This window comes from Ranitomeya imitator, chromosome 2 (genome assembly GCF_032444005.1).
Source record: "Ranitomeya imitator isolate aRanImi1 chromosome 2, aRanImi1.pri, whole genome shotgun sequence".
NCBI classification, from domain to species: Eukaryota; Metazoa; Chordata; class Amphibia; order Anura; family Dendrobatidae; genus Ranitomeya; species Ranitomeya imitator.
The window spans coordinates 538,518,621-538,640,516 of record NC_091283.1 but is presented as its reverse complement, the minus strand read 5'-3'; the positions used below and the strand labels follow the sequence as shown (position 1 = coordinate 538,640,516).

The 121,896-nt window shown below is 45.4% G+C and overlaps 1 protein-coding gene across 12 annotated transcripts; it reads right to left on the bottom strand.

The window, feature by feature from the left end:
• Positions 1–5,108: 5,108 nt before the first annotated feature.
• On the bottom strand, positions 5,109–110,483 carry NBR1 (NBR1 autophagy cargo receptor). Of its 12 annotated transcripts, none has more exons than XM_069751888.1 (23): positions 110,323–110,483; positions 94,948–95,059; positions 82,320–82,382; positions 74,766–74,784; positions 61,864–61,886; positions 57,585–57,785; positions 53,625–53,693; positions 51,147–51,278; positions 50,748–50,962; positions 47,222–47,371; positions 46,957–47,145; positions 45,871–46,030; positions 32,972–33,260; positions 32,720–32,847; positions 32,442–32,517; positions 21,426–21,536; positions 21,061–21,219; positions 19,225–19,377; positions 18,682–19,027; positions 18,214–18,305; positions 17,629–17,704; positions 17,089–17,194; positions 5,109–7,715 (listed from the first exon to the last, which is right to left on the bottom strand). In XM_069751888.1, the coding sequence occupies exons 2-23, from the start codon at positions 95,047–95,049 to the stop codon at positions 7,542–7,544; spliced, it is 3,033 nt and encodes a 1,010-aa protein (XP_069607989.1). In that variant the 5' UTR covers positions 95,050–95,059; positions 110,323–110,483; the 3' UTR covers positions 5,109–7,541. The 12 variants fall into 12 exon arrangements, with proteins under 12 accessions (XP_069607989.1, XP_069607990.1, XP_069607991.1 ...); XM_069751889.1 differs by having other exon boundaries at positions 32,720–32,851; positions 32,976–33,260; XM_069751890.1 differs by having other exon boundaries at positions 51,147–51,221.
• Positions 110,484–121,896: the final 11,413 nt, after the last annotated feature.

Genomic DNA, 121,896 nt, shown 5'->3' with positions numbered 1-121,896 from the left:
TACAAAAACTTCCTACATCTAATTAAAGATGTAGGAGCATATATCTGCAACTCCAGTGAATCCTACAAACAGAGCAGGAATAAACTGAAACAAGCACACAACAGTGTGCCACAGATACAAAAACAAAACACTTATCTTTGCTGAAATTGGCAGCTAAGCAGGTGAGGCCAGGCAGAGAACCAATACTTCCAAAGAAACATTGACAACTGGCCAGGGCTAAAGGATCTAGCACACCTAAATATCCCAGTCAGAATTGTAATTATCCGATACACCTGGCCAGGACTGCGAGTCAGAGACAACTGCATTCCCACCAACAACCACTGGAGGGAACCCAAGAGCAGAATTCACAACAGGAGGCCACATTTTTTTCAGAAAAATAATCATTTAATAATTAAATGTACAGTAAACTGCACACACACTATACTAATTGTATTTCTCACCGACATCTATATATCTATTCTATGTGTAAATACTGTATGTAACCTATCTATTCTATCCTGTCAGCTCCTGCTGCAATTTTACTGTACGCGGTTGCTGAATCGCCGGCTTTTCATCTCTATATATCTATTTTAACCTGTCATACTGATTTTACTGTACACAGCTGCTAAATTGATGGCTTTTCTGAGGACATCTGTGGGGAAAAAAAAAAAATCGGACAGCACTTGCATGGTTCGAGTGCTGAGATTTTTTTCTCGCACCCATAGGCTTGCATCGTTGAGTCTCATCCGAAGTAAAAGGACAATTGCAGCATCCCACCATATTTTTCTCAGTCCGATTTCAGCTGATAAAAAAAATTGCATATGTGATGTAACCCATCGAATAACATTGGTCAGAGTGTAATCTGGCATCACCCCTTCCAACTCATGAACAAATGCCCTGTTTAGAGTTGAGCAAATTTTTCTAAATTCTGTTCCAATTATGATCGGTGGCGAATATTGTCATTGCAGTCAATGGGAGTAGAAATGACCGAATATGTTCGGAACTGATCATCAAACATAAATTTGGCACGAATAAGGCAAATTCAGATTCGGCGACAGATTCCTGTTGAAATATCTCTTAAATGTTGTGCTCTTGTCTTATTAATTCATTTGAAAACCAGGCTAAAGAAGGAGCCTCTGTGCTCTAAAAGCTTGTGAATATTATTTTTTTTCTGGTTAGCCAATAAAAGGGATCACTCCTAGAATACTTCTGTGATTTTTGGGCATAAAATTATTTATATCGATTTTTCTGGCTAATACTATACCAAAATATTATTAATTTATATAGCAACATTAATTCCATGGTGATGCACATGAGAAAAGGGGTTACGTACAGGGTTATAGATGACGTTTACAGTGAACAAATTTACAATTACAGACTGGTGCAGAGGGGAGAGGACCTTGTCCTTGCGGACTTACATTCTACGGGATAAAGGGGAGGAGACAGACGGTCGGGGGAGCGGCAGCTCTGGCAGTGGTGAGGCGGCAGCTCTGGCGGTTGGTGACGCAGCAGCTCTGGCGGTTGGTGACGCGGCAGAATGGTTATTGCAGGCTGTAGGCTTTCCTGAAGAGATGGGTTTTCAGGTTCGGTCTGAAGGAGCCGAGGGTGGTGGATAATCGGACGTGTTGAGGCGTGGAGTTCCAGAGGATGGGGGATATTCGGGAGAAATCTTGGAGGCGGTTGTGTGAGAAACTAATAAGTGTGGAGGAGAGTAGGAGGTCTTTGGAGGATCGAAGATTATGTTAGGGAAGATATTGGGAGATTAGTTCTGAGATATAGGGAGGGGACAGGTTGTGGATGGCTTTGTAGATCAGTGTTAGTAGTTTGAACTGGATTTGTTGGGGAATTGGGAGCCAGTCGAGAGATTTGCAGAGGAGAGAAGCAGGGTAGTGAGAAGGTGGATTAGCCAGGCAGCAGAGTTGAGGACAGACGGGAGCGGTGTAAGAGAGTTAGCGGGGAGGCCACATAGGAAGGTGTTGAAGTAATCGAGGCGAGAGATAATGAGGGCATGACACAAGAATTTTAGTAGTTTGTGGGCTGAGGAAGGGACGGATTCTGGCTATATTTTTGAGTTGGAGGCGACAGGAGGTGGAAGGAGTTTGGACGTGCGGCTTGAAGAACAGGGCAAAAATATAATTTTTTATTGTACATCATTGCAGTATAAATTGAAATTTCTCTACACACTTAGCTTTTCTATTAATGACAACTAATTTTTAATTGTATAATCTTTATTTCTGAAAACTGCTTTACATCTGTGTGGCATGGAGTCAACTAACATCTAACACCTACGATATACTGATATATGCTGATATACTCCATATGATGTGGACGTGTCCGAGACTGGCTGCTTTTTGGGTGGTAGTTTTGAGTCGTATGGAAGGTGCGTATGGATGTAAGGTGCCAAGGGTTCCTATAGTGTGCTTGTTGGGATGTGTGGATGAGATTGGAGTGGATAACAACCTAAAGATAGCTATTGCCAGATTGTTATACATGGCTAGGAAGGTAATAGCTCGAAATTGGATTAGGGAAGAACCGCCGTCAAGAGGAGAGTTCCTCCAGTATGTGAAGCAGGGCCTGACACTGGAAAAGGGGTTTTATAAAAAAAGAGGGAAAATCGAAATGTTCAATAAAATGTGGTCTCCGTGGATTGCTATGGGATAGGGGTATTATAAAGGGAGAGTTAATTAAGGTTCCTAATTAATGGTAATGTTAAATGTGGCTTATATTATTGGCCGAGGGATTAGATAGTATATTGGTCTAATGATGGTAGTGCTAACCAAGGTGAGCTGCTTTGTTGGGTGGGGTTGGGGGGTGGTGGGATTGAAGGGGAATGTTTGAAGGGGGGAAAAAAAGCTTTGTATTGAAAATAAGAATGTAACATGTCATTTATCTTGTTATTCTTAATAAAAATTTATTTGAATAAAAAAAAAAAAATGTGGAGCGTCTTTTAGTGTGTGACGGCTGCCAATCATAAAAATCCGCTAAAAAACCCGCTATAAAAGTAAATCAAACCCCCAATCATCACCCCCTTAGGGAAAAATAATAAAATTTAAAAAAAATTATTTATTTACATTTTTCCATTAGGGTTAGGGTTGGGGCTAAAGTTAGGGTTAGAGTTGGGGCTAGGATTACATTTACGGTTGGGATTAAGGGTGTGTTTGGGTTAGGGTTTCAGTTAGAATTGGGGGGTTTCTACTGTTTAGACACATCAGGGGGCTCTCCAAACGCGTCATGGCATCCGATCTCAATTCCAGCCAACTCTGCGTTGAAAAAGTAAAACAGTGCTCCTTCCCTTCCGAGCTCTCCCATGCGCCCAAACGGTGGTTTCCCCCCCACATATGGGGTATCAGCGTACTCGGGACAAATTGGACAACACCTTTTGGGGTCCAATTTCTCCTTTTACCCTTGTGAAAATACAAAACTGCGGGCTTAAATATAATTTGTGTGGGAAAAAAAATGATTTTTTATTTTCCCGCCTCTGCGTTATATACTGTAGTGAAACACTTGGGGGTTCAAAGTTCTCACAACACATCTAGATAAGTTCCTTGGGGGTCTAGTTTCCAATATGGGGTCATTTGTAGGGGGTCAACTTTCTAAAATGGTGTCACTTGTGGGGGGTTTCAATGTTTAGGCACATCAGGGGTTCTCCAAACGTGACATGGCGTCCCATCTCAATTCCATAGAGAGAAATTTTAGCGTGCACTCAGTCTGCTGGAGGCGAGGTGCTGGTGTAATGGACCAATAGGTCCTAAATGGTAAATATTCGTAATTCACCGCACACTCTGATTAAATGCTGTATAATTAATTCATGCAAAATAAAAGTGTGGATTTATTTATACAATTGGGAGCATAACAGAATAAAGCAGCTCATGCGATCTGAGCGGTCATCAACGTGCAAACCACCCCTGGGGGTAAAGGGGTTAAGCAATCTAAGGTTAGGTGCACTACGTGTCTGTGGAGATAGTCTGGGAGTTTTTCCCGATGTATATTGTAATGTTTCCATAAACTACCATTCACTGGCCGAAGGCATTCTGGGCTATATACCGATTGTATAGGAAAGGCCAGTCTGCACAAAAGCATTCAACCAAGCAAAGAAACAGATACCATGTGGTATATATCTCTTTTTTATGGGTCCCAATGGCGAATGGATAACCCAGCACTCATACTGACAGTGACCACTGTCAGGCACATATCTCTTATTCACAGTGTTTCCCCAAAAATAACACCTACTTCGAAAATAAACCCTTGAATGATTTTACGTGATTTTTTTTGAATATGCTTGAAATATAAGCCTTATACACAATCAAGCCCAGTGTTTGGGGAGGGGGAAGCAAACTGCTCAATTGTCTTGGGCTCTCACTCTCTTAGGGGCCCACAGCATTTCTAATCCAAGGTTAAAACTGCTTAAAGGCATTTGGTGACATCACGGTGATGTGACCATGATTTAACCAAATCTTTTAACATGTCTCTGAATTTCGAAGCAATACATTTTGTATGTTTTTTCTGACAAAGAAATGGTCAAAATAAAAAAAAAACAACAGTGCTTTCAGACCTCAAATAATGGAAATAACACAAGTTCAGAATAATTTAGAAACAACAATAATGTTTTAACTCAAGAAGAGTTCAGAATCAATATTTTGTGGAATAACCATGATTTTTAATCACAGCTTTCATGCGTCTTGGCATGCTTTCTATCAGTTTTTCACACTGCTTCTGGCACAAAAATGTAAGCAGTTCTTCTTTGTTTGATGGCTTGTGACTATCCATCATCCTCTTGATTACATTCCAGAGGTTTTCAATGGGGTTCAGGTCTGGAGATTGGGCCGCCCATGACAGGGTTTTGATGTGGTGGTTCTCTTAATTTTTGCCAGAGCTGTATATACCCAAGTAATTTGTTTTACAGGTTTAACAGCATACGTCCACTAGTATTTATTTATACACTAAAAAGATATTTGATCTCTATAAATACTCACTTTTAACTATTTTTCTTTAACATATATTGTTTTAAAATGTAATTTAGACCATATAGGTTTTGCAACCCACAAATGGACCAGAGTGAGCATGTTACGACTGTGTATCATTCATACATTGGACAAATATAAATCTTTATTATAAAGGAGCCAAACAGATTAAGGTCTTAATTTTAATAAATCATTGAGCATAACAAGATTCGTAGTTACATCACATTGTAAAGAGTTTTTAAAGTGCTTCTTCTAAATAAACTTACATCTAGTCTATACTCAGATCTTGGATTTCTTCATGCAAATCTTTAGAAAGTCAACATAAAAACAAAGAATTCTGGTCTTTACAATAAAGCAATATCAGATAACCCATCTATCTACTGCTAAAAAGAAGAGCAGTATAGTGCTGAGCAAAGATCCGTGTATGCAATGGGGTGGAAAGAATGGGTGAAATGTCCCCTTCTACAGAATATTGGCTTGCTATGAATCTGTGGTCAGCTCTCCAGCGGAAGTCCATGTCTTGACGCTCAGTGGTATCACTACTAATCCCTAGTGAGCTACATGCTATTGGTCCATTTGATTCCTGGTCAATTTTTCTTTGTTCAAACTAATCTACAAACCAGTCAAGGCAACAATACTGTAAAGCGTTTTGTACACGGCGTATCCTCAAAAGGAAATACAACGGAGGTTCACATTTAATGCCTGCATTGGTGCCTGTGACACCAGCTAATACCGCGGTACCATCCATATGGCGTTAGGCATTAGGTCAGGAGAGCAGATTTGGAGAGGGCTTATGTGATCTCACTGGACAGGTGCAATCCCATTTTGTGGTGTTGGTAACAGACCAAAATATTCCCAGGACCTTTGGGTCTTGGTCTAATGGTACCCTGTGGCACCTCTTCTTAAATTAGTAGGCACCTACAAAATATATAACAATTCCCTCATCTATACCGGCACAGACAGCTTGCTATATTCCGTTATGATAGTGCCCGGGGCACATCTGCCATTTTACTGAAACGTTCATAAGTGTTAGACTCACGTTCAATCTACATTTAGAAAGGGGATTACAGTACAAGATTAGGGAAACACCTGCTCTCTTTCAAACACAGCGCCACATCTGTCCCCAGGTTACGAGTGGTAGTGCAGCTCTACTCCAGTCACTTTAGTTATTAGAGATTCCATAAAAAAATGGAAAGGTATTATGTGGCATACTGTCTTTTAGATAACAATCATTGGTTTTAGGGAAGTGGCTATAGTGACAAGGGGCGAGGTTCACTGTTGCAATGACAAGTTTATACCTCTTTTTTTTTTTAACCATGACTCCTCAGAAGCAATGAGCCCTGGCATAGAACATGGAGCCTGTTGAGAACAATATGTCTGACGACCTGAGAAGTCCCCTTCATGCGTGTAATATAATTATAGAATTTGTAAACTCAGCAATTAAGATACGACAAAGTAAAGTAGCCAGAGCTAATTAGTAATTAAGTGAGCAAGTCTTTATACTGGAGAATAGAAAATGAATTAAGTGTTACGTGCTAATGGAAAAATTATCTGTGATTTTCTTCTAACCACCGGTCTGCATCAAGTACATGTAGATAGAAGGCTTGTTCACAGCAGTATAGATGATTCATGGGGTGTAGAAATGTAATTATTTAAAAAAGGGTTATCCAGGGGCATTAAAAAAAAATCCCCAAAATCACAGTCAGACACGATTTATCATTATGGTAAAAAGTTGTACATGGCAGTTTACTACGAAGATTCCCAATTATATGGCTGTGCTTGTAATTTACACCAGCTAAAATGTCTACTCCGAGCATGCCCCACTTCCCCTGCACCTCTTACTTCTCCCCATCCAGTCCATTGATTCCCACTGGTGGAATCCTCAGTCATGTGGAGCAGTGTCACAACGCAGCAAGGACCTGCAAAGCTTCCTGTGTCATGTGACGGAGGACCAGAACAGGGGATCGGACCATTTTTGGAAGCAGATATAAATAAGTATCTAAATTATCTGTAATAAAATCAATGATTAATATTTTTTTCACTCCAGATAAACTCTTTAAATGCCTTAAGGAAGAGCACACATTTGTGGTCTGTAGCTTTTTTTTTTGTTTACCAAAAACACTGTCAAGGCAGGCTTAAAAGGGCTATCCACTTTCAGGAAATACATTCAGCATGTACTCACCCTCGAGTACTGAACTCCGCAATCAACTAGATTGTTTACGTGAAATCAAAAGCCACCAAATCCTACTTATCATATCTCTTAATGTATTTATTATTAAAGTGTTGTAATCTTCATCAGTAAAGGATTGTGTTAATATAGATGGGGGTTATGTTTCTATGAAATGGTTCCTATGCCAGTACTGGCCTGAGTCTGTAGACAATCCATAGTCTGTAGGATCCAGACTATAGCAATCTATTTTTTTGTCTTGCACCACCCAGTAATAATAATGTAAAGAAATGAATACGATGTAGGAACAAAATAAAGCAGGGCAACATTGACACACACAAAAAGACTACAAACCAGACGTGAAGCTACGTGGCCATCAGGCTGTGCCGTGCAAATGCTCTGACAATTTAATATGAAACTGCTGTTCCTCCACCTCAGTACCGGGCAGAATACCAGTCATTGTCATTGATCTGTATCAGTTCTGTTACTACATCCATGAGGTTGTAGTTGTGTTTGCGCAGGAGTCGCTGGTTGAGCTGACGGTCACAGAATCCCATCTCTAGGAGAACAGCCATCATGGCTCCAGCTTGTTCTTCAGAGCACTGGGGCTGTGGGTAAGAGATTGTTTACTGCATGATCAGATGAACCATCCTTTTCTTACAGATCTACACATTTAAATAACTATTCAACTGCCATTAAAAACCGAATGATCATTTGCCTCTTAAGCCTTTTACAGTTTAACCACTTGCTTAATATTGTGTAGGTCCTAATGTAAAAAAGATCGGTCAAATTTTCATCTTGAATTCTCTCATGACCCCCATACTATTTCTGAACAAGGTGTGTAGTGTAGCAGGGGCATTATTCTGCAGAAAGAGGGCACTGCTATTAGGCAAACAAGGGTGCCCTCATGGTCTGTATCAATGTTCAAGTTGGTGGTATATGATATCTCAATGTAACATCTACCCCAATATCAGGACCCAAGACTTCGTACAGTAGTAGAACATCGCCTGGAGCCTCACGGTGTCTCAGTGGTCTAGAGGATGTTTGTGCCATCTCTTCCCCAAGTAAGCGATGTAGAATGAATGTGATTAATCACACCAGACTACCTTCTGTGCATTCTAACATCTTTCTATCACACCGAGCATTAACTGATCAGCAATATGTGCTCCAGCAGCTCTACTTTGGGATGGACCAGGACTAGCTACCCACATCCATCATTGAGCCTTGGACACCTATTACTGTCTTGTTGCTAAACCAACTGTCCTTCCTTAAGCCACGTTTGGAAGGTACTAAGCGCTTTTACTGGGAACCAGCTGGAAAACCAACCAGCTTGAACATACACCATGTTCCAAATTCTTATGCAAATTGGATTTAAGTGTCAAAGATTTAATGGTTTTGTTTTTCAAATAAACTCGTGGATAGTGTTGTGTCTCAGGGCTCAATGGATCACTGAAATCAATCTTAAACACGTGTGATAATTAGTTTTCCAGGTGATTCTAATTAAAGGAAAACTACTTAAAAATGATGTTCCATATTATTAAGCAGGCCACAGGTTTCAAGCAATATGGGAAATAAAAAGTATCTCACTGCTGCTGAAAAGCGTTAAATAGTGCAATGACTTGGACAAGGTATGAAAACATTAGATATTTCATGAAAACATAAGAGTAATCATCATACTGTGAATAGATTTGTGACTGAAACAGAGGACAGCCAGAGTTCATGCACATAAAGGCATAATGATGAAGGTTTCTGCCAGACAAATTCACTGGAATAAGAGAGCAGCTGCCAAAATACCATTACAAAGCAGCAAACAGTTATTTGAAGCTGCTGGTGCCTCTGGAGTCCCTCGAACCTCAAGGTGTAGGATCCTTCAAAGGCTTGCTGTGGTGAATAAACCTACTATTCGGCCACCCCTAAACAGTGTTCACAAGCAGAAACGGTTGCAGTGGGCCAAGACATACATGATGACTAATTTCCAAACAGTTGTTTACTGATGAGTGTCGAGCAACCCTGGATGATCCAGATGGATGGAGTAGTGGATGGCTACCATGTGCCAACAAGGCTGCAACGTCAGCAAGGAGGTGGAGGAGTCATGTTTTGGGCCGGAATTATAGGGAAACAGCTGGTAGATCCCTTTAAGATTCCTGAAGGTGTGAAAATGACCTCTGCAAAGCATAAGGAGATTTTTGTGTACTCACCGTAAAATCTTTTTCTCCGAGCCAATCATTGGGGGACATAGGACCATGGGTGTTATGCTGCTGCCACTAGGAGGACACTAAGTTAACACATAAAGAATAACTCCTCCCCTGCAGTATACACCCTCCTGCTGGCTCTCAGTGAACCAGTTCGGTAACAAAGCAGTAGGAGCTTAACATTTAACAAGAATGAACTATGTCAAAACCAAGACAACACAGAAAAAAAACAAAAAAAAAAACAAAGCCCAGAGGCTAACAGGGTGGGTGCTGTGTCCCCCAATGATTGGCTCGGAGAAAAAAATCTCCTTTTCTCCTACGCCTCATTGGGGGACAAAGAACCATGGGACGTCCTAAAGCAGTCCCTGAGTGGGTAACGATCCACTGCAAATGCTACTTGTACCCACAAGTTACAGATGCGGCACTGCCGCCTGCAAAATTTGCCTGCCGACGGTCGCATCTGCCGAGGCCTGAGAATGAATATGGTAATGTTTTGTAAAGGTACGCAGGCTGGACCAAGTCGCAGCTCTGCAGACTTGTGCTGCCGATGCCAGGTGCCGAAAGGCCCAAGACGCACCTACCAACTGAGTGGAGTGAGCCTTAAAGGGAACCTGTCACCCCCCCCCAAACTAAAAGAGCCACCTTGTGCAGCAGTAATGCTGCATTCTGACAAGGTGGCTCTTTTAGTTATTGGTGCTGTAACTGCAGAAATAATCCGTTTTGTAATTTGTCCTAAACACCTTTCTTCAGTCCTGGAGGCAGGCCTTTCCCCCCCTGCTGCAGACGCCACACAGCCGTCACTCAAGTCTTCTTGGCGCCGGCTCCTCAGCGCTGTTTTGAAATCAGCCGGCACCTGCGCTCTTTTGTCATGACTTGGGCAGGCGCAGTGAGCGCTGTCCGTCCTCTGTCCTCATATGCAGTCTAGCTGACTGCGCCTGTGCGGCCGCCCTGCCTGTGAATCCCAGCCCCGCAGTGTCTTCTGATTTATTCACACTGCGGGGCTGGGATAGGACAGAGCCGCTAGTTCTGAAACTTGTTGGATGGACGTCACCGCAACCAGGAAGGCAACCTTCCAGGACAGAAAAGACAGGGGAACGTCCTGCAGGGGTTCAAAAGGAGCCTCCTGCAAGACACCGAGGACCAGATTAAGGTACCATGGTTCCAACGGCATCTTATAAGGCGGGACCACATGGGAAACCCCCTGAATGAACGTCTTCACCTGTAATGTGTTGGCAATTTTCCATTGGAACAGGACTGACAGGGCCGAAATCTGCCCTTTGAGGGAACTAAGGGCGAGCCCTAAACCCAAACCTGACTGAAGGAATTCGAGGACGGATTGGATGGAAAAATCGAGAGGAGAGCGTCCTCAGTCTTTGCACCATGAGAAAAAAGTCTTCCAAGTGCGATGGTAAATACGCATAGATGTAGGCTTCCTAGAGCTGATCATGGTAGAAATGATCCTTTTAGAGAAACCTGCCTGAGTTAGCACCCAGGCCTCAACGGCCATGCCGTCACACACAGGGCCTCGGAGTTCTGGTGGTAGATGAGGCCCTGGGACAACAGATCCATGTGATTCGGTAGACGCCAGGGGACATCGGCGACTAGTTGAACTAGTTCGGCGTACCAGGCCCTGCGCGGCCAATTTGGCGCAATCAAGATTACTGGTACCCCCTCTGCTCTGATCTTCTTGATGACTCTCGGTAGTAATGTACGGAAGCCGGAATTGGTGCCACGGAAGTATTAGTGCATCTGCCCCGATTGCTGTTGGGTCATGGGAACGAGCTATGAAGTCCGGATCCTTGGAATTTAGCTGTGAGGCCATCAGATCCACGTCCGGGACTCCCCAGCGACAGCAGATCTGGTGGAAGATATCCGGATGGAGAGACCACTCCCCGGAGTCGAGACCCTGACGGCTTAGGAAGTCTGCTTCCCAATTTTCCGCTCTGGGGATGTGAACCGCTGAGATCAGTGATCGGTTTTCCTGTTGTGAATTCCGCTCTTGGGCTCCCTCCGGTGGTTGTAAGTGGCACTTTTGTGAGTTCTGCTCTTGGGCTCCCTCTTGTGGTTTCTAGTGGTATGGCTGCTCCTTGGAGTTAGCTGTCTTCAGCTGCTTGCACTGATCGTCTTTTCTGCTCGGCTATTTATGCCTGGCTCTGTCCTTCAGCCAGTGCCACTTGTAAATGGTTCCTGGTTGGATTCACATCTCTTTGGAGTTCCCTGTTATCCTGACCGGTTCAGCAAAGCTAAGTTTTTGCTTGCTCTTTTCTGTTCACAGTTTGTGGACTTATCCGTTCTGTGCTTCTATGTTTGTCCAGCGTTATCAGTATGAATTAATTCTGTCTTGCTGGAAGCTCTGGGAAGCAGATTTACCCTCCACACCTTTAGTCAGTTGTGGAGATTTTTAGTAAACTCTGCGTGGATTTTTGTAGTGTTTTATACTGACCGCACAGTATTCCATCCTGTCCTATCTATTTAGTTAGACTGGCCTCCTGTGCTCATCCTGGTTTCATTCTGTGTATGTCTTTTCCCTCTCCACTCACAGTCATTATTTGTGGGGGGCTAATCTATCCTTTGGGGATTTTCTCTGAGGCAAGATAGTTTTCCTGCTTCTATCTTTAGGGGTAGTTAGCTCTTAGGCGGTGACGAGGTGCCTAGGGAGAGTTAGGAGCACCCCACAGCTACTTCTAGTGTTGTGTTGAGCTTAGGGACTGCGGTCAGTACAGTTACCACTTCCTTCAGAGCTCGTTCCATGTTGCTCGTAAACCACCGCATCATAACATTTTCCTCAGCCCAGCTGAGAATGTGGCTTACCTCGTTCATGGCTGCCTTGCTGCGTGTTCTCCCCTGCCGGTTGATGTATGCCACTGCTGTGGCATTGTTGGACTGAATCCTGATGAGACAGCCCGACAGGAAGGGGTGGAATTAAAGGAGTTCCAATCTGACTGCCCGAATTTCCAGGATGTTTATGGGCAGGCGGGCTTCCTGATGAGACCAGCGGCCGTGAGCAGTGTGATGGTGAAACACTGCCCCCCAGCCCAGAAGACTGGCATCTGTTGTCACCATTAGCCAGTGAACTGGGAGAAAAGATTTTCCTCGATTCAGGGAGGGTTCTAGAGTCCACCACCTGAGGGACTGCGTGACACGCTGGGGAAGGAGGAAGCGACGATCGAGGGAGAGCTGGTTCCTGTCCCACACACCCAGGAGAGCGTGTTGTAATGGCCGGAGGTGTAACTGAGCGAATGGGACCACCTCCATAGCTGCTACCATCCTGCCGAGGACTCTCATGCAGAAGCGTAGAGAGTGAGAGTTGGGTTGGGAGAGCTTCTGAGCTTCCCGCTGTAGGACTGAGATCTTTTCCGGGGGGAGAAGTACCAACGGACGAGTCCAGTATCATTCCTAAAAAGGAAATTCCCTGAGCTGGTACTGGGGAAGATTTTTGGAAGTTTATTTTCCAACCCAGGTGAGAAAAGGTATCGACTGTAATAGACACGGCCTCCTTGCAAGTGTGGAAAGAGGGGCCTTTGATAAGGATATCGTCTAGATAAGGTAGCAGCACCACACCTCAGGTAGGATGCCACGGCAGCAACCATGACCTTGGTGAATACCCCGGGAGCGGTGGTGAGTCCGAAGGGCACAGCAGCAAACTGGAAGTGATCTTTCTGAACTACGAAACGAAGGAACCTTTGGTGAGAAGGGAAGATTGGAATGTGGAGGTACGCGTCCTGGATGTCTATTGACGCCAGTAACTCGCCTTTTTCCATGGAGGCGATGACCGAGCGAAGCGATTCCATCCGGAACCGTCGCACCCTGACGAACCTATTCAGCAGTTTAAGGTCCAGTATGGGCCGTACTTTACCGTCCTTCCTTGGAACAATGAACAGGTTTGAATAAAAACCATGAAACCTTTCGCTTTGAGGGACTGGGATGATAACCCTGTCTTCCTTTAGGGCACTTATGGCCTGGAAGAACTTTGCTGTCTTCGCCCTGGGAGGAGAAGACCGAAAAAAGCGATTTGGAGGAAGAGAGGAGAATTCTATTTTGTATCCGGAGGACACTAGATCGCAGATCCATTCGTCGTGAACGACCGAGAGCCACGCGTCGCTGAAAGAAAGCAGGCGGCCGCCTACTTTGAGGGAGTCCTCCGGATACCGCAGGGAGTCATTGTGTGGGGGACCTGCCCTGTCTGGACCCTCTGACTCCTGACTGCCTAGGCCTGCCTCTCCAAGAATGGGAGGGTTTGTCAGAGGTCTGGGGACCTCTATCCCTTCGTTGTGCCCGGCCCGGTGCGGAAGTAGAGGACCAATTTGAGTTGAAGCGGAAGAAACGAGACCGAGCCTGTTGCTGTTGGTTCCGAAAGGGTCTCTGTTGTGGGAGAAATTTACTCTTCCCTCCAGTGGCGTCAGAGATTAGTTGGTCGAGCTTTCCGCCAAAAAGGCGGTCGCCCTGATACGAAAGAGAAGTCAATGACTTCTTGGAGGCCGAATCCGCACGCCAGTCCCCGAGTCACAGGGACCTCCGGATGGTGATGGCGTTTGCTGCTGCTTGTGAAGCACAGTTCGCAGCGTCCAGGGACGCGGAAACTACAAAGTCTTCGGCTCTGGCTATCTGAGTAGCGAGGTCTGGTATCTCGAGAGGGAGGTCGGTATCCAGTGTCGCTGCCGACAGGACCTCTGCCCAGTGGGTTATGGCTTTAGCCACCCACGTAGCCGCGAAGGATGGGAAGAGTGTGGCTGTTGAGGCTTCCAAGGCTGAACGCGCCATGTTATCGATCTGACGAGCGGTTGGGTTCTTAATAGAGGCCCCTTGTGAGGATGATAAGATGGACTTAGTAGCCAGGCGAGATACCGGAGGAGATTGAGCCCAATTCTTCCTTAGGTCCTGGGCAAAGGAATATTTTGATTCCATGGACTTCTGCCCTGTGAAACGTTTATCGGGACGGATCCTGTGGGATTCAACGATATCCTTAAACTCGGGATGAGTGGCGAACACTCTGTGGGACCACTTGGCTCTTTTTAAAGGAGACGGCGTTATCCGCGTTAGATGAAGGTTCCTCCTCCAGTATTAAAGCCTTATTTACTGACTCAATGAGAGAGTCGAGAGTCTCCTGATCGTGATGTAATTCCTGATCTAGGGACGTGTTAGAATCGTCCTCTGAAACAGGATCTCTGCTAGCCCTGATGGAAGGGGAGCGAGAAGTGGAGCTCTCAGATCCCGAAACCCGGTGACAGTCTGTGGATATGGCATAAGCCCCTTTCCTGCAAGAGCGAGAGCTGGTACGCCCCCTAGAGTACGAGGGGTTCTGAGGATCAGGAGCGTCGTGTGTCAGAGTGCCCTAGTTGGAAGAGGGGTCTCGGAACGATTCCAACGCTTTTGTCAGGGATGCCATAGACCGGGTAAGGGAGGCTGCCCACTCAGGGGGACTGGGCTCACTAGGTTCGGTATCAGTAATAGGAGGTTCCTGAACAGGCATCTGTTCACAGGCTGTGCACAGTGCAGTATTGTGACCCCGGGGTAATGAGACCTTACAAGAGGTACATGCAGCAAAAAATACTGTGTGGGTCTTCCCAGACTTTTTGTGAGGCCTTGGTTGAGACATAGTGGCCTTGAGGAGAGCGCTTACTGGCAGGGGAAGGGTTAAGCTATGTGTGTGCAGCTTACCCAAATCCTGTGTCTTGAGTCCCCAGGGGAGGTCCGCAATATCTATGTCCTGTGGGCTGATACGAGGGCTGATGAGGGCTGGAGCAGCGCTGCAGTACCAGCACTGTGGGAGTCCCAAGATGGCCGCCGAGATCTTGTGAGAGCGCTTCTCACAGAACGAGAAGCGCTGGAAAGTGTGGGCGGCGGAGAATGCCGGTGGGCGTGGCTACAACTCCGGCCTGTGTGAATGGAAAAGCCGCAGAGTAAATTTTAAACAGCCTGCAGTTGCAGCCTGTGGCGTCGTGACCGCTAGAGGTGCCATCACTCAGCCACGCACATTTTAATAAAAAATGCCCTGCGGACACCCACAGACCTGGGCTTAATGCCCTGTGAGTAACCTTCCGTACCCCAGGGACCAGGATCCCTCCGCAGCGCCTCGGCCCCCACAGTGTACTTACAGTAGGTGCGGTGGGCTGGTGCTCAATCCACCGTCGCCATGGACAGGGATGGGGTGGAGAGCTTCTGCCACCTTGCGTCATCCGCTGTATCAGTGGTGATGTAGTGGAGGGCTGCAGGGACACCATCATAAAAGTCTGGCTATGCACCTGGCTCCAGGAGAGGTAGATGGAGGGCTACTCCATGTGGTCGCCTGCTATGGTGGGGGGAGATTGGAACGTGAAGGAACAGTCGCCCGTAAGGTGAGCTCAGGGCTGGCATCCAACGGTCGCAGGAAAGGATACGGGAGGGACTCTCCACGGTACTTGCCTGTTGATGATTCGGGGGAGATCGGAACCTAGAAAGGATCCGTTGCTCCCATTCACTCCGGTAATGGAAAAAAATAGAACAAAAAATAAAAAATAGAAAATAAAAACGGTGGGGTCTGAAAGCAGACCCAAGTGCCTCCTCCAGACACTAAGCAAGAACTGGTTCACTGAGAGCCAGCAGGAGGGTGTATACTGCAGGGGAGGAGCTATTCTTATGTGTTAACTTAGTGTCCTCCTAGTGGCAGCAGCATAACACCCATGGTCCTGTGTCCCCCAATGAGGCGTAGGAGAAATAGAGTTTTTAACTGACAACTTTCTTCCACGGTCTTAAAATCAGAAACGTGCTTTCAGGAGTAAAATCATCTTCATGCATGACAATGCACCATCTCATGCTGCAAAGAATACCTCTGAGTCATTGGCTGCTATGGGCATAAAAGGAGATAAACTCATGGTGTGGCCACCATCTTCCCCTGACCTCAACCCTATAGAGAACCTTTGGAGTATCACCAAGCAAAAGATCTATGAGGGTGGGAGGCAGATCACATCAAAACAGCAGCTCTGGGAGGCTATTCTTCATGCAAAGAAATACAAGCAGAAACTCCCCAAAAACCCACATGTTCAATGGATGCAAGAATTGTGAAGGTGATATCAAATAAGGGTTCCTATGTTAGCATGCAACTTGGCCTGTTAGGATGTTTTGGAGTTAAACAGATTTTTTAGTTCAGTGAATGTGACCTCTAATGCTGCAAATTCCACAAATGAGCATTTTCCGTTCTTTAAAACATATCAAAATCAAATGTTTACAAAATTCTACTGTGCCGAATAATTTGGAACAGTGCATTTTGAGTTTTTATTCATTTTGGAGATTATACTGTTACCATTGGGAGGTTTCTTCAATAAAATTCGATGTATACTCTAACGGGTGATGACTTTTATTAGACTGACCGTCATTTGCACCAACCATTTAGGAAAATCCAAGAAAAATTTCATTTGCATAATAATTTGGAACATGGTGTACTCTGACCCACAAAGCCGTAACAATATGGGCCCTGTAAGAACGCTCCGCTCCTTATGCTTGCCCATTTTATTGCTTCTAACTGCTTGCACTTGAGAGAAAACACGCCAGTGTGCTACAATACTGCCCATGTATGACCACCACCTCTTCTACTTACTGCAGTCATTTTATTTTACAGGCTGATGCAGTTTAAAATGGTGGACGGAACACATGGCCGCACTTCCCGCTATCAAGATGTACTTTTTTATCTTTGTTTCCAATTTTTCTATATGACTTTTTTTGTGGAATGTGGTGAATGTGACTTTTTTTATGTGAATGCGCATTGTAGTTACTTACACTGAAATACCAAGTGAATGGAAACAATCATACGCACCATCATGGTTTCTTGTTGGCCAACAAATAAAGCCTTATAAGCCGATGCAGCCACAGATAGCGCCCCCTTCACCAGACCTCCAGCAATACTGCTCCTAGTGTGCTGCCTATGGAGGCAAACAATTCAGTCCCATTACATGTATAGCATATACAAGATCAGGTGCAGTTCATAAAGCGACAGCTCAGAACACCAAGCAAAATCTAGTATTACTTATCTGTGCTGTAACGTGGCTTTTGACAAACCACAGCTCATGTATCATGTAAGCCATATTTGATTTATAAGGAATAAATAGGAAACATGAACACAAAATTAGCAAGTTTTGCCTTTATTACCATCTGCTGTCACTGGCTATATAGGAACTAGTGCGAATTCACGCCTTTGTACACAAACATGACTACTCTATAATGCAATCTGTGTGGCTCTCAGAGAAAGCCGGGAGTCCGACTCCTGGGTCCATATAGAATGACTGACTGCTTTTTCTGTATGGGAGGTTGGGGCAGTATTCATATATATTAGTAGCCTCGTGACCTGTGTGATTACCTGCTGTGGTCAAAAACTGATCTGGGTGAAGAAGGAGCTTCTGAATGTTGAGGACTTGGTGCAATCTCGAAAGGAGCTAATAGAAAAAAAAAATAAGTAAAATTGATTCAAAAGAAGGTATTACTCTGCTTCAAGTTCTCTACAGAAAACATAACCGTAAAATTTAAGGTCCTAGGCATGGACAGGAAAGAAACGCAAAGCGTTTAGTTTTAGATTGTGAATGGTTTTCTTTAGGAGAGCGAGAGAGAGAGGGAGAGAGAGAGAAAGATAGAGAAAGAAAGAGAAAGAAAGAAAGGAGAGGTCAGACACATGAACACAAACTATATATTCATTAAGAAAAAATGGTGCAACGATGACTATAAATGCAGCAAATACAAAAAAATTGGGTAGAAGAGGTGTGAGAATCTTATGAGTTCTGCATGCTAGAGCATAACATTTTTTTTCCTTTTATTAACATAATAAACCACACTCCAAAACTGAAGACATTGATGCAGAGCAAGCACAAAACTGCTGCGGCACGCTGCCCCCAAGAGCCCGGTCACCCAATCATTCATGTATGGGAGCTGAACCTCTGTCAGCTTATACCTGTGGTAATTTGCCCGGCGTCTGATGCTCCAGTTCCTGAGGGTGTCATCTCTCCTGCGAGTGCTGGGATAACATGAGCTTCTGGTTGAGACCTTGAAATAAATAAGAGTGATATCTATTAAAAAGTCCAAATATCAGCATCATTCGTTCCCAAAGAGCTGCTGCTATGCTGTGTTCTACCACTTCATGACCTTCTCCTCAAATACTTTCAGCTAAAAATGACAGACAATTCATTTTGCCCCTTTATGTTGCAATAATGTTATATTCTTCTAAATATATACCCTCTCATGCCTTTACATCTCCTCCCCAAGAAATCCACATGTGCAATATGTTCATAGATCGAGCCATAACCCTATTGTTCAAATATGGACCTGAATAAATGTACATAAAATTATCATCAAATGACACCAACACAAAAAAAAAGGTAATTACAATGAAGACAGGTGGGAATCTGGAATAGAACCATACCTCAACTGGGGAGATGGTGTGACCACCACAGGGGTGAGAGGTACAGCTTCAAGAGTCTGGGAGGTGGTGAGAATATCATTAATGCTGTGAGTGTGGACTGGGCAGCCCCCTTCATAGGTCTCATCATTCACTCTGGTGTCTTTCTCTTTGTCCCCCTGTGACTCGGAAAGGGCTGAGCTGTACATCGACTCCCCAATAGGGCGACTGATATCAAAGCATTCAGGCAGAATGATGATGTAGTCTTCAGAAGAATCAGAGGATGCCTGGCTTTCAACGTCATCTTGATGTTCAGCTGGTATTTGTGACTCCCCATCGGCAAAATCTACTGGCAGAGCTTCAGGAATGGCTGTAATATCATTCAATGAAAACACAAGATTTATCTTTATACTCCTCGTTTGATGGCATCATTAATTATTGCACATGCATTTTTCTGGGGACTTGCTGTGTGGTACTGCGTATACATGCATCACATATGACATCTTGCATTTATTTACTTTTTCTCCCTATTGACTTAAAAAATACAAATCACAAAATGCAGCTTACACGTATCAGAAGTCATCTCCATTATTGGAACATTTAACTCTGTTGTCCCTGATAGAAGTGGCCTGCTGACCACTGGAGAGCTGGTCTGAGACACGTCCTCATCAGACTTCACACTGTAGTTGAAACTTGATTGTGGAGAGGAGTGTATCGAACCTGTTACTCATGAGAGATAAAAGATCAGTACCAGTACATACCTGTATGAATGGACACAGCCATAAAAGGTGGACGGGTTGCAGCTCACATTTGCATAGATTTCTGCCCTCTTTTACCACCACTACAGGAAGTTTAAGCACTCTGTGCTAACTCATTATATAGAATCATTACATCCAATCCATTTTAAGTGTTTATTTCTGTTAATATTGAGGATTATGGCTTACAACCAATTAAAACCCAAAAGTCGTTATCTCAGTAAATTAGAATAATTAACAAAAATCACCTGCAAAGGCTTCCTAAGCTTTTATGATGGTTCCTTAGTCTGTTTCAGTAGGCTCCACAATCATGGGGAAGACTGCTGACTTGACAGATGTCCAGAAGTCATTGACACACTCCACAAGGAGGGCAAAACACAAAAGGTCTTTGCTAAAGAAGCTGGCAGTTCACAGAGGGCTGTATCCAAGCGTATTAATGGAAAGTTGAGTGGAAGGAAAAAGTGTTGTAGAAAAAGGTGCACAAGCAACTGGGATAACTGCAGCCGTGAAAGGATTGTTAAGAAAAGGCCATTCAATTCAATTTGGGGGAGATTTACAAGGAGTGGACACTACTGGAGTCATTGCTTCCAGAGCCATCACACAGAGACGTATCCAGGACATGGACTACAAGTGTCGCATTCCTTGTGTCAAGCCACTCATGATTAATAGACAACGCCAGAAGCGTCATATCTGGGCCAAGGAGAAAAAGAACTGGACTGTTGCTCAGTGGTCCAAGGTGTTGTTTTCAGATTAAAGTAAATTTTGGACGAAGAATGGAGTCACACAATCCAAGCTGCTTGGGGTCTAGTGTGAAGTTTCCAAAATCAGTGATGGTTTAGAGAGCCATGTCATCTGATGGTGTAGGTCCACTGTGTTTTATCAAGTCCAAAGTTAGCGCAGTCGTTTGCCAGGAAATTTTAGAGCACTTCAAGCTTCCCTCTGCCAACAAGCTTTTTGGAGATGGAAAGTTCATTCTCCAGCATGACTTGGCACCTTTCCACACTGCCAAAAGTACCAATACCTGGTTTAAAAACAACAGTATCACTGTGCTTGATTCGCTAGCAAACTCTCCTGACCTTAACCCCATAGAGAATCTATGGGGTATTGTCAAGAGGAAGATGAGAGACACCAGACCCAACAATGCAGACAACATGAAGGCTGCTATCAAAGCAACCTGGGCTTCCATAACACCTCAGCAGTGCCACAGGCTGATCGCCTCCATGCCACGGCGCACTGATGCAGTAATTGATGCAAAAGGAACCCAGACCAAGCATTGAGTGCATTTACTGAACATACATTTCAGTAGGCCAACATTTCAGATTTTAAAATCATTTTTCACGCTGGTGTTATAAATTATTCTAATTTACTGGAATAACGATTTTAGGGTTTCCATTGGCTGTAAGCCATAATCATCAACATTAACAGAAATAAACACTTGAAATAGATTACTCTGTTTGTAATGACTCTATATAATCTATGAATGTCACTTTTTGTATTGACGAACTTAAATAATTTAACTTTTTGATGATATTCTAATTTAGTGAGAAGCACTTGTATATAATGACACTAACGCCTAGAATTTTTCCTACAGCATGGACCAAATTTTGCACTAATCAATAAATAAATAGCAAGAAACCTTGTTACTCACTGTGGACCGAGTTCTTCTTCTGAGGTGGGTTGTAGTCTGGAGCAGCGTCTAAGGTCAGACTCCTCATAACAGTTTCACACACAAACTGAGTCCCACTAATATCCTCTTCCGTTTCCTCTTGGGCGGTTGGACCCTCCATATGCTCGTTGACCCTTTTTCCTGTTTTAACAAAATTGATTCCATTACAACTAATAACAAAGTGCCCTTTAGGAGCTGTAGTCCTACCCTTACCATTTACCTTTAGTCTAACATTCCAAACATTTAGATGAGATATGGTACTTCACACTAAGAACAAAACTAATGGACAGTAGAGAACTTTCCTAGTATTACACACATGATATAACCAATGTTCATTATAGACTCACCCGCCCTGGGCTTATATCCAACGCCTTCATTCTCTTCTTTAATTTGGCCAAGACTATTTTTTTCAATTAAGGGACCATCATGCGGCAGAGGAGACATGCATGGTGACATATCTAGAAAGAAAGATTGCAATTCTTGTTTATTTTAGGAGATCTTAACAAATCCAAATAACAGATCTACCTTATGAATCAGAGTAATTTACTGAAAGAAACGTGGTTAGAAACCATAGCCAGCTCATCAACCAGCTCCTTAAAAATTCTCCTATGCCAGTGTGAAATAGTGGGGTACAAGCAACGCGTTTCGATCTGACATTATTTCTGGTATTGGAGTTTTACCGCTTAACGTTTCCTGATATGGATTACCGTAATAAAGATTGGAAATTTTTTAAAGGAGCTGGAACGTTTACGTTATCCCCTAGTAATTTACTGAGCCAGTATTTACAAGAATTCTCCATCTAAGAGAGCGCTGTAGTCAGATAATGGAGGGTCAGGCAGGTTGGGGGGTAGGGGTATTTTTAATTCTAGCAGATCCCAGGCCAAAAATGTCACATAATCATATAATTAAAACAGAATGTCTGCTTAAAAAATAGATACAAAAGCATTTTTACAATATTTAATGAAAAGCATAGCAAAATACCATAATAGCAAACAATTTAAAGGGAGCCTGTCACCCCCAAAATGGAAGTTGAGCTAAGCCCACCAGCATCAGGGGTTTATCCTACAGCATTCTGTAATGCTGTAGATAAGCCCCAGGTGTATCCTGAAAGATGAGAAAAGAGGTTATATTATACTCACCCAGGGGCGGTCCTGCTGCGGTCCGGTCCGATAGGCGTCGCAGTCCGGGGCCTCCCATCTTCATAGGATGATGTCCTCTTCTTGTCTTCACGCTGCGGCTCCAGCGCAGGAGTACTTTGTCTGCCCTGTTAAGGGCAAACTTCTGCAGTGTGCAGGCACTGGGCCTCTCTGACTTTTCCCGATGCCTGCGCACTGCAGTACTTTGCTCTGCCCTCAACAGGGCAGACAGAGTACGCCTGCGCCGGAGCTGCAGCGTGAAGACAAGAAGAGGACGTCATCGTAAGAAGATGGGAGGCGCTGAGCCAGACCGCAGTGGGACCGCCCCTTGGGGAGTGTAATCTAACCTCTTTTTCTCATCTTACAGGATACATCGGGGGCTTATCTACAGCATTCCAGAATGCTGTAGATAAGCCCCTGATGCCGGTGGGCTTAGCTCAAATTCCATTTTGGGGTGACAGGTTCCCCTTAAGTAGAAAGTGTTTGTAGATCAACAACAAATACAGTGATGCTTGAAAGTTTGGGACCCCCCCCCCCACCCCCTTTACAATTGCACATGAGCTGGTTCTCCCAGCCTCGAGAACAAGCTCCTGTGCAATTGTAAATTAGAATATATTGCTAAACCTCCTGAAGTACCCACAATAAGTGGGTGAAACGCGTTGAGGGCCGGGGTATAGGCACATGAGCATTAGGGATGTCTCACTAAATCCCTAACTGTTACACAGTGGATGGGTCTATACAGAGATGTTAGGCAGATAGTTTATGCACAGAGATCGGATGCCTTCTAATGCGGACATAGGGGGCGAGAAGAACAGTGCAATTTGACTGAGCCAATATAGGAATTTGCGAAGCTCTAACTATTATTGGGAGAGTGCAAATTAAGTGTGCCCATGGGCAAAGAGCAATATGTCTTTATTAAAATTGCAGGCAGGATTTGATATTTTGCTGCATGAATAACACAATATTATACAAGTATAAACTAAGAGGATACTTGCTAGTGTGCACGGTCAACTGTTTATAACAATATCAGTATCCAATTGTGACCCACAAGGACGGTGTGGATAAGACTGCAATCAGTACGGTGGTTATTTGGTTTTAATGAAGTTATCAATAAAGGTTATATTTTACAGACAGTAAACAGTGACCGCTGAGCACAGGAAGAGCTGCAGGCAGGCGCCGGCAGCTGGAACGAGATGCAGTGCCAGCACCGAGGGCGTGCAGGTAGGGGAGTACGATGGTTTTATTCAATAGGAAACATGCACACAGTTATAGGGAATAAGGAGGCATGCATACAGGGTCAGAACGGGGGAGGCATTCATACCAGGACAGGGAAGGGGGAGGCATGCATCAAGGGACAGAACGGGGGAGGCATCCATACCAGGACAGGGAAGGGGAGGCATGAATACCGGGACTGAACGGGGGACGCATCCATACCAGGACAGGGAAGGGGGAGGCATGCATACAGGGACTGAAAGGGGGAGGCATCCATACCAGGACAGGGAAGGGGGAGGCATGCATACAGGAACTGAACGGGGGGAGGCATGTATACAAAGAAGGAACGGGGAAGGCATACATACAGGAAAGGAACGGGGGAGGCATGCAGAAAGGGGCAGCGACGGGGAGGCATTCATACCAGGACAGGGAAGGGGGAGCCATGCATAGCAGGACAGGGATGAGGGGACAATGCATACCCGGCTCATACTCGAGGCAATAAGCTTACCCAGTTTTCTGTGGCAAAAGTAGGTGCCTTGGCTTATACTCGAGTATATACGGTAATTTTACCATCAGGCTTAAACCATGATAACACCACCGGAGTGTTTCACAGATAATATGAAATTTGTATGCCGTAATTCAGTGTTCTTCTTTCTTCAAATATAATGTTTCACTTGAAACCAAAAATCTCTACTTTGGTCATGAACATTATTCCAATAGTATTCTGGCTTGTTCAAATGATTTTTAACACACTTCGAATGGGCAGCAATGTTCTTTTTGCATAGCAGTGGCTTTCTCCTTAGAATCATGCCATGCACACAGTTGTTGTTCAGTGTCCATTTCATGATGGACTCAGAAAAATTAGCTAAAATGAGAGGCCTTTAGTTGCTTAGGTTACCTTTGGCTCCTTTGTGACCTTGGAGGCCATTATATGTCTTTGCTCTTGGAGAGATCTTTGCTGGTCGATCAATTTGGAGGAAGGTAGTCATGATCTTGAATTTCCTCTATTTGTACACAATCTGACTGTAAATTGGTGGAGTCCAAACTTTTTCCAACCTGATGAGCTTCTCCAACTCTTCTTCTGAGGTCCTCAAAAACATCCTTCATTCGTGGCATGATACAGTTCCACAAACATGTGATGTGAAGATCACAAATTGATATATCTATATTTGTTTTTTTAAAATAACAGGCTACTAATTCACACCTGATTGATGTTTTCAATTAATGGGATGAGAGACTAATTTCACCTTCAAGTTATCTAATCTTAAAATATCACATACTTTTGCCACTCACAGAAATGTGATCGTGTATATTTTTTTCTCAATATAAACTTTTTTTTTTTTTTTTTTAACAAAGTCTAGTTTTTTTAGTTATTTTTGTTAATTTGGTTCGCTATCTAATTTTACAACTTGTGTGAAAATCGGATGTAATTTTAGGTCAAATTTATGCAGAAATATAGAACGTTTTAAAGCTTCACAAAATTTCAAGCACCACTGTACACCGAAATATGTTTTGGTAGTTCGCGGAAAATTAAAAAATGTGATAAATTTCAGCAACTTTATCACATTGCTGCATGATTGTTCTGCACACATACTTGGGTTAAGTTCAGACCTTTGTGAGAAAGCCACACTTTTTTCATTGTAAAAGGCTGCTGATCAGAGCAATTGTGGAAATATTTAATTGTAAAGAATACATTTACTATTCTCTACAGTTAGCATTTATATCAAGAGGTTTTCACGGCATCTAAACTGAACATCGTTTAAAAATGAGATCTGAGTGTAGCCACAAATGGGAATTACACATTGTGTGTCAACTTCATGGTGGTGGTCATTTCAGATAAAAAGTTTTTAGTTAGGGGTTATCTGACCACATGCCAGGTAACATCCTTATGAAAAACACAAATTACCCTTTAAAACATTATTTGTCATAGCACATTTAACAGCAATATTTGCAGCCAAATACCTTCTACAAGTGCTTCTCACAAAATTAGGATATCATCAAAAAGTTATTTTATTTCAGTTCTTCAATACAAAAATTGGAACTCATATTATATAGAGTCATTACAAACAGAGTGATCTATTTCAAGTGTTACTGTTGAGGATTACGGCTTACAGCCAATGAAAACCCAAACGTCATTATCTCAGTAAATTAGAATACTTTCTAACACCAGCTTGAAAAATGATTTTAAAATCCAAAATGTTGGCCTATTGAAATGTATGTTCAGTAAATGGAATCAATACTTGGTCGGGGCTCCTTGTGCATCAATTACTGCATCAATGCGGTGTGGCATGCAGGCGATCAGCCTGTGGCAGTGCTGAGGTGTTATGGAAGCCCAGGTTGCTTTGATAGCAGCCTTCAGCTCATCTGCATTGTTGGGTCTGGTGTCTCTCATCTTCCTCTTGACAATAGATTCTCTATGCGCTTAAAGGGAACCTGTCACCTGAATTTGGCGGGACCGGTTTTCGGTCATATGAGCGGAGTTTTCGGGTGTTTGATTCACCCTTTCCTTACCTGCTGGCTGCATGCTGGCCGCAATATTGGATTGAAGTTCATTCTCTGTCCTCCTTCAATCTTGCCTTGCGCAGGCGTGTACTACGGAGGACAGAGAATGAACTTCAATCCAATATTGCGGCCAGCATGCAGCCAGCGGGTAAGGAAAGGGTGAATCAAACACCCAAAAACTCCGCCCATATGACCGAAAACCGGTCCCGCCAAATTCAGGTGACAGGTTCCCTTTAAAGTCAGGCGAGTTTGCTGGCCAATCAAGGCAAGTGATACTGTTGTGTTTAAACCAGGTACTGGTACTTTTGGCAGTGTGGACAGGTGCCAAGTCCTGCTGGAGAATGAAATTTCCATCTCCAAAAAGCTTGTCAGCAGAGGGAAGCATGAAGTGCTCTAAAATTTCCTGGTAGATGGCTGCGCTGACTTTGGTCTTGATAAAACACAGTGGACCTACACCAGCAGATGACATGGCTCCCCAAACCATCACCGATTGTGGAAACTTCACACTAGACCTTGGAAATCAAGGTCCTGGAGTCTAGAGGAAGAGTGGAGAGACAGACAATCAAAGGTGCTTAAGTGTTGTGAATTCTGTGGCAGAGCTCCCTCCTGTGGTCACAAGTGGTACTTCGGCTGATTCTCTCTGTGAGCTTCTGTTGGTGGAGGGAAGTGGTACTGCGGCTTCTGAGTTTCCTCCCTCAGGTGATCTGGGGAGGTCGTTAGGTGCTTCTCTACTTAACTCCACCTAATGCTTTGATCCTGGCTTCCTGTCAATGTTCCAGTGTTGGACTTGCTTTTCCCTGGATCTTTCCTGTGGCCTGCTGCTCTGCATAGCTAAGTTCTTCTTTGCTATTTGTTTGCTATTTTTTCTGTCCAGCTTGTCTATTTTGTTGCTGGAAGCTCTGGGACGCAATGGGTGTACCTCCGTGCCGTTAGTTCGGTACGGAGGGTCTTTTTGCCCCCTTTGCGTGGTTTTCTTTAGGGTTTTGTGTAGACCGCAAAGTTACCTTTTCTATCCTCGATCTGTTAAGAAAGTCGGGCCTCACTTTGCTGAATCTATTTCATCTCTACGTTTGTCTTTTCATCTTAACTCACAGTCATTATATGTGGGGGGCTGCCTTTTCCTTTGGGGTATTTCTCTGAGGCAAGGTAGGCTTATTTTCTATCTTCAGGCTAGTTAGTTTCTCAGGCTGTGCCGAGTTGCATAGGCAGAGTTAGGCGCAATCCACGGCTGCCTCTAGTGTTGTTTGGAGAGGATTAGGGATTGCGGTCTGCAGAGTTCCCACGTCTCAGAGCTCGTTCTATGATTTTGGGTTATTGTCAGATCACTGTATGTGCTCTGACCGCTATGTCCATTGTAGTACTGAATTGCCTTTCATAACAGTACAGGAAGCCAAAAGTACTAATGATTCTCAATAGAGGGAAAGGAGAAGTTCTGAGACCATTTTTTTTTCTTTGCACTGTGTTTTGCCTTTTTTTTTCCCCTAGACATTTGGGTGGTTCAGGACACAGGTGTAGCGATGGACATTAGAAGTCTGTCTTCATTTGTGGATCAGCTCTCGGCAAGAGTACAAAAGATTCAACACACTATTGATCAGAAAGCTATGTTGGAACCAAGAATTCCTATTCCTGATTTGTTTTTTGGAGATAGAACTAAGTTTCTGAGTTTCAAAAATAATTGTAAATTATTTCTGGCCTTGAAACCTCGCTCCTCTGGTGATCCAGTTCAACAGGTTTTGATTGTTATTTCTTTTTTGCGCGGCGACCCTCAGGACTGGGCATTTTCTCTTGCGCCAGGAGATCCTGCATTGAGTAATATCGATGCGTTTTTCCTGGCGCTCGGATTGCTGTACGATGAACCTAATTCAGTGGATCAGGCAGAGAAAAATTTGCTGGCTCTTTGTCAGGGTCAGGATGAGATAGAGGTATATTGTCAGAAATTTAGAAAGTGGTCCGTGCTCACTCAATGGAATGAATCTGTGCTGGCAGCTATGTTCAGAAAGGGTCTCTCTGAAGCCCATAAGGATGTCATGGTGGGATTTCCTATGCCTGCTGGTTTGAATGAGTCTATGTCTTTGGCCATTCAGATCGGTCGACGCTTGCGTGAGCGTAAATCTGTGCACCATTTGGCGGTATTACCTGAGCTTAAACCTGAGCCTATGCAGTGCGATAGGACTTTGACCAGAGTTAAACGGCAAGAACACAGACGTCTGAATGGGCTGTGTTTCTACTGTGGTGATTCCACTCATGCTATCTCTGATTGTCCTAAGCGCACTAAGCGGTTCGCTAGGTCTGCCACCATTGGTACGGTACAGTCAAAATTTCTTCTGTCCGTTACCTTGATCTGCTCTTTGTCATCGTATTCTGTCATGGCATTTGTGGATTCAGGCGCTGCCCTGAATTTGATGGACTTGGAGTATGCTAAGCGTTGTGGGTTTCTCTTAGAGCCATTGCAGTGTCCTATTCCATTGAGAGGAATTGATGCCACGCCTTTGGCCAAGAATAAGCCTCAATACTGGACCCAGCTGACCATGTGCATGGCTCCTGCACATCAGGAGGTTATTCGCTTTCTGGTGTTGCATAATCTGCATGATGTGGTCGTGTTGGGGTTGCCATGGCTACAAGCCCATAATCCAGTATTAGATTGGAAATCCATGTCGGTGTCCAGCTGGGGTTGTCAGGGGGTACATGGTGATGTTCCATTTCTGTCAATTTCGTCATCCACCCCTTCTGAGGTTCCAGAGTTCTTGTCTGATTACCGGGATGTATTTGATGAGCCCAAGTCTGATGCCCTACCTCCGCATAGGGACTGTGATTGTGCTATCAATTTGATTCCTGGTAGTAAATTCCCAAAAGGTCGACTGTTTAATTTATCCGTGCCTGAGCACGCCGCTATGCGCAGTTATGTGAAGGAATCCCTGGAGAAGGGGCATATTCGCCCGTCATCGTCACCTTTAGGAGCAGGGTTCTTTTTTGTAGCCAAGAAGGATGGTTCGCTGAGACCTTGTATAGATTACCGCCTTCTAAATAAGATCACGGTTAAATTTCAGTACCCCTTGCCATTGTTATCTGATTTGTTTGCTCGGATTAAGGGGGCTAGTTGGTTCACCAAGATAGATCTTCGTGGTGCGTATAATCTGGTGCGAATCAGGCGAGGAGATGAATGGAAAACTGCATTTAATACGCCCGAGGGTCATTTTGAGTATCTAGTGATGCCATTCGGCCTTGCCAATGCTCCATCAGTGTTTCAGTCCTTTATGCATGACATCTTCCGAGAGTACCTGGATAAATTCCTGATTGTGTACTTGGATGACATTTTGATCTTCTCGGATGATTGGGAGTCTCATGTGAAGCAGGTCAGAACAGTTTTTCAGGTCCTGCGTGCTAATTCTTTGTTTGTGAAGGGATCAAAGTGTCTCTTCGGTGTGCAGAAGGTTTCATTTTTGGGGTTCATCTTTTCCCCTTCTACTATCGAGATGGATCCTGTTAAGGTCCAAGCCATCCATGATTGGACTCGGCCGACATCTCTGAAAAGTCTGCAAAAGTTCCTGGGCTTTGCTAATTTTTATCGTCGCTTCATCTGCAATTTTTCTAGTATTGCCAAACCATTGACCGATTTGACCAAGAAGGGTGCTGATTTGGTCAATTGGTCTTCTGCTGCTGTGGAAGCTTTTCAAGACTTGAAGCGTCGTTTTTCCTCTGCCCCTGTGTTGTGTCAACCTGATGTTTCTCTTCCGTTCCAGGTCGAGGTTGATGCTTCTGAGATTGGAGCAGGGGCTGTTTTGTCGCAGAGAGGTTCTGATTGCTCAGTGATGAAACCATGCGCTTTTTTTTCCAGGAAGTTTTCGCCTGCTGAGCGAAATTATGATGTGGGCAACCGAGAGTTGCTGGCCATGAAGTGGGCATTCGAGGAGTGGCGTCATTGGCTTGAAGGAGCTAAGCATCGCATGGTGGTATTGACTGATCATAAGAACTTGACTTATCTTGAGTCTGCTAAGCGGTTGAATCCTAGACAGGCTCGTTGGTCGCTGTTTTTTGCCCGTTTTGACTTTGTGATTTCGTACCTTCCGGGCTCTAAAAATGTGAAGGCGGATGCTCTGTCTAGGAGTTTTGTGCCCGACTCTCCGGGGTTGTCTGAGCCGGCGGGTATCCTCAAGGAAGGAGTAATTGTGTCTGCCATCTCCCCTGATTTGCGGCGGGTGCTGCAAAAATTTCAGGCTAATAAACCTGATCGTTGTCCAGCGGAGAGACTGTTTGTCCCTGATAGGTGGACCAATAAAGTTATCTCTGAGGTTCATTGTTCGGTGTTGGCTGGTCATCCTGGAATCTTTGGTACCAGAGATTTGGTGGCTAGATCCTTTTGGCGGCCGTCTCTGTCGCGGGATGTGCGTGTTTTTGTGCAGTCCTGTGGGATTTGTGCTCGGGCTAAGCCCTGCTGTTCTCGTGCCAGTGGGTTGCTTTTGCCCTTGCCGGTCCCGAAGAGGCCTTGGACACATATATCTATGGATTTTATTTCTGATCTTCCCGTTTCTCAAAAGATGTCAGTCATTTGGGTGGTCTGTGATCGCTTTTCTAAGATGGTCCATCTGGTACCCTTGTCTAAATTGCCTTCCTCCTCTGATTTGGTGCCATTGTTCTTCCAGCATGTGGTTCGTTTACATGGCATTCCAGAGAATATCGTTTCTGACAGAGGTTCCCAGTTTGTTTCAAGGTTTTGGCGAGCCTTTTGTGGTAGGATGGGCATTGACTTGTCTTTTTCCTCGGTTTTCCATCCTTAGACTAATGGCCAGACCGAACGAACCAATCAAACCTTGGAAACATATCTGAGATGCTTTGTTTCTGCCGATCAGGATGACTGGGTGTCCTTTTTGCCTTTGGCTGAGTTCGCCCTTAATAATCGGGCCAGCTCGGCTACCTTGGTTTCGCAATTTTTCTGCAATTCTGGGTTCCATCCTCGTTTCTCTTCAGGACAGGTTGAGTCTTCGGACTGTCCTGGTGTGGATACTGTGGTGGACAGGTTGCAGCAGATTTGGACTCATGTAGTGGACAATTTAACCTTGTCCCAGGAGAAGGCTCAACGTTTCGCTAATCGCAGACGCCGTGTGGGTCCCCGACTTCGTGTTGGGGATCTGGTTTGGTTATCTTCTCGTCATATTCCTATGAAGGTTTCCTCTCCTAAGTTTAAACCTCGTTTCATTGGCCCGTATAGGATTTCTGAGGTTCTTAATCCTGTGTCTTTTCGTCTGACCCTTCCAGATTCTTTTTCCATACATAACGTATTCCATAGGTCATTGTTGCGGAGATACGTGGCACCTATGGTTCCATCTGTTGATCCTCCTGCCCCGGTTTTGGTGGAGGGGGAATTGGAGTATATTGTGGAGAAGATTTTGGATTCTCGTGTTTCTAGACGGAAACTCCAGTATCTGGTTAAATGGAAGGGTTATGCTCAGGAAGATAATTCCTGGGTTTTTGCCTCTGATGTCCATGCTCCCGATCTTGTTCGTGCCTTTCATGTGGCTCATCCTGGTCGGCCTGGGGGCTCTGGTGAGGGTTTGGTGACCCCTCCTCAAGGGGGGGGGTACTGTTGTGAATTCTGTGGCAGAGCTCCCTCCTGTGGTCACAAGTGGTACTTCGGCTGATTCTCTCTGTCACCTTCTGTTGGAGGGAAGTGGTACTGCGGCTTCTGAGTTTCCTCCCTCAGGTGATCTGGTGAGATCGTTAGGTGCTTCTCTACTTAACTCCACCTAATGCTTTGATCCTGGCTTCCTGTCAATGTTCCAGTGTTGGACTTGCTTTTCCCTTGATCTTTCCTGTGGCCTGCTGCTCTGCATAGCTAAGTTCTTCTTTGCTATTTGTTTGCTATTTTTTCTGTCCAGCTTGTCTATTTTGTTGCTGGAAGCTCTGGGACGCAAAGGGTGTACCTCCGTGCCGTTAGTTCGGTACGGAGGGTCTTTTTGCCCCCTTTGCGTGGTTTTCTTTAGGGTTTTGTGTAGACCGCAAGTTACCTTTTCTATCCTCGATCTGTTAAGAAAGTCGGGCCTCACTTTGCTGAATCTATTTCATCTCTACGTTTGTCTTTTCATCTTAACTCACAGTCATTATATGTGGGGGGCTGCCTTTTCCTTTGGGGTATTTCTCTGAGGCAAGGTAGGCTTATTTTCTATCTTCAGGCTAGTTAGTTTCTCAGGCTGTGCCGAGTTGCATAGGCAGAGTTAGGCGCAATCCACGGCTGCCTCTAGTGTTGTTTGGAGAGGATTAGGGATTGCGGTCTGCAGAGTTCCCACGTCTCAGAGCTCGTTCTATGATTTTGGGTTATTGTCAGATCACTGTATGTGCTCTGACCGCTATGTCCATTGTAGTACTGAATTGCCTTTCATAACACTTAAGGTCTAGTGTGAAGTTTCCACATAATATATGAGTTTCACTTTTTGTATTGAAGAACTGAAATAAATTAACTTTTTGATGATATTCTAATTTTGTGAGATGCACCTGTATAACATAAGTGGAAAAACTCACCAACGGGTGTAGTGTGAGGAACACGTTCTAGTTCCTGTACGATGTTTATATCCAACAGCTCAAATGACAGCAGGTCCTAAATACAGAGGAAAAGTAAATGATATATGTGATTTACAGCAATGTGAAATCGGTAAACAGTAGACCCTGCTTTCCGTCAAAGCTATCAGAGAATATACAGACAGCGGTAGCAACGGCCACGATGGATTTCCCGAGAATGAGACTGTATGGCAATGACAGTCCCATTATATGCAGTAGGTCCATAGCAGTGATATGCTTACTTGGGCAGTGAGGAGGTCTACAGATGGGATGTACACCTCCCGGTCACTGTTTGCGCTCCTCAGGTGACTGGACAACATCACTTTATCTGTGCCTCCTCGAACCTGCTGTGTAACATGAGCACTGCAGCCTTCCTGCATACCACAAAAGAATATATAGAGTTAAAGCGGTAGATTAAAAAAAACATAAAGACCTTAAAGCAGTGATCAGGTCTAATAAAGCCCTCTATATGCTTGTGGGCTACTGCCTGACACTTGCCTCCTTGTCCATGTGGCTGTTTATCTTAATGGAAGACATCTCTTTTTCCAGATCTTCAAGGTTCTCGGCACAAGGAAGGGAATCCACAATGATACTGCACCAAATACGGGGTCCAAATTGCTCCCCTTTATGTGCCAGGCGCCAGTGAGACGTGTAAGTTCCCTCCAGTGCTGGAGCCACAAATTCGACAGACAAGACGCCCATCTGACCAGGAAGCAAAGAAGGAACTGCAGCATCTTTCCGGGATGTGGACGACAAAGTCAGATTTCCCCACATGAACTTTAGCTGTTAATACATATGAAATCATCAGTGAGTTATTGAATATTGGAAAGGTAAACCTCTGATACTTGTGTAACTCCAAAAAAATGTGGTGCTTCATGAATTTATCACAAAAGCAAAAATTACGGTACATTTATTTTTCTGACTTTCTAGAGCAAAAAGTTGCACAATCATTTAAAACACATCATGTTATCCTTCTACTATGTTAAAATAAAAAATCCACCAGAAACCTTACTCCATGCATGGAATGGAGAGAGACCTGCAAAAAAATAAAACCTTAATGGGAAAAAAGACAAATAAGAAAAAGCCCTTTAAAAAAAGGCAAAAAAACTTAAAGGGAACCTGTCACCCCGAAAATCGCGGGTGAGGTAAGCCCACCGGCATCAGGGGCTTATCTGCAGCATTCTGTAATGCTGTAGATAAGCCCCCGATGTTACCTGAAAGAGGAGAAAAAGACGTTATATTAAACTCACCCAGGGGCGGTCCCGCTGCTGGTCAGGTCGGATGGGCGTCTCTGGTCCGCTGCGGCGCCTCCCATCTTCATTACAAGACGTCCTCTTCTGATCTTCAGCCACGGCTCCGGCGCAGGTGTACTTTGCTCTGCCCTGTTGAGGGCAGACAAAGTACTGCAGTGCGCAGGCGCCGGAAAGGTCAGAGGCCCGGCGCCTGCGCACTGCAGTACTATCCTCTGCCCTCAAGAGGGCAGAGCAAAGTACGCCTGCGCTGGAGCCGTGGCTGAAGATCAGAAGAGGACGTCTTGTAATGAAGATGGGAGGCGCCGCAGCGGACCAGAGACGCCCATCCGACTGGACCAGCAGCAGGACCGCCCCTGGGTGAGTATAATCTAACGTCTTTTTCTCCTTTTTCAGGTAACATCGGGGGCTTATCTACAGCATTCCAGAATGCTGTAGATAAGCCCCTGATGCCGGTGGGCTTACCTCACTCGCGATTTTCGGGGTGACAGGTTCCCTTTAAGAAGAGAATAAGGTGCAAATATTCCACCCATTAATAAAGAGGCAAATTACTCGAAAAATGGAGAAACCACAGTGATGAATCAGGGCCCAAGTAGGAAAGACATATCTGGAAACACAAGGTTCAGCAGAAGACATGTTACAGAACAGAAGGGAACCCAAAGGTTTACATATTTCCTGCAGTTAGAAAGGTAAAACCAGCCCACTCCAGGTGTACACATACATTTACCAGCACTAACTATGTAAATAACATGCATGCAAGTCTACTTGGGATCAGCAGCAAAGAGCTCCAGAAGCATTTACGGTACTAACCTTTCCTGTTCTTTGTATTATATTCCCTCTGCTAAATTTTACATCTACAGCAGTTAAGGTTTATTCTCAGGTTCGTTACGGTTTGCTTGTAAAACAAGCAACTTTGCAGTTTACTTATGAGAAAAATCCACTCAGCTCTCAAGAATATTCGTTGCCTAGATTACCAGCCACCACTGCATTGTTATCAGAGGTGGCCAGACTCCTAGGAATGGAACGCAGTGCATACAAGTTCTTACAAAGGAACAGGGGGCATTAATTATGGGTGGAGGAAAGGCGATTCTCGCTGTCAAATAGGAAAAAGTTATTTACAGTTAGAGCAGTCAGAATGTGGGATGCCGACCACAAGAGGTAGTAATGGCAGACACTATAACAGCTTAACCCCTTCAAGTCGCGGCCCTTTTTCATTTTTGCGTTTTCGTTTTTCACTTCCCTCCTTCCCTGAGCCATAACTTTTTTATTTTTCCATCAATATGGTCATGTGAGGGGCGTGGCTATGTAGTGAAGGAGAGAGGACGCACTGTGAGAGAGCTCCCCAATCCTTCTGAATATCCTGCACCAAGACCCCTGCATACGGTGATATATTCACCACCGCCGAACCCCCTAGACTCCAGGCGACTTTCCGGGACCCTGCCGAGAGATCGATGTGGCCGGGGAGCTGCGGGGACTAAAGATCTCGGGACCCGCGGCTGGGAAGCGGCCATCTTGGGCAGAGCGTGCTTTGCAAGGAGAAGCGCGGTGCCACTCTGAATCAAGACGGGGCCGCGCTCTGATCACCAGGCGATTACCGACACCAGCGGTGAGCGCTGAGAGCTAGCGGTGCACCGGGTGAGTGAGAGACTGGGGCGGAAGTGGTGCCTGTGTGGGGCGGCTGTCACCCTCAGAGCGCGCGCTTCGGCAGTTGAAGACGCGGCGCCATCTTAATATCTCTGCAGCACTGTAGGAGTGGGGGAGCGAGCACATATCCTGGACACATTGGGAGGACGCGCGGTGTGTGCCCTGGAAGATTGGGCCCTGCGCTCCTCATATATAAGACACTCCACTTCTCGGTGCCATTACTCCTGAGGGCTTTGGATCCCTCTTTTGGCTGCTGACACTGCAGGCACGGTGAACCTTCCCTGGTGCGCGGCACCCCAGTGGAACTTTGAGATTGCCCCACTTATAACTTAAACTTCAGTTTGCTGCAATCACCATCCTGTGATAACTTTGCTGGGCTTATATATATATACTGTGACTCTGACCTTGCTAATCATGCAGCACACTAAGGGCTCAGGGGCAGCTGACAAACTGAAGGAATTTGCCAGAATTGATCCCTCTGATAACACACGTAACCTGAGAAATAACCCCTCTCAAGTGCAACGCAAAAATCGTCCCTCTGATGGTACTGAAGGAAGTGAACAGGAGGAACTGACGCTTAAACAAGCGTCGGACCAGTTAATGCAAGCTATTTCCCTAACCAGAACATCTCTCACTGAGAAGATAGAGGATGTACACACTGAGGTGGGACGTCTCCGTCAAGATATGCAGACTATGAAGGGACGCATTACAGAAGTAGAGGAGAGGGTATCACATGTGGAAGATACCATCACACCCATGGAGGCCAAGTTGACAAAAGTAGCCGGCTCTATAAATGCCTGGAAACAAAAGGCAGATGACCTAGAGAACAGACTACGCCGGAATAATATCCGTATCATTGGTCTGCCGGAGCGTTCAGAGGGTCAACAACCTGAGGCATTCCTGGAGGGGTGGCTCAAATCTTCTCTGGGAGATGAATTCTCATCGACATTTGCTGTGGAAAGAGCCCATCGAGTACCCACAAAATCTCTTCCTCCCGGGACCCCTCCTAGACCTTTTCTGGCACGGATCCTCAATTGCAAGGATAGAGATACTATTTTACGGTTGGCACGGCAGAAAAGCCCTATTAAATTCGATAATGCTGTAATCTCGATCTTCCCGGATTTCTCCGTGGAACTTCAAAAAGAAAGGGCCAGATTTATGGAGACCAAGAAGCAACTCAGAGACAAAAATATAATCTATTCAATGGTCTTCCCGGCCCGGCTCCGTGTTGTCTACAAGGGTTCTTCGGTGTTTTTCACGGATCCGGCGGAGGTGACCGAATGGCTACGATCTCATGGGGAGTCTTGAGTAAAGGAATCCTGAATATGTTTAGTCAAGTAGAACTCTTTGGATTACTAAATAAGGAGCTCTCTCTGGAGAAATCCAGATTACCAACTATACCGGACGCTGAATCCAGCAGGGGTATCCCCTTATTTCTTTAACAATGGGAGCACAGGACGTTGCTCCTACACTGTTTGGTTTTTGTTCAATTTTTCTTCTTTTACTGGTTTTCTCTGTTATTTAAGTAGAAACTGCCGTCGACAATGCTCTTGCTTCCTATGTACCACCTTTGATCTTTGCCTGAATGATAGCATGTATCATATTTGGATAAATAGACATGGGGTCTGAAATAGTGTGCATAACGTGGAATATACGAGGCATCAAATCCCCCCGAAAGAAAATTAAGGTTTTCTCGCAAATCAGGCACTACCACCCTCACATAATAGCCCTTGTGGAGACTCATCTGACCAGGGATACGGCCCGATATATACAGAAGCCGTGGGTACAATGGTACATACATGCTTTCCATACCAGCTACTCGAGAGGAGTTTCATTGTTAATACATAGAGATGTTAGGTGGGAAGCTAAGGAGGCTCAAAGGGACCCTGATGGCCGATTTGTATTTGTGCATGCATTAATCAATTCTAGCGAATATGTGATTTTATGTGTCTATAACCCTCCCCCTGCTAGTATGTCAGTTCTCCGGATGGCAATGAGCTTTGCTCTAAATTATCCAGACGCACAAGTCATTTGTATGGGAGACTTTAACTTAGTCATGGATAATAGCCTTGATAAATTGAGACTGGACGACGGGGGATCTGGGGAGCCCCCCTCTTCGGCCCCGACCCAATTGGCATCATTTATAGAGAGTAGTGGATGGCTTGACCTGTGGCGGATACGTCACCCTGGAGTGCGGGGATACACCTGTCACTCATCTACTAGACAATCCCTATCCCGCATAGATTACATATTTGGTTCTAGTGGGCTGGTAACATGGGTGGATAACGTGGAACACGGTAATAGGGGGATATCGGACCATAGCCCGATTATACTTAAACTCAAATTTGGACAATCAAGGAGTGGCATGGTCTGGAAGCTGAACCCCTTTTGGCTTAAACTAATGGATAATAACGACAGAACAGAGGATCAGTTAAATTGTTTCATATCGTCTCACCCAGAGCCCCAGAACCCCAATTTATTCTGGGACACCCTCAAAGCATACTTGAGGGGATGCCTGTCCTCCACAATTACATACATAAAAAGGGTGACCTTGAGGGAGGATGACGGGGTGGAACAGAGACTGAAAGATGCGGAGGCCGCATATATAGCTAGCCAAACCAATGGCAATAGAATTGAATGGTTGACCTCACAGAGATTATACACTCAGCACATGGACACCAAATCTAAACGTAAGCTGTTCTTCGCGCGTCAGTCATACTTTGAATTGGGAAATCAAACCGGTAAATTCCTAGCCTATCTGGTACGTCAACATAATACATCTAATACAGTATTACAGATTCGTGCGCCAGACGGCTCATTAGTGTCCACGACCGAAGAAATACTTCAATGTTTTTATGACTACTATGAATCATTATATAGTTCCAAAAGTAGCCTCGGCGTTTCACAATGTCTAGATTATTTATCTAATATATAATTGCCTAGAATACTACTTCCTGCAATTTGTGCCAACTTCCTGTCCGGAGCTAATGTCCGGAGCTAATGTCCGGAGATAATGTCCGGAGCTAATGTCCGGAGATAAGTGACGTCAACAGTGTCCAGTGTCTGATTGGTTGCCGCCTGCTGCGAGCGACCAATCAGAAACGTGCCGTACTGTGACACACTCCGCCCGCCATTTTGGTGTGATTTTTGAATTTTTACCTCACAGCAAGTTTCTACTGCGTGGAGGCGGGCCTAGTGACGTTGCTCTTCAAGCTCCTGCCGAATTTCGTCAAAAAAATGATAATACCATTTACCAAAACTATATATATTTAGTTGTGAAGTGGTTCAGTGACATTTTCACACCAATTTTGAACTTTTGTTTGGTGTTTTCTCCATATACTGCCTATTATTCACTGACTGTTATACTGAGAGACTGCCGTTTATTAACCTCTTCTTTGCCACATTGGGTATATTGCTCTATTATTTGCCACATAAGGACATTGTCCATTATTGCCCAGCAATTTCTCTGCAATATAAACTGCCTATTTATTAATATCTGCATTCCTGCAAAGAACTATTGCCTATTATTAACTGGCTATTTTCCTACTACCTGACATTGTTCTTAAGCAAAGAACCGTTGTTGTGGCATTTGCCACAACACGCAAAGTTGTCGTCTGATGTCTTTCATCCCTCCCCTCATAAGCATGTTCATGGATCCTGTGTAACTGTACCTTAAATAACAAGAATTGTCAAGAGCTGGTGAGTGCAGCCATTTTTTGTTCTTTCTTACTATTATTTATTAATTGTATTATTTTTACATTTGAATAAATAAAGTATATATGGATTCTAGACTCCCGATTCTTTAGAATCGGGCTGCCATCTAGTCAGATATAATATTCCCCACACTGAATCCCACTCAGCGAGAACTTATAGATGCTGCATTCACTTTGGAAGAGGTAGAATATGCCATAATGGACATGTCCTCTGGGAAGGCTCCTAGGCCGGACGGGTTTCCTGTTGAGTTATATAAGAGATACCGGGGTATACTAGCACCACTCCTACTGAAGGTGTTCCAGGGCATATGGGAGGGAGGATGCATGCCTGATACCTTTTATGAGGCAAATATTGTTATACTTAAAAAAGAGGGGAAGGACCTTCTGGATTGTGGCTCCTATCGGCCCATATCGTTAGTTAATGTAGATTATAAAATTTTCACTAAAATTTTGGCCATTAGACTGAATTCCATCATATTGGACCTTATCCATCCAGATCAAACTGGCTTTATGCCTGGCAAAAATACTTCTATTAACATTAGACAAGCCTACAACCTGCAGTGACAAGCCTACAACCTGCAGTAACCACCGATTGACCAAACCGCTGCACGGCCAGCTCTACCCTCACCTACTGTATCCTCACCCATCCCTTGTAGATTGTGAGCCCTCGCGGGCAGGGTCCTCTCTCCTCCTGTACCAGTCGTGACTTGTATTTTTCAAGATTATTGTACTTGTTTTATTATGTATACCCCTCCTCACATGTAAAGCGCCATGGAATAAATGGCGCTATAATAATAAATAATAATAATAATAATTAGGCGAGTTCAATCCATAATTCAATATAGTTCTTTGATGTCAGATAACAATTGGGCAATAGCATCCTTGGATGCGGCCAAGGCCTTCGATTCTCTTGAATGGCCCTTCCTATCAGCATGCCTACAGAGATATGGCTTTGGAGATAAATTTCTAGGGTGGATCAGTGCATTATATATGAAACCTAAGGCGCGCATAATCATAAATAATTCCATCTCTAAGTCCCTCTCATTGTTTAGGGGAACTCGTCAGGGATGCCCCCTCTCACCGGCTCTCTTTGCTCTCGCAATAGAGGCATTGGCAATACGTATGAGATCCTCCCCGGATATCAGAGGCATAGATATAGCGGGTCGGGTGGATACCATCGGCCTATATGCCGATGATATGGTAATATTCATGGATAAGGCAAAGGAAACACTGCCCAAAGTAATTGCTATCATAGACGTCTTTAGTAAATATTCTGGCCTGTATATAAACTGGGACAAATCTGCTCTACTACCTCTCTCTCATACCCCCATGCTAAATCTTGAAACTCTGTCCTCACTACCGGTCGTATCCAATTTTAAGTATCTGGGTATTTATATGTCCCAAAGTAGCAATTCCGATTTACAACTTAATATTTATCCTTTACTAGAACTAGTCAAATCCAAATTTGCATCATGGAGCAAACTCCCACTGTCTGTTGCGGGCCGTATCAACCTAATCAAAATGATTCTGCTCCCTAAATTTAATTATTGTTTGCAACATAGCGCAGTACCAGTACCTAAGTTCCTCTTTACTAATTTAAACTCCCTAATAACTTCCTTTATATGGGGAAAATCTAGGCCCAAACTTAAACTTTCTGTTTTACAGAGACCTAAGCAGGGGGGTGGAGCGGCGTTACCGGACTTCTTTCTATATTATCTGGCGGGACAGGCTAAGGCATTGGTCACGTGGATGCCTGGTGGTTATCTCCCTAACTCTGAACATCATTTGCTTCATTCTGCTCGGGTGGAGTGTCCATTGGGTTTTCTAGAATCGGAGAGAATGATCACCCCTCATCCGCTGCCCATGCTTCGACTGGCAAGATTAATTTGGAGACAAATTAAAAAAATTGTTGGATATACAGATATTATAGCTGAAATGCCCCTTTGGGAAAATAGCTATTTTCCAACGCTGTTGAATCACCCGTCCACCGCCTTCTGGGTGATGCATTTTGTTACCTCGGTGGGGGATCTACATGACCGGGGGACCTTTGTGTCCTTTGAACAGCTGCAGACTAAACATGATATTCCGAGATCCCAATTTTTTCGTTTTTTACAATTAAGATCAGCTTTCCAGTCATATATGAGGGGGGTGGTTACGGGCCGCACAATCTCGTCTCTGCCTCTAATAGGAATCCTCAAATCCCAGGGACCCCAGGGCCTCATTTCCTCTTTATATACCTACATGCTATCAGTAGGTGCGGAATCAGTTATAAGACTCATTAAGGAGAAATGGGAGAGACTCATCCCTGACACACAGGAAGAAGAATGGGAGGAAATTTTAGAGTCCCCGATGAAGGTATCCCCGTCGGTTAATAACAGAATGACACAATTATACATAATGTACCAATCATATCTAACTCCCGTGCGGCTTTTTAAAATGGGTCGACTTCACTCTGCGGAATGTCTGCGCTGTCACCTGTCAGATGCGGACTTTGTTCACATGATGTGGAGCTGCCCGGTCATTCTTCAATATTGGAAGGAGGTGACCTCATTACTCTCCTCTATAGTATTGGCCCCTGTTCCTCTTGAGCCACTAAATTGTTTGTTTGGGGTATGGGATGAGGAGACTTGGGGTCATCACGTTGCAATTTTCTTACGAGAGTCACTTTTCATGGCAAGGAAGGTGGTGGCAATGCGGTGGATGGGGGGTTCGTGTCCCTCACTCAGAGCCTGGGTTGAGTTAGTAAATTCGATTATCCCATACGAACGTACACTGTATCAAAATAGAGGATGCCCGGGTAAATTTGAGAAGATCTGGAGCGGCTGGAACTCCTCTCACCTCACTTTATAACTCATGGTTATTTATACTAGTGTAAAGTGTCAATTCTCTCTAGGTATCATGCAGAAAGGGACGTAGGTTTATTGTTAGGCGGCAGAAAGGTAGTTAGTAAGGTACAGTTATAGTTAAGATTTAATAACTGTAAATTTTTCATGACTCCACGTCAGATATGTACGGTTTCAATGGAGTAAAAGATATGTTGGACACACACTATGATATTCAGTTATGTATACATTGTACGTACTCAATATTGTATGTAATACTAAGGAGTATAAATTTGTATATTATGTTGTTGTTCTTTCAACATTATGGTTAATAAACGAATTTAAAAAAAAAAAAATATGGTCATGTGAGGGCTTATTTTTTGCGGGACAAGTTGTACTTTTGAACGACACCATTGGTTTTACCATGTCTTTTACTAGAAAACGGGGAAAAAATTCCAAGTGAGGTGAAATTGCAAAAAAAAGTGCAATCCCACACTTGTTTTTTGTTTGGCTTTTTTGCTAGGTTCACTAAATGCTAAAACTAACCTGCCATTATGATTCTCCAGGTCATTACGAGTTCATAGACACCTAACATGACTAGGTTATTTTTTATCCAAGTGGTGAAAAAAAATTCCAAACTTTGCTAAAAAAAAAAAAAAAAAAAAAAGTGCCATTTTCTGATACCCGTAGCGTCTCCATTTTTCGTGATCTGGGGTCGGGTGAGGGCTTATTTTTTGCGTGTCGAGCTGATGTTTTTAATGATACCATTTTTGCGCAGATACGTTCTTTTGATCGCCCGTTATTGCATTTTAATGCAATGTCGCGGCGACCAAAAAATGTAATTCTGGCGTTTCGGATTTTTTTCTCGCTACGCCGTTTAGCGATCAGGTTAATGCTTTTTTTAATTGATAGATCGGGCGATTCTGAACACGGCGATACCAAATACGTGTAGGTTTGGTTTTTTTTTATTGTTTTATTTAGGATGGGGCGAAAGGGGGGTGATTTAAACTTTTATATTTTTTATATTTTTTTCGTATTTTTAAAAACATTTTTTTTACTTGTGCCATGCTTCAATAGCCTCCATGGGAGGCTAGAAGCTGGCATAGCCTGATCGGCTCTGCTACATAGCAGCGATCATCAGATCGCTGCTGTGTAGCAGAAATGCAGGTGTGCTGTGAGCGCCGACCACAGGGGGGCGCTCACAGCAGACCTGCATCAGTAACCATAGAGGTCTCAAGGACCTCTATGGTTACCTTCCTGATGCATCGCCGACCCCCGATCATGTGACGGGGGTCGGCGATGAGGTCATATCCGGCCGCCCGGCCGGATGCGGTAGTTAAATGCCGCTGTCTGTGTTTGACAGCGGCATTTAACAGGTTAATAGCGGCGGGTGAATAGCGATTTCACCCGCCGCTATTGCGCGCACATGTCAGCTGTACAAAACAGCTGACATGTCGTGACTTTGATGTGGGCTCACCGCCGGAGCCCACATCAAAGGGGGATTCACGGCATGCGCCGTACTAGTACGGCGCATGTCGTGAAGGGTTTAAGGGCTGGAGGATTTCTTCAGTACACAGAACATTGTGGGTTATAGATAACCTAGTGATAGAAAATACATGCACTACCGTTCAAATGTTTAGGGTCACCCAGACAATTTTGTAATTTCCATGAAAACTCATACAAATGAATTACCAAATTAATTGAACATCTAGTCCAGACATTGACAAGGTTCGAAAAAAAGATTTTTATTTGAAATAATAATTTTCTCCTTCAAACTTTGCTTTCGTCAAAGAATCCTCCCTTTGCAGCAAATACAGCATTGCAGACCTTTGGCATTCTAGCAGTTAATTTGCTGAGGTAATCTGGAGAAATTTCACCCCATGCTTCTAGAACCCCCTCCAATAAGTTGGTTTGGCTTGATGGACACTTTTTGTGTACAATACGGTCAAGCTGCTCCCACAACAGCTCAATGGGGTTGAGATCTGGTGACTGCGCTGGCCACTCCATTACAGATAGAATACCAGCTGTCTGCTTCTTCCCTAAATAGTTCTTGCATAATTTGGAGGTGTGCTTTGGGTCATTGTCCTGTTGTAGGATGAAATTGGCTGCAATCAAGCGCTGTCCACAGGGTATGGCATGGTGCTGCAAAATGGAGTGATAGCCTTCCTTATTCAATATCCCTTTTACCTTGTACAGATCTCCAACTTTACCAGCACCAAAGCAACCCCAGACCATCACATTACCTCCACCATGCTTGACAGATGGCGTCAGGCACTCTTCCAGCATCTGTTCAGTTGTTCTGCGTCTCACAAATGTTCTTCTGTGTGATCCAAACACCTCAAATTTGGATTCATCTGTCCATAACACTTTTTTCCAATCTTCCTCTGTCCAATGTCTGTGTTCTTTTGCCCATATTAGTCTTTTCCTTTTATTAGCCAGTCTCAGATATGGATTTTTCTTTGCAACTCTGCCCTGAAGGCCAGCATCCCGGAGTCTCCTCTTCGCTGTAGACGTTGACACTGGCATTTTGCGTGTACTATTGAATGAAGAAGCCTGTTGAGGACCTGTGAGGTGTCGATTTCTCAAACTACAGACTCTAATATACTTGTCTTGCTGCTCAGTTGTGCAGCGGGGCCTCCCACTTCTCTTTCTACTCTGGTTAGAGCCTGTTTGTGCTCTCCTCTGAAGGGAGTAGTACACACCGTTGTAGGAAATCTTCAGTTTCTTGGCAATTTCTTGCATGGAATAGCCTTCATTTCTAAGAACAAGAATAGGCTGTCGAGTTTCACATGAAAGTACTTTTTTTCTGGCCATTTTGAGAGTTTAATGGAACCAACAAATGTAATGCTCCAGATTCTCAACTAGCTCAAAGGAAGGTCAGGTTTATAGGTTCTCTAATCAGCCAAACTGTTTTCAGCTGTGCTAACATACTTGCACAAGGGTTTTCAAGAGTATTCTAACCATCCATTAGCCTTCTTACACAGTTAGCAAACACAAAGTACCATAAGAACACTGGAGTGATGGTTGTTGGAAATGGGCCTCTATACACCTATGAAGATATTGCATTACAAACAAGACGTTTGCAGCTAGAATAGTCATTTTGAACTCGATGGACCCAAGGTTTTTTCAACCTATATAACAAATTATAGAGCTTGTAAACACTGATCTAAAGCTGGACAAATCGCTGGATGCCTTTTGCTAAAAAGAACCAAATTGTAGTCAATGAAGCCAGATGCACTGTGTCCATCATATGAAAACTGTCAGATGAATGAATTCCTAAAGAAAATGTGAACAGAGCCTAATAAGTTTCCACCTCTGCTGCAAGCACACACCACTGTGCTCATCTAGGTCTCATAATTTTGCTATAAACGGTTATGACTACTACAGCACGTTCACTCGGGTAGCGTACACACCAGGGAGACAAATACCTGAACCTGACAGATCTCTGTTCAAACTAAGAAAAGCCCTCCTCTGCCCTGGTCTGTCTCTGCCTGACTGGTCAGGTTGGCACTCTAAGATAACGCAATTTTGCCCCCACTCAACGGCGGCTTACCCTAAATCTCTTTGTAATGCTAGTGTAACAATTCCCTAAGGAATAAGGGAATCATCCACAAAACAGCTGCAACTAACAAACTACAGCAAAGTGAATGGATCCAACAAAGTCTATCACCAGCGGAAAACACAAGTAAGGGAATTTATAGAATGCTGCACTCAAAAGGTGATAGGACAGACACACAGAGTAAATGATAAACAACAGTTACCCAAAGCAGAAAGATCACAGAACTAAAACACCCAAACAAAGGTGGATCTGTTGTGGCTCAGCGGAAAGAGATGCTGACCACACAACACAGAACGAAGGGTACGAATCCAGACATATGACATAAACCAAGCAAAAATGTTTGCAAAATTTTTGAAAAGTTCTACCATTAGGATGAGTTATAGTGATGAGATTTGGACATTTTACCTTAGTGTCCAGATTCCACTTCACATTTCCTGTGTTCTTCATCCTCCAGTGTTTGATGAACCTAGTCCCAGGCTGTAGGTGTGTACCGTCGGGGAGGTTCTCATCCACAAACACCGCGCTGAATGTGGGGATGAACTGGGAGCATGGCTCCATAGGAATTCTACACAGTGGGAGAGAATCGAACATCATGATTAAATATGCCAACATCTACATATCAAGGGAGTTTCATAAAAAGGTAGTTTCTAGGGTTGTAAAATGGAGCATTACACTCTTTACGGTCAGCTAAAGCCTGGCCATACATTACACTGATGTGTGCACTATCTGTAATGGCTACTGCACATTACACAGCTCTTTGATCTGACCACTAGGATCTCCCTGTACGATGCCCCTGTGATTTTGAGCATACTATTAGTGCCTTACACCCTGTGTCGCTGACTATCATACTGGCGATACAAAACACCGCCTTCTCTAGTTTCATATTACAACAGGAGGCAGAATTTTTACAAAGATGAAAGATAAAGGTATTGAACGTACATTATTATCACATATAGAATGATCATATATGACATAAGCGCCAGAGATATTAGTTTGGAAACCAACCAATGGCATTAAAAGCACTGTATTGTCAGAAAATGAGCCATTGCTTAAATTGGGTTTAAAAAAATAGCCCTAGAGGTCAATGTAAAAATTGCAGGAAAAAAAAAAAAAAAAAAAAAAATCACATTTTTAATAAGGAAAGAAAATTGCCAAAAAATGTTAAAATTACATTTACAAAACAGACAATTTTGTGAGGGCACATTCTCTGCCGAAACCCATCTTTCTCACATTGTTGCTTGACATCTGTCAATAATTTTTTACTGAGTTTCAGAAGTGGGGTCCCGGCTGCTGCTATCAATGATTTCATTACTAATGACCCAAGGTGGGCAGATGTGAGCTACCGGACTGTCACAGATGATATGTTAGAATCCGTCATCAGCAGGGGACTGTATGTGGAGGGACATACCCCTGCGACCTAGTTATAGAAGAGGTGCAGACAAATTACAATTTCGAGAGCCCAAAACAGAAGAGTATGAGTGCGGCTCTTACACTAGAGCACTGCTCTGAGGGCTGTCAGGTGGAGGCGGAGGAGAGCTCAAAGATTGCCAACGATGGACTCTACGATGCAGCTTCAGTTGTTTCTCCAGCTCTTTCACCTCCGCTTTGCGCTGTCGCTTCTCCGCTCGCAGACGTTGCTTCTCAGCTTTCAGGAATGTTTTGTGCACGTGCTTCTGAAATCTGCAGCAGAAGAGAGAAAAGAAAATTAGGGTGATCCAGGCCTACAATGTCAGAAAAGTGAAGTGAAGATTCTTACCGTACTTGATCCATAGAGAAAGGAGGAGGTGGATGCTGCTCTTCTGCAGAAGGCTCAGCCGGTCTTCTCATTTTAAGAAACACATGATTGGGGTCATGGTCACAGCCCTCGGCCTCACACTGTTCACAGATACTAAATGATGGGCATGTGCTGGAAAAAAAGAAAAGTGGATTTGAATAAAGAACATTTATGATTTTAAGGGTTAAGTGAAAAATGGATTTTCTCAAAAAATAAATATTAATACTTGAAAAAGAAGAGAATAAGCTCTATAGTGCCATCTTTTGGAGGCACCAATCCTAGCAATCTATATTGACCCTTTAAACGGGGTCATCAGGGACTTTAACATTCATGGCCTATCCTTAGGAAAGGTCTAAAATGTCTGAGCGTTTGGGGTGCGACAGCATTTCTCTGTAGACTATATAGTAACTGCTGCCCAATACTGCACATCCACCACGTATTCAAATCAAAAGGGAGATGATCCATCCACCTCTCATGTCTCCCCTATTTCCTCTGATTATAAGCTTGCGAGCAGGGGCCCTCATTCCACCTATATCTGTTGATTTATGTGATTATGGTTATGCTGTATTGTCTATTGTGTGTACCAGTCCCCTCTAAAATGTAAAGTGCTGCGGAATATGTTGGCACTATAGAAATAAAACTATTATTATTAGATGATGTGCAGTACCCAGCCACGGCCACTATTCAGTCAATGGAGCTCTACCGTGCAGCTTTACAACTGAGCAGTTGCGGCTACTGGGAACAGCTGATCAGGGGCGCGGTGCCGCACCTCCACTGATCAGACATTGATGACCTATCCTAAGGATAGTTCCAGACAAACCCTTTAAAGAGCTTGACAAATGACTTTAAATTGTGTTTTACGGTTTTGGCTTTATATTTGAAGTCATTTGTTTTGGGGTTTTTGCCCCTCACAGTGCAAACTAAGACTGCTGGCTGTTCGAAGGCCAACAGAGGGTCAAAAGGATAGAGAGTTTCCTTTATTACCTAAACTGATATTTAAATTCCAAATATCGGACCATAGGTGATACCAGACCCTGTCCTCTGCCAATATGGAGAGGCTACTGCATACCTTTTTCCACAGGTATATAGCTTGGCATAAAAGTCCCCCCACTATAGCTTGGGGGGCTACTTAAAGTGAACCTGTCACCTGAACAAATGCTATTAACCTGCAGATATGGGGTTAATCTGCAGGTTAATAGCGTTCTGAATCTATACACAGAGTGGCGACTGAACCAGCGCCGGCCCATGACTGAAAGCGGAACATTACTGGGGGGGAATAGAGTTCATTGGGTCTATCTGCTGGCGCCAGGAATGTTCAGAACGCTACTATCCTGCAGGTGCAGGTTCCCTTTAAGGAGAGTCTTTACCTCTCAGATCCTGAGTATATTAATCTATCAGGCTGATTTTCCTAGTGCCATCCACACTGAAGGTATCAAAACTATGATTTAACACATATGGAATTATATACTTAACAAAAAAGTGTGAAACAACTGAAATTATGTCTTATATTCTAGGTTCTTCAAAGTAGCCACCTTTTGCTTTGATGACTGCTTTGCACACTGTTGGCCTTCTCTTGATGAGCTTCAAGAGGTAGTCACCGGGAATGGTCTTCCAACAATCTTGAAGGAGTTCCCAGAGATGCTTAGCGCTTGTTGCCCCTTTTGCCTTCACTCTGCGGTCTAGCTCACCTCAAACCATCTCGATTGGGTTCAGGTCTGGTGATTGTGGAGGAAAGGTCATCTGGCGTAGCACCCCATCACTCTCCTTCTTGGTCAAATAGCCCTTACACAGCCTGGAGGTGTGTTTGAGGTCATTGTCACACCACACCATCACAGCTCCTCCTCCATGCTTCACGGTGGGAACCAGGCATGTAGAGTCCATCCGTTCACCTATTCTGCATCGCACAAAGACACGGTGGTTAGAACCAAAAACCTCACATTTGGACTCATCAGACCAAAGCACAGATTTCCACTGGTCCAATGTCCGTTCCTTGTGATCTTTAGCCCAAACAAGTCTCTTCTGCTTGTTGCCTGTCCTTAGCAGTGGTTTCCTAGCAGCTATTTTACCACGAAGGCCTACTGCACAAGGTCTCCTCTTAACAGTTGTTGTAGAGATGTGTCTGCTGCTAGAACTCTGTGTGGCATTGACCTGGTCTCTCATCTGAGCTGCTGTTAACCTGCGATTTCTGAGGCTGGTGACTCGGATAAACTTATCCTCAGAAGCAGAGGTGACTCTTGGTCTTCCTTTCCTGGGGCGGTCCTCATGTGAGCCAGTTTCTTTGTAGCGCTTGATGGTTTTTGCCACTGCACCTGGGGACACTTTCAAAGTTTTCCCAATTTTTTTCGGACTGACTGACCTTCATTTCTTAAAGTAATGATGGCCACTCGTTTTTCTTTACTTAGCTGCTTTTTTCTTGCCATAATACAAATTCTTACAGTCTATTCAGTAGGACTATCAGCTGTGTATCCACGAGACTTCTGCACAACACAACTGATGGTCCCAACCCCATTTATAAGGCAAGAAATCCCACTTATTAAACCTGACAGGGCACACCTGTGAAGTGAAAACCATTCCCGGTGACTACCTCTTGAAGGTCATCAAGAGAATGCCAAGAGTGTGGAAAGCAGTCATCAAAGCAAAAGGTGGCTACTTTGAAGAACCTAGAATATAAGACAATTTCGGTTGTTTCACACTTTTTTGTTAAGTATATAATTCCACATGTGTTAATTCATAGTTTTGATGCCTTCAGTGTGAATGTACAATTTTCATAGTCATGAAAATTCAGAAAAATCTTTAAATGAGAAGGTGTGTCCAAACTTTTGGTCTGTATTGTATATTGAGACTGAAGTTGCACAAATGGGATTTCTGACCAAAAAACGGAAAGTGGGTCCCACTGAAGTGCCGTCTCCCATAATTCAGCAAAGGAAAATCACTTTTTGTGCTGGGTCGCTCATGAAAATACCTCTAAGTTGTTGTAAATTTTGAAACACTGTTATAGTCTAAGACTTAACATTCTGTGACAATCCTGCACTGCTGGTTACCATCATGTGACAGGGATAGGCACATGCAAAGGGTATGCCATGAATATATATGATAGATTTAGAAGTGGACCCTGTTATGTGGTCTCTGAAATCAAAGGATGGTTGTGTGGCTCCCGCCAACAATTTCAGAAACTTCCGAAAAAAGAAAAGAAAACCAAAAAAACCCCAACACAATAGTGACAGCCACGCATGCATAGATACCCCTTCACTGACAGCAGCATGTAACACGATGGTCCAGTTCTTATTGAGGGGTTTCTGGGCGAGACATACACTTCAGCGGAGAGAGTATCTGACGGAATCTTGCTGGATCCTAACAGTGCGTAATATAAAAGCTTCGGGTTCTGTGCTGTTGGACATTTGGGGTGGTCGTCCCCTGACTGCTCATTTACAATTTACATACTTAGGGTACAAGCTTCGCTTCAGCTTCTCTCAAGGATCCAATTTCTCGAGGGTGAACATGAACTCACCTGCACTGATACCGTATGCCCAAGATCCTTTTCTTGCAGCTACTACAAGCCAAGAGCCAGTCATACAAGGAGCCCATAGATGGTTCTCGTTCTGGTTCCTGAGTAGGTGCGGAGAGGGAACTGCTGTCTGACATCCAATCCTGGCTCCGAGAGATCCGATCCCTCATCATCTGTGTCACCTTCTCTACTGTTTCATGCACAATTTGCTCCTTGAACTACAGAAAGAGGTAAATTAACTTACAATTTATTTTATTTGCTTTATTAACCACTTTCATCTCTATACAAGTATTCCTTTAAAGTTTACACATTGACATCATCATCATGAACTAAAGGACCAAAACTAATAGCGTCAACATTTTTTAATTTGCTACAAACCCCCCAAGACTTTGAAATACTCACTCTGTCCATGTAGGTGGTAAACCAGTCAGGGGGAGCCTGAGGACACACAATATCTGTGGTTGGGTTGTGCTGCTGCTGGAATAGAGGAGACTGGTCAGAATAATCTGCCAACCGCTCATCCTTTATGGAGACCTGGCAGAGACCAAGCTGCTATTATTTTATAGCTAAGGAATTACGGTACTTATTTTTACCGTACCTCACAATTAATACTAGCAATCACATCAGAATATAAAGAGGAGTTTGTTACACCTGCATGTGGTTCCTTACAGCATAGATTACATACACTGCCCACGTATCAAGGCAACAAAGTAACGCTACTCCCTTACTCTCTCCTCCCTATGGGCTCCTGGTCTTCATCTATAAGTGGAAATCCACAAGGTGCCACACTACTGGCATCTTAGCTGTCATCGAAGAGCAGTGATACCAGTAGTACTGCATATAAACGCTGCAGCCAATCACCAAACATCTGCATGTACATGACGACAGAGCGACACTGGAGCAGAACAAGGGCGAATATTGTTGATTTTTATTTACAATATTATTAATAGTTTTCAATGGTGGATAACATCTTTTGGCAACGGCTAATCAGAGATATATATATATATATAGATATATATAGATATATATAGATATATATATATATATCTATATATATCTATATATATATATATATATATATATATATACATATATATAGATAGATAGATATAGATATAGATATATATATATATATATCTATATCTATATATGTATATATATATATATATATATATATATATATATATATATATATATATATATATATATATATATGTATATATATATGTATATATATATATATATATATATATATATATATATATTCAATGGTTCCGAATAGATCCTGACAAATTATAGAAACAAGATACTGTACTTGTAGGAACATATAAAGTGAAATCATACCAGCTACATATCATTCACAGAGCGCACAGTTATGGTGCCTGATGTACCGCGCTGACTTATAATGGGGTCTGTCATCACTGAGGCTCCCAATGCCAAGCTGAATGCGACTAATGGATTACATGAGTGTTACCATGGTCAAATGTTTGAAGAAAAGTCTATCAGCACAGAATGACTGTTCATACCAAGCACCGGAGCTCGGTGCATCATGGCGGGGCCAAACACTTAAGTGCACCTTCCCACCTACTTGCTTTCCCTCTATCACTCCTCCCAATTTATTTTGATTAACAGCCTGGTTAATTTAGATGGAAAACCGGTAGGTGGAAAGATGCCTGGAAATATTTGGCCACTCCAAAGGTGCACAGAGTGTCTGTACTTGGTTTCTACAGTCAATCTGTGCAGACAGAGTCCCTTTAACACTGAGCACAGCCCAAGGGTCAGTACCTGATTACCGGGGAAAACTAAGAAAGTGAATATTGTTATCTTACGCAGTTTTCAGCTGTATTGGGGCGTTCTTTTTTTAATTCACATTGAATCGTGAGTAAATCTAATCTAATGGTGTAGCCAGCTAAGTAGGAAAGGGTTCTTTACAGTTAGAGCAGTCAGACTGTGGAATGCCCGACCACAAGGGGAAGTAATAGCAGACACTTAATAAAGGGCTGGATGATTTCTTCAGTACACATAACATAGCGGGTTATAGTTAAATTAGTGACAAAAAAAATGTACGGTACAATTAGTGGAGAAAGGTCAAACTTGTTGGATCTAGGTCTTTTTTCAACCCATGTAAAAATGCAAGATAGATCAATTAATAAGGAAGACTGTAATAATATGGTGGCAACGATCATCATCATGAAATAAGCTATGGACAGTGCCAAGACAAGAACCCATTTCTTAATTCATGCTGCCCAAAGTCCAAACTACGGGCAGCATAAATCCGAGCCTGGCAGACAACTATGTTTTACTTGGTAATGCTCAGGGGTCTCAGAGAAAACAGTTTGAGGAGCCATCAGGGGTCCTTAGGACTGGTCACGACTAGTCCGATATGACCAAAGCCTCTCCCCACCCAGCTCCAGGCGACTGGCAGGTCTCTCCTGATATGCACACATGGTTATTTGGGCAGCATGAATCAAGTGACAGCTTCCCTTTACTGATCATTAGTAGTGATAAGCGAATATACTCGTTACTCAAGATTTCCCGAGCATGCTTGGGGGTCCTCAGAATATTTTTTAGAGCTAGGAGATTTAGTTTTCCTCACCTCAGCTGAATGATTTACATCTCTTAGCCAGCTTGATGACATGTGGGGATTCCCTAGCAACCAGGCAACCCCCACATGTAGTTATACTGGCTAATAGCTGTAAATCATTCAGCTGCGGCAATGAAAACTAAATCTCCGAGCACTAAAAAATACTCGGACACCGAGCGTGCTCGAGAAATCTCGAGTAACGAGTATATTCGCTCATCACTAATCATTAGATATCTATAGACGAAATGTTCTAAATTAAGACTAATGTAACACTCAGAAAGTAATAAGATACACACTGTCTGGATGTAATTGATGAACCAGGCAGCTTGGATGCTCCCCCCTCCATCATTTTGGCAAAGTTCTTCCTACCAATAGTAAAAGAAAGGAAACATCAGGAAAAATAGTGATAGGCAGAAAAAGGAGAATACAATAACACAAGAAAAGTGTAATCACCTAAAGGGACATTGGGAGCGGGGGAGGGGATGGGTTTGGATGCAGGCTTTTTATTTGAGTTGATCGAAGCAGTTGAGGAACATATTATGCTTCAGGGCTGCCCCGCTACCTCCAGACCACCTAAAAGTTTTTGGCGATTCAGTTTTAGGTTAATCGCTGCCCGTATCTGCACTGTATTATGACAGATCCAGGTAATGCACATAAATGGCGTCTAGTGATGGCAGCCAAGAACTCCATCATCCATGAAATGAAGAGAAGGCCCCAGGACTCTCCCGCTGCTGTGGTGACTTGGCAGATTTCTAGTGTATACATGCTTGTGCAAAATATATATGCATACCACAAATTCTTTATTTTCTCACACCTACACTGACTTTCAGAGCTGGTTCGTCTGTAATGTTTTCGCTATAGCTTCAGTGATTTTAGCTCCTGCAACTGTAAAAAGATGGTACAGTACTAGATTTTCTTAAAAAAAAAAAAAAAAAAAAAAAAAAAGCATACCCAACATGACCAAAAGATATATTTTTATACCCCTGTGGAGATCCTCTGTGCAGCTACTGGGTCCCCCCGCCAGTCACCACTTTCTCTACCAGCATATCACCACTGCTACCAGTGACTGGCTGCAGCAGTCACATGCTTGTTTGATCACATACGTCTAACTGGCTGTCCGACTACTTGGTTGTGCTAATCATGGGTGATTCACAACCCAGACCCCTCTGTACTTTGAGCAACAAACTTCACTGGTTTCCTGGGATCCACACCCTCCGTAGACGTCATATGAGCACTGCAGCCAATCAGCGACCTGGACTTGTTATATGCATAAAAAGCCTAGGAGGGGAATATTGCTTTACTTTCTTTCTCGGACCCAGTAGTTGGCAATCACCCTTAACGATAGGCCTAATGGGAATCTACGGCACAGCATTAAAACTTCAGCCATTTGTCGCCTTCCCACAATGTGTCACCTCAGCGCTTTTTACATAAACAGCAAAATCATAAAATTGAAAAAGAAAATAAATCCTGAAGTTTAATATTGCTGGGAAAACAAGGCAATCAAGTATTCATATACCAAACTCATAAACCAAGTATAGTCACATCAATGTTTTATCCTGAACATTTACAGTGAGCACATGTGGCCTGTATCCAAAGGTCATGTGTATCTGACAAGTGCAGCACAGGGCGCACATCAAGGGTTCTCTGCGGACACTGTAATCAGTAAAGAAGTCACACAAACATCCATAGCACAAGCCGTACTGCACCCCTGTAATAATAGCAATAGATATGGAGGTAATTAATGTAACTAAAGAACAGGTAATGGATGGTCTGTGTGCAGGAGACCCGGACTGTGACCCTGACGGAAAACTCTTCTGCGTCTGTCGTATGTTCAGCCGCCTACAGCAAATGCACTGGAAATATAATAAATTAACTGGAATAAAGAGATTCAATTATTTTATTCGTTTTTCCATGGTAATTACTAATGAGTGACGAATTAATATTAAACAGCCCTAAAATTCAGTCATGGAGAGCGGATCCTCTCTGTACTATTCTTCTCAGTGTGACTGGGCTGCTACTGAGGAGACAGGTGGCTATGGTCTTCGCACGTGAGGAACATCCTAACGATGCGTCACACTTCAAATCACTACAACACTTGTCCCCGATGTTTCTCCATGGAAAAAGGCTTTGATATAGAGCCGGATTCTATTCTTATCCAGCAAAAGAAACTAAATCATTTGCATAAAATTATGTTACACCAATTTAAGAAAGGTGTACCGCTCCCGAGATCTCCTCACTAATGGCTGTCACTTTTTGTTCTACTTCCCATGATGTTCCACTTGAAAGCCCCAGCGTGCCTCCACAAGCACACAGAATATGTCACCACAGAGGTCAGCTTTCAGGGGTTTTCCAGTAAGTCATCTATTCTGAAGCATGCCTGTCCATGCCACCACAGAGGGTTGTTTGGGCTGGTGAGAAGAGTGGGTGACAAAACAGGACCACAGTCATGGGGAGGATCACTGGATTATGGTGTCCTGTCCTCTCATCAGCTCCATAGGTGCAGTGCTGCATGTGGGCCAGTGGGATGGTGACATTATAGTGTTATATATACTAAGAACGCTTTTATGAAAAATTACTTTAGGGCAGGCATTGCCAAATCCCTTTTACAAAAAAGGAGAAACTTATGACTTGCTTCACTAATATATTTGAATTAAACCAGGTGCCCTGATCATCATTTAGCCATTCCACCATTTAATTTCCTCTGCTCGACAAAGGACAGCTTTTCCTGTATTAGCAGGTGATTAGTGCCGTGTGTGAAGGGGGCAGGCTGACTGCTCACTGAAACCGATAAGCCAGACCACGTCTACACATCAGCCATGACAGAGAAGGGGGCTGGCTGAGTTACTGAAATTAGCAGTCACCCAGCCCCCTGCGGACACAACATGGTCACCTGTCGACGTAGTTAAAGTCAGTACCAAGGACCAGAGTGGGAAGTCCAACGATGAAGGTGCAATTTAACTATACTATTAGGTATTACATTTACTCTGCCCTAATGTCAGTCACAGCCATGTAGTTAGGGCACATTCATTGTGTGGCCGTAATGTTATAGCTTTCCCATGAGGCTAGGTCTTCTGTTCAACTGATCCTAAATTCTGGGTGACAACCAATATGGCCTCCATGTCAGCTCTCACAGCGGGTGTTCGCTAACTTTCCTTGGACTAACCAGCAGACAGTAGTGACTGTATGACAAATCTATTTATACAGGTTGCTATTTCAGCGTGGGAACATATATGAGCTGCAATGGTAGCCACATTAGTTGCCAATTAGCGTTCCCACATTGCCATTACATATGGCAGAAAACACTTGTCCCTCAGACACACTCAATATGGTCATTTATTGTTCAGTGAGCTCTCTGTGATTTTACGCTGCTTAGGATAGGTCATCATTGTATGATGTACATGTATGCTGGAGCGCTGATTCCTGGGACCCCCCAGTATGGTTACATTTATGCAGAATGGCTGTGCCCGGTATTGCAGCTTTGCCACATTACCTCAGACACCCTCCAATCATGCACTAATGACCAATCCAAAGTCGATCAAAGCCAACTGAAGGGAACGTATCATTAGGAAGTGACCTTTTGTTTAAATCAATAGTGATTCTAATATAAGGATGTAGGAAAAAAATGTTAAGTCTTGTATTTTTTTTTTCTGGCCCCCACTGAGACTCAAAAAATGCTAACTGCGTAGTTCATGAAGGAAAGCGATTCTCTTGCCAATCTCGACGAGGGGCGTTTTGGAGTGGACACTCCGGATTCATTAAGAGGCTCCTGCACGTAGCTGGTGTGCCGCTGTGTGCCCTTCCCCACAAATATTACCCCGGCCTCTGCTGGTTCTATATTTGTGGCATAGCAGATGCTACCGCTCATCATGAATTTGCCAAATTGGGGGGGGGGGAGGGTTTGCCACGCTACAGCTCCACGCACTGTCAGAGCTTTAGACAGAAGTCGAACTTATTAACATTTTTTCGACAAACATCTTTTGAAAAAGGTTTGATGAATAACCCCCCCCCGCCAAGACTCCCTGTTCTTTATGGATCACTTTCTGCTAACATATGAACACCACAGACAATGCTTAGGATGATTAGGATCACGCACACATATTATATACAGTATATACACATATGCCACATGATCCATCAATCACAATAGGTGATGTAACAGCTCACCTCTTCCCCCTCCCTACACAATGATCTCTGTAGGATCTTTTTTAATCAACAAATAAAAATACTTGCTGTGCAAGCCTATGTGGCGGAATTACCGTCATCCCAGTGGAGAGGTCTTCGGTTTGTGTTTCTGGTGCTGCTGATCTGGCAACCAAGGATTTATTCGTTACTGGCATTGTGTCTTCTCTTATGGTCCCACACTCTGAGGTCTCTAAAAGCTGCTGGTTTCTGGTCGTCTGTAAGGGCTGCTGTTCATACACATTGATACGCAGGATTCCTCCCTGGTTTACTGCAATCTAACAGAAGAAACGTGATAGATACAGATCGCCATTTCATACTTATGTGTTAAAGGAACACCACCAGAATATAGGACATCACACACACATGAAAACAGTTTTTATGATAGACATTTTCTGAGCCATCAATGATGAAGGTCACAGGAATGACACCTTCAACAGTGGCACATCGAGATCCGGGCTATGCTTCTGCCTTGAGGAACGATGCCATAAGGACACTTATGGCTTTAGGTCACCATCCACATCAATATTCACATCCTAACTGTTTGGAATAGCGGAAGTTATACAAGTACATGTGTGCACAATGATTGGATCCACACATTGAAGAGTTGCAAAGCTAACCGAGCCAGAATTCTGTGCAGTTTGTGTAAAATAAACCAAAACCTGACAGACATGCCCCGGATCCCATTTATTATGTGTTTTAGATACTTTGTGTCTTGCTCAACATGAAGGCTTGGCTTAGAGGTAACAAGGTGGAGCTTTGTGGATAAAGGTACCTTCACACTAAACGACGCTGCAGCGATCCAGACAACGATCCGGATCGCTGCAGCATCGCTGTTTGGTCGCTGGAGAGCTGTCACACAGACCGCTCTCCAGCGACCAACGATGCCGGTAACCAGGGTAAACATCGGGTTACTAAGCGCAGGGCCGCGCTTAGTAACCCGATGTTTACCTTAGTTACCATCCTAAAAGTAAAAAAAAACAAACGCTTCATACTTACCTTCCGCTGTCTGTCCTCGGCGCTCTGCTTCTCTGTACTGGCTGTGAGCACAGCGGCCGGAAAGCAGAGCGGTGACGTCACCGCTCTGCTTTCCGGCTGGCCGGCGCTCACAGTGAGTGCAGGAAAGCACAGCGCCGGGGACAGACAGCGGAAGGTAAGTATGAAGTGTTTTTTTTACTTTTAGGATGGTAACCAGGGTAAACATCGGGTTACTAAGCGCGGCCCTGCGCTTAGTAACCCGATGTTTACCCTGGTTACCAGCGAAGACATCGCTGAATCGGCGTCACACACGCCAATTCAGCGATGTCAGCGGGAGAGCCAGCGACTAAATAAAGTTCTGGCCTTCTAGCTCCGACCAACAACATCACAGCAGGATTCTGATCGCTGCTGCGTGTCAAACTGAACGATATCGCTAGCCAGGACGCTGCAACGTCACGGATCGCTAGCGATATCGTTTAGTGTGAAGGTACCTTAAGAGGAGACTAAAATGTAACATTGCACGCCAAAATTTGGCACAAGTTTCAGGTGTTAAGTCTGCCAATTAATATTTGGTAAGGTTGATGAAAATGTGTAAGGTGCGCTGAATTATTGAGTCTTAAAAAGGTGCTGCAGTGGATCATATGCCGCCTACTGTATTTTTGTGCTGTCTACAATAGCCTTAGTTAATCCACTCGTCTTTTCCTGCTGAGGATGGAAGTGTTGTCATATGGACCTTGGAGACGAGCTGCTGGAGATTTAGGCACTGGTAAACTTGCCAAGAATTCAATTAATTTACCTTAGGCTTCCTTTAGCTATGAACGTGCTGAAAGACGGCCTGTCGAACATGTATTTTTGTTTTATTTTGTTACTATGCCTCTCTGTTCCTGAGAGATGGCACCCTCTTTCCTGTATATACAACTAGTTCCTTTGGCCAACTGGGCTTGGTCATGATGCCTATAGAGAAAGGATGAAGACCCTGTCCAGTTGGCTAACTTAACCATCCCCTTTAGAATTACCTCCAGGGATGAGGGGCCATATGTCGGGAATGGAAAAGCACAGGAACAAGAGAAAAATCATGACACATTCAAGATATCAGCAGCATTTACATCAGGCTAACAAAACAGTATTTTTAAAAATATTTATCACAGGCCCATTTGGAACAAAGTCATCTGTTTGATGACACGTAGATCTACATCTCTGGACCAGATATCACCACCCTACTAACCAATGTCTATCCGCTATTTCATCCTTCTTCTCCGCTAGATTTCTAAAACTTAACATGGACAAAAGAGAATTCATTGTCTTTCCCCCATTTCACGCCCCCCCCCAACAAAACTTTTTATTACAGTAAACGGCTGCCCACTCTCCCCAGTCCCACAAGCTCGCTGTCTCGGGGTAATCCTCGACACTGCTCTCTCCTTCAAACCGCATATTTAAGTCCTTTCCACTTCCTGCCGCCTTCAACTCAAAAAATATTTCACAGATCCGTACATTCCTAAACCAAGAATCTGCAAAAACCCTAGTCCATGCCCTCATCATCTCCCGCCTCGACTACTGTAACCTCCTGCTCTTCGGCCTCCCCTCGAACACTCTCGCACCCCTCCAATCTATTCTAAACTCAGCTGCCCGACTAATCCACCTGTCCCCCCGCTATTCCCCGGCCTCTCCCCTCTGTCAATCCCTTCACTGGCTCCCCATTACCCAGAGACTCCAGCACAAAAGCCTAACCATGACGTACAAAGCCATCCACAACCTGTCTCCTCCATACATCTGTGACCTCGTCTCCCGATACTTTCCTGCACGCAACCTCAGATCCTCACAAGATCTCCTCCTGTACTCCCCTCTTATCTCCTCTTCCCACAATCGCATACACGATTTCTCTCGCGCATCACCCCTACTCTGGAACCCTCTACCACAACATATCAGACTCTCACCTACCATCGAAACCTTCAAAAAGAACCTGAAGACCTACCTCTTCCGGCAAGCCTACAACCTGCAGTAACAACCGATCGAGCAAACCGCTGCATGACCAACTATCCTCACCTACTGTATCCTCATCCATCCCTTGTAGACTGAGCCCTCGTGGGCAGGGTCCTCTCTCCTCCTGTACCAGTTGTGACTTGTATTGATCAAGATTATTGTACCCGTTTTTATTATGTATACCCCTCCTCACATGTAAAGCGCCATGGAATAAATGGTGCTATAATAATAATAAATAATAATAATTATTGATAGAATCGGTGTATGGAGTGAAATTATTAACAGATCCCTGTATATGTATACTGGGATTATTCGAAGATGGAGTGGATCCCGACTCGCCCCTATTTGCAGGTATCTGCCGTATCCTATTTCAAGCATGTAAACGTCATGCATGTCACTGATTAGTCAAACAACCTCCAGCTATGGGAGAACTAAAGAGAAAGATAAATAATATAATCTGGTTGGAAAGAGGAGTCTATTTTAAACCAAACTGGTTTTGCAAATTCGAAAAGCTATGGAGTCCTTGGCTGCCCACGAATCTTCTAATTCTCGTGCATAGAATATATACAATGATAATCCCTAATCGTTGATCCCCTTTCCACCCCTTTAAACTAATTTTATACTCTGTTATTCTATAACTGCCATGAAAATGGTTCTCTTTGGAATGTCAGGGTTAGGGTTAAGGGAGGGCTAGGGATTTAAAGTAGGGATGTTTTGTCTGTTTTATAATATGTAATGATAATATTATACACGATCATTGAAAATGGAAAAATTGGATTTGGAATTTTTAATAAAAATGATCTGCTTACAAAAAAACAACAACATTTATCACAAGTGACAGGTCCTTATCAAATTAGTAAGTTACACAACTTACAAAGGTAGACCATGTGTAATAGGTGCTATGATATTTGGCTACAGGCTCTGGTACTAGGTCTTGGCAGCTACTTTTCTGCATTGTATCTGACAAGACAGAGTTTCCCATTTCAGAAAATTACCGTGCTTGTAGGTGAAGGGGACTGGCTGCTCATATCAGTATATCGGCCAGCCCTTATCTTTCACAGCCAATGTATAGACAGAGGGGGCTAACTTATAGTAGCCACTGAAATGACCCAATAGCCAGTTCCCATTACATTCAACTGTGGTCACTGCTGACAGTAAACTCTGTCCTATATCAGACACAAACTGGAATACCATAATCCAGGACTAACTAAAATGTGCAGTTGAAGGAACAAATAAACACACACACATTCAAGACACAAACTCAAAAATGGTAACCGGAAACTCCGAGCCCCCAATACAAAAATCAGTAACTCTGCACCACTTCTAGTATTAGCCTTAAATACATTGTAAGGGCACATTTTTCATGAAATGGGTTTGATGTGGAGAGTAAGTAATTACCTTTAAAGCTTCCTCATATTCACCTGCAATAAAACATATCTATATGTTAATAGGATGAATAACTACAAGTCTGTATCTAACTGATAACATGAAGAGGTCAGAACAACAAGAGCAAAGATCAGATCTCATGATATTATGTGTCACGCAGAAAGAAAGAGGATGACAACCATCAGCGTGACCTTGGAGTATACACTCGTGTCTGCCTACTTTTCCAAGATTACTTTAGGATTTGTATACCTCGTAAGGCTTCTGTGCCTCCGGCAATGAGTAGTAATCGCACAGCTCTGGAGAATATGAGCGGGTTTGTTGTAGGAGAGTCATGGAGAATGTTTACTAATTTATATAGCACTATTAATTCCACAGCGCTTTACAGACATTAACGGCACTGCCACCGATGGGGCTCACAATCTCATTTCCCTATCAGTATGTCTTTGGAGTGTGGGAGGAAAGCGGAGAACCCCGAGGAAACCCACGCAAACACGGAGAGAATATACAAACTCCTTGCAGATGTTGTTCTTAATGGGATTTCAAACCTGGACCCCAGCACTACAAAGCAACAGTGCTAACCACTGAGCCACCGTGCTAAGATACCATCTTTATCATGCAAATAGAAGGCCATGATGATGCACCAGGGCATAGGTGCACCAAAGAGCCCACACTTGCTCATCACATAAAAGCTGATTTTTAATTAAGCTATACTTGCCTAGTATGATTGAAATAAGGGCTGGGTCCCCTATATAAAATGTTTATGCATCTTAAATGCCATTTTGGGACGACAAACTCCCTTTAAAGAGAATCTGTCAGCAGGTTTTTGCTACCTCATCTGAGAGCAGCCAGATATAGAGGCAGAGACCCACTTAGATTACTGGGTGCAGCGGTTCTTACAAAGAGTTTTTAGCGTTAGCAATACAGCAAAGCCTAAAAAGCTTATTATCATTGTATTGGTCATCTTTTATGACATCTTTATTGTTCTAAGAATGATTAAAAAAAAAGTGCTCATATTTTTCAAAGAATTCACAATGCAGTAAAATTAACATGTCAACTTTAATCTGTGGTTCGATACAATTATAGGTGATACCCAATATATCATTTTACTTTTCAGCAAAATTTGTTAACTATTAGTGGTTGGGAGGCGAGGAGATCAAACAGCTTTGTAAACAGAATATAAGTTATTGCTCTCAGAATAACTATCACTTGTCGGGAGTCGCCCAGTTCCTTGGATTATATCTGATGGTGAAGACGCCGGGGCCACCTACCTTTCCATAGCTCCTGAATCCGCCCTCAGTCTATACCCCTCTCCCACCCAGGGAAGTAGTAGTGCACCGTAATACACAAACCAGACTAACAAAGTAATATGAACAGGGATAAAGGAAAAACAGGATTTTTGGTTGCTTACCGTAAAATCTGTTTCTTGAAGCCTCCATTGGGGGACACAGGAACCATGGGTGTATGCTGCTGCCACTAGGAGGCTGACACTATGCAAATAAAAAAATTAGCTCCTCCTCTGCAGTGTACACCCCACCGACTGGCATTAAACTCTTCAGTTAGTGAGAAAGCAGTAGGAGAAAGAACAAGGTTGAAAAACCATAACCACAAACTTGAGAACTGTAAACGTGAGAACAGTCAGAGAACATATAACAAAAACATTGGGAGGGAGCTGTGTCCCCCAATGGAGGCTTCAAGAAACAGATTTTACGGTAAGCAACCAAAAATCCTGTTTTCTTTATCGCCTCTCATTGGGGGACACAGGAACCATGGGACGTCCCAAAGCAGTCCCAAGGGCGGGAAAAACAGACTTCCATCAGGTCAGAGGACTCACCACTGCCGCCTGCAGGATCCTTCTGCCTAGGCTGGCGTCCGCCGATGCGTAGGTATGGACCTTGTAAAATTTGGCGAACGTGTGGATGGAAGACCAAGTTGCCGCTTTGCACAGCTGTAGGGCGGAAGCCCTGTGGTGCACCGCCCAGGAGGCGCCGACTGCCCGGGTAGAGTGAGCCTTAATCCCAGGAGGGGGCACTCTGTTCTTGACCTGGTAAGCCTCCAAGATTGCCATTCTGATCCATCGAGCAATAGTCTCTTTAGAAGCCGGCTGGCCTCTGCGCGTGCCATCAGGAATGACGAAAAAGGAATCCGTCTTCCGGAAAGTGGACGTTCTGTCCAGATAGATCCTCACAGCCCTGACAAGATCCAGCTTGTTCAATGATCGCTCCAGAGGATGAGTCGGAGCTGGACAAAAGGAAGGTAGAACGATGTCCTCGTTGAGGTGGAAGGTGGAAACCACCTTAGGAAGAAAAGAAGGTGGGGGCCGGAAGACCACCTTGTCCTGGTGAATGACCAAAAACGGAGGACGGCAAGACAGGGCCGCCAGCTCGGAAACGCGGCGAATGGACGTGATGGCCACAAGAAAGGCTACCTTCCATGATAAAGCTGATAGAGGAATCTCCCTAAGAGGTTCAAAGGGAGAAACCTTCAGAACGTCCAGTACCAGGTTTAGGTCCCATGCCTCCACAGGGGCCCTGTACGGCGGGACGACGTGGGCTACCCCCTGAAAGAAGGTCTTAACCTGTGGCCGAGAGGCCAAGGTCTTCTGAAAGAGGATGGAAAGCGCAGCGACCTGACCATTCAGAGAACTAAGAGCCAGGCCCGAATCCAGTCCTGCCTGAAGGAAGGCCAAAAGAGAAGGCAGGGAAAAAACCATAGGCGGAAGGCGGTTGGACTCGCACCACCGGAAGTAGGCCTTCCAGGTGCGGTAGTAGATCCTGGAAGACGAAGGCTTCCGAGCCTGAATCATGGTGTGAATCACCCGGTCCGAAAGGCCCGACGCTCTCAGAACCGCGGTCTCAACAGCCACGCCGTTAAACTGAGCGACCGAGAATTCGGGTGGCAGATCGGACCCTGGGACAGCAGATCGGGACTGTCTGGAAGGCGCCAGGGAGCGTCCGCGAGAAGGTTGACGAGCTCCGCGAACCAAGCTCTCCTGGGCCAATCCGGGGCGATCAGGATGACCGGCACCCCTTCCGCTTTGATCTTCTTCAACAGTTTGGGAAGTAATGGAAGGGGTGGGAACAGGTAGGGCAGCTCGAACTGTGACCAAGGAATGACCAGAGCATCGACGCCCACTGCGAGAGGATCGCGGGACCTGGAGACGAACTGCGGAACCTTCCTGTTGACTCGGGACGCCGTGAGATCCACATCCGGAGTTCCCCATCGAAGACAAATCTGATGGAAGACCTCCGGATGTAAGGACCATTCCCCTGCCGCGAGGCCCTCGCGGCTGAGGAAGTCGGCGGCCCAGTTTTCCACGCCGGGGATATGCACCGCGGATATCACCGGAACCGTTGCCTCTGCCCAAAGGAGGATCTTGGATACCTCGGCAAGGGCCAAGGAGCTCCGAGTCCCCCCCTGATGGTTGACATATGCCACAGCCGTGGCGTTGTCCGTCTGGATCCGGACTGGAAGGCCCCTGAGAATCCTTTCCCAGTGGCGGAGGGACAGGAAGATGGCCCGAATTTCGAGGACGTTGATCGGCAGAGAAGACTCCTGCAGCGACCAGCGGCCCTGGACCGTCAGGTGGCGAAAAACCGCACCCCAGCCGAGCAGGCTGGCGTCCGTTGTCACCACCTGCCAGTGAACTGGAAGGAAGGACCTGCCCTGGGAGATGAGAGGTGACGTCAGCCACCAGTTGAGAGACCGCCTGACCCGAAAGGAGAGTTTGATCTGTCGATCCAGGGAGAAGACCGACCTGTCCCACTGAGACAGAATGGCTTGCTGAAGGGGTCGCGAATGGAATTGGGCGAAGGGAATCGCTTCCAATGTAGCTACCATCCTCCCCAGAACCTTCATGGCCGAACGGAGGGAGGGAGGACGAGGACCCTGGAGCAAGCGTATGTCTTGACAGAGAGTGGATCTCTTGTCTTTGGGAAGGAAGACTCTGCTCTGACGAGTGTCGAAAAGCATGCCCAGAAAGATGATGCGCTGAGAAGGAATAAGGCAGGACTTCTTCCGGTTTACCAGCCACCCGAAACGGGCTAAGGTGTCGAGAACAATGGACAGGCTTTCGTGGGCCTGAGCGAAGGACGGAGCCTTGATGAGGATGTCGTCGAGATATGGAAATAGGACCAGGCCTCTGACTCTCAAGATGGCCATCAGCGCCGCCATGATTTTCGTGAACACTCTTGGCGCGGTTGCGAGACCGAACGGCAGGGTGACGAACTGAAAATGGTCTCGTTGCACTGCAAAGCGCAGGAAACGGTGATGTCCGGGAAATATCGGGACATGGAGGTAGGCGTCCTGGATATCTATTGAGCATAGAAACTCCTGAGCCTCCATGGAAGCAATTACTGAACGAAGGGATTCCATCCTGAAGTGTCTCAGGCGAACTCTCCTGTTCAGCAATTTGAGGTCCAGAATGGGGCGAACTTTGCCGTCTTTTTTCGGTACCACAAAAAGATTCGAGTAGAAACCCGTGAAGCGTTCTTTTTCTGGGACGGGAACGATTACCCCGGATTTGAGCAGAGAAGCGATGGCTGAGAAGAAGCCCGGAACTAGAGCGGGGTCTCTTGGAGGACGGGATTGGAAGAAACGATCCCGAGGTTGGGAAGCGAACTCTATTTTGTATCCCGAGGATACAACTTCCCTGACCCATGCGTCCTCTACTGCGGAAATCCAGACGTCCCTGAAAAGGAGAAGACGGCCGCCCAATCTGGGAGTTGGGCTGGAGTCTTGCCGAGAGTCATGCCGAGGTGGATCTTCCAGTCCTGGGCCTGGAGGATCTACCCTGGGAGAAACGAGGACGCCAGGACGGAGTGGGCCTAAAGGACACCGCCTTCTTCTCTTGACGTGCCTGTGGCCTCTGTTGCTGCTGGGAAAGGGAGTTTGACGCAGCGAAGCGACGAAAAGGCCGAAAAGAACGAAACTGTCGTCTAGGGGGAGGGCGACGAGGCTTAGCCTGAGGGAGAAGAGAACTTGTACCCCCGGTGGCGTCCTTAATTATTTGGTCCAGCTGGGAACCAAAGAGACGAGAGCCCTGGAAGGGCAGACTAGTGAGGGACTTTTTGGAGGACAAGTCCGCCTGCCAGGCCTTGAGCCAAACGGTCCGGCGGATGGCAACGGCATTGCTGGAAGCTTGAGCCGCACAAGACGCGGCATCCAGGGAGGCGGAAACCAGGTATTCACCAGCGTGGGAAATCTGGTTGGCAAGTTCCGCTAATTGCGCGGGAGGCGCCCCATCCAGGATACCCCGCCGAAGATCCTTGGCCCATTTTGAGATGGATTTTGAAGCCCAAGTGGACGCAAAAGCTGGACATAGAGCCGCTGAAGCCGCTTCAAAAGCAGATTTCGCGAAGGATTCTATAACTCTATCGTTAGAATCCTTCAGAGATGCTCCGCCGGACAGAGGAAGCACCGTGTTGGTGGACAGCCTGGAAACAGGGGGGTCCACCGAGGGAGATGCTGTCCAATTGGCGGTAAGTTCTGGAGGAAAAGGATATAATACACCCAGGCGTTTTCCCCTCTGAAAACGCCTAGTGGGGTTCTCTCTCTCTCTGGACACGATTTCCTCGAATTCAGGATGAGGAGCGAAAAATTTTGAAGGTGGTTTGGCCCGTCTGAACGAAACCGCCTGATCTGCGGGTTCCGTAGAGGGATCCTTGATGCCACATGTTTGGTTTATTGCCCCAATGAGGTTCTGAACTGTCTCACTCATGGTGGCGATTTGGTGAGGATCCAGCTCCGAAGTATCCTCCGAAGGCGCATCAGATAATGCCTCGCCTGACTCAGGGGAGGAGGATCGGTGGGACACCAACCGCGGGGGAGGGCCGAGCGGCGAGATGGAGCGCGAAGAGGACTCAGACCGACGTTCCTGTCTGGACCTTTTATGGCTTATCAAGGAGGGTTCGGGCGGCGGTTCCTGCGACCCGCTGGCCACTGCAGGGGTCTGCAGGGGTAACCGATCCAGCGCGGACACTAGAGTTTGAGATACCCGTGTTAAATCGGCCACCGATTGTGACAGAGAGGCGGCCCAGCCTGGGATGGGGGGATCACTCTCGGGCGGAACAGCCGGGGGATCCTGGGCGGTGGGAACAATCGGGTTGCTGCAGGACTGACACAGCGGGGAGGACTGACCTGAGGGAAGTTTGCTGTTACAGGACGAACATGCAAAGTACGTGACTAAGGCAGAAGATGAAGAGGTAGGGGGACGAGAGCGGCCCCCTTTAGAGGTAGACATTTTTAGGGACCCTGAAGATGCCAGTGGGTTAGGGGACAGTGGGCAGAGGGGGGTGTCAGTCTGCAGTGCAGCTACTCACGGACCCGGTCCTGGAAGATGTCCCACTTGTCCTCGGCGGAGAACTTCCCTGAGGTGCTGATTCTGCGATGCTGAGCCACAGAAGATGCGAGTGCTGCTGCTGTGAGAAGCGGTGCACACCGGCCGAGGGACCCACGAGGAAGGGGGTGGAGCCAGACGCAGAGGCGCCGGTGGGCAGGGCGCAGTATGTCGGGCGGGAAAGAAGCCCGCCCGCAGAACCGGAAGTGAGGAGCCGAGAAACCGGAAGTAGGCCCCGGCCTAAGCCGGGACCTAAATTAGAGACCGGCGCCGCCGGAGAAGGGAACCGCGGCGCCGGAGCAGTGCGCCGCAGAGTCTGAGAAGAGCGGCAGTCTGCCAAGGCTGTCCGAACGGAACTGGCGGGGTCGCGGCGCCAGAGGTAGGCCCCGGCAGAAGCCGGGACCTAAATTAGAGGCCGGCGCCGCCGGAAAATCGCGGCGCCGGAGCGTCGCCAGAGAATCGCGGTGCCGGAGCGCCGCCTGAGAATAGCGGCGCCGGAGCGCCGCTGGAGAGTGGCGGCGTCGGAGCGCCGCAGAAAGTAAGTGGCACGGCATCCTGCCAAGGACGCCGTGCAGACACAGGACGCCGTGCAGACACAGGACGCATTGAGGCCCCCGAGCAGTGAGACCGCAGGGGGAAGCGGCGCAGCAGCCTGCCAGGCTGTGACTCTGTAAGGGGCTGTGCGGCTGCAGGGAAAGAACTGCGGCCGCTAAGGAAGAAGAGCTTATGGCTGTCCCTGGGATCCCAAATAAACGCCATGAGGGGAGACGGGGACATCTGGAGAAAAGATCCCGGGGGAATGGAGGGGAAATACTCACCTAAACATCCCACGCCGTTACTAACCTGAGGGGAATGAGACGTCACGGAGCTGTGATGGACGTCCTCGTCTCCTCCAACCGACAGGCTCTGGTAGGCGAGTGGGTGGGGGACGGAGCCAGGACCGGACTTCTGAGCACGCTTCTGTGCTAGGATCTTGGTCCTGGAGAGGGATCTATGAGGATACGGGGTGGCAGTACACGCCGTACTCATAGTCCGTATTGTGGGACTACAGGTGTGACTGCTCACCCTGTATCCCTCTGGAAAAAAACCTGAAAAGAAACGACGCACATTGAGGTAGATAAGGGTCTAATGAAAGACCCGTGTCCACCTCCTACTGACACTAAGCTAAACTGAAGAGTTTAATGCCAGTCGGTGGGGTGTACACTGCAGAGGAGGAGCTAATTTTTTTATTTGCATAGTGTCAGCCTCCTAGTGGCAGCAGCATACACCCATGGTTCCTGTGTCCCCCAATGAGAGGCGATAAAGAAATACCCATCATACAAATATACTCAAAAACAACAAAGGTAAACACCTGAGAGTGGAGGATGGAGTTAAACCAAAGTAAGAGAAGAAAGGTAATCATCAACAACTCAAAACCTAGCACAGTCACAGATAAATGCATCAAACACCTTCTCCTACAACAACCTCCAGCTATGTAGCATAAGCTACCTCGGACAATGAGTGCTAGCCAGGACCTAGATTATATAATGGCTAACAGTGCACAGCTGAGAGCCTTAAGGAAAACTTCCAGGAGCTCTCAACTGTGCAGATAAAGAAATTTACACCGTTTAATATGAAAGCGACGTCGTTCTAATCAGTGTAGGAGTAGGAGAAAAGAGACACTGCGGTCTTCTGTTTCTGTTGCGGTAAACCTGTCACAATAACAGCTTGTATTTTTATGTAACGAGATGTTCTTTTTTGTTACTAATTGGGATGAATGCATTTTTTTGATAACATTTTATTTTTTGTGGGATTAATAAAGAAAAAGCAATTCTGACATTGTTTTTCAATGCTATTTTTTTCCGTTCACTGAAAAAGAGATAAATAATGAAATATTTTACAGTATGGGTCACTAAGAACATGCAATATCAAATGTGTGTTTTTTGCAGGAGTTTGGTTTCTTTATTTTTTTACATAAATTAACCATTTAATAATAATAATAATCCTGAGATTTATTATTTTTTATATTTACAATACTTACCAGTCCCACAATGGGAATTAAACAATTCTTTTATAAGTTGTACAGTGTATTATGAAGTGTTTGACTGACAGTTAGCCCATCGTACCCCACTCCTCCGGACATCTGCTAATCTACTCTATATGACAGAAACAGAGGACATTGAAAGGCCTCCGGCTGCCCACCACAGCTTCCCCTCCCTTCACAATGACTTTTGCACACGCTCAATAAATGCCTCAATAGGGACTGAATTTATTGCTACTAATGTACATGTGAATTCCATGAAAGAAGACGTTAAGAGCCTAAAACAGCCCCAGCAGCCAGTATATGTCCTGCGTATCTGGACATGTGGTGCGTCTTTCTTGACCGCAGCATATTTATGTTGCGGAGACGCTCCTTCCCCGCAAGATAAATATCACAGTCCTGTGTATAGGATATGCTCAATGGACACAGGCAGAATCACAGTGTGTGCAAAGGGGGCGGAGCTTTGGGCGGAGCGAGGTATCTGCTGAGTCCAAAGCGCAGCCATTACGCCCCATGGAAACATACCTTAACACATTGCTTTTTAAAAAAAACAAAAAAAAACAAACATTTAAAACAAAAACCTGATTTATACAATGGGTCATTACCTGATAACACCTTTGAGGCCTAGTTCACACACTATGAAGCATGTCCAAGGATACCCGAAAAGCGAGATTCAAATGCAACCCCGACGGCGCACTAGATTGCAATGTCACACATGGAGCTCAATATGTGCTTTCTTCCCACAGTGTACCACTTTTCATACGGGCACAAAAACTTTGACTGCTTCTCTTTTTTCAATGGGCACAAAAATGTAACTAAACTCCATTTGTACTTGATGACACTGAAGTCTATTGCTCAGTCGGGGGTTCCATCTGAATCTCCAACAACGGATGCACTGCATAAACGCATTGTGATCAGGGCCTTACTTGACAGGTTGAGCTGGCAATTCCTTCACTCCCCTTTCTGACATTTTTAATACTCTTATTAACTAGGTTTATGTAGTACATAATACCTATAAGATAAAGTGTTTTATGAATTTTCAAAGGGAATGTGTCATCTGAAATTATATTTTCATTAAGTCAGTCCTGTAATATAAATATATTTTTACAAAAGTTTTTAATTTATTATTTTTAATTTCTCCATCTAGTTTACAAAAAAAAAAAAAATAATAAAAAAAAAAAGATATATTGCAATGGCGACTAGGTGTAATCTAATACTCTTACTCCCTGTTGGGCACATAGACATTAGCAGCAATGGATTCAGACCCAACCATATTGGAGTATTAAATGAGCGTGCCCTCATCAGGACAAAGGTTATTGTGAAGGTAAAGGGAGAGGCGAGCTGTCACATCAGCTGTTGTGCATGGTGGATACAATGTTGTCCATCTATCTATATAATCGTCTAAGAGTCACTTCCGTCTGTTTGTCTGTCACGGAAATCCCGCGTCGCTGATAGGTCGCGGCCAGCCGCGACCAATCAGCGACGGGCACAGTCGGCCACGAATTTGCCCTTCCCTACTCCCCTCTAGTCAGTGCCCCCTCTCTACTGTCCTCCAGTCAGTGCCCCCATAGCAGTTTAGCAGTCCGTTAACGCTGCTATTAACCCTGTGTGACCAACTTTTTATTATTGATGCTGCCTACGCAGCATCAATAGTAAAAAGATCTAATGTTAAAAATAATTAAAAAATATAAAAAATCATTATATTCTCACCTTCCGGTGCCTTTCCCACTCCTCGCGACGCTCCGGTCCCAAGAATGCATTGCGGCAATGACCGGAGATGACCTAGCAGTCTCGCAAGACCGCTACATCATCACGTGTTATTGCCGCAATGCATTCTTGGGACCGGAGCGTCGCGAGGAGCATCGCTAAATGCCTGGGCTGGATCCGGGGGCCGCCGGAAGGTGAGTATATAACTTTTTTATTTTAATTCTTTTTTTTAACAGGGATATGGTGCCCACATTGTTATATACTACGTGGGCTGTGTTAGATACTACATGGGCTGTGTTATATACTGCGTGATCGGTGTTATATAGTACATTGCTGTGCTATATACTACGTGGCTGTGCTATATACTACGTGGCTGTGCTATATACTGCGTGGCTGTGCTATATACTGCGTGGGCTGTGCTATATACTGCGTGGGCTGTGCTATATACTGCGTGGGCTGTGCTATATACTGCGTGGGCTGTGCTATATACTGCGTGGGATGTGCTATATACTGCGTGGGATGTGCTATATACTGCGTGGGATGTGCTATATACTGCGTGGGATGTGCTATATACTGCGTGCGATGTGCTATATACTGCGTGGGCTGTGTTATATACTGCGTGGGCTGTGCTATATACTACTATACATATTCTAGAATACCCGATGCGTTAGAATCGGACCACCATCTAGTTGTATATAAAGGTGTTCGTTGTCATTGTAGTCCTGCCTTTAAGGATATGGAAACCTATGAAAAGTCACCTGTACAGAACAGGAGGTACGAGTTTAGTACAAACCCTAGAGGTCAGTGTGAAAATTGCAAGATTTATAATAAACAAAACAAAAACTTGGCATTATCAATTTTTTTTTTATAGCTTGCATTTATAAGCTACATTTTAGCATAAATCCAGATTTCAGTAAGACTCCAGTCAATAATTAACAAGGTTACATGTCTGTGATGACTGTCTATCCAAGTCAATTATTAAAGGGTTCTCATGAAAGACACCTACCACCCCTGGATCACCAATCATGAGAAAGGGGGTTCTGATCCCCAATTCCTCTTCACTGTGGTTTGTGCTGAATGGAGCAGCATGGTAATGCATGAGGTGTGGAAGCAGAAACTTGACAATGATGCCAGTACATCATTTGATGACTCCAGAAGGGTCCATATGAACCCATTAACTATAATAATAATAATAATAATAATAATTTTTATTTATATAGCGCCAACATATTCCGCAGCGCTTTACAAATTATAGAGGGGACTTGTACATACAATAGACATTACAGCATAACAGAAATACAGTTCAAAACAGATACCAAGAGGAGTGAGGGCCCTGCTCGTAAGCTTACAAACTATGAGGAAAAGGGGAGACTACAATGCGATCCGTAAGGGTTCTGTCAGTTTCGCTCTACCGACGTTATTTTTTCCCACATACGAGACAAAATCTGTGACAGAGTCTTCAGAACCTGTGAACCTAGCCTAAGTTGTGTAGTTTAATGTCTATAGCCATGTTTTCTATGTGTTAGTGTATACAAAGTTCATAAAAGTGGTCAAGCTTAAAAGGGGTTGTCCAGTTTAAACGGGTAAGCCTGCAGTCACACAGAAGGACTGCAGACTTATGAATAACCCCAGAGCGATGCACGGTGTGCTGTGGGGATTAGGTACTTTCTGAGCTGGGACCGGAGAGTATGGATGTGTTCTACATACTCCCGGGCAGAACCCCACTAGTCGGAGTGGCATCAGTCCATACACTTGTATGGAGCAAGGCCACGCCCCATCTAGTGGCCGACTAGAGGGCACAGCCTTGCTCAATACAAGTGTATGGAGACAGGCCAAGTCCACTGGCCGGGCTCTGGCCGGGAGTATGCATAATGCACATACGTATATCCTCTGGTTCCGGCTCAGAAACTGGAGAATCCCCGCAGCGCACAGTGCGTAGGGGGAATGCACCAAAGTCTTGGCCAAGGGTGCACTGCAGCTTACTCATATGCATATGTTCTCAGGCACTATACAAGTAACGGGTACAGTGATAGTATGGCTGTTATAAGAGCCAAGTCCCCTAGAACACTATCTAAAGCATTTAAAATGCATTTTGGTGGTGACAGGCGCCCTTTTAAGTGCTTTGGGTGTGGCAGACACGCAACACCTCATTTGCATATGAATGAAAACTCCTATTACTTGGGAATGCAGCAAGTGCTCTGTCCTGTTCCGAGCACTTACGTAGCCACTGCCAGCTCAAGGTTATGTGATTCTACTATTTACACTGGCAGCCATGTGCTGCAGAAGAGGATCGGAATTGCAGAGATAACAGAAAAAGCCAGCGATCAGTATGTATTGGGGTATGTTTCCACATTCCGTTAAGGCAGCGCTTTGGACACAGGAGATACCCGCTCCGTCCAAAGAGCTGCCAGCTTTTGTACGCACGGTGATTCCGCATGTGTTCACTGAACCATCTGGAATCACCACATCCTATACAATGGATGGTGATATTTATGTTGTAGAGAATGAGCATCTCCGCAGGATAAGTAGACATGCTGCAGTCTATAAAGACGTGCCGCATGTCCGGATACGCAGGTCTGCCGCCTGCGTCTTTGAATGCATAGCGGAGAGGAGATTTAATAAAATCACCTCCACTATGCTGTAACATCTGGATGTTTGCGGATTGGATGCTGCAGCTGTACGCAGCGTTCAATCCGCAGCAAATACGCCACGTGGAAACATACCCTTAGACATGCACATAAACAGATGTTAAATATTTCTCATTCCTGGGAGTGCTACTACTTTAATCAAAATAATTAAGAAGCAAACACAGAAGAAGACAGCAAAGAACACTATACATGTGCACAGACTTACCTTGACTATTCACAGATACCTGCAATGAAAGATATACATAATTAGACCGCCAACATTATATAACTGTATACTGTTTCAAGAATGGGACTTAACCCCTTAGTGACCAGACTTTTTATTATTATTATTTATTTTTTTTAAATCTGACATGTGTCTCTTTTTGTAGTAATAACTCCGGAAAGCTTCAACAAATCCCAGTGATTTTGAGATTGTTTTTCCGTGACACATTGTACTTTATGACAATGCTAAATTTAGGTTGATTTTTTTTTTTTATTATAAACGCAAAATATAATCAAAAATTTGACAAATGTTAAAAAATTTGCAATTTTCAAACTTTCAATGAGTATACCTTTAATCCCGATAGTCGTATCATACAAAAACAACATTTCCCTAATGTCTGCTTTACATCAGCACCATTTGTAAAATGTTTTATTTTGTTAGCATTTCAGAAGGCTTTAAAATGTAGCAGTAACTTTTCATTTTTTTTAAGGAAATTTACAAAACTTACTTTTTATGGGGACCTGTTCAGCTTTGAAGTGACTTTGGGGGTCCTATATCCCCAAAAGTAATACCATTTTAAAAACCACACCACCTCAACGTATTCAAAATTGATTTCAAGTGTTTAATTAACCCTTCAGGTGATTTTCAGGAATTAATGCAAAGTGGCATGACAGGAATGAAAAAGAGGGATTTTTGGTTCTTACCGTAAAATCTCTTTCTTGGAGCCTTCATTGGGGGACACAGGTTACTATGGGTGTATGCTGCTGTTGCTAGGAGGCTGCCACTATGCAAATAAGGAAAGTTAACTCCTCCTCGGCAGTATACACTCTCCGATAGGCACAATCCAACTCAGTTGGTGCTAAAGCAGTTGTAAAAGTAAAAAGAACTCAACCTATGTACCAACCCAAAACAACGGCACGTTGGCCAACACGGTACAACATAAAGGGAGGGTGCTGTGTCCCCCAATGAATGCTCAAAGAAAGAGATTTTATGGTAAGAACCAAAAATCCCTCTTTCTTTCTCGCTTCATTGGGGGACACAGGTTACCATGGGACGTCCAAAAGCAGTCCCAAGGTTGGGAAAAATAGTCAGAGAAAGGAAGACTTAGGTCGGCCGGTGGGAAACCGCTGCCTGAAGTATCTTCCTACCCAGGCCTGCATCCGCAGAAGCCTGAGTATGCACCTTGTAGAACCGTACAAAGGTGTGAAGGGACAACCAAGTTGCGGCTTAGCAAACTTGCAAAGCCGAGGCCTGGTGACGAACGGCCCAGGAAGCTCCCACAGCCGGGGAAGAGTGAGCCCTCATCCCCAGGGGAGGCTGTTTACCTTGAACGCGGTATGCCTCCAGAACCGCCGAACGAATCCAACAAGCAATAGTGGATTTAGAGGCAGGGAGCCCTTTCCGACAACCTTCAGAGACGACAAACAGAGGATCGGACTGGCAAAAAGAAGCAGTTGTGGTAAGAAAGACTCGGATAGCCCTGACCAAATCCAGCTTGTGGAGAGATTTCTCCAAGGGATGGACCGGGAAGGGCACAAGGAAGGGAGGACGATGTCCTCGTTGATGTAAAAAGCCAAAACTACTTTTGGTAGAAAGGAAGGAACAGGCCGCAGGACTACTTTATCCTGGTGCAGAATCAGGAAAGGAGAACGGCAGGATAATGCCGCCAACTTGGAGACTCTCCTAATAGAGGTGATGGCGACCAGGAAGGCCTTCCAAGAAAGAAGTGAAAAGGAAATGTCCTGGATTGGTTTAAAAAGGGGGGTGCTGGAGGGCGCCGAGAACAAGGTTGAGATCCCATGGCTCAAACGGGGAATGATAAGGAGGTGCTATGTGGGCAACACCTTGGAGGAAGGTCCTGACTTGGGGAAGGGAAGCTAGGTCCCTTTGGAAAAGGATGGACAGGGCGGAAACCTGGCCCTTTAAAGTACTTAAAGAAAGGCCTGAATCGAGACCCGCCTGAAGGAAGCCAAGGACTGAAAGGGAACCTGTCACCCCAAAAATCGCGGGTGAGGTAAGCTCACCGGCATCAGGGGCTTATCTTCAGCATTCTGTAATGCTGTAGATAAGCCCCCGATGATACCTGAAAGAGGAGAAAAAGACGTTAGATTATACTCACCCAGGGGCGGTCCCGCTGCTGGTCCTGTCGGATGGGCGTCTCTGGTCCGCTGCGGCGCCTCCCATCTTCATTCCAAGACGTCCTCTTCTGATCTTCAGCCACGGCTCCGGCGCACTTTGTCTGCCCTGTCGAGGGCAGAACAAAGTACTGCAGTGCGCAGGCGCCGGGCCTCTCTGACCTTTCCGGCGTTTCCCTTTCCCTGATGGGTTATGTAAGCCACGGCCGTGGCGTTGTCTGACTGAATGCGGATCAGATTTCCAGCGAGGAGGGGCTGCCAGTGGAGGGTGAGGAAGATCGCCCTGATCTGTAAGAGACTGATCTGGAGAAAGGTCTCTTCAACATTACAGCGACCATGCGCTGTGTAATGGAGAAAGACCGCACCCCACCCCTGAAGACTGGCATCGGTGGTGACGATCTGCCAGTGGAGGGGGAGAAATGACCTTCCGCGTAGAATGGAGGTGGAAAGCGTCCACCAAGTGAGAGACTGTCTCACATTGAGAGGAAAATGGGCTCTTGTCCTAGGCAGACAGGAAAGCCAGCTGGAGAGGGCGAGTGTGGAATTGAGCATAGAGTACTGCTTCCATGGAAGCGACCATCTTCCCTAGAACTCTCATGCAGAGCCGTAGAGGCAGAGGAACAGGGCGCTTTAAGGCTTTGATGCTCTGTCGGAGATAGAGGCACTTCTCCTTCGGGAGGATGACCTGAGCTTGAATGGTGTTGAATTCCATGCCCAGGAACTCGAGGCGTTGAGTTGGAATCAAGGTCGACTTGTCCTTGTTGATTATCCAACCGAGGCGGGTCAGTGTGTCCAGAGTGATCTGGAGGCTTTGGTCGCAGTCCTGGCGAGACGGACCCTTGACCAGAAGGTCGTCGAAATAGGGGATCCTCATAATCCCCTTCGAATGAAGGATGGCCATGATCGCTGCCATTACTTTCGTAAAGACCCTGGGGGCGGACGCCAGGTCGAACGGGAGAGCTGTAAACTGGTAATGTTGCTTGCGAATCGCGAAACAAAGGAACCTCTGATAAATAGGAATATGCAGGTACGCATCCTGAATGTCCACAGAGCACAGATACTCCCCCGGTTCCATAGAGGCGATCACTGTGCGCAGAGACTCCATCTTGAAGTGCCGAACCCAACGGTGGCGGTTCAACTGTTTGAGATCCAAAATAGGGCGGAGTAAGCCGTCTTTTTTCGGAACCACAAACAGATTTGAGTAAAAACCCGAAAACCGCTTGCGGTAAGGAACGATCACTCCTGAGATGAGAAGGGCATTGACTGCCTGAAGGAGCCCTGGGGCATGGGAAGGCTGCTTGGGTGGACGGGAGAGGAAGAAACGTCTTCCTGGGGGTGAAGAAAATTCTATTTTGTAGCCTGATGTGATGATCTTCCTGACCAGGTGTTGTTGACCACCGATAACCAAGCCTCCATGAACAGAAGAAGCCTGCTTCCCATCCTGGAAAGATTTCCAGGTGGGGGTGACCCGTCAATTGAAGAGAATCTGTGGCCGCGATATCCGGAAGGTTTATAGGAGCGGCTCTTAGCCCTCCAGTGAGGGGTAGGCCTGAAGGAAGGTTTTCTCCGTTCACCCTGAGAGGAAGAACGCTCCTGCTGGGAGGAACCGCCTGAGAAGGAGAAGGGCTGGAAGGGACGAAAGGACTGGGGTCCCCGTCTATTAAAGGGGTGCTTAGGCTTGGATTGAGGGAGAGAGGTGCTCTTTCCACCTGTAGCGTCGGAGATGATCTGGTCTAGCTTTGTGCCAAAGAGCCTTGGAACGGAAGGCCAGTGAGAGACTTTTTAGAAGCGGGGTCTGCGTTCCACGCCTTCAGCCAAAGGACACGGCGAATGGCAATGATGTTGCTGTTTGCTCTTGCGGGACAAGCAGCCGCATCCAAGGAGGCATTTAAAAGATATTTCCCCGCGTGTGCAATCTGGTTGCTAAATCAGCTAGTTACTCCGAAGAAGCCGATGCTACGATGCCCCTGCAAAGCATCTTGGCCCAGGCAGACACGGCTTTCGCCACCCAAGAGGAAGCGAAATTCGGGCAGAGAGGACGCCCCAAAGGCTGAGTTGGTTAAAGCCTCAATTTGCCAGTCTGTAGCGTCCTTAAGAGACGCTGCATCGGGGATAGACAGCACTGTCTGCGAGAATAGACGAGAGACAAGCAGATCTACCTTAGGGGAATCAGACCATTTGCTGACCAGGTCTGGATTAAAGGAGTACAAAATATCCAGATGCTTCCTTCCTTCCTGGAAAATGTTCCGGGTTGTTCCCAGTGTCTAGAGGTAGTATTCTCAAACTCTTTGTGATTGGGAAAAACTCTAGAGGGCCGTTTCACCCGTTTGAATGAAACGGAGTCCTCCTGGGAGGTGGAATCTTCCTCCTCAAGTTCAAGGGTTTGAAAAATAGCCGAAATGAGGCTATCTACCAGGACTGATCTGCATCTGAATCAGACTCCGAATGAGAAAATAAATCCGACCTGGCGTCCGCCTCAGATGAGGGGGGGGGGGAACAGGTGGAGAGGGGTATTCTAGATGGCGCCACGGGTTCCGGAGAGCTGGATGAGGAGCTAGACAGAGTCCTCTGGAGTTCTCTTTGGCCACGCGACGCGCTGGAGCGAGCGGTGGGTGGGTGAACATGTGTTCGGGTGCGCAGAAAGAGGGGTGTACCCAGCAAAAAAGAAACCGGCGTCCTGATAGGCTGACACGCCTGAGGGGGGTGTCGGAGTGGAGATCCAAGGCAAGTGCATAGCAGAGGGGGGCGTGCCCGGCGCTGGAGAAAATTAAAGTGCAGTGATGATAGGCCTAGACAGGCAAGGGGGCATGGCCTAACTGGGGATAGAGAAATGCTGCAAGATGCCGGGAACTGCGCGATTATAAGAAAAAGTGCGCGAGATTTGAAAATTTAGAGACTGGTGAGCGCTGCCGTGAGGAGGAAGGGAGGGAGGGGGGTAAAAGTGGGCTCCTGTCCCACTTGCTACCTTGCTTGAATCCGGCTCCTTGGTGTCTGAGGATCGCATCAGAATCCCTCGGAGAGGAAGAGGGTCCTGGGAATAAGATCCTCCTTCATGCAACGTCTCCGGACGGTGCAGAAGACGGCGTCAACCCCTCACGAAAAGGGGGGAGGTTACCATAGGTGACCACCGTCTTCCTCTCAGCCCTCTCCGAGGACAGGGGTGAGGAGGGAAAAAGGTGATGACTGGCCACCAAGAAGTCACCCTGAAACACCGATAAGGGTGACAGGGGACGAAGTCCTGCCAGCGGGTCCGAGAGTGGGTAATGTGGGAAGTACCACGCTGCGCTCTCGGTCACTTAAATGTGGGAAAAACAGGGTGAGAATCTGCACCCTGTTACCCAAAGAGATAAGTCTGGAAAAGAAAGGGAAAAAGATTAATAAGTTCACAAAAAACCCTGTAAAGAAAGTAAAGCGGATCTGGTTGTTAGATCCAGGTCTGTCTCCTACAGACACTAAGCAAAAACTGAGTTGGATTGTGCCTATCGGCGGGTGTATACTGCAGAAGAAGAGTTAACTTTTCCTTATTTGCATAGTGTCAGCCTCCTAGTGACAGCAGCGTACACCCATGGTAACCTGTGTCCCCCAATGAAGCGAGAAAGAAAATGTATTTTTCTAATCTAAATGTTGATAACTTTTTAAAGGGAACCTGTCACCCCCATCAGGCGTTTGTAACTAAAAGAGCCACCTTGTGCAGCACAAATGCTGCATTCTGACAAGGTGGCTCTTTTAGTTATGATGCCTGCACACGCTGAAATAAACGTTTGTAAAATGTGCCCCCTCATACCATGAAATGTTCCCAGAGGCGGGTCTTTCCTTCCTAATCAGACACAGCACAGCCGTCACTCCGGGCCTTTGCGCGCCGCCTCCTCTTGCTGCATTATCGTCCCCGGTCCCTGCGCTGTAAGTACAAACGGCAGCGCAACTGCACACGCCCGAAAAAAAAAAACTTAATGCACAGGCTCCGGGGACGATAATGAAGCAAGAGGAGGCGGCGCCCCGCGAGCACAGGTCCGGAGTGACGGTTGTGCTGCGTCTGATTAGGAAGGAAAGACCCGCCTCCCTGGCGATTTCAGGGTATGAGGGGGCACATTTTATAAACGTTTATTTCAGCGTGTGCAGGCATCATAACTAAAAGAGCCACCTTGTCAGAATGCATTTGTGCTGCGCAAGGTGGCTCTTTTAGTTACAAACGCCTGAGGAGGGTGACAGGTTCCCTTTAACAGCCGGCAGATGCTAAGGCCATTATTTGGAAGTGAACTGCCATGGCAAACATCAGGAGCACACAATCAAGATCTCAGGGTGCCATTGGGGTTAAACAGGGAGCCCCCACACTCTGTTAACCATTTAGATGCTGTAGTCACTATTGACAGCAACATCTAAGGGGTTAAACGGCCATGGTTGGTGCCAATAGTGATTGTGGCTGATGCAGCAAGTTGTCAGCTATAGTGTACAGCTGCTGGATTGTCACTTGTGTGGGGATGCTATTCTTTTATATCTCAGGTCAGGAAAAAGACGTATTGGTGATCGTTAAGTGGTTAAAAGGATTCCCCCCCCCCCCCCCACCCCAAGAACAAAAGTTAATTTTAAATCAACAGATCTTCGAATAATAATAAGTTCCACAATTAGATGTGTTAAAAAAAGTGTTCTTGTGCTGAGATAATCTTATAAATGTGCTCCCACTGTGTGCAATGCAGGCTGTGCCTTTCTGCGCAGTGCAGGCTGTGCCTTTCTGCGCAGTGCAGGCTGTGCCTTTCTGCGCAGTGCAGGCTGTGCCTTTCTGCGCAGTGCAGGCTGTGCCTTTCTGCGCAGTGCAGGCTGTGCCTTTCTGCGCAGTGCAGGCTGTGCCTTTCTGCGCAGTGCAGGCTGTGCCTTTCTGCGCAGTGCAGGCTGTGCCTTTCTGCGCAGTGCAGGCTGTGCCTTTCTGCGCAGTGCAGGCTGTGCCTTTCTGCGCAGTGCAGGCTGTGCCTTTCTGCGCAGTGCAGGCTGTGCCTGTCTGCACAGTACAGGCTGTAATAGCTGTGTCTTCCCGTGCAGGCTTTAATGTCTGTGTCTTACTGTACATGCTGTATACATCCTTGTCAATATCTCTGCCTGCAGTCAGACAATGTATGCCGTTTACTGTTCACACCCAGGGGATAGTAATCTGTCCTGATGCGATGATCAGATCTTTGCACACATACTAACGTACAATCACATACACAACAAAACACTAAAGTTTTCTGACAGAAAGCAGAGATGTCGTCAGCCTTGAAAAATGGATGCAGAAACGTTTTGCAGAAATAGCCTGTAAATTGCACTGAGGCTCAATTTAACCAATTAGAATCTGAATGTTTTACTGTTTCCTTCCTCCACAATGGACTGCAGAGAAGAATCATTGTACCGCACACAACAACGCTCTATAGTACTGCAACCGGTCTCTTACCTCCTCATTATCCTCATCTATATACTTTAGCTGTATGTCACTCAGGTCGAAAGACACTTGCACCTGCAGACGACAGAAAAGATTGGTAAGTTTTCCAGATGAACAATGCTTTATCTGAGAAGGTCTAAAATGAGAAATAATTGGTATTACTAGGAAACAGTTCTATGTAGATGGGAGACCTCCTTGTACAGGCAATGTGAGAATCATAGACAGACTCATTATCTGCTCTGCTTTTAACATGTTTACAGAGATACCTTTAAATCATAGCTTAAATTAAATATGTAGAATATATAAGGCAGCAGGACAGAAAACAAACCCAACGTGATAAAAGTGTAGTACACACTACTGGTGTCCTCCATGTAAATCACCCAGAGCAGTAGGTAAAAGAGGAAGCTCCACTTCACAGCATTTTCCTGCAAAGAGATGTTCCCGATCAATTGAATGGGACGGTGTTGTGGTTCTGGATAAAGGCATTACCAAAATGGCAAGTCTTGGGTGCCAGAAAAACAGGGTTATGGGTGTTCAGGGCTCATTAATGCACATGGTGTACAAAGACTAACCCATCTGGTCTGATCCCACAGAAGAGTTACCACTGCAGAAATTGCCAAGACAGTTAAAGCGTTAGTTCCAAAATTCCAAGTGATCCTCAATCCATAGGGCAGAGATAACTTACTGATTGATTCCGGGGTCTGGAGTCTTAAGAATGGGGCAATGTTGTGCCCCTTCTATAATGGAGAGGAGGTCGAGATGAAACATTCATGGCTTTCCACTGGCAGTCCCTTAGGGTATGTGCACACGTTGCGGTTTTTGCTGCGGATCCGCAGCGGTTTTGACGCTGCGGATACGCAGCAGTTTTCCATGTGGTGTACAGTACAATGTTAACCTATGGAAAACAAAAACCGCTGTGCACATGCTGCGGAAAAAAACGCGCGGAAACGCTGCGGTTTATTTTCCGCAGCATGTCCATATTTTGTGTGGAATCCGCAGCGGTTTGGCACCTGCTCCATATTAAAACCGCAGTGGAAACCGCACAAAAAAAACGCGATAAATTAGCAGTACTTTCTGCACTGCGGATTTAATCAAATCCGCTGCGGAAAATACCGCAACGGAATCCGCAGCGTGTGCACATGGCCTAAGACTACGAACAAGACGGAGGTTTAGCAGGACTGGACTATGAAGCAATACAAGACCTGGTGCTACAACACGTTCCCTTTGCCATGATGTGGACAGCTGGGTGTGAGCACTTACCTGGCTTAGAAGGCACCAGCATGTAGTGTAGGAAGAAGGCCAGCTGGCAGAGGCAGTGTGATGCTATGGGCAATGTTCTGCAATAATCTTCCCTGGCACACTGCACATATTGCTGAGGAATGGTTAGCGGAACGTGACAGTTTGAGGTGGCCACTTAGCACCTAAATTCCCCTAAAGGCTCAGAGCCGTTTTGGTAACAAGAGAGGGATTTACAGAATATTGGGCAAGTGACTTATATGTCGTGACTGATCAGAGTCTGTCACATATGGAAATAATGGATGAGTCAGTTACTAAGTACCAATTATATAAATAACAGTGTCACAATTTGTAAAAGTAACATTTACCATTACATTCTCCAGAAATGTAAAGAGTTTTTTGGGGACTAATGATCAGGGACATACCGGGGGTCCAATCTCTCCTAGACTAAAGGAATTGACCCACAACAATCGTGGATCACCAATCTACAGAATATGTGATAAAGGTATCATCACCAGGGGTCTCGCGTACACACTCCTGTCTATTAATGGGAACCTGTCACCTCAAGAAAATCTAGCTACATGTAAATATAAAGGTAATTTACAGGTAAGTGGCATTTAAACCCTGTGTAGCTGGATTACTGGAGAGGCAGCTACAGGGAGAACAAGAACTTTTATTCTCCCCACAGCTGCTCACTTCCAGTCATGGGGGAGCGCAGGGAGTGGTCACCTCTCAATACAGTGAGAGCAGGCTGGCAATCAAAGCCGCTCACTGTGTAGTAAGTGATGACTGCAAGCACTCTCTGCACTGCCCCAAGGACTGAAAGCGAGCAGCTGCATGGAGAATATAACTTCATTTCCTACCTGTAGCCACTGCTCCAGTAAGCGAATGAACAGGATTTAAGAGTGTTTTCCACTACTCTGACTATCCCTTCTCAATCACTATAATCCCTCAATGTAAAATGAAAACAGCCAATACTTACCTCCGGTGTGGGCTCCGTTCAGCGAGGTTGGTGTTTGAACTCCAGGGGCATATCTGACATTGTTATGACATGCGAGCCCCGCGCCAGGGACTATTCCACTCATTTCCTGTGGACAAAACTGTAATGTGGAAGAAGTGAGTGTGCAGCTGCAGACTTCCTCCAGATGGCAGTTTTGGCCAAAAGAAGTGAATGAAGCAGCCGCTGACAGGCTGCAGGGCTCTAGTGACATGAAGTCATGCGAGCCTTGGGACACCAGACGCTGACAATGCTGGAATGGCGCCCGCAGCTATTGCAATCAGTCTACAGAAACTGAACACAGAGTTACTGCACATGCGTGGTCACAGCACTATTGGAACATGGGACACAACATCCTCGTTTTTGTGAAACAAATACAGTTGCATTTTTTTCCGCAGAAAAAAAAAATTGGCGCAAAAACCGCAACGTGGGAACATATCTTACAGTTTGCTTAGTGACAAGAACTGAACATAGACATCAATAAAAGACAGTTAACTATTGATTACTTTCTCCCAAATGACAAATGCTACTACAGTACTAAACCATAAACTGATAGAACATTGCTTTATGGCACCATGTATCTACCATATTAATTGCTTCCTGACCATGTGAAGGACGCTGTTTTGTAACGAGTCATGCAGCAGTGTCATATGATGAGGACAGACTTAAGGAAACAAGACGTAGGGGCTGGGGAACCACAGATAGGGAGAAGACCAAGTGCACAGTCTGGCCGCAGGAGCTGGGGAACCACACATAGGGAGGAAAAGACCAAGTGCACAGTCTGGCCGTAGGGGCTGGGGAACCACAAATAGGGAGAAGACCAAGTGCACAGTCTGGCCGTAGAATCACAGATAGCGAGAAGACCAAGTGCACAGTCTGGCCGCAGGAGCTGGGGAACCACAGATAGGGAGGAAAAGACCAAGTGCACAGTCTGGCCGTAGGGGCTGGGGAACCACAGATAGGGAGAAGACCAAGTGCACAGTCTGGCCGCAGGAGCTGGGGAACCACAGATAGGGAGGAAAAGACCTAGTGCAACAGTCTGGCCGTAGGGGCTGGGGAACCACAGACGGGGAGGAGACCAAGTGCACAGTCTGGCCGTAGGGGCTGGGGAACCACAGATGGGTAGGAGAAGACCAAGTGCAGTGTCTGGCCGCAGGAGCTGGGGAACCACAGATAGGGAGGAAAAGACCAAGTGCACAGTCTGGCCGTAGGGGCTGGGGAACCACAGACGGGGAGGAGAAGACCAAGTGCAGTGTCTGGCCGCAGGAGCTGGGGAACCACAGATAGGGGTTAAAAGACCAAGTGCACAGTCTGGCCGTAGGGGCTGGGGAACCACAGACCGGGAGGAGAAGACCAAGTGCACAGTCTGGCCGTAGGGGCTGGAGAACCACAGATGGGTAGGAGAAGACCAAGTGCAGTGTCTGGCCGCAGGAGCTGGGGAACCACAGATAGGGAGGAAAAGACCAAGTGCACAGTCTGGCCGTAGGGGCTGGGGAACCACAGACGGGGAGAAGACCAAGTGCACAGTCTGGCCGCAGGAGCTGGGGAACCACAGATAGGGAGGAGAAGACCAAGTGCACAGTCTGGCTGTAGGGGCTGGGGAACCACAGACGGGGAGGAGAAGACCAAGTGCACAGTCCGGCCCCTGTGCCCAAAATCTAATCACCAGAAAACTTCAAATTCTGATTAAAGAAGAATAACAAAGCGGATTTAATCAGTATTACAGCGCTGTTACAGTCATGTCTTTACTTTATATTACAAAATTGTGCCAATAGGTGATCCTTAACCCCTGTAAAAACAATACCTGTAGTACAGATTTTAGTTGCAAGAAAAAAAAAATATATATTTTGTATGAAAATCAGAGGGCTTCATTGTACCCATGCTATAGGCAAATGCTGCACCTCCTGAATTTCCACTGAGCACTGTTATATCTTGATTGACAACACTCAAACCTGAGCTCAGTCAGCAGCGCTCACAACAAAGCTAGAGATGAGAGGCTGCAATGACAGTGTGCAGTTACCACTTGGTATACTATACTGCAGGCACGAGTCAGCGATGAGAGCGCACACCGACACTGTGCATGGCTTAGCACTAACAATATGTGTTCAAGCGTGGTTGTTTTTCTTGAAATTAAACTACTAAAATCTATAGTACAGTTGTGATTTCTATAGGAGATATGAGTGAATGCCGTTGCCACTATGCAAATTGCCTCTTTAGAGAGGAACAAGATGAACTCTATAGCGCCCTCTGTTGGAAGCAGAAATCCTACAAGCCTCTATTGATAATTTAACAAGCCTTGAAATGTGACTTAGGACAAAAGCCAAATCAGAATCTCAATTTGCGTATTTCTGTAAATTGAGACTCTGGTTTATCTTTTGTCCTAAGTCACATTTCAAGGTTCAATTGAGACAAAGGATTGCTGCTTCCAACAGGTGGAACTATAGAGTTCAAGTCCTTTTCCTCTCTGAAGTAACAATTTGCATACTAAATTTCCCAGAGGAGCATTGCACAGTGAATAAGCCCCTTTAACTTGGCATGCCAGAGCCGGCATGTCACTCTCTACAAGGAGAAACATTGCTACTATGAAAATTACTCTATCCATCAACCAAGTTAGCAAAAAAGTGCAGTAGCAATAGCTGAATCTAAGCAGTCACTTTAGTAGCCAGTCTGAACTCCACTTGGACAAGTGAGACAATGTCACTTACTAAGCCAGTTCTGGCAGTGCCCTAGGGAGATGCAGAAGGCTAAGCAGATAGCTGTACTGTATGTAAGGAGGCTAATACCGTATCTACGCCACATTTACAGGGAAAAGTTACGGTATACAATATGTGTAACGTTAATCTGCTCTCAAAATACCCTAATATATTAAAAGCCAATACATTTACACATCCCCTATACGAAAGGGATTGGAATGAAAGTGATAAAGGCACAACTGTCTATTTATAATAATATTTTTAATTATAAAGCGCCAGCATATTAAGCAGCACTTTAAAAGAAGCACTCCTCCTCCCATCAGAGTTTCTATCCTCTTAATATATTGCAGTCATCACATGATATAGCACTGTGTATTTACCATTGCTCATTTTGCCTTTCTACCCAGTAAATTCTTCTCTTTTATCCATCTAGAAACAGGAAGTCTCATATCCCTACATTTATCATTCCCCTCTCCAACTCCTGACCTAGCTGCTCCTTCCATCCTCACAAGGGACTTTTGCAGTGACTCCTGAGTCATGCAGGGAAAATGGACCTCCTGTTTCTACATAGAGCTTAGAAAGATTCAGCTAGTCAGTTTTTAATCATGTGATATCTAATGGAAAAGGGAAGAATTAGCTGGGTAGAAGGGCAAAATGAGCAATTGTAAGTACACAGCGATGCATCATATGATGAGGGCAATATATTGAAAGGATAAAAAGGTTGACGGGAGGAGGAGTGCCTAAGGATAAAAATGTTGACGGGAGGAGTGCTTCTTTAATAGCACACAACACAATGGGCTGATCGATCTAATGACGACTCATTATACCCGGTGACTTTAGAGAAAAAGAGTAAGGATATCTACAGTCACTGACTTTGGGCTGACATTGTGACCAGTTACACTCCACTGAGCTCAAGTTATTCCATTTTTTCTACAAAGAGCCTCTCCTAGTGCAGACCTGTTATAGATTTATTGTTCCTGATCTACAGCAGCCATGGTTCCAAACATGGGTCACAAATCACGGCAGCAGGTGATAGTAGTCTGCGCAAAACCCCTTTAAAAACCAACAGAGGCGTGTTACAGGTTTTAAGCTTAAAGTAAATAAAACGGCAACTTGTAATAAACTCTTAGATGACCGTGCTGACCTCTGCTGACGTCGTTTATGCCCCATAGTTCAATATCCTATTCTGAATGTCAGCTGATGTGGGGACGCACCTTGTTCCTGCACTTTACCCCCTAGTCACTGTACAATAACAACCCTCGGTGACTCACATCTCCGGCTCCTACAGACTAGTCTGCCCGCGTCACAGCACGGTGCAGTCCTAGGCAGACTCCTGCCTTACAGCAATGGTGCGGATCTGGCAGTAATGATGATATGCGATACCAACCTAATTCCACCTGCAACAAAGCCTTTCCTATTAGAGCAGCACTGGGCTCTTCAGTCCTGATCCTTATGGTGGTAGATGAGGCGAGGCTCATAACTTGTCAAGCACTACTGCCGCTATTACAGTAATCAGGGTCACGGGTTTACATTCTTAAGTAACGAGTCACAAGGTAAAGCTTTAAGTTATAGGTCAGAAGTTTTCACAAACAGCGTATTCTTTAGCTCCATAGAAAACAATGCAGAAATCTCTCTGGCCCAGATGTCACCTCCCTGCTGTCCAGAATCCCGAAGTGTCTGTCAGCCATATCCTCCTTCTTCACCTCTCGCTTCCTTAAACTCAATGCAGACAAAACCGAATTCATCATCTTTCCCCCACCTCACGCATCTCCCCTACCCGATCTATCTATTATGGTAAACGGCATCACGCTCTCTCCCGCACCTGAAATCCGCTGCCTCGGGGTAACTCTCGACTCTGCCCTGAACGTCAAACCTCACGTCCAAGCTCTTGCCACCTCCAACTCAAAAATATTGCCAGAATCTGTCCCTTCCTCAGCCAACAATCTACTAAAACTCTTGTGCATGCCCTCATCATCTCCCGCCTCGATTACTGCAACACCCTCCTCTGTGGCCTCCCCGATAACTCTCTTGCACCACTCCAGTCTGTCCTCAACTCTGCTGCCTGGCTAATCCACCTCTCTCCTCACTACTCCCCTGCTTCTCCTGTTGTGAATTCTGTTGTCGAACTCTCTCCTGTTGTCGTGAGTGGTACTTCGGCGAGTTCTGTCTATGGGCTCCCTCTGGTGGCTGTGAGTGAAGCTGCTGCTTCTGAGGTTCCTTACACAGGTGACGTGGTTTATCCTTTGGTTGACTACTCTATTTAACTCCTCTCAGATCGTTACTCCATGCCAGCTGTCAATGTTTTTGCATTGGTTCAGTTCGCTCCTGGATCTCTCTGGTGACCTGCCTTCTCCTGCAGAAGCTAAGTTCCTGATAGTCTTTATTTGTTCATTGTTTTCTTGTCCAGCTGGTTTTCATGATTTTGTCTTGCTAGCTGGAAGCTCTGGGATGCAGAGTAGCCCCTCCGCACCGTGAGTCGGTGCGGAGGTCTTTTTTGCACACTCTGCGTGGTCTTTTGTAGGTTTTTGTGCTGATCGCAAAGTTACCTTTCCTATCCTCTGTCTATTTAGTAAGTCTGGCCTCCCTTTGCTGAAACCTGTTTCATTTCTGCGTTTGTGACTTTCATCTTTACTCACAGTCAATATATGTGGGGGGCTTCCTTTACCTTTGGGGAATTTCTCTGAGGCAAGGTAGGCTTTATTTTCTATCTTTAGGGCTAGATAGTTCTTAGGCTGTGACGAGGCGCCTAGGTCTGGTCAGGAGCGCTCCACGGCTGTTTCTAGTGTGTGTGATAGGATTAGGGCTTGCGGTCAGCAGAGCTCCCACATCCCAGAGCTCGTCCTGTATGAGGTTTAACCATCAGGTCATTCCGGGTGCTCCTAACCACCAGGTCATAACATTCTCCCCTCTGCAAATCCCTCCACAGGCTCCCAATTCCCCAACGAATCCAGTTCAAACTACTAACACTGATCTACAAAGCCATCCACACCCTGTCTCCTCCCTATATCTCTGAACTAATCTCCCAATATCTTCCCTCACGTAATCTCCGATCCTCCCAAGACCTCCTACTCTCCTCCACACTTATTCGTTCCTCACACAACCGCCTCCAAGATTTCTCCCAAATATCCCCCATCCTCTGGAATTCCATGCCTCAACACATCCGATTATCCACCACCCTCGGATCCTTCAGACGGAACCTGAAAACCCATCTCTTCAGGAAAGCCTACAATAACCGAGCCGCCGCCTCACCCCTACCTTCTGTTTCTTCCCCACAGAATGTAAGTCCGCAAGGACAGGGTCCTCTCCCCTCTGTACCAGTCTGTCACTGTAAACTATATCTATAGCCCTGTATGTAACCCCTTTCTCATGTACAGCACCATGGAATTAATGGTGCTATATAAATTAATAATAATAATAATAATAATAAAAGAAATGCTCCATAAAAGGCATGTTCACACCTTGAGTTGTTTGCTGCGGAAATGCAGCATTTTACTATCCCAGCAAAGTGAATGACAGTTTGGAAGACTAATACACTCACTGCTTCTTCTTTCCTTGCAGATTTGAAGACGTTTCAGATCTGTTGAAGGTCAGATACTTAAGCGTTTTTCACCCATTCTAATGAATGGGAATACATCAAACATGAATAAAAATGCTCATATTTTATGCTGTGTTTTGGTGCCAAGAGCTACATTTTTGGTGCCGAAATGTCTGCAGCAAATACGTAACGTGTACACGTACCCTTAGATTATCATATTTTATCCAGAAATATCATGTTTCACCACTTCTAGCAGTTGTACCTTATTTGCAGGTAATGAAAGCCCACTGGTGACTTGGCTCTTAAAACAAATATAAAAATGGATACCAACGTATACCAGAGAAATGTACACGTATGGGATATATCTTATCATAGGTGTTGCAAGAACAAGTGTGTGAGCACACCGATACAGGACAGAAGGCATCTCTCAGCTCATTTCATTTGTCCACTGACAAAGCTGCCATGAAAACTTTTTAGCACTCGCGGTATAACTATATATTTACAATAACTGGTAGAACAGGTGTTTCCAGTGTGTGGGGTTGCTACATGCAGGACTGTGGGGTCAGTAAGCCAAACCTCAGACTCTGCAATTTCCCTGACCCCACAGCACTGGTCGCTACTGAGCATGTGCATGAAGTGCAGCACAGATTCATCTCAACTACGACCCCACAGCACTGGTCACTACTGAGCATGTGCATAAAGTGCAGCACAGATTCATCTCATCTACGACTCCACAGCACTGGTCACTACTGAGCATGTACATAAAGTGCAGCACAGATTCATCTACACTACGACCCCACAGCACTGGTCACTACTGAGCATGTGCATAAAGTGCAGCACAGATTCATCTCATCTACGACTCCACAGCACTGGTCGCTACTGAGCATGTCCATAAAGTGCAGCACAGATTCATCTACACTACGACCCCACAGCACTGGTCACTACTGAGCATGTGCATAAAGTGCAGCACAGATTCATCTCATCTACGACTCCACAGCACTGGTCGCTACTGAGCATGTGCATAAAGTGCAGCACAGATTCATCTCATCTACGACTCCACAGCACTGGTCGCTACTGAGCATGTACATAAAGTGCAGCACAGATTCACCTCCACTACGACCCCACAGCACTGGTCACTACTGAGCATGTGCATAAAGTGAAGCACAGATTCATCTCATCTACGACTCCACAGCACTGGTCGCTACTGAGCATGTGCATAAAGTGCAGCACAGATTCATCTACACTACGACCCCACAGCACTGGTCACTACTAAGCATGTGCATGAAGTGCAGCACAGATTCATCTCAACTACGACCCCACAGCACTGGTCACTACTGAGCATGTGCATGAAGAGCAGCACAGATTCATCTCAACTACGACCCCACAGCACTGGTCACTACTGAGCATGTGCATAAATTGCAGCACAGATTCATCTCAACTACGACCCCACAGCACTGGTCACTACTGAGCACGTGCATAAAGTGCAGCACAGATTCATCTCCACTACGACCCCACAGCACTGGTCACTACTGAGCACGTGCATAAAGTGCAGCACAGATTCATCTCCACTACGACCCCACAGCACTGGTCACTACTGAGCATGTGCATAAAGTGCAGCACAGATTCATTTACCACTACTGAGCATGTACATAAAGTGAAGCACAGATTCATCTCCACTAAAAGCCGAGATCCTTAGAACAGTAACAGAACAGAGCAGACATTTAGAGGATATCTTATAACGTTCCCAAATTATTCTGAAAACATTTCCAGCACATCCTGCATTGTACTACTGTACCCAATGTATTATATATTTTAGGAGTTGGTCCATTTTATACAAACTCCACCAAAATGGACACCGATTCCACTGCCCTGGTTACGTGTCAGTTTTATTTTAGTCTTCTTTTTATGACTAAGGAATTTCAACAGTTTATATTCCCTGGACAAGCCCAGAACTTTAAATCTATTGAAAACGTCACTAAGGGCTTAAAGAGGGGGTGGCCGACACCACACCTAGGCACATAGTTTTACAGTTTGCTCTGCACAGATGAGCTGCACAGCGAGCTGTCAGTGCCGAGGTGTGCTCACAGCAGTCACTCACTGTACTGGGTGATGACTGCAGCTACTCCGTGCACAAGTCTATGACTGAAAGCCAGCAACTCACGGGAGGAATATAATTCATTTTCTCCTGGGAGCCAGGCTTTCAGTAAGGCAGCCGGGCAGCACTGTAACACTATTAACCTGCAGATTAACCCTAAACCTGCAAATTAAGAGAGTTTTGGAAAATGACAGGTTTCCTTTAAAACTAATGGCCTATCCCCCTATAATAATTCCTCAATATCATATTGTTGGGGTCCGACTCTCAGCACCAGTGGTTTAAATAAAGCCCGATGGGCCCCAGTGCAAAATTTGGACATGTGCCCCCCCCGGCATGTTAGTCAGATATATATGCACTTGTAGAGTTCTAAATCCTATGAGGACATATGCGTTGCCTCCCCTCCCTCATTATGTACTAATGTCTCCCATCCTGGGCTCCTTCCTGGTATATATGTCCCTCAGCCTGGAATACATGTTTCCCATCCTGGTATACATGTTCCCCATCCTAGTATACATGTTCCCCATCCTGGGTCCATATTGGGATGTATGTTCCCAATCCAGGTGCATATGTCACTTTTCCTGGGCTCCAGCTTGGTACAAATATCCCCCATCCTGGTATATATATCACCCATCGGTATGGTATGTGTCAACCGTTTTAATGCATAGAAAAAAAAAAAGAACAGTTCTACTCATCTTCCCTCTGCTCCCCCACCGTATGAAGTCTTCTTCTTAAGGGTCTCTGCGCCGCAATACACTCAGTTGTAGTTTTTCACTGGCATCATGCCCCCCCCCCCCCCCTTCCCCACCCCGCACGGGCCAGATCGTGACCTCTGTGACTATTATCGTTATGCCCCAGATCATAACCCTCACTGATCAGCTGATCGTCAACTGATGTTACAGCTCACGACAGTGAACAGGAATGAACTATGCATTAAAGAACAGTGGCAGAATGGGGGACATATACAAAAATACAAACGGTGTCTGGAAAACCAGCGCAGTGGCCCTTCACCCAGCTGCCGACTGTTAGACCTCCCAAATGATCTCGTGTGGATGGCCTTCCCCAAGAAAACGCCATCAATATTACATTCTACAATAAACCCTTTACGTGCCTGTATACCCTATAAATGTAAGATTTGGAAAGAAGCAATGTAATGTTACATTTCTCCCACTATTTAATTGTCCTGATGATGGGGAGAGGGTCGGTGTAACACGGAAACGCATAAACATGTCAATAAAGGATTTAGTGACTATCCCTGTGGAAGGAATAGGACTGATTGGACGCAGCGTGGCGACAAACACCCTTAGTTTACTATTCTATTGCTTGAATCTTCAACTCCGGACCACACCAGAGAGGGGGCGCCAGCGGGAACGTCCACACGGATTCCAAAGGCGAAGTGTTGTGCTCTGAACACCATAGGTGGGAACTGATCTAAAAGGGCGAGGGGGGCATCACACTGATGTTTACCCTGTGAAGAACTGTACATTTTTTTTCATATAAATCAGCAACAAATGTCTCCTGCTATCGCTGCAATACGGAAAATGTCTCACTGGCTGCAGAGCAAGATCATCTATTACTAGAAGTGCTGTGAACATGACAGCCGCCAGCTAAGCGCCACACTGCCTGCCATATTAAAGGATTATTTGTGGTGAGACAATCTCTTTAAAGCTTTAAAGGGGTTGTCCAGGACTGTGATATTGCAGTTCAGTCCTATCCACTTCAATGGGCCGAAGCTTGGAGAACACCTACCTTTGCAGGGGTTGTCCTGGCCATGATTACTACTATAGCGGGAGTGTAAAATGCTGCATCCTAATAGTGTGTAATATACTCATTGATAGGATTCAGCTGTTTTTACAGCCCCAGCAGACGGCACATGATATTATATGCGAGGTGACTGCTTTCTCTTCTGATTCTCACTGGGGCAGGCTGACTCAAACAGCAATTTTTAACACCATAGTTCCTAAAAATATGAAGCGGCTCAGTGAACAGTTCCTTCTTCCGAAAACTAGAGGACATATTTGTTTTTTTAAACTTGCTCAAGGCCTTGAGAAATCTATCGCAATACATCTTCCCATCTGAAGCATTACCATTGCCTCCACATCAGCCCAGGTAGTCTTCTGAGAATCGGACACCAAGAAGCTCTGCGTTTCTCCTCTACAGGAGACACACAAGTTCACCTGCGGCTCCATGTTTCTCCACCTACGAAGAGAACAGAAGGAAAATATCAGCAGAGATCCACATACGAAAACAGCCACTTCTAGAATGGGGTGCAATACTATAGTCACTAAGGCTAGAATGGGGGATGGAGTACAATTCTCTTTTCTTTCCCAATTGTGCCCAGACTTCTGATTCTTTTTGGCGAAACCTGTGTAACAAATGTTTTATACGCTCCCTTTTCTACTACCCAGTACATTTTGTGAATGTAGGATGTGTCTTACTGCCATCTTGATTGTTTGCTGTCTGGTAAGGCATTTCATTGGCGCTTGGGTAGGTCAAATCTGCCATTTATTATTTAGATGACATGTTATGAGACAAAGGACAGCACTGTTCATTAATATTAAGGAAAATCCTACTGCACAAGCATCTATAATGGGAGCACTCTAACATAACCTGTATATGGGTATGCCTATGGTGGCCTGTGAATTATATGGGAGAGCTATAAAAAAAAGCGTGAAACAACTGAAAATATGTCTTATATTCTAGGTTGTTCAATGTAGCCACCTTTTGCTTTGATGACTGCTTTGCATACTCTTGGCATTCTCTTGATGAGCTTCAAGAGGTAGTCACCGGGAATGGTTTTCACTTCAAAGGTGTGCCCTGTCAGGTTTAATAAGTGGGATTTCTTGCCTTATAAATGGGGTTGGAACCATCAGTTGTGTTGAGCAGAAGTCTGGTGGATACACAGCTGATAGTCCTACTGAATAGACTGTAAGAATTTGTATTATGGCAAGAAAAAAGCAGCTAAGTAAAGAAAAACGAGTGGCCATCATTACTTTAATAAATGAAGGTCAGTCAGTCCAAAAAATTGGGAAAACTTTGAAAGTGTCCCCAAGTGCAATTGCAAAAACCATCAAGCGCTACAAAGAAACTGGCTCACATAAGGACCGCCCCAGGAAAGGAAGACCAAGAGTCACCTCTGCTTCTGAGGATAAGTTTATCAGAGTCACCAGCCTCAGAAATCGCAGGTTAACAGCAGCTCAGATTAGAGACCAGGTCAATGCCAGTTCTAGCAGCAGACACATCTCTACAACAACTGTTAAGAGGAGACTTTGTGCAGCAGGCCTTCATGGTAAAATAGCTGCTAGGAAACCACTGCTAAGGACAGGCAACAAGCAGAAGAGACTTGTTTGGGCTAAAGAACACAGGGAATGGACATTAGACCAGTGGAAATCTGTGCATTGGTTTGATGAGTCCAAATTTGAGATCTTTGGTTCCAACCACCGTGTCTTTGTGCGATGCAGAAAAGGTGAACGGATGGACTCCTCATGCCTGGTTCCCACCGAGAAGCATGGAGGAGGAGGTGTGATGGTGTGGGGGTGCTTTGCTGGTGACACTGTTGGGGATTTTTTTAAAATTGAAGGCATACTGAACCAGCATGGCTACCACAGCATCTTGCAGCGGCATGCTATTCCATCCGGTTTGCGTTTAGTTGGACCATCATTTATTTTTCAACAGGACAATGACCCCAAACACACCTCCAGGCTGTGTGAGGGCTATTTGACCAAAAAGGAGAGTGATGGGGAGCTATGCCAGATGACCTGGCCTCCACAGTCACCAGACCTGAACCCAATCGAGATGGTTTGGGATGAGCTGGACCGCAGAGTGAAGGCAAAAGGGCCAACAAGCGCTAAGCATCTCTGGGAACTCCTTCAAGATTGTTGGAAGACCATTCCCGGTGACTACCTCTTGAAGCTCATCAAGAGAATGCCAAGAGTGTGCAAAGCAGTCATCAAAGAAAAGGTGGCTACTTTGAAAAACCTAGAATATAAGACATAATAAAAAAGTGTGAAACAACTGAAATTAAGTATATAATTCCACATATACACACACACACATATATAGTTGGTAGTTATTCAATGCTACACGGCAAGATGATGATTAATAGAACACACATAAGAACGTTTGGAGCAAGCACTGATTTCTGCAGTGAAGTTCGAGTCTTCCATATGTGGCTTGACAGATATACCTGATGACAGGACAGGTCGTCACAAGTCTTGCTTAAATCCTCTGCATGTGCTGTGACTTAGTTATAGCAAGGAATGGGAAATAAAATATAACTCAACATATCAAATCGAGACAGCACATGCAAAAGATGCTAGGCTAGCTATATAGACCAACCCTGTTATATACTCATACAGGACTTAGATCATACCAGTCAAAAAAGTGCACTAGGTACACAGACAAGGCGGACCAATTTTTCTATAAGCCAACAGTCCAAAAAAAAACGTCCCAAGGATTAATTCGTTTTTATAGATATAGTAAACTCCATTATGAGGAGGGCATTATCAATATCTATATTACACTGACCATTTGGTATAGAACTAATATAGTGCCTGTGGCGCTCATATGCAGATCCACCAAAATACACGCAAACTTAAAATGTCTTGATTTTAAGCAATGTTTGTGGAGAAGAAATCTTTTCTAAAACAGATTTAAGTCTCAGTTACTTATCAGTAACGGCATTTTTTGGAACGCATTAATTCACCACGAGAGGAGGGATCTGCCCACCAAGGACAGGAAACCTACGGGATAAAAAGGGCAGTACCTCTCTCTCAGGACCTCCAATGATTATTACATCAATTAAAAAAAAAAAAAATACCAGCACCAAGCATCTTAAATACAAAACGTGAACTTATAACTCTAGTGAAAAAAGTGCTCACTCACACATTACGGAAGTGAATATAAAAGGTGTTGTCATATGTTCTGAAAAATTCTGTTACCGGTAAGTAACTAAGTCTTTCTCGATCACCCATGACAGTACGACAAAAGTATTACAGAAAAGTAAGAATTTAGGGAGCGACCACAGCCTGCAGAACTCTTCTCCCAAAGGTGAGGTTGGAAGAGGAAATCATATCCAGCCTATAATGTTTATAGAAAGTGGAAGAAGGTTGACGCCTTAGGCTAGTTTCACATTAGCGTTTAGCCTGGCTGGGAAGAGATGCGGACTTCCTCTGTGAAGCCCCACCCACTGTCGCGCCTCTTCATTCAGCTCCGCCTACCGCTGCATGCGATAACCGAACTCTCTGCCCATGAGGTTGCCACGGCCTTTGTGGAATGAGCCTTCAAACCTTCTGGAACTACTTTGCCACTTGCTGAGTAGGTTAAAGGGAACCTGTCACCCCCAAAATCGATGGTGAGGTAAGCTCACCGTCATCAGGGGCTTATCTACAGCATTCTGTAATGCCGTAGATAAGCTCCCGATGTAACCTGAAAGATAAGAAAAAGACGTTAGATTATACTCACCCAGGGGCGGGCCTGCTCCGATGGGTGTCTCAGGTCCGCTCCGGCGCCTCCTATCTTCATTCCATGACGTCCTCTTCTGGTCTTCACGCCGCGGCTCCGGCGCACTTTGGCTGCACTGTTGAGGGCCGAGCAAAGTACTGCAGTGCGCAGGCGCCGGGTCTCTCTGACCTTTCCGGCGCCTGCGCACTGCAGTACTTTGCTCGGCCCTCAACAGTGAAGCCAAAGTACGCCTGCGCCGGAGCCGCGGCATGAAGACCAGAAGAGGACGTCACGGAATGAAGATGGGAGGCACTGGAGCGGACCTGAGACACCCATTTGACGGGACCGCAGCAGGCCCGCCCCTGGGTGAGTATAATCTAACGTCGTCTTCTCTTTCAGGATACATCGGAGGCTTATCTACAGCATTACAGAATGCTGTAGATAAGCCCTGATGACGGTGAGCTTACCTCACCATCAATTTTGGGGGTGACAGGTTCCCTTTAAAGAAAAGCCCCTTCCTGGTTCCCTGGAAGGACACGACCAATGAACTCTCTTTCCTACAAGCTTCTATAGCTGACAAGTATTTAACTAGATATCTTTTATCTCATAGAGTATGAAGTTTGTCTTCTAATTTTTGGGGCTAAAGCAAAAGGAAGGAAGGACTACCTCCTGTGATCTATGAAATCAGGAAGATACATTAGGTAGATGGGCTGGATCATGCTTCAAAATGACTGTCTTCTAGGATTTGCGTAAATGGTGAACCTACAGAAAGGGCCTGCATGTCACTTACCCTACGAGCAGATGTTGAAGGAGGACCATTTTAAGTGAAAGCATTATAAGTGACATGGACTCTATGGCCGGGGTCACACTAGTGAGTGCAATGCGAGAAACTTGCATCAATATCCGGCACTGCCGCCGGCACCGAAGCGTTCAGCTGCATAGAAATACATGCAACTGCACGCTCCAGTCCCTAGTGGCAGTGCCAGGTATTGATACGCGAGTTTCTCTCACTGCACTCGCAAGTGTGACCCCCAGCCTATAGGTTCAAATGGCACATCCATCATGGCTGTCAGAACTAGATTTAAATCCCATGGCACGAACTTCTCTCTCAAAATGGGTTTAGATCAGGGGTGGGCAATTAATTATCCCGAGGGGCCACATGAGAGACAATGACTGTTGTGGAGGGCTGAAATAATAGCTTGAAATGAATTCTACTCAATATTAAATGTATTAATATTAATTGTATCACTTAACATTGAGCATAATTAAGTATGCTGACACCCCCTATATATCTTTGAAGATATATACAGCACGAGCCTCACACAGCCTACTACATATGCGGTACAATCCCCACACAGCCTCCCCATATATGACATGATCCCCACACATCCTCCCCATGTACGGCATGTGCCCCACACAGCCTCCCCATATACTGCATGACAGTATACAGCCTTCCCATAGCTTCACCATGTGCAGCATGACACCCCCCATAGCCTCCTTGTTTGCAGCATGACACCCCCGTAGCCTCCCTGTGTGCTGCAAGTCACCCCTATAGAATCCCCATGTTCATACACATGGAGAAAAAAAAAAAAAAATCAAACCACATACTCACCACATGCGCTGACTCTCCGGCGGTACACAGCTGACATGATGACAAGACGTCATCGTGTCAGCTGTTTCACACGCTGATTGGTGGAGGAAGTGGCCGGAGGCCCCTCCTCCACCAATGCTGACTGCTGGATACAGCGAGCGAGCGGGCGGGCATGGTGAGGCCCGCAGGTTTTCAGCTCCATGGCTATCTCGGTCCGCGGGCCGGACTGAGACAGCCAGAGGGCCGGATGTGGCTCTAGACCCAATGATTTCTTGCCCAACCACAGTTATACAGGGCCCCCAGTGCTGACACCTAGACTTTAAGGGTACTGGTGGACATGCCTAGTTCAAGACCTTTTTGCAGGAATTCCAGGATACTACTAACTGGTGCTCCATCCTCTATTTTGGACCCTGAAGTGAAGTGGTTAAAAAGTTCCTCAATGTTCTAGCATAGATTTTTGTAATAGCTGCTTTCCTACTCTGAAGTAGCCTAGAAATAAAATTAGGAGAATAAACTTTTTTTTTCTCTTAAACACGCCCTCTCAAATTCCACACCGTTGAAATGTAGATTGGCTACTTGTGGATGGTGCATCGGCCTCTATGACAAAAGATTTGCAATCTCTGGAAGCACCCATGGTTCGGTGACTGACATTATCCTGAACCATAAAATCCATGGTCTTCTGTGCCAAAAGGGAGCTATCAGAATAATTCTTCCCTGATCTTCCTTATTACTAATTGGATTAGAGCTACTGGTAGAAAGGCATAAGCCAGGTCATAATCTCACAGGATCAGAAAGGGATCTACCATTTGGGGACCCTACTTAGGATCCAGAGAACAGAATCTGCTCACTTTTCTATTTACGAACAGATCTATATCCGGGAGGACCCACATCTGCACCATCTGGCTGAGGACAGAATCATTAGCTCCCACTTCCCTTGTCTTAGGGGGGATTTTATATGAAAAGCCATCAAAGGAGATGACCTTCCACTAATTGAAATAAGCAATCTGCCACCTCCATGAAGCATCTGGAGCGGCTCCCCCTGGTGATTTATCACTGACAACTGATTGAGAGAATTCTGACATGGTGACCCTGTATTTCTAGTGATGAAACAGCTCTCTTGTTCCCTGTCCAGACACTCAAACCATTATCTCCTCCTGAGCTTCCCACACCCTGAGGCTTGCATCGGTGGTAATTACATGCGTAAATCTGTTCACCCAGGGACCCCCAGTGGACAGGTTCATTACATCCAGCCATAAATGGAGGGACTGCGTTGTCTTTAGGGATAGCGTCATCTTTCCTTCCAAGTGTCCTTTAAGGCAGGGGTGTCAAACTGCATTCCTCGAGGGCTGCAAACCATGCGTGTTTTCAAGATTTCCTTAGCTTTGCACAAGGTGCTGCAATCATTATGTGTGTAGGTGATTAAATTATCACCTGTGCAGTACAGGGAAATCCTGAAAACATGACCTGTTTTCAGCCCTTGAGGAATGCAGTTTGACACCTCTGCTTTAAGGGATATCTTGTTTTCTAGGACATCTCACTGCAAGACCCTGGAATCCAATTGGTCCCATAAGAGTAAGGGCAGTCCCACACGTCCAGATAATTCCGGTACAAGAAAAAAAAAATCGGTACCGGAATTATCCGTGTCCGTGCGTTTCTGTGGCACACGTGTGCCGCCCGTGTGCCCACTGGGTACCACACACACCGTGCAGGAGACAGCGCTAAAGTTTAGCGCTGTCCCCTGCATCTGGTGCTGAAGCCGCCATTCATATCTTCTTTGCAGCAGCGTTTGCTGGAGAGAAGATATGAATATTCCTTTTTTTTTTTGTATCTCGAGTTTAAAATAAAGATCCATATTCCCAAACCCCTCCCACCCCCTGTGCGCTCGCCCGCTGTTATTAAAATACTCACCCAGCTCCCTCGCTGGCGCTGCTTCCTGTACTGGCCGCACCTTCTACTGTATGAGCGGTCACGTGGGGCCACTCATTTACAGTAATGAATATGCGGCTCCACCCCTATGGGAGGTGGAGCCGCATATTCATGACTGTAATCGGCGGCCCCACGTGACCGCTCATACAGTAGAAGGTGCGGCCAGGACAGGAAGCAGCGCCAGCCAGCAAGGGAGCCGGGTGAGTATTTTAAGAACAGCGGGCGGGCGCACAGGGGGTGGGAACATGGATCTTTATTTTAAACACGAGAAACAAACAAAAAAAAAAGGAACATTCATATCTTCTCTACAGCAAACGCTGCTGCAGGGAAGATATGAATGGCGGCTTCAGCACCAGTGGGGGGGACAGCGCGTACTCTAGCGCTGTCTCCTGCACGGCACACGGACTGCACACGGACAACGTCCGTGTGCGGTACGTGTTTTACACGGACCCATTGACTTTGTCCGTGCGCTCCCACGAACACTGACATGTCTCCGTGTTTGGCACACGGAGACACGGTCCGCAAAAAATCAATGACATCTGCACAGATGCATTGATTTCAATGTGTCTACGTGTGTCAGTGGCCCCGGTACGTGAGGAAACTGTCACCTCACGTACCGGAGCCACTGACGTGTGAAACCGGCTTAAACAGAATATTTCACCTCATTTTGGAGCTATAAACTGCGGCCACCGCCATTAGGGGCTTATCTACAGCATTCTGTAACGCTGTAGATAAAAGATGTTACAGCATAGTGGATGGGATGTCAAGAAATCCCACCTCCACTATGTGTGCACTGGCGCCCATGGCTTCCCTGCGGAGAGGTACATGCGGCTCGTCTTTCCAGACAGCATGACTATTAATCTTGCGGAGACGCTCAGTCTCTGGAAGATAAATATCACCAGTGCAATGTATTGGTTGCAGTGATTCCGCACGGTTAAATGAACACATGAGGAATCACCTGCGTCCAAAGCGCTGCCGATTACTGACCGTGGGAACATACCCTTATCCACTGGGAGATAACACTCCTGAACCTCCAAGTCCAGTAAGAGCCCTAAAATTTTTTGCACTTTTCGGGGCTCTAACTTTTACTGTCTTTAACCCCTGCACGACGGAACCCTTTTACATTTTTTAAGTTTCAGTTTTTCACTCCCCTGCTTTCCAGAGCCATAACTTTTTTATTTTTCCGTCAATATGGGCATGTGAGGGCTTGTTTTTTGCTGTACGAGCTGTACTTTTGAACAACACCATTGGTTTTAACATATCGCGTACTCCAAAATGGGAAAAAATTGCAAATGCAGTGAAATTGCAAAAAATAAAATAAAATGTGCAATTCCACAACTGTTTGGATTTTTTTCATCATGTTCACCAAATGCTAAAACTGAGCTGCCATTATGATTCTCCAGTTCGTTACGAGTTCATGGACACCAAACATGTCTAGGTTATTTTTTGGAGTGGTGAAAAAAAAATCCAAATCCAATTTTCAGGATCTGGGGCCGAGTGAGGGCTTATTTTTTGTGCGCCGAGCTGACGGTTTTAATGATACTATGTTGGTGTATATACAGGTCCTTCTCAAAAAATTAGCATATAGTGTAAAATTTCATTATTTACCATAATGTAATGATTACAATTAAACTTTCATATATTATAGATTCATTATCCACCAACTGAAATTTGTCAGGTCTTTTATTGTTTTAATACTGATGATTTTGGCATACAACTCCTGATAACCCAAAAAACCTGTCTCAATAAATTAGCATATTTCACCCATCCAATCAAATAAAAGTGTTTTTTAATAACAAACAAAAAAACCATCAAATAATAATGTTCAGTTATGCACTCAATACTTGGCCGGGAATCCTTTGGCAGAAATGACTGCTTCAATGCGGCGTGGCATGGAGGCAATCAGCCTGTGACACTGCTGAGATGTTATGGAGGCCCAGGATGCTTCAATAGCGGCCTTAAGCTCATCCAGAGTGTTGGGTCTTGCGTCTCTCAACTTTCTCTTCACAATATCCCACAGATTCTCTATGGGGTTCAGGTCAGGAGAGTTGGCAGGCCAATTGAGCACAGTAATACCATGGTCAGTAAACCATTTACCAGTGGTTTTGGCACTGTGAGCAGGTGCCAGGTCGTGCTGAAAAATGAAATCTTCATCTCCATAAAGCATTTCAGCCGATGGAAGCATGAAGTGCTCCAAAATCTCCTGATAGCTAGCTGCATTGACCCTGCCCTTGATGAAACACAGTGGACCAACACCAGCAGCTGACATGGCACCCCACACCATCACTGACTGTGGGTACTTGACACTGGACTTCAGGCATTTTGGCATTTCCTTCTCCCCAGTCTTCCTCCAGACTCTGGCACCTTGATTTCCGAATGACATGCAAAATTTGCTTTCATCAGAAAAAAGTACTTGGGACCACTTAGCAACAGTCCAGTGCTGCTTCTCTGTAGCCCAGGTCAGGCGCCTCTGCCGCTGTTTATGGTTCAAAAGTGGCTTTACCTGGGGAATGCGGCACCTGTAGCCCATTTCCTGCACACGCCTGTGCACGGTGGCTCTGGATGTTTCCACACCAGACTCAGTCCACTGCTTCCTCAGGTTCCCCAAGGTCTGGAATCGGTCCTTCTCCACAATCTTCCTCAGGGTCCGGTCTCCTCTTCTCGTTGTACAGCGTTTTCTGCCACATTGTTTCCTTCCAACAGACTTACCATTGAGGTGCCTTGATACAGCACTCTGGGAACAGCCTATTTGTTGAGAAATTTCTTTCTGGGTCTTACCCTCTTGCTTGAGGGTGTCAATGATGGCCTTCTTGACATCTGTCAGGTCGCTAGTCTTACCCATGATGGGGGTTTTGAGTAATGAACCAGGCAGGGAGTTTATAAAAGCCTCAGGTATCTTTTGCATGTGTTTAGAGTTAATTAGTTGATTCAGAAGATTAGGGTAATAGGTCGTTTAGAGAACCTTTTCTTGATATGCTAATTTATTGAGACAGGTTTTTTGGGTTATCAGGAGTTGTATGCCAAAATCATCAGTATTTAAACAATGAAAGACCTGACAAATTTCAGTTGGTGGATAATGAATCTATAATATATGAAAGTTTAATTGTAATCATTACATTATGGTAAATAATGAAATTTAACACTATATGCTAATTTTTTGAGAAGGACCTGTACAATCTTTTGAGCGCCCGTTATTGCATTTTAATGCAATGTTGCAGCGACCAAAAAAAAAAAAAGTGTAACTCTGGGGTTTTTACTTTTTTTTTTCGCTACGCAGTTTACCAGATTAGTTCTTTTTATACCACCGGGCAGTGCTCAAAGCAATCCGGCTATTACAACCATATAGGTCTGCTGGAGACCTTTGGTTGCCATGCCGACCCATCGGTGACCCGCGATCACGTGACACAGATGGGCGGGATTTCTGGTAAGTACGAGTTAAATGCCGCTGTCAATCTCTATTACCAGTTTGTTTGGTTTTTTCTTTTATCAGGTGGGACTAGTGTAACATTTCTATTACCTGTATGCCCATATTAATAGATCATATATGTCCTGGGGGGTGACAGATTCCCTTTAACATTGCACATGACAGTACACGTCTATGTGATTAGTAGCAAATATCTGCTTCTAGCACTTGTTTAACCCCTCAATGCTCTATAAATATTGGATTGAAGTTCATTCTCTGTCCTCCGTAGTACACGCCTGCGCAAGACAATCTTGCTTTGCGCAGGCGTGTACTACGGAGGACATAAAATGAACTTCAATCCAATATTGCGGCCAGGAAAGGGTGAATCAAACACCCGAAAACGTCACCCATATGACCGAAAACTGGTCCCGCCAAATTCAGGTGACAGGTTCCCTTTAACAATTCTATTTTTAAGGCATTCTTAATTTGCAGAATTTTTCCCCACACCCGTCAGGTTTTTGCACAGGACTGTATAAATATACGTATAGAAACCCCTATAACACGTTCCGTAGTCGCTATAATCGAACTGACTGTAAACACGACATTGACCGGGACCTTGTGGCGACTAGACCAATGGTATTCCTCCAATGGTATTCCTCCAATGGTATTCCTCCAATGGTATTCCTCCAATGGTATTCCTCCAATGGTATTCCTCCAATGGTATTCCTCCAACGGTATTCCTCCAACGGTATTCCTCCAATCAGGGGCGGATTATCAGAGGGTCAATATGGGCGGTAGCCCAGGGCCCAGTGGTCTGGGGGGGCCCTGGGCTACCGCACAGATTGACCCTCCACTAATTGTCTGAATGCCCGCCGGCATTTGTGTGCCCCCGGACCCGGTGGGCAGAGAGAGGGGGGCCCGCATTGGTTGGGAGGTGCGTGTATCAGCCGGTCAGCTGAGAGCTCCGAGTCCCTGCACCCGGCCTGCACAGCAGCACACCACATAATGGCTGCTCTGTGCACAGGACCTGTGATGAGGTCACAGGATGGGAGGAGTCAGGGGTCACATGATCGGGAGGAGGACCTCCGTGTACAGGACTTTGCTGGTTGCCATGGCGCCGGAGGAGGGTAAGGCAGCGTATGTGTGAGGTCAGGAGGTGTTTACAGGGTGGATGTAGCAGAGCCGTGTGTGTACGAGGTGTATGGATCAGAGCAGCGTGTGAAAGGTCTATGGAGCGGAGTCGTGTGTGTACGATGTGTACGGAGCCGTGTGCATGAGGTGTACGGAGCGCAGCCGCGTGTGTACGAGGTGTACGGAGCAGAGCAGCGTGTGTATGAGGTGTACGGAGCGGAGTTGTGTGTACAAGGTGTACGGAGCACAGCCGCATGTGTACAAGGTGTACGGAGCGGAGTCGTGTGTAAGAGGTGTACGGAGCCATGTGTACGAGGTGTACGGAGCACACACGCGTGTGTACGAGGTGTACGGAGCACAGCCGCGTGTGTACGAGGTGTACGGAGCACAGCCGCGTGTGTACGAGGTGTACGGAGCACAGCCGCGTGTGTACGAGGTGTACGGAGCACAGCCGCGTGTGTACGAGGTGTACGGAGCACAGCCGCGTGTGTACGAGGTGTACGGAGCGCAGCCGCGTGTGTACGAGGTGTACGGAGCGGAGTCGTGTGTAAGAGGTGTACGGAGCCATGTGTACGAGGTGTACGGAGCACAGCCGCGTGTGTACAAGGTGTACAGAGCGGAGTCGTGTGTAAGAGGTGTACGGAGCCATGTGTACGAGGTGTACGGAGCACAGCCGCGTGTGTACAAGGTGTACGGAGCGGAGCTGTGTGTACGAGGTGTACGGAGCACTGCCGCGTGTGTACGAGGTGTACGGAGCACAGCCGCGTGTGTATGAGGTGTACGGAGCGGAGCAGCATGTGAAAGGTGTACGGAGTGGAGTCGTGTGTACGAGGTGTACGGAGCACAGCCGCGTGTGTACGAGGTGTACGGAGCACAGCCGCGTGTGTACGAAGCGGAGCAGCATGTGAAAGGTGTACGGAGTGGAGTCGTGTGTACGAGGTGTACGGAGCACAGCCGCGTGTGTACGAGGTGTACGGAGCACAGTCGCGTGTGTACGAGGTGTACGGAGCGCAGCCGCGTGTGTACGAGGTGTACGGAGCGCAGCCGCGTGTGTACGAGGTGTACGGAGCACAGCCGCGTGTGTACGAGGTGTACGGAGCGGAGTCGTGTGTAAGAGGTGTACGGAGCCATGTGTACAAGGTGTACGGAGCACAGCCGCATGTGTACAAGGTGTACGGAGCGGAGTCGTGTGTAAGAGGTGTACGGAGCCATGTGTACGAGGTGTACGGAGCACAGCCGCGTGTGTACGAGGTGTACGGAGCGGAGCCATGTGTACGAGGTGTACGGAGCACTGCCGCGTGTGTACGAGGTGTACGGAGCACAGCCGCGTGTGTATGAGGTGTACGGAGTAGTGCCGTGTGTGTACGAGATGTATGGAGAGGAGCCGTATGTGTATGAGGTGTACGCAGCGGAGCTGTGTGTGTGCAAGGTATGCGGAGCAGTGTGTGCAATGTGTATGGAGCGGAGCGGTGTGTGTATGAGGTGTACGGAGTAGTGCCATGTGTACGAGATGTATGGAGCGGAGCCGTGTGTGTATGAGGTGTATGGAGCGGAGCCGTGTATGAGGTGTATGGAGCAGAGCCGTGTATGAGGTGTATGGAGCGGAGCTGAATGTGTACGGAGCGGAGCCGTGTGTGTATGAGATGTACGGAGTGGAGCCGTGTGTACGGAGCGGAGCCGTGTATGCAAAGTTTACAGAGCGCAGCCGCGTGTGTAGGAGTAGCTATGTGTGGCCATTATCATGTGCGGCCAATATACTGTATAGAGCATCATGTGTGGCCATTATACAGTATGGAGCATCATGTGCGGTCATTATACAGTATTACTGAGCATCATATGCGGTCATTATACAGTATGGAGCATCATGTGCGGTCATTATACAGTATGGAGCATCATGTGTGGCCATTATACAGTATGGAGCATCATGTGCTGTCATTATACAGTATGGAGCATCATGTGCGGTCATTATACAGTATGGAGCATCATGTGCGGCTATTATACAGTATGGAGCATCATGTGTGGCCATTATACAGTATGGAGCCTCATGTGCGGTCATTATAAAGTATGGAGCATCATGTGCGGCCATTATACAGTATAGAGCATCATGTGCGGTCATTATACAGTATGGAGCATCATGTGTGGCCATTATACAGTATGGAGCATCATGTGCTGTCATTATACAGTATGGAGCATCATGTGCTGTCATTATACAGTATGGAACATCATGTGCGGTCATTATACAGTATGGAGCATCATGTGCTGTCATTATACAGTATGGAGCATCATGTGCTGTCATACAGTATGTAGCATCATGTGCAGTCATTATACAGTATGGAGCATCATGTGCGGCTATTATACAGTATGGAGCATCATATGCGGTCATTATACAGTATGGAGCATCATGTGTGGCCATTATGGAGCATCATGTGCGGTCATTATACAATATGGAGCATCATGTGTGGTCATTATACATAGAGCATCATGTGCGGTCATTATACAGTATGGAGCATCATGTGTGGCCATTATACAGTATGGAGCATCATGTGTGGCCATTATACAGAATTGAGCATCATGTGCGGTCATTATACAGTATGGAGCATCATGTGCAGTCACTATACAGTATGGAGCATCATGTCTGGCCATTATACAGTATTGAGCATCATGTGGGGTCATTATACAGTATTGAGCATCATGTGGGGCCATTATACAGTATTGAGCATCATGTGCGGTCATTATACAGTATGGAGCATCATGTGTGGCCATTATACAGTATTGAGCATCATGTGGGGTCATTATACAGTATTGAACATCATGTGTGGCCATTATACAGTATTGAGCATCATGTGGGGTCATTATACAGTATTGAACATCATGTGTGGCCATTATACAGTATTGAGCATAATGTGGTCATGTGGGGTCATTATACAGTATGGAGCACTGTGTGGCCATTATACAGTATCGAGCACTGTGTGGCCATATTTTTTTTTAATAATTATTCTTTATGAACAGTGTGATCAGCAGTGCTAAATGGGTGTGGTTGAGACATGGATATGGGTGTGACTAGTGAATGGGTGTGGTCAGAGGTGTGGCCTAAAACTTGCTGCGGCGCGCAACGCGCTCCGCAAACTTTGTCCCTCTTTCCCAACTTCAAAAGTTGGGAGGTATGGTAATATGTGGTCTGGAAATGGTGCGGTGGTATTTGTTCCTTGTATGTGATATTATTCGATCACTGTGGTTGTAATTTGTGGTCTGGTCATGGTGCAGTGGTATTTGTTCCTTGTATGTGATATTATTGGTCAAGATATACCTAAATTGTATTGCAGATTTTAACAAATATTTCCTAGGTTACAGTAGAGTAGGGCCCGGCCCTTTTTCTGGAATAATCTGGTTCGGGTATAACATGACCCCCGTCACATGACCCCCGTCACATGACCCCCGTCACATGACCCCCGTCACATGACCCCCGTCACATGACCCCCGTCACATGACCGGGGGGGCCCACAGTGTGTGAACAGCCCGGGGCCCTGGCTACCCTTAATCCACCCCTGCCTCCAATGGTGTTCCTCCAATGGTATTCCTCCAATGGTATTCCTCCATGGCCTAGTCGCCACAAGATCCCGGTCAATGTTGTGTTTACAAATAAAGTTATGAAAGAGTAAAATAAATAAAGTGCGTAGACGAAAACTGGCTGCGGTGGAAAAGGCATAAAAGGAGTTCTGCTCTGAAGTCACCATCTAATGTAGAGACTTCTGAGTGGCGGACACATTTACCAGTTGGATTTTGCAGCAGGACATTGTGAGGGGTGCAGGTCTTTTCGGATAACGACCTGAGAGACAGATCAGGCATATTGCACTCCCATGGCTGGGGATCAGAGGATACAGAATACACAGCACTGTCCCTTTAAGAGGAATGCCACGGCTTCTACACACGTATAACAGTATTACTGCCCCGCACTACTAGACACCATACCTGTAGTCGTCAGTGAGGACCCCACTACACAGCAGACACCGGAGACCCCTCCTCCTCAGGAGCCTGCGGATCCCGGGCCTCCTTCAGCTCTGACTGTTGCCCCACAACATGGCGAGCTCACGTCTACAGACAACCGAGAGTCGCAGCCATTGGTTAGCGCTGATGTCACTCACGCAGAACTGGACTTTGATTGGAGGAGGGGCGGATCAGTCATACAATGGAGTCAGCACTGTATTCCCTTCCTGTAAACAAGGGGGCGGGGCCGTGGGATAACAGCGCAGGACGTAGCACGCAGTGTCCGTGCGGTCACCTGTGATCTGGGTCTCAGCACTGCCTGTGACACACTGATTGCATCAGACTGCTTGTTGGGAAAACGCGGTCACCTCATAGGTGGCTGACACCGATCACGGGAGCTGTGGTCACGGGTGTCATCATTGCGCTGCACAGAATTACCGACTGGTCTCGTTTTACCAAGGGTCTGTGGTGTTGGACGTAGTGCAGACATGAGTTCCTGGGTGTGTCCACGGTCAGGATTTGACGCAGATAAAATCTGCACCAAATCTGAACCTGAGGTCACTGGCAGGTCACCTGCGTTTTTCATGCGTTTTTTTGACACGCTTTTTTCATTCGGATTTGTGTGTTTTTGTAAACTCAATAAAGATATACAAATAAAAAATTGTGATGTCATTTCTTGTCCAACCTCTTCATTTACATACTCCATTGAAGACTATACACACACTACATAGTTACATAGTTACATAGTTATTAAGGTTGAAGGAAGACTATATGTCCATCTAGTTCAACCCATAGCCTAACCTAACATGTTGATCCAGAGGAAGGCAAAAAAAACCCATGTGCAAAGAGTAAGCTCCACATTGGGGAAAAAAATTCCTTCCCGACTCCACATACGGCAATCAGACTCGTTCCCTGGATCAACGCCCTATCAAGGAATCTAGTGTATATACCCTGTAACATTATACTTTTCCAGAAAGGTATCCAGTCCCCTCTTAAATTTAAGTAATGAATCACTCATTACAACATCATACGGCAGAGAGTTCCATAGTCTCACTGCTCTTACAGTAAAGAATCCGCGTCTGTTATTATGCTTAAACCTTTTTTCCTCCAGACGTAGAGGATGCCCCCTTGTCCCTGTTTCAGGTCTATGATTAAAAAGATCATCAGAAAGGTCTTTGTACTGTCCCCTCATATATTTATACATTAAAATAAGATCACCCCTTAGTCTTCGTTTTTCCAAACTAAATAGCCCCAAGTGTAATAACCTATCTTGGTATTGCAGACCCCCAGTCCTCTAATAACCTTGGTCTCTCTTCTCTGCACCCGCTCCAGTTCAGCTATGCCTTTCTTAAACACCGGAGACCAGAACTGTGCACAGTATTCTAAGTGTGGTCGCACTAGTGACTTGTATAGAGGTAAAATTATGTTCTCCTCATGAGCATCTATGCCTCTTTTAATGCATCCCATTATTTTATTTGCCTTTGTAGCAGCTGCCTGACACTGGCCACTGAATTTAAGTTTGTCATCCACCCATACACCCAGGTCTTTTTCATTGACGGTTTTGCCCAGAGTTTTAGAATTAAGCACATAATTATACATATTATTACTTCTACCCAAGTGCATGACCTTACATTTATCCCCATTAAAGCTCATTTGCCATTTATCAGCCCAAGCTTCTAGTTTACATAAATCATCCTGTAATATAAAATTGTCCTCCTCTGTATTGATTACCCTGCAGAGTTTAGTGTCATCTGCAAATATTGAAATTCTACTCTGAATGCCCCCTACAAGGTCATTAATAAATATGTTAAAAAGAAGAGGGCCCAATACTGACCCCTGTGGTACCCCACTGCTAACCCCTACCCAGTCCGAGTGTGCTCCATTAATAACCACCCTTTGTTTCCTATCCCTGAGCCAGCTCCACTAGATAGATATGTTAGATGGATACAAAACATATCTATCGTATCTGTCTATCGTATCTATCACATCTATCTATAGATCTATCTGTCGTCTTTATCTATGGTATCTATCGATATATCTATTATCTACCGATATATCTATCAATATATCTCTATATAGATATACCGATAAGATAGATATATTGATAGATAATAGATAAATAATAGATAAACAGATGATTAATAGATACGATAGATGGATCACACATGCGAGAAACTCGGACGAGTCTCGCATCTTAATACCCGGCACTGCCGCCGACACTCGGGTGCGGAGCATGTAGCTGCATGTATTTCTATGCAGCTGCAAGCTCCACTCCCGAGTTCCAGCGCCAGTGTCGGGTATTTAGATGCGAGACTCGTCCGAGTTTCTTGCATGTGTCATCCTGGCCTTAAATAAAGACACACACGCGAAATGTGCATTAGGATGGGGTCACGTGAGAAACTCACACAAGTCTCTCGCTTCAATACCCTGCACTGCCACCGGTACTCGGAACCGGAGCGTGCAGCTGCATGTATTTCTATGCAGCTGAACGCTCCGGTCCCGAGTCCCGCGACAGTACCGGGTATTGACGCCGGCCTTAAACTCAATGTTTAATTTAAAAAAAAATTTTGAAAAAATGGCGAGGGCTCCCGCGCAATTTTCTGTGCCAGAGGGGGAAAGCCGATGGCTGGGGGCCAATATTTGTAGCCTGGGAAGGGGGTAACACCCATGGCTCCTCTCTAGGCTATGAATATCAGCCTGCAGCTGTCTGCGTAGCCTTTACTGGCTATTAAATTTAGGGGACCCCCCCAAAAAATGACGTGAGGTTCCCCTACATTTTATAGCCAGAAAGGCTATGCAGACAGCTGCTGGCTGATATTCATAGCCTAAAGAGGGGCCATGGTTATTCCCCCCCCAGCTACAAATACCAGCCCCCACCCACCCCAAAAATGGCGCATCTGTAAGATATGCCAATTTCGGCACTTAGCCCCTCTCTTGTCACTCCCCTGTAGCGGTGGGATATGGGGTAATAAGGGTTTAATGTCACCTTGCTATTGTAGGTGACATTAAGCCTGGTTAATAATGGAGAGGTGTCAATAAGACGCCTATAAGTTATCGCGAGAACTGCAGGTGAGCCGGCAGACATGCGTAGTAAGCTGCATTTACGCAGTTTCTACGCATGTGACTAATTAGATGCGATTTTATTGCATCTAATGATAGTCTATGGTAAATTTACGGGGCATCGACGGAGCGTCGCCGCTTTGTAAACACATGTGCTGCATTCTGAAAAGACGCGCCACATGTCCATTTACGCGGGTCTGCCGCCTGCGTGTTTTACCGCATAGTGGAGACGGGATTTCATGAAATCCTCTCCACTATGCTGTAACATCTGGACGTTGCGTGTTTGACGCTGCGGCTCTACGCAGCATCAAACATGCAGCGTTTCCTGAGTGTGGACACCCTTAGGATTTCCGCAAAAATGTATTTTTTTCAGGCGATTGAAATGATGGTGTGATTTTAGTAAAAACTGCCTCAGGAAATTTATCATGGAATGTTTATATAGTCTGAAAAAAAAATACTTCTGAAAACTTTCCCCCCAAACCCCTCATAGAAACCCTATAATTTTCGCACCATACCTTCAGTCTGTCTGGGGGGCATGTCTTTTCCACCGGACACAACCACCTCCCAGCCATCAGTCAGCCCCTCAGTGCACCGGGTGCCACCTTCTCTGTCTTCAGTAATGTACCTGGCACCTGCGCTGTGCTTTTCTTTTTCGGGCATGTGCCGTTTGCGCTGCCCTTCGACTCACATCACCTGATGGAAATCATCTCGCGCCTGCGTGTACCCGAGGCCCTAGATCCCGCCCCGCAGTGTGTTCTGATTTATTGTGACATTCAGGTGCTTCTCACAAAATTAGAATATAATTTAATTAAATATAATTTATTTCAGTTCTTCAATACAAAAAGTGAAACTCATATTATAGAGAGTCATTACAGAGTGATCTGTTTATTTCTGTTAATGTTGATGATTATTGCTTACAGCCAATGAAAAGCCAAAAGTCATTATCACAGTAAATTAGAATACTTTCTAACACCAGCTTGAAAAATTTTAAAATCCAAAATGTTGGCCTACTGAAATATATGTTCAGTAAATGCACTCAATACTTGGTCGGGGCTCCTTTTGCATCAATTACTGCATCAATGTGGCGTGGCAAGGAGGTGATCAGCCTGTGGCACTGCTGAGGTGTTATGGAAACCCAGGTTGCTTTGATAGCAGCCTTCAGCTCGTCTCCATTATTAGATCTGGTGTCTCTCATCTTCCTCTTAACAATACCCCCATATATTATGGGGTTAAGGTCAGATGAGTTTTCTGCCAACCAAGCACAGTGATACTGTTGTTTTTAAACCAGGTATTGGTACTTTTGGCAGTGTGGACAGGTGCCAAGTCCTGCTGGAGAATGAAATTTCCATCTCCAAAAAGCTTGTCGGCAGAGGGACACATGAGGTGCTCTAAGGGTGCGTGTCCACTGTCCGCATTACATCCGGATTAGCTGCGGATTGAACTCTGCGTACAACCGCAGCGTTCAGATGTTACAGCATAGTGGAGTGGATTTTATGAAATCCCGTCTCCACTATACGTGTGAAGACGCATCGGGCGGCCCTGCATTTACGGACATGCGGTGCATCTTTTTAGAATGCAGCATGTCTGTTTACCTTGCGGTGACGCTCCGTCGCCACAAGGTAAATAACAGGGCCCTATGTATAGGGTGCGGAAATTCCGGATGTGTGCAATGAACACATCCGGAATCACCGCGCGTACAGAAGGGGGCGCCGCTTTGGGCGGAGTGGGTTTTCTGCTCCGTCCAAAGCGGCGTGAATCCGGACAGTGGACACGCACCCTTAAATTTCCTGGCAGACGGCTGCGCTGACGTTGGTCTTGATAAAACACAGTGGACCTACACCAGCAGATGACATGGCTCCCCAAACCATCAATGATTGTGGAAGTTTCACACTAGGCCTCAAGCAGCTTGGATTGTGTGACTCTCCACTCTTCCTCCAGTCTCTGGGACCTTGATTTCCAAATGAAATACAAAATGCACTTTTATCTGAAAACAACACCTTGGACCACTGAGCAACAGTCCAGTTCTTTTTCTCCTTGGCCCAGGTAAGACGCATCTGGCATTGTCTATTGATCATGAGTGGCTTGACATAAGGAATGCGACACTTGTATCTCATGTCCTGGATACGTCTGTGTGTGGTTGCTCTTGAAGCAATGACTCCAGCAGCAGTCCACTCCTTGTGAATCTTCACCAAATTTTTGAATGGCCTTTTCTGAACAATCCTTTTAAGGCTGCGGTTATCCCGGTTGCTTGTGCACATTTTTCTACCACATTTTTTCTTTCCACTCAACTGTCCATTAATATGCTTGGATACAACACTCTGAACAGCCAGCTTTTTAGCAATGACCTTTTGTGGTTTACCCTCCTTGTGGAGTGTCAATGACTGCCTTCTGGACATATGTCAAGTCAGCAGTCTTCCCCATGATTGTGGAGCCTACTGAAACAGACTAAGGAACCTTTTAAATGCTTAGGAAGCCTTCGCAGGTGTTTATTAATCATTCTAATTTACTGAGATACTATCTTTTAGGTTTTCATTGGCTGTAAGCCATAATCATCAACATTAACAGAAATAAACACTTGAAATTGAATCACTCTGTATAATGAGATTCACTTTTTGTATCAAAGAACTTAAATTAACTTTTTAATGATATTCTAATTTTGTGAGAAGCACCTGTATATACCAGTCAGGGGCCCAGGATGCGGAACATATACACCAGGAAGGAGCACAAGATGGGGGACATTAGAACATAATGGGGTTAGGTGGATTCTTGTATATCTTTATAGGATTTAGAACACTACAAGGGCCCATTCATTTGACCAACATGTGTGGGTAGAGAGGGAAGCCCCAAATCCAAATTTTGCACCAGGACCCACTGGACTCTAATTACGCCATGGCATGAACTTCATGGAATCCACAGGAAATATAATTGTGGCTTACAAAATTGTGTCTTACAATGAAGGTATGCTTCCTCCCCTGGAAGCAGCGATCCAGAGTAGAACAGTGCGAACCATCATATGCATGAACCATCCTAGCTCTGGCTGGAGAACAGCATATGTGATTACGCAGCAGCTTTCCATGGATTAGCAATTCACAGCAGCGGTCATGTGCGGTAAAGATTAAAGGGGTTGTCTGGTCTTCTGACAAAAGTCTGCAGTCACTCTCTGTGATTGCAAACTTATGAATTCTGACAGGGTGTTGTGCATGTGCTGTCAGGATTCCCCAGTATTGAAAGTGAGAGCGCAACATTTGACTGCAACTATGCAATTTGCATATGCAAAGCGACTGCAGACTCATCAGAGCGGCAGAGGGCCCGATTCATCACTGCGCCCGCAGAGCGACTGTTTAAATGCTCCATAAACGTAAAAAAAAAAAAAAAAAAAAATGAACATGTGCACGGCAATGTAAAAACAACTTGCTGTGCTTCTTTTAGCAGTTCACATACGTATCAATGCGTAGCAGTTAAAAGACGTGACCTGGCCATTCTTATATATGCAGTACAGACCAAAAGTTTGGACACACCTTCTCATTTAAAGGTTTTTCTGTATTTTCATGACTATGAAAATTGTATATTCACACTGAAGGCATCAAAACTATGAATTAACACATCTGGAATTATATACTTAACAAAAAAGTGTGAAACAACTGAAATTATGTCTTATATTCTAGGTTCTTCAAAGTAGCCACCTTTTGCTTTGATGACTGCTTTGCACACTCTTGGCATTCTCTTGATGAGCTTCAAGAGGTAGTCACCTGGAATGGTCTTCCAAAAATCTTGAAGGAGTTCCCAGAGATGCTTAGCACTTGGCCCTTTTGCCTTCACTCTGCGGTCCAGCTCACCCCAAACCATCTCGATTGGGTTCAAGTCTGGTGACTGTGGAGGCCAGATCATCTGGGGTAGCACCCCATTACTCTCCTTCTTGGTCAAATGGCCCTTACACAGCCTGGAGGTGTGTTTGGGGTCATTGTCCTGTTGAAAAATGATGGTCCAACTAAACGCAAACCGGATGGAATAGCATGCCACTGCAAAATGCTATGGTAGCCATGCTGGTTCAGTATGCCTTCAATTTTGAATAAATCACCAACAGTGTCACCAGCAAAGCACCCCCACACCATCACACTTCCTCCTCCATGCTTCAGGGTGGGAACCAGGCACGTAGAGTCCATACGTTCACCTTTTCTGAGTCGCACAAAGACACGGTGGTTGGAACCAAAGATCTCACATTTGGACTCATCAGACCAAAGCACAGATTTCCACTGGTCTAATGTCCATTCCTTGTGTTCTTTAGCCCAAACAAGTCTCTTCTGCTTGTTGCCTGTCCTTAGCTGTGGTTTCTTAGCAGCTATTTTATCATGAAGGCCTGCTGCACAAAGTCTCCTCTTAACAGTTGTTGTAGAGATGTGTCTGCTGCTAGAACTCTGTGTGGCATTGACCTAGTCTCTAATCTGAGCTGCTGTTAACCTGCGATTTCTGAGGCTAGTGACTCGGATAAACTTATCCTCAGAAGCAGAGGTGACTCTTGGTCTTCCTTTCCTGGGGCGGTCCTCATGTGTGCCAGTTTCTTTGTAGCGCTTGATGGTTCAAGAGAATGCCAAGAGTGTGCAAAGCAGTCATCAAAGCAAAAGGTGGCTACTTTGAAGAACCTAGAATATAAGACATATTTTCAGTTGTTTCACACTTTTTTGTTAAGTATATAATTCCACATGTGTTAATTCATAGCTTTGATGCATTCAGTGTGAATGTACAATTTTCATAGTCATGAAAAAACAGAAAAATCTTTAAATGAGAAGGTGTGTCCAAACGTTTGGTCTGTACTGTGCCTCAGTGTGGTTGTTTCTAAACATCCACTGAGACCAGTTACTTGGGCGCTGCAGCTAATTGTAGGGCTGTAGGGGTTCTAAGACTACAGGACAGGATAGACATAGCTTTCAGAGCCGCCTGTGCTAGATCTGCGAAAGTATTGGAGGGTGAGTACGCCTCAATTAGTCAATTCATGCCTAAAGAAAATTACTGTTGGACAACCCCTTAAATACTTTATATTCCATTTATTTGATTCTTTTGTTTTTTTGCAACTAATTTATACGTTATCTAGAGAAATGAATCAAGCCCTCTGCTTTGATAAAACCTCAATTTTTTTACTATTGTAAATCATCATGATCACAAGGCAAAAAACACAGGTGAATAGAGTCTTATGGCATGTTCACACATGGCATTTTTTTACTGTCCCAGTGACGTGAATGAGATTTCTGAAACCTCAGCACACGCTGCTTATTTTTCCTTGCAGAGTTTTACCAGTTTCATATGTAAAGCAGGTGAATTCTTTCAGTATTTTTCATCAATTCTAATGATTGGGAAAAAAAAGTGTTAAAAACTCACAGTGTACACAACACCTTTCCTGCCAACACTTCAGTATATGAAGATGTTGGCTGATACCAAATGTGTGCACATACCCAGGTTATTTGTCCACGGTGAGTTATTGAGATTGCAGATTTTTTTGTACCTATTACAGTAAGTAAATAAGGTTATTGCATGCATTTTTAAGTTTTTTTTTATTACATGCGTTTTTATCTTATTTTTGCAGTGTATTTTGTCTCTTGATATGTCATGTTTTACATAAAGTGGTTTTGTTTTTGGTACTTCATGGTATTTTAGTTTGATAAAACTTTACTGATGTAGACATGTGCGGATTACATTTATTTTTTTATACGGTTTCGCCATGGAAGTGCACAAAATTCACATGTGTATTTTTTACTTGCACATTTTCTGCACTTAATGCAATTCTATAGGAAAAATCTGAACATAAAACTCACTGTATTTGCAAGAGAAACTGACATTTTGTGGATTTGATACACGCACCGCAGGTCAGTTTAGAATGAGTAAAAAAGAAGCAGATTCACTTTACTGGAATTGTAAGACACGGCAAACTCACCAAAAACTACCAGGACAGGAGAGAACGCCTTCAGAGATGTCTTGTTAAACGCCAAGGTCAACAGCAGCCATCTAAAAAAATAATAATGGCCTACATTTTTACCATCTTCAAATACATTATGTAGTGAACGATAAATGTTGCCTATGAAAAAAAATAATCCTTCTTAAAACTAAAATTAAATAAATGGCCATGATAGGAAGGGGTTAAATTGATCCTGTGTCCATCATGAAAAACGGAAGCCTAATTCACATGTTGTGACTGATCCCAGCAACATATCATGAAAACAAGTGAAAGATGAATGACTTGTAGATAGAACCAGGGCCAGGACAAGGTGTAGGTGGCTGTCTAGGGCGCCAACTCATATCATAAGAGGAGGGGCACAATTTTTCCTAAAAAGCTAATGCCACGCAGATGTCAGTTCTGCTTCTGTCCCGCACAGCCATTGCTGCACTGTAAGCTGCAAGGAATTCACTATGGCGCTGCTCTGAGTGTGGGCATTGAGAAAGGGAGTGTATCAAGCAGGATGGGAGGCTCGCTGGCCAATGAATGCTTCCCCATGATGAGAGCTCATTGGCTCCTGTCTCTGTCCTCCTGCACGGCACCCCAATGGGGTGGGCTGGCGAATGATGGATACCCAGCGGGGCTTACATTGTGCTGGGCACATCCTCCACTGTCCTCTTCTTAGGGGTACTTCACACTGAGCGAGGTCACTAGCGAAATCGCTGCTGAGTCACAAGTTTTGTGATGCAACAGCGACCTCAGTAGCGATCTCGCTATGTTTGACATGTAGCAGCGACCAGGCCCCTACTGTGAGATCGCTGGTCGTGTCGGAATGGCATGGACCTTTTTTTGATCGTTGAGGTCCCGCTGGGTAGCACACATCGCTGTGTTTGACACCTTACCAACGACCTCGTTGACGACTCAGACACCGACACATAGGCGTGCATTTGCGTTGCCTTTTCCGCGCCCATTCAGTTCCGATTGGTGGTCGCTTCTGCGTTCTGATTGGCGGTCAACAGAAGGCGACATAGTAGCGCTTCCATCCTTTGTTCCTGACCGCGTGGTGGTTTGCAGATCGTTGTAGAGTTCTCCGGCCTGCGACTCCTCTTCGATTTATCTATTCTTCAACGGTTCTTCTGACACCTTTTGTGTACGGTAGGTATCATTTGGGGTCTCAAATGCGTTCCCACCGAAGGGCTATTGTGTCACCTCATAAGGCAAGGCCGCAAATCAGAACGCAGTAGTGACCACCAATCAGAAATGAATGGGCGCGGAAAAGGCAACGCAAATGCACGCCTGTGTGACTACGTCACACAGGACGTCCCTCATCGAGGTCTGAATCGTCATAATAGCTGCCATGTGACAGGGTCACAACGACCAACGACATCGTTGTACAGGTCGCTACAGGTCGCCGCATCGCTGCTGCGTCGTTGGGAAGATCTCACTGTTTGACATCTCACCAGCGACCACATAGCGACGCTGCAACGATCCCTGACAGGTCGTATCGTTGTCGGGATCGCTTTAGCGTCGCTAAGTGAGACGGGGTCTTTACTCTAGGAACCCACCTCAGCATCTTCGGGGCAGAGAGCAGAGGGTGGGGAGTAGGGCGAGGAGCACAGCAGGAGCAGGGAGGTGTTATCAGTCCAGTGTGTCTCACAGAGTTTTCTTCAGCTGATCTGTTATCCAACCAACAGGAAAATAGGCCCCTAAATTATCATTTATATTATTTATAAAACTCTCAAAAAGCACTCTAATAATGTAAAATTATAGAGGTGTGTCTATCCATATAAATATACAGAGTCTATTAGGCCCCCAGAAATTATAATCAGGGCCACATGACCAGATGGGGCCTGCATCAGGCCCCAACACTTCTTGTCATTGGGCCCGAGCGGCAGGATTCTGCCGATGCAGAAAGTGAACCTGCGTCTGAGACGTAGGTTCAGTTAAACTCTATTGCCATGCGGGCCCGGGCCCGAATGGCAAAAGTTAAAAGCCACCAGCCAATTGGAGGTTGGCAGCTGACTTCAGCGCCCATATCGCCGGCGTATGACGTCATTGTCACTCGTCGGCAAGTGCGCACTTGAACTGTGTGGAGGGAACTTTGCCGCAGGAGCGTGGCAAGGTAATAAGATTTTTTTTTTATGTTTATTGAAAGCGGCACGGGGGCAGGATGGGAGACACAGGGGGCAAGAATGGAGACACAGGGAGCAAGAATGGAGACACGGGCAAGAATGGAGACACAGAGGGCAAGAATGGAGACACGGGGCAGGATGAAGACACAAGGGGCCAGATCATGGGGCAGGATGGAGACAAAGGGGGCACGTTTAGGGCCTTCCATGACGTCACGGCTTCTGATTGGTCGCGTGCCGCTCATGTGACCGCCACGCGACCAATCACAAGCCGTGACGTCATTCTCAGGTCCTAAATTCCTAGAATGGTGGTTTAGGAGCAACATGGGACGAGCTCTGAAGGAAGTGGTACCTGTACTGACCGCAGTCCCTAAGCTCAACACAACACTAGAAGTAGCCGTGGGATGCTCCTGACACTCCCTAGGCACCTCGTCACAGCCTGAG

Coding starts and splice junctions, on each gene's coding strand:
- NBR1 (XM_069751888.1), bottom strand. CDS start 95,049: ATGGAGCCGCAGGTGAACTTGTGTGTCTCCTGTAGAGGAGAAACGCAG. Junction 57,786..61,863: donor AATATGAGGAAGCTTTAAAG/GTAATTACTTAC, acceptor TTCTTCTGTTAG/ATTGCAGTAAACCAGGGAGG. Junction 50,963..51,146: donor TTACCACCTACATGGACAGA/GTGAGTATTTCA, acceptor CTCTTTCTGTAG/TTCAAGGAGCAAATTGTGCA.